At 47.3% G+C, this 144,179-nt stretch overlaps 2 protein-coding genes across 4 annotated transcripts in view; one reads left to right on the forward strand and one right to left on the reverse strand.

Annotated features, from left to right (window-relative positions):
• Positions 1 to 57,753: 57,753 nt before the first annotated feature.
• CAPS (calcyphosine) lies at positions 57,754 to 98,450 on the forward strand. The gene is made up of 5 exons (XM_088448888.1): positions 57,754 to 57,861; positions 77,258 to 77,401; positions 79,781 to 79,958; positions 95,933 to 96,142; positions 97,757 to 98,450. Exons 2-5 carry the CDS (start codon positions 77,265 to 77,267, stop codon positions 97,856 to 97,858), a joined length of 627 nt encoding a protein of 208 aa, XP_088305014.1. The 5' UTR covers positions 57,754 to 57,861; positions 77,258 to 77,264; the 3' UTR covers positions 97,859 to 98,450.
• A 44,835-nt stretch (positions 98,451 to 143,285) lies between these two features.
• RANBP3 (RAN binding protein 3) overlaps positions 143,286 to 144,179 on the reverse strand; it is a 92,489-nt gene continuing 91,595 nt past the window's right edge. For all 3 annotated transcript variants that reach the window (XM_088448904.1, XM_088448905.1, XM_088448903.1), the window contains one exon: positions 143,286 to 144,179. This exon is cut by the window's right edge and continues 1,023 nt beyond it. The gene's annotated coding sequence lies outside the window, so the exon portion shown is untranslated.

Here is a 144,179-nt window from a genome sequence, read left to right on the forward strand (position 1 = left end):
TTAAGACGCTGAGTGCCACCATTTCCTTACTGCACTTACATAGACCCCTGCAGAAAAAGCAAAAAAACCAAATACATTTGCACAGATAGGAATTTATTTATTTTTTAAATGGCCCCCACAGTAATTAAAAAATAAAACACATAGGCTTCCCATGAAAAAGACGAACACACATACTGGCAGGTTACATATAGAGACACACAGAAGGGTTACATATAGAGACATACACACACATACAGGTTGGGTTACATGTAGATAGAGACACAGAAGATGGAGGCTCTGGTTGAGTAAACTGTGGAGGTATACATGGTGGCTGAGTGTATATGTGGATGGTGAGTAGAGGTGGTATGCAAGAAGTTTTTTAGACATATAGCCCTGCCTAGACCATCTATTACATTAAGTTGAACACCATCTCTCTCACATGCCCACCCCTTCAATTGCATGGTAGACCTTCCCACCAGATTTTCCCGCAAAATTCTGTCTGACACACATGGCCCCAGGTTCGCTATAACATGTCCCCTCCGCAGCCAGGTACTTCCCACCTGTATGCCCTATATACACCCGGCATCTGCCACCCTCCAGCAGTGCGTTCGCATCATGCCCCCAAGCGCACAAAATGCTCCCATAATTTGCCCCCTGGCAGACTGTTAACCACATGCCCCCCTGCTCCCTAAATGTCTGTGACATGCCCCACTTTCTGCCACAAAATAACCACAGCATCTGCTCCCCAGCAGCGTCCTCCCCACACGCCCCCTGCGCCACATATGCCCACAGCATCTTTGAAATGTTCATTCCACAGCATGTTTTTCCCCAAATGCCCCGTGCCCCAAACTCACCCAGCATCTGTCTCCCCCATCAGCATCTTCCCCACAATCCCCCCTGTGCCCAAAATGCCCCCATTTGTCCAACTGCATGCTCCACATATGCCCCAGCATCATTTTCCCTATCTCCTATGCCCAAAATGTCTATAACATGCCCCTACACATCAGTGTGTTCCCCACATGCCCCACAGCATTTGTGAAAATCCCCCCACAGCAGCATGTTCCCCAAATATCTATAGTCTCCTAGACATGAGCCCTATATGCTACAAGCATTTGCCCCATCTGCTTGTTCTCAACATGTTCCCGTGCCATGCCCCCTCAGCAGTGGGCTCTCCACATGTCCCACATCCCTGTCAGCTTTACCTTACTCTTCTCTTGTGATGTACTTGACAGCACAGCAGCCCACAAAAACTATGCTGCTGCAGCTGCAGGACCCAGGGACACTGTATGTAATATATGAGATCAGTCACATGGACTGATCACATGATCGGATAACACGGGGTATATTTGCTGAAATGTATCTATTCGTTACCGCCCCCTAAGACCCGGCGCCTGTCTGCCACCTTATCGCATTCCCTCACCATCAGGGCTGCGGCATTGCAATCACGGCGGTGCGGCCTCCTCGCAGTGGCACTCTACTCACCGCGTACTCAGCATAATGGTTGGGCCAGCCCTCACCGAGACGCCAGAGTCACCTGACCTGCTGCGCTGCCCGATCGGAGCTAAGCTCCGATCGCAGCAGTGGGGGCGAAGGATCGAGGGGAGCTGCAGAGCCGTGGATGCCCCTAGGCATTCCAGTCAGCCTAGACATTTGCTTAGAATGCCTAGGGCCGGCTCTGCAGGGGTGGATTGGCCATTACCTTCAACGGGAAGATTCCTGTTGGGCCGATTGGTCTGTGGGGCCGCTTGTCACCTGTGGCCCCGCCCCCTAACCACTAAGTTACTGCTTTCTTACATGACAGGCAGCCCGCCAGCTGCCTATCATACCTAATAGTGCGTCCCGCCTACATCGCGAGAAGAGGCAGTGGCTCCAAGTCCAGGAAGAAAGAAGCTGCGCACAAGTGACTCCTTGCACCTCGGAGGCGTCAGAGCGGATCCATGTCCGACAGTGAAGGTGAATATAGCGCTACCAAACTCCCGCTGCTGCTGCTAGTCCTCCCGCTGCTGCCGCTAGTCCCCCACTGCTGCCGCTAGTCCCCCGCTATGCAGGAATCGGCAGCAGATGCTGGCAGACAGGAGATTGGCTGTGCAATGAGGCTGTGATGTGAAGGGCTGAGGTGATGTGAAGGGCTGTGCTGTGCTGTGAGGGGCTGTGCTAAAGGGGGGCTGTAATGATGGGCTAGGGTGTGAGGGCCTGTGGGGTTGGGGAGCTGTATTGTGAGAGGCTGTTCTAAGGGGCCCTGTGATGTGAGGTGCTGTGCTGAGGGGCTGTGCTATGCGGGGTACTGTGCTGTGAGGGGCTGTACTGTGTAGAGGGTCTGTGCTATGGGGGGAAATTGTGCTGTGAGGGGCTGTGTTTTGGGGGCTGTGGTGAGGAGGCCATTGTGAGGAGGACTGTGTTGTGAAGGGGGCTGTCATATGAGCGGGGCTATGGTGTGAAGAGCTGTGGTGAGGAGGGCTATGTTGTGGGGGGCCATGGTGAGGAGGACTGTTTTGTGGGAGGCTGTGGTGAGGAGGACTGTGTTGTGAAGGGGGCTGTCATATGAGGAAGACTGTGCTGAGGGGGGTTATGGTGTGAAGGGTTGTGATGAGGGGGCTGAGTTATAGAGGACTGTGCTATGAAGGGGACTGTGCTGTGAGGGGCTTTGCTATGCGGAGGACTGTTCTGTGAGGGACTGTGATGAGGGGTCCTATGCTGTGAGGGGCTATGATGTGCAGAGGGTCTGTGCTAAGCAGGCTATTGTGCTGTGAGGGGTTGTCATGTGGGGGCTGTGGTGAGGAGGGCTGTGTTGTGGGGGACTGTGGTGAGGAGGGCTGTTTTGTGAGGGGCTGTCATGAGGAGGGCTGTGTTGTGGGGGGCCATTGTGAGGAGTACTGTGCTGTGAGGGGGGCTGTCATATGAGGGAGACTATGCGGAGAGGGGCTGTGCTTAAGGGGGCTATGAGGTACTGTGAGGGGAGAGGGTTTTGCTGTGCTGTGAAAGGATGCTGTGATGCGGGAGAGAGTTGACACTGGGAGAGGAGATGGTGCTGGGGCAAAAAGGAGAAGGCCCTGGGGCAAAGAGGAGCTGGACAGTGAGATGTATTGAAGAGGCCCAGGCGGATAGTATTGGAGAGTGACAGGGGATGGTGCTGGCGAGATACAGGGGGATGGTGCTGGAAAGAACTTCTGCTGCATGTTGATGACATTGGCTTTTTTCCTACGCTGACAGGCAGCTTCCTGACCATGTGATGTCCTGCATGAATAGTGAATACTGACTCAAGACACTGCCTGTCCTGGGAGGATCAATTTCTTCAGATGTTCCCTGGTGCAGAGAAATCATATAGGTAAGAAAATACTTATTCACATGCTGTGTTTATTCACTGGAGAGAGAGACTGGGGGCATATCCATCTGCTCCCGGAGCAGTGGGTATGCCCACAGCATGATGAAAACAGGGGAGAAGCTTGCAGGCATAGCATTTCACACAAGGCCACACCCCTTGTTGCAAGGCCACACCCACTTTTTCAGGAGCGTGCACATCAGGCCACTTCATTTTCTCAAGGGCCACTTCAAATTCCCAATCCGCCCCTGGAGGCTGCCATCATCCCCACACTGCACAAAGGAGTCAATCTCAGGAAAGCCCAGCAGCTACACTGACCTCTAGGGCCGGAGTGACCATCTGGCACTTCTGGAAAATGCCAGATGGGCCGATGGTCATGTGGGCCGGTTTGGTCGTCCGCATTGAAAGGTATAATTCCCCTGTCCGCATGGATGCTGTTGAAAATGTCTATCCCAAAATGGCCGCCGCCTGAGAGAAGACATTTATTGCACATAAACTGTAATGTTACTAGAGGTCTTGCTGGTCCTCTAGTGTCTACTGGCCATGTCCTAGTAACAGGTACGTTCTGACACGCCCCCTGCCTGCTTTGTGATTGTGAGTTTGTGTGAAGAACTGGAAGTGCAGAAGAGGAGCAGTAGCGCAGGAGGAGACCCAATGCGACAGCTGCATGTCCTGGACCCTGAAGAGAAGAGGAGACACTACCAAACACTATCAAGTAAGTGTGTGCACTTTATTTTCCTTTTAAATCTGTTCCTATTTACCCTACTGACAGACAGCTTTATATGTATAATCACTGTATCTCCCCCTCAGTATCCCAGGCCTCACCCACCCTCTCACCCCCAATCAGTGTCCCAGCCCCCACCCTCCCTGTAACCTCCCTCAGTGTCCCAGTCCCACCCTCCCTGTCACCCCCAATCAGTGCCCCAGCCCCCACCCTCCCTGTCACCCCCAATCAGTGTCCCAGCCCCCACCCTCCCTGTCACCCCCAATCAGTGTGCCAGCCCGCACCCTCCCTTTAACTCCCCTTCAGTGTCCCGACTGTCACTGTAACCCCTCCTCAGTGTCCCAGCCCCCATCCTCCCTGTCACCCCCCTCAGTGTCCCAGCCCCCACCCTCCCTGTCACCCCCAATCACTGTACCAGTCCCACCCTCCCTGTCACCCCAATCGCTGTCCCAGCCTCCACCCTCCCTGTCACCCCCAAGCAGTGTCACAGCCCCCACCCTCCCTGTCACCCCCTCAGTGTCCCAGCCTCCACCCTTCCTGTCACCCCCTCAGTGTCCCAGTCCCCACCCTCCCTGTAATCCCCTCTGTGTCTCATTCCCCACCCTCCCTGTAATCCCCTGTGTTCCAGTCCCCACCCTCCCTGTAATCCCCTCTGTGTCCCAGCCTCCACCCTCCCTGTCACCCCCCTCAGTGTTCCAGCCCCCACCCTCCCTGTCACCCCCAATCACTGTCCCAGCCCCCACCCTCCCTGTCACCCCAATCACTGTCCCAGCCTCCACCCTCCCTGTCACCCCCAATCAGTTTCCCAGCCTCCACCCTCCCTGTTACCCCCAATCAGTTTCCCAGCCTCCACCCTCCCTGTTACCCCCAATCAGTGTCACAGCCTCCACCCTCCCTGTCACCCCCTCAGTGTCCCAGCCTCCACCCTTCCTGTCACCCCCTCAGTGTCCCAGTCCCCACCCTCCCTGTAATCCCCTCTGTGTCTCATTCCCCACCCTCCCTGTAATTCCCTCTGTGTCCCAGCCTCCACCCTCCCTGTCACCCCCCTCAGTGTTCCAGCCCCCACCCTCCCTGTCACCCCCAATCACTGTCCCAGCCCCCACCCTCCCTGTCACCCCAATCACTGTCCTAGCCTCCACCCTCCCTGTCACCCCAATCAGTTTCCCAGCCTCCACTCTCCCTGTCACCCCCAATCAGTGTCCCAGCCTCCACCCTCCCTGTCACCCCAATCAGTGTCCCAGCCCTCACCCTCCCTGTAACCCCCAATCACTGTCCCAGCCCCCACCCTCCCTGTCACCCCAATCACTGTCCCAGCCCCCACCCTCCCTGTCACCCCAATCACTGTCCCAGCCTCCACCCTCCCTGTCACCCCAATCACTGTCCCAGCCTCCACCCTTCCTGTCACCCCAATCAGTTTCCCAGCCTCAACCCTCCCTGTCACCCCAATCATTGTCCCAGCCTCCACCCTCCCTGTCACCCCAATCAGTGCCCCAGTCCCCACCCTCCCTTTAACTTCCCATCAGTGTCCCAGCTGTCACTGTATCCCCTCCTCAGTGTCCCAGCCCCCATCCTCCCTGTCACCCAATCAGTGTCCCAGCCTCCACCCTCCCTGTCACCCCCCTCAGTGTCCCAGCCTCCACCCTCCCTGTCACCTCCAATCAGTGTCCCAGCCTCCACCCTCCATGTCACACCCCTCAGTGTCCCAGCCCCCACCCTCCCTGTCACCCCCAATCAGTGTCCCAGCCTCCACCCTCCATGTCACACCCCTCAGTGTCCCAGCCCCCACCCTCCCTGTCACCCCCAATCACTGTACCAGCCCCACCCTCCCTGTCACCCCAATCGCTGTCCCAGCCTCCACCCTCCCTGTCACCCCCAATCAGTGTCGCAGCCTCCACCCTCCCTGTCACCCCCTCAGTGTCCCAGCCTCCACCCTTCCTGTCACCCCCTCAATGTCCCAGTCCCCACCCTCCCTGTAATCCCCTCTGTGTCCCAGTCCCCACCCTCCCTGTAATCCCCTGTGTCCCAGTCCCCACCCTCCCTGTAATCCCCTCTGTGTCCCAGCCCCCACCCTCCCTGTAACCCCCAATCAGTGTCCCTTCCCTCACCCTCCCTGTAAGCCCCCCCAGTGTCCAAGCCCTTACTCTGCCTGTAACCCCCCTCAGTGTCCCCATCCTCACCCTCCCTAACCCTCTCCATAACTCCCCCTCCGGCATGTCTGACCAATCAATATTTTCTGATCGGTCATGTGCAAACACTGTACAATTATCTGGCCAATCAGTTGATAACAGGTGGATCGGCCAGATAATTGTATATCAAATGCCCAGCGTAAGTAACACAAAATGAATAAGAAAGAGGGGCAGAATGTTAACAAAGACAAGGGGCAAAATGTAATAGGGCGAGAGTTTAGAAAATGTAAGAGTTTGGCAGTAAACTCCCACACTTTTTAACCTTGGCCAATGTAATAGAGTCAGAACAGGCAAACTCGCATGTTGTTCAGACTCAAAAAACTGTCATCCAGATGTTTTCCCATTTTGAACATAAAACTCGACCAATGTGAGAATTTACTGCTAAACTCTCACATTTTCTAAACTCTCACCCTATTACATTTGTCCCATAGACATAGAAGGGCAGGACAGTGACTAGGGCACAGAGCAAAACAAATGATGGAAGAGGCAAAGGAGCGGCATCAGAGAAAGAGGGTGAAGAATATCAGAGAGAGAAATAGTGATGGGAGGATAGATATGGGGATGAGAGAACGGAAGTGAGAGATGGAATAAGAGGAAAGAGAGGAGGAGGAGAAACAGATGGATCCATATTAAATTCATAGAATTCCTCTTTTTCAATATATTTAGGGCCTGATTCTGAAACTGACAGAGATGTTATGCTGCTAAAAATCTCTTACCTGGTGTACAAGCATACGCCCAAATTTACAAGTACTGAGACGCCCACTTGCAGCATATGAAGTTGCTACATTACCTATGGCAGGTGAAGTTCCTCCATCTGAGTAAGGCCTCCTATTTAAGCTGCTGTGTCTCTGTATGTAGCCACTTCCAGTGACACTCCTGTAAGATGCAACATCTGCATGTGTTGGATTTGCCACACCCCCTGTTATTTATCAGTCGCTGCACAGGAATGCTTAATATATGCTTAATATAATTCCAGCACCCTGAGTACAGATCTGTACTGCGTCTCTGTGGGCAGACAATGAGGGCACATGTGCGGTGATGAAAAAACATTGGCTGCTTGCATTCTTATCGGCATAGCGTGCGACTCAGGTCCTCAGTATGGAACCATCTTTTCCTATATATTTAGTATGGATCCAGGTATTCTGGGTGTGCACGTGTGGGAAATTAGGGCCTGATTCAGACCCGGACGCAAGTGGCCGTTCGCTCGTCCGCCGTACGAGCGAAAAAATTTAAATTCAAGCGCTCGCTCGTATGTTCGCTCGCAGCTAATCTTCCGCCCCATATTCTCACAACCCCTCCTCTACCTAGCGAACGTTCGAAATAGCGACCGTCCGTCTCCTCTTTGGTTGCAGGGAATGCTCGCACAAGTCAAGTCCGGAAGTGGCCCTGTCAGTTTTCGATTGCCTGCTATTTCATTCAGCAAACATACTTGAATCGATTAATAGCAATCACTATATTAATTAGCTTAATTGTTATTCACATGTTTGCAATCCTTTTTTTTTTTTCAATGTCAATAAACTTTATTCTTGTTAGTGTGTGTCATTGCTTCCGCAGAATACGTACGGTTGGACCAAGGGGATGGTTTTTCAAAATTAAAAGTTTGTTTGAATGCTACTCTTGTTTTGCGTTTTTTTTCTAGCCTGATTTTTCATCTGTTTTATTAATATTTAAATTAGCTTACGGTCACTGCATCAAGCCTATCATAACTCACATTATGTTTGTGAGGGTGTAGGTCACATGACTCATACAATAACCAATAGAATGCTTTCTGTTAATTTACAAAGTAAATTAGCCAATCAAAATTTTTCTAGGACCTTTATTAAAACTGTTTTGTGTAAAAAAAATCATTGCCATCATGAGAGCCGCAGCTTTTTGTAGACGTGAGCTCCTGGTCCTCACTGATGTGATGGACCGGAGAATCACACACCAGTCGCACCCCATCACTAACCTCCGCAAGCGGCTGGCCTACGCGGAGGTGCGGCGCCGCCTGCGTGCGATCGGCTACAGCAGGAATATCGGCCAACTGGAAAGAAGGTGGTCCGATCTGGGGCGCAGATCCCCACGCCTGTTGGCCAATTTGCGTCAGCAAATACAGGAAAGTAAGTGTTTTTTTAAATTATATTTAAAATGTAAGCATACCTGCGTGTGCATGTTTACTGTATAGTCCTGTTTCTTTATTTTGGCCATACCTGCGTGTGCATGTTTACTGTATAGCCCTGTTTCTTTATTTTGGCCATACCTGCGTGTGCATGTTTACTGTATAGCCCTGTGTCTTTATTTTGGCCATACCTGCATGTGCATGTTTACTGTATAGCCCTGTTTTTTTATTTTGGCCATACCTGCGTGTGCATGTTTACTGTATAGCCCTGTTTCTTTATTTTGGACATACCTGCGTGTGCATGTTTACCATATAGCCCTGTTTTTTTTTTGGTGTGTAAATTGTTGAAACAAAAAATTAAATATGTAATAATATACATTTTTCAACATCATTTAGGGGCTGAGCGCAGACTACAACGTCACCAACGTCATCGACGTCGGGCTCGTCCCCTATCCCCCACTCCCACCCAAACCTCCTCTGCCTATTCTTCCCCAAATTCCCCCTCCAACCCAGATCTGGCCAACCGTGAGGCCCCTCCCTCTCCTCACATTCCCATCCCTCCCAATTCACACTCCCCTCAACCCCCCCTCTCTTTTCCTCACCCTCAACTTCCTCCCAAATCACCTCTCCTCCATCCCTGCTGCACTGGCCCACCTCTGATGAGGACGATTTTGGGGCTCCAGGACCAGGCACCATTATGACCGGTATGTTTCCCTTTAAAACTATGGCTGTTTTTTCATTATTTTGATTTTGGTTGATGTTGTCCTTTTGCCTGTGCAGTTCAAAATTGTAAAGTATTTCTAATGTTTTTGATATATATCTTTGTGAAACAATGTCTAGGATGTTTTCCCCTTACACATATGACACATGTCCAAACACTCATACTTGTGTCTTTCTTGTTTACGGTACCAACAAATGTTGTATTTTTGCGTAGTTGTAACTCTCTTTTATGTTATTTTTGCAAAATATTTTTTGGCTTTGTTTTTCGACAATCTTTTCATTTGGCATTCCTTTTGTTTTGTATTTTTTTTGTCACCTTTTTTTGTATAGTATGATTTTTTAGTTGTTTTTTCACATATAAATTAAGGTGTCATTTTAGTAATCCGCCCATTTTTTTTACCCACAGAGGACCAGAGGCGTAACGCTGAAATTTATGCAGGCTTGCAGAATTTGAGGGGCCATGTAGTTGCCATGCTTGTGGCCTTGGATCACATTTTGGCGCGCCTGCGCCACTAATTATTTTATGTTTCACTCAAAAAATGTTTAAAAAAATAAAATTTATTTTGATTTATTTAAGTCTCATTCCTTGTGTGTAAATCTTAGATTGTTGAACTTTACATAAGTTTACTATTTGTCCCTGATTTTTAAAGAAATGTAAATGTGTTTGTCGAAAGCTCAAGTAAGTATGTAAGCTTGCACATTAAACACATAACAATACTAATAGGTTTGGAGAAGTAACCTCAAAATGTGATTATTTTTTGGTGTGGGTAATGTTAAATTTAAAGCTACCTGCTTAGGCCTACAATTGCAAACATACTGATTCACCATAATACCTTTGGTGTTTGTTTTTAGCAACAAAGCAGGGTACTAAACTTTTCCAAATAAGAACTTACATTTGGCATTCAGTGACAGGATCTGGAGGGAGGCATCACATACCACCATTACATTCATCGAGTGAAAGTGTTTGCAGTTCCTAAATATAGCCTCCAGCCTTGCTGGAGGCTGAAGTGGTATGTGAGTGCCATCCACAACCCCTATGATGTGTGGGAAGCCAGCTATTTGATAAAAATTAGCCTTCGCCACATTAAGGGAACCCATATCCAATGGCATTTTAATAAAATTATGGAGGTGTTTGAAAAGGGCCTCCATCACTGCCCTCAGGATCCTTGAAAAGGAGGATTGGGAAATTCCAGCGACTATTCCCACAGTGGTTTGAAAGGATCCTGAGGCACAAAAATGTAACACCGACATTAATTGCGTAAGTGGTGGTATTGCTGTAGGACTGTCAATTTGCCATTCAAGATCACTCTCTATTAATGAGAGAGTGTCTATGATGAGTTGTGGTGGAAGACTGTAGCGCCTTAACACCTCTGGCATTCCAAAAAGGGTGACACGTGTTCTATATATCTGGGGCCTTGCATGCCTATGAGGCCTACGCCTGGGACGAAGTTGAGGTTGGTCGGGTTCTGGAACCATGGCCAATATAATACGACCAACATCAACCTGAAATGTTAAGAAAGGTAGTTATAGGTTTAGACAAAGGTGTTAAGCAAAATATACTTATCTTTTCCAAGAAAACCAAAGATGCTTACAGGCCTGGGACGTGTCATGGGCAAATCAACCTACATTTCAAAATTTGAAAATTTTAAAGATATTAATTTAAAAAACTATGATTTAAAAAAAAATTCTTATTCTAAAAAATAGAGAAGGGAGCACTCATTAGTTCTCAAAATAGTACGCTACATTTAGTGGGAAGACATGATTTTACACAGAAAAATTGAAAACACATTAGTTCGCTAAATAGTACACTAATTTTACAGTTAAAAAAGGATACATTAGTTCACTAAATAGTACACTACTTTTACAGTTGAATAAGGATACATTAGTTCGCTAAATAGTACGCTACTTTTACAGTTAAATAAGGATACATTAGTTCGCTAAATAGTACGCTACTTTTACAGTTGAATAAGAATTCATTAGTTCACTAAATAGTACGCTACTTTTACAGTTAAATAAGGATACATTAGTTCGCTAAATAGTACGCTACTTTTACAGTTAAATAAGGATACATTAGTTCGCAAAATAGTACGCTACATTTAGTGGTAAGACATGATTGTTCACAGAAAAACAACAACATTACTTAGCGAAACATATGTTAAGACCAACACATCGAATTTGTAAAATCATGAAACCAAAAACACTTACCAAAAACAACAAATATCCCAAAGTTCAAAAACTTCACTCGGTCACTGCCAAAATAACTGTAAAACAAAAAAAAAATTAGAAACACATGTAAACTATTTACTATTATTTTTTACGGTGGTTTTTTTACATACTTACTCAAAAATGCAAATCAAAAAAGCAGAAAAAGATAAAAAAAATGCTAACGGAAAATAACGAAGAAAAAAAGCCAAAAGATCAAAATAAACCAGTCCTCCTTCTCCAAACCAATCGCCAACAATAAACTCCAACGCTAAACCTCCAAAAATCAAAACATGCCACCTCGACTCGAGTCACACCAAGCCATAAATAGGCTTTATTTTCCCGCTCAAATTAAGGACGGACAATAGGAGCGCACAAGGAATGATGCAGCCGAATAATGCTGACACATGTATAAAAACGTCACTGAAGGCCAAAATCGGTCTGCTACATTGACCAAAAAAAATTAGTACAGAGCAGCAAAGTACTAGCCAACAGGCACCATGTAAGTGTTTTTTTTTTTTTTTTATGGGAAAATGCGTATGTTTAACATTACATTTTAAAACATTTTACTAAAAATAATTTTTAACATTTAAAAAAAAAGGTGTGGAGGATGCCATGGAAGAGGCTGCTGGCCCTAGTAGGCAAACTAGAGCCAAAAAAAAGGCAGCCACAATTCACAAGGAAGGAGATGGAGGTTTTAGTGCAAATGTGCAATGACAACCTGGCACAGGCACCAAGGAATATGGGTGCAACCCAGAGATGGAAACTGTGGGACGACATAGCCAGTGGTGTCAATGGTGTGGGTGAGTTTGAACGTTCAACCCGGGAGGTCAAACGCCGGTACGTAAAAACTAAATTTTATTAAAAAGTGTTTACAGGTCAAAATACTACAGGAATAATGCCAAATTTTAAACCAACAGATGGAGTGACTTCAAATATCGGCTTAAACAAAAACTGGCTGATAGGGCTAGGCATGCAGGGGGGACAGGTGGGGGTCCCACCCCTGTGTCACTTGAGCTCACAGATTTGGAGGCGCTGGCCCAGGGGTGTGTGCAGGATGAGGAGGTGTTTGGCGTGTCGAACATGGATACCGACATGCCACACTTTGCGGCTCCTCATGTTGCCCCAGGTAAATGTTGTAAGGTTACCAACTCAGAAATGTGTTTTTGACAATATCTAGATTATAATTTTACTCTTTTCTCTTTTTTCTCACAGACACAGGCGGATGAGTCTGCTCCATAGGTGAGCTTTGGTCGCAGAATTTCTTCTGGCTCTGCAGGGGAGGAAGCAGTAGATCCGGCTGGGGACCCTGTGGCAGACAGTCCAGGGCATTCCCCCTCGCAGGCAGTGGCCCTCCTCACTGATCTCAATGGTAAAACGGATCAGCAGACCGAGATTCTGCTGAGGATGGACGCCAATCTGCTACGGGTGGCGGACGCCCTGGAGCAAAGTGCTGCGGCCAACGTGACCATTGCTAAGGCCCTTGCAGAAAATACTGGGGCCAACGTGCGAATAGCAAATGCCCTGGAGCAGCTCGTTCGCCAGCACATGTTGGAGCCGGCCTCCCTTCCTGCCGGAACATCAGGACCCTCCACCTCTGGCACAACAACAGCCATCCCTCCAAATGTGCCTAGCCCTATGCCTAGTCCAGAGGCCACAACATCTGCCTCTGGCCAGGCCAGCCGAAGGACTTCCCGGACCCGTTCAGGCTATCTCCAACCCCCGGCCAAACGGCCTAAAAGGCGATGACAGCACTGGCTAATTTCCCCACAATCCATCTCTGTGTTTGCCCCATATTCCTGCATGGCAAAAACCTCCATCTCCTTTCTTGTGAATTGTTTTTATTTGTTTTAATTCTGTTCAAATGCCACTTATTTTGTGGGTGTGTGTGCAAAATGATTTGTAGATTTTGTCCCATGAAAAAAAAAATATGTTTACTTTAAAAAAAACTTGACACAAAAATAAACAAAAAATTATTACACTTTGGAAACAAAATTGCAAAAATCTATTTTTGATTTATTCACAAATTGCTTAAAAGGTAATCCCTCTAACAAACTTACAATGGAAATTTAAACATGTCATATTTTGCCGTAAAAAATAAGGGTTAAAATCAATTTATTAGTTTTAATTAACAATTATCCCAAAAAAAAGGACGATTGGTTTCTTGGTCCTTTAAAAAAAAAAAAAAAATGCGTACAATATTGTTTGTCTACAAAATAAACACTTACAAAACATTTGTGAACTAATTGATTGTATGCCCCAGAAATTAGCAGCTGAGTAGTTCACCTGCGTTCGGTTTTTAACTACTAAAAAAGGTCTATTTGCGAAACACCTTAGAAGCTGTTTAGCAATTAAAAGTTAATTGTTTTTGTTGCCTCACTTGATTAATCGCAACACCATCGATGAGTCCGGGGAAGTACGAGGAGACCATCGTCATTGCGGTAGACTATACCAGACCCAAAGCTGAGCGAGCAGTCTTAATGGAAATTGGATCACACAGTGACGTGTACAAAATAGCGTCCACATTGGACGTTCGTACAATATAATACATGTACGCCCAAAAAACGCCTTGCCACGCCTGCGTTTTCTCATCTCCACCCCCGTTACCACCCATAAACGGAACATTCTGTCAATCAATGACAGAGGTCACTTCCTGTTCACTGTGTATACGAGCGATCGAGAAATGACCGCAATGATCCGGCCGCACATGCGCAATGAGATCCGGACGCATGCGTGGTTTAAAACAATCGAATGCGTACGAGCGAACGGCTGATAGCGTCCGGCTCTGAATGAGGTCCTTAGTGTGGATCCAGCTTTTTCAATGCTTCCTATGGATCAGATTTTTTCAATATACTTTGCATGGATTTGGCTTTTACTCACACCCTATTCCGGTGATATCGTATATTAAGTGTACATTTTATAAATATTTTTAATTGATATAAATATGTGATGTGTATTGTTTAGAGTGTTTTTTTTATTTCTGTGCTCTTGTAATGGGTAGGATGTGATATATTTGGCACAGAGGGCTTTTAGGACTAAATGCATGTGTAATAGAGAACTATCTTACTGTTTTATATTTGCTATTATACATTGCCATTAGTGACTTATCTAAGACGTTGTTTGGATTATCGGAGTGTTTGACCACATATTTAGTTTAAAGTCATTATTGGGATGCTTGACATATTGTAATGTTGCTAGGGTAATAGTTTGCTAGTCCCACTAACGTTTTTTTTTGGGCCCCACCTACAGTTGATTTTGTCTTGTCTACATGGGACACTTTCAGGAAATATTTCCAGGTCCACTTTAATTTCCCAAACCACCTCTGCCTGGGGTATTATTTGGGGCCCCATTTATTAATTATCTCAATTGCAATGCAAGCTGGGTATGACATTACCGCCCATGATCGCATTTCAAGATGCAAAGCTATCGCTGGAATGCATAATTCGGCACCCGCAAGGACAAGGGCTCCAAAAGGAGCCCGTCCCTTGATGTGCTGGACAGCTGCCGGGACATAGTATGGCATAAGGGGCATTACTGTGTGGTGTAACGTGAATGAGGGGCACTACTGTGTGGCATAATTTGAATTGGGGGTACTATTGTGTGGTCACGCCCCTTCCCAGTGAGCCCACACATGTTTTTTTTTGGTACTCACCTGTGTAGTAACAACTCTGCTTTGGTGTACACAGATGTGTCCTTCTCTGTGTTCTGCACTCCCTGCCCTAAAAAAACCTACAGTGATCCCTATCTAATCCTCTACAACTGCTAAGCCAGTACTTGGTCAATTGGGAAAATGCCTTAACTTTCTTTGGGTTTGATCTACACCAATATAGTGCCAGCTTTATCTAACCAAACCAACCAAATACCAATTGTCTGACTATAGCACATTTAAATCCCCTGCAGGATGTGCTCTGTTGTGTGTGTTTTAATACAATACAGAGAATAATGTACACTTTTAATGTACACTTTTCTGTTGTTCTAGTATTAATTATATGTGTAAGAGCATAGACTAGGCAGTGGGAGGAGCCAGTAATAGTAAAGGAAGGAGTCTGTGCCAGGAACCAGATGCTTACACCAAGGTGGGCCTGTGTGCTTTAAAATGCCAGGGCCTATTTTTAGTCCCAGTCCGGCCCTGCTGACCTCCTATAGCAAAGAGGCTGCCATCATCCCCACACTGCACATAGGAGCCAATCTCAGGAAAGCCCAGCAGCTATACTGACCTCCTATAGCAGAGAGGCTGCCATCAACCCTACACTGCTCATAGGAGCCAATCTCTGGAAAGCCCAGCAGAACTGGATCTAATCAAAACTTCAGAAGCAGACAAATAATGCATCTTTAGAATCAATATATTACCTCGTATCCTAAATAAATTCCTGATACCTTCTCACTTTTACACTTAAGGTGCCCACACATACCGATGTGCTCACGATCCGATTTCTTGACCAATTTCCTCATGAACTTTCACGGGAGCTCCCTTGCCGTCGTGATCATGATTTTGGAAAAAAGACACCCAATCTGTTTTACGATCTCACGATCTATCAGATCGTACGCATCATGAGATTGGCCATAACAAATCGTGAGTTTAAAAAAAAAAAAACAGGCTCTTGACTATTGGTGGGAAATTTAAATAGCCATAACAATGGGAGGGGCTATCTAAGGAGTATAAAAAGCAAGCACCCTTTAAACTCTGTGTACAATCTGCTCTGCTACTAGATGAGGGTAAGTGTATTCCTGCTGAATCCTGTACATTGCTACTGTGCTCTTTGTATTTGGCTTGCCTTTTACAAAGTTTATTCTACCTGCAAGTGTGTGCTACCTACCTGCATTCTATCCTGTTCCTCAATTCAGTACTGATGCATCCCTATTGGTATAGAGTGTTGGTCGCTGAAGCCGGTGTCCGGGAGATTAGGAAGAGGGCCCAGCGAAGAAGGACGAGAGCATGCTGGACCAAGGAGTGGCTTCTACAAAGGGATACCCGCTCTCACATGTCCCTGCTGATGGAGATCAAAGAGAACAACCCGGACGACTATCGGAACTACCTGCGCATGGATGACGCCACCTTCCAGGAATTGCTGCATCTGGTGACCCCCCACATCCAGAGACAGGACACAAGGTGGCGGAGGGCAATCCCTGCTGAAAACAGACTGGTGGCTACCCTGAGGTACCTGGCTACAGGAAGGTCATTTGAAGACCTGAAGTTTGGGACACTCATCTCACCTCAGTCCTTGGACGTCATGATTCAGGAGACCTGCAAAGCCATCATTAAAGTGCTACAGTACCAGTATTGCAAGGTAAGTAAAAAAAAACACTCCACACATTGGTTTCTTGAGTAAAGAAAATTTTGTTTTTTATTTTTTTACTCAACATAAAGCAAAAAATAGCCTTCATTTAGTACAATGTGCACTGACCTGCAGGCAACTGAAAGTGTGCACTAAACTGTGTGCAATATCCTTTTTTTATAACAATTTTACAAAAGAACATTATCACCATATTTTATGAATCCCAATAGGTAGCTGGCTGTACGTGATAGGGTGTGTCAGATGCCAGTTTGAACAGGCTAATACACACATGGCACAAGTATACATTGTGGCCCCAGCTTCCAGCAATGTGTACTTGTGCCATGTGCGTAGTGACCTTGTGCAAATGTCGCCATCACCACCCTTATCCCATGCAGCAAGCACCTATTAGAATTCATAAAATTTGGTGATATTAAAAGCAAGAAAAAAAACAACAAAATTAAATATCACCAAATTTTATGAATCCCAATAGGTAGCCGGCTGTATGTGATAGGGTGGGTCAGACGCCAGTTTGAACAGGCCAATACACACATGGCACAAGTATACATTGTGGCCCCGGCTTCCAGCAATGTGTACTTGTGCCATGTGCGTAGTGACCTTGTCCAAATGGCGTCCTCACCACCCTATCCCATGCAGCAAGTACCTATTAGAATTAATAAAATTTGGTAATATTAAAAGCAAGAAAAAATGTACATATCTGTATATTGGGGCGACTCATCCGCTGCATCCAGTGTATTATAGATTCCGCGGTCCGATGTTAAGATTCCAATGGCTGAAGTTAGGGTGCCACATGTTGTAGTTGTGAAGCCACGGGCAGATGTTAGGGAGGCCACAGGCAGATGTTAGGGAGACCAGAGGCAGATGTTAGGGAGGCCAGAGGCAGATGTTAGGGAGGCCACAGGCAGATGTTAGGGAGACCAGAGGCAGATGTTAGGGAGGCCACGGGCAGATGTTAGGGAGGCCACGGGCAGATGTTAGGGAGGCCACAGGCAGTTGTTAGAGAGGCCACAGGCAGATGTTAATGAGCCACTGGCAGATTTTAAATGGCTTTAGCTGGGTGACTATATGGGGAAGGCAGCGGTCGGTGTGGAGGCCGGTGTGGGGGCTGTTATGGGGAAACCGCATGCTGTGCTGTGGGCGGCCTAGGTCGAGCTGCAGGCCGCCGCACAGGTTGAGTTGAGGGAAACACAGGCCGAGCCTTAGAAAAATAGGGTGACATCCTAGGCAGAAGTGGGGTTGCATATGGGGATTGCAAAGGCTTGAGTATCGCAGGCTGTGGTGCAGGCGGCACAGGCTTACCTGCAGATGGTATAGGCCGAATTGGTGGTACAGGCTGAGCTGCAGTTGGCATAGGCTGAGGGGGTTGCCGATGGTGGGGCGGCACCTGCTAAGCTGAAAGATTCATAGGCCGAGCCTTAGAAAAATATGGTGACATCCTGGGCAGAAGTGGGGCGGCATATGGGGATGGCAGGGGAGGTCAGAGGTCACCATGCGACAGGTGACCTCATATATGGGCATAGGCTGACCTTACTGACCCTCTGACTAGTGGCTTATGCAGGGGGAGGGTTTCTCAGTGAGTGTGTGTGGGGGGGAGGGTTAAATTATCATTGATCTGGACTAATAGAGCCATTCTTTTTTCCCAGAAATAGGGAACTTTCTCAAATACATTTTGTCAGTTTCTCCTATTAACCACCATTTATATTAATGAGCTTAGCTGAACTGACGCACCTTGCTTGGTTATATGTTTTATAAATATTTTAAGTGTTTTTTAATTAATAAATGTAGATACCTTTACCTTTGGGTCACATGGTAATTATTTAGCTAATGGAAAGTGATCTGACCTGTGCTGCTTCTTGTTTGTTTGTTATTTCCAAGTTTATATATTTCAGGAGCGTGATAATCTCCATTAGCAGTTGCAGGTAATTACTAATATATATCAGTAGATTCACACTACATTTTGCCCATCTGCGCCAAAAGAGATGGATCTTATGTCTATTTGATCATTTATCATGATCCCAGTAAGGGTTCCCCTAGCTCAGAGGCAAGTTGCCAAGATCTTATTAAGCTGGGTACACACTAGATCGATGGGTTGGTTGACCTACAGATGTGTCCACATACATCTTACCTCCGTGTGCTACAAGTCACGTTAAGCATAACGCGTGAGTGCAGTACGACTTCGTATCACTGAGCGTCTTTACGTGCAACTTTTTACCTTCAAATGCGTCTTATTTGCAAAGCGATGTGAATAGGATACACAAATATGATTGAAAGGATATGCAGCACGTCTATATTCTGTGTGCGACTGCAGGTGTATCTCCCTCCGTCTCTTTCCCTCCATGTCTCTCCATTTGCCACCTCAACATCTCTCCATTTGCCCATCTCCATGTCCTCCCCCCTTACTTATCTTTAGTTGTGATAGACAGCGGCGGTCTGCAACATAGCTCCTCAGATCAGACACTACCTGCCTGATCTCCCACAATGCACTGCATTGTAGGACTCCATTCAGCAACAGGCAGCCTCACAATTTACTCCAAACCACAAGTGCAAAAAAATAAATAAATATATATATATATATATTTATTTATATATATATATATATATATATATATATATATATTATACTGGTCTCCTCTTTAGGCCACCGGCCACTTCGGCACCCTGGTGACAGCAACGCGGCACTCCAGGTAGAATCAGCACACAGTTTGGGAACCACTGGTCTATGCTGAGGGCAGCAGCTACAGTGACCTCCTGTAGCATAGAGGCTGCCATCATCCCCACACATGGCTGCCATCAGAAAATATGGGGCCCGAGACGGACAAAATAGACAGGGTCCCTCCAGCCCTGGCCCCACCACAACACTCTGGTTGCTCCTCAGTCCTCCTCACACGCAGTGGCTCGGCGTGACATCATAGTGATATCAGTCAGAGGTGTAACTAGGATAAATGGCGCCCAGGGCAAATGGCACCCTAACAAAAATGGTGCCCCTTGAAAACTGCGCCCAGCCAGCATGTAGTAGACCTACTACATACACATTGTGACCACTAACTGTCTGTAGTTAGTCCTGCGGGACCCAGACTTTTTACATGGCCTTGCTACCATAAGGGGGTAAAAATACATGTTATAGTATCTAAGTGCAACACTGACTGCCTTACTATACAGAGAATAAGAGCTCTGCAGCTCACGCTATGCAATGAACGATGGTGTGGCAGCAAACCAAAATGCAGCTGTCTCATTTTGATTTGCTCCTATGTTGCCAGTTGAATGCCCACTGGCAGCAGGGATAAATGTAGAATTCCTTGCCAGGGAATTTTTAGATGTTAGCTTTCGCTATAAAGGAGAAAAATAATAAAAATTCAGACAATATCAGTATATTTAATTATATATTTTCAAACATTTTATTATAATACCCCCGTCTGTATTCTTCTGGTGTACCCCGTCATGATTTTGATTATAATGCTCCCATGTCTGCATTATTCTACTAGTGCCCCCTACTGTATTTTTCTTTTAGTGCACCCTTGTCTGTATTTTTATTCTAAAGGCATCATGTCTGCATTATTCTTCTAGTGCCCCCTACTGTATTTTTCTTTTAGTGCACCCCTGTCTGTATTTTTATTATGCCCCGCCACATTATTCTTCTCTTTACATACAGTAGCATCTCACCCCATGTTGTTTATTTCATTAATGTGCTCCGTCCTTACCCTTTTCTCCACACACACTCACACTCCCCCCCCTGTAACTCCCACAATATGTACTCTGCTCCCCCTCCACCTGTATGTTCCTGATGGGGGTCTCCTTCCCCCACCCGCGATTCGTATCATGCTCCCCCAGGACTGTAGCCTGCCTACCTGCCAAAAATGTCCTGTTCCCTCCGTTTTCCCCCGTGCGGATTCTCTGAGGCATAGTCGTTGCTTAATGATTACATCATGAGCTACTGCTGCCTGGTCTGCAGTGATCTTTGGCGCTGGCTGTTTTTAGGAAGGAGACCAGGCTCCTTTGCAGCTTTCATCCTGCCCTTGTAATGCTACAGATAGCAGTAGCGGGCGGCTAGTACTAGGAGAGGCAGTGTCCGGTGTCGGCGGCCGAGTGTCCGGCGGCGGCATTGGCAGGGCCGGTTCTTCCATTACGCATGGTACACAGCTGAGTAGGGTGCCACATAGTGGAGGGCGCCTCAGCTGCGTACCATGCGGGCCGCAGGCAGACTGCGTCTCTATAACACAGCTGCACCGCGTGTGTAGCGCTGACCGGGTGGAGTTCAGTCAGCACTTTACAGCACAAACACACAGCCACCGGCGCCGGCAACTGTGTGTTTGTTTTAGCATCTGATGAGAGTCAGACAGACTCTCATCGGCTGCTGCTCCCACTTCCGGAGCCGGGCATCTCCATGCGAGTTCTAAACCTAATTACCTCCATCAAATTTTTAGGTATGATGAATAGGCCCCATAGTGAGATACCTTAAAATATCAGACTTGCAATTAAATTGTCTATATACATGTATGCAATGTAAACTTTCCACGTGGATGGACTCCATTCCCTGGAGAAGCTACAGAGGCAAAGCAGACAGGCTACAAGCTGCAAGGTAGGTGGCCTTCAGTAAATGACACTTTTCGCAGGGTCTTTAACTCTACAGTGTTGCTGTAACAATAGCATCTTAAAAAAAGGAAATAGAACAACATTAGTTGGTTCTTTATGGTAGAGTTTGAGGTCTCGGTAAATGATGTTCTATCAAAAACCTTTGCAAACATTAATGGCAAAATACAGTGTTGCCCTCAATCACCGCTGATATTTGCATTGGTTATCAAACCCTTGACATCGCCACTTATCTGCAGATGGGAGGGAGAAATATAAGGAATATGACTGTTTGCTGATGATGTATTCCTACTCTAAACTCCCCACAAACATCACCAGCCCTATTTCAAACCCTTAATACTCATGGAACCATCTCAGGTTATAAAGTTATTTATTCTAAAACATCTATTTCTATTCACTTGCAATCCTCTACCCTGGAGCTCTTGAAGAGTATATTTTTCTCTGGGAAACATACTAAAATTAATATTTAAGGATTTATATCACATCCTGGCATGAATCTCTATATGCAGAACATTTTGGATAAGCATGGAAGCCTCCTCTAGTAATATACACTCTATGACATCGGCAATAAACATACCAGCTTGAATCAGGCCTTCTTTAGTACAGTTGCACAAGGAACACATGCCATTGTAAAACATCCTTCTCCTCCCCTATGATGTCTTTGTGGAATAATTCTGATTTCTCCCCAGACCATTTTACCATTGCTTTCTACCATGGCTGTAAAAAGTTGTCAGTAGGGTCATGTATACCATGGAATCCGGTTACTGCACCCCTCTGGCTACTGTACAAGTAAAATATGATTTTCCAACAATAAGCTCCTTTGACTTGACCTCCTACCTTCACTGTTTAGTAGTCATGTGCCACAGTTTGTATGTTTCTATGACTCTCCTGTGTGACTCTATTCTTTCTCCCTCCCCTTTCATGTGTTCATATGTGTTCATATGTCTACTTTACCTTTTCTTTTATATCTTTTATATCTGAGCCTGACTCAGAAATGGACGCAGTTAGCATTGCTGCGGCGTCTTTGGATGCAGCAGGGATGCTAACATATGATAATGCAGTAGGAGACATTTGTAAAAAAAAGATGTCTCCTGCCAACATCTGCGATCTGACTGCTGAGTCCAAAGATGCAGCATCAGATCACCATCACGATGGCCGCCGTAATCGCCCTTTTGAGTAAGCTTAAGCTTACTCAGATTGGGAACGGAACTGCTCTGCCAGGGTCAGGAAGTCTATGTCACAATACCCTGGCCCCGGCACTCTCAGAAAATGGGGACTGCTCCACACACTCTCCGTTCCCAAACGACAGACTGCAGCTTTGGGGAACTGAGAGATCTCGCAGCAGAAGACCGGCACATGTGCAGTACAGATCCTGCGCATGCGCTGATCTTCTAACATCTGAGATGTATGCAAAACCATCGGGTTTATGTACATCTCTGAATGAGGCCCCCTATCACCTACCTACTCATTATTCCATTTAATTTTATTTTAACAAGATGCCCATTCCCGCCAAATGGAAAATAGCCCAGCAGCATAAAGTTGCCACCACCATACTTTATGGTCTTTCTGAAGTGTGGGCAGTGTTAGATTTGCGCCACACTGTATCTACCAGTGTAGTACCTGCCTTTTTCTCTGGGTTCTGAGGAGTGGATGAATGCCAGTTGGCTATGATAAAACAGAGGTCCACACCATCAAGGGACAATATTACAACTGGACTAATGCTTGGGGTTTCAGAATTGCAAAACAATGAACATATGTGGAATCTTCGTGTTGTCCTGGATTGTGGCTTGATTCTTCAGGTATCAACCACAATCAACCAGGTATCATTCTTTTATCCTAGGAACAAGCACTTAATTCCCTCAGAAGATCTGCCTAATGTCATACATGCATTTGTATTATCACACTTGGACTACTGCAATGGGGTTGGGTATGAAATCCCAGCTGCTGGGATGCCGCTGGTCAGAATACCGAGAGCGGCATCCCGACAGCCAGAATCCGGACACTCATAGGAATGAATGGTAAGTGTTTTCCTAACCTCTACGCTAACCCTCCATCTCTGGTGCCTAATCCGAACCCCCCCAGTGCCTAAGCCTAACCTCCCCCTCCCTTCACCCTAAACCTAATCTCCCCCCCTAGTGCCTAAACCTAATCTCCCGCACCCTAATCCTAACACTCCCTCCCCGGTGCCTAACCCTAACTAGTGCCTAACCCTAACCCCGCACCCTAACACTCCGATACTTACCTTCGGGATGCCGACCGTCGGGAAACTGGTGCCGCGATCCCGACCTGTCGTGATTTCGGCACCGGTATTTAGACCGTCGGCATCCCGCACGCTGGGATGCCAACTACATCCCTTGCAATGCTCTCTACCTGGGTCTCCCAGTAAAAAAAATTGCACTGCTTGCAGTTGATACCAAATGCAGCTGACTGGCTGTTAACTAACCAGCCCTGCTCCTGCCACCCATTCTCTACTCCCTTCACTGGCTGCCTGTAAGATGGTGAATCTATTTCATGATTATTTTAATGACTTTCAAAGGTCTACATAAGCAGCATCCAAAGGTACCTGAAGCAGTTTTTGATCTCTCATTGCTCCACTTGCTTAATTCGATCTGTTGATGAAGGATTATTAGCAGTACCCAGAATCCCCCTTAATTAATTTGGGGGTTCAGTTTTAGCTTTATCGCCCTGGCTCTATGTAGTTCACTTCCTCACACAGTTTGAGAGGCTCCCACTCTAGAATCCGTAAAAAAAAACTAACTCAAGACTTACCTGTGTACTCAAGCATTTCATTACTGCTCCTTTAGTTCCTAAAAAAATACAAACCATTGCTGTAGCACATGGTCCCTGAGAGGAGATAAGTATGTGCTGCTTACTGCCCCTCCATCCTCTCCACGCTCTCCCCCGACTCCACTCTAGTCCCTCCCTCCTCACTCCATCCTCCCCAGCTTTAAAATACTGGGATAGAGGCTGCTGTGGGTTTGGCTTTTTTTTTTTGCTGGCACCCCTCTCCTTCCATCATCAGGGGCATGTGTTCCACCAGCCCTAACTTTGGCCCTGGCAGTAGAGTGTAGTATTTCCTAGGGCACCTAGAAGCTTTGCACCGCTGTGCACTTGGATACTGTTTTGTGCCTTTTCCTAATTTACGCATCTTACATTGGGGTAGATGTACTAAGCCTTGGAGAAAGATAAAGTGTAGAGAGATAAAGTACCAACCAATCAGCTCCTAATGCTGGGTAGACACTGGCCGATATATTTGCTGTTCAAACTACTTTGTTCACAGACATATCATGTTGGCTGTGCAGCACAGCTGATGCTCAATATATCTGCAGATATATTGGTGCATTGTGCTGTGTGTAAGTGCAGTCAGCTGACCACCCATACACTTGCTGCAGAGGCCGTCAGTGATTGACAGCTCAACTGGCCAGGCACATATAAATGCCCGCCCAGTTGTGATGTTAGTCACGACACATCGGGCGGACAATAGGTAAGTGTGCTTGCACTTACCAATCTTCCAATAGGGGATGGCCGATCCATCGCCCTAGTGTGTACCAGGGACGGACTGGGCCAGGGGGCAGGGTGTCGTGCCCCCTGGGCCGGCAATATTTTAGTGACCCAGGGCCGCCCGCAGCCGTGCTCTGCATATACATAGCAGCGCAGGCTGTGGAGGGCCGTCGGCTGGGGCTGACCCTCTCTGCTCCTTTGGATGTCCTACCTCTTACCCCGCCTCCTGTTCTCAGTTCTCTCGCAGCGGTCCCCAGGCCATTAATTTCAGCTGCAGTCAGTGACAGTGTCACAGTGCAGTTCGAAGGAGGTTAACAGGGAGGCGGAGGCGGGACAGGGGGCGGGGCTACATGGCAGTCAGTGGCAGGCCAACAGCAGCAGCATGGAAGAGAGGGGATGGAGGACACAGAGTATATAAACAGTGAGTATACTGTGCCCTGCCTGGCTGCAAGGTGATAGAGGGGGAGGGGGAGGGAAGTGGGGGGTGTGACTGTGTATGTATCTGTGTGTTTAAGTGTGTAAGTATGTTTCTCTATAACTGTATATATGTATGTATGTATCTGTGTGTATGTATTTGTCTCTTACTATGCATGTTTGTATCCGTGTGTATATATGTGTGTCTCTGTAACTGTATGTATCTGTGTGTATATGTATATATATATATAATATAATATATATATATATATATATATATATATGTGTATCTGTGTGTATGTATGTGTCTCTAACTGTACGTATGTATCCGTGTGTATATATGTGTGTCTCTGTAACTGTATGTATGTATGTATCTCTGTGTGTATATGTATATATATATATATATATGTGTATCTGTGTGTATGTATGTGTCTCTAACTGTATGTATGTATCCGTGTGTATATATGTGTCTTTGTAACTGTATGCATGTATGTATGTATCTGTGTGTATACGTGTGTCTCTGTAACTGTACGTGTGTGTTTGACTGTATGTATGTCTGTGTATGTGTTTATATTTAAGTGTGTTATGTTAATGCATGTTTGTGTGTGACTGTATGTATGTATGTATCTGTGTGTATACATGTGTCTCTGTAACTGTACGTATGTGTGTTTGACTGTATGTATGTCTGTGTATGTGTTTATATTAAGTGTTTGTTTGTGTGTGACTGTGTGTATGTCTGTATAAGTGTGTGTATGTATGTCTGTGACTGTGTGTATGTGTGTCTGACTATATTTATGAATGTGTGTGTGTATGTGATTATATGTGGTCTGTGGCCCTGATTCAGAGCCATACGCTCTGACAGAGCGCTCGCTCTGAATCAGGACGTCTTTTTTTTTTTTTATGGAGCGGCCTCCTGGCCGCTCGCATTGCTGTGGGTTTCCACCCACAGCTAATGCGAGCGGCCAGGATGATGGTCGCGATGGTCAAGACCATCGCAACCATCGGGCTTGCGACGAGACCCTTGTGGTAGGATCTCGTGGCCGCAAGCCCCAGAGAGCTTTCGGCTCTAACAGAGCCGAAAACTCTCCCACTGACATCACTTGTGATGTCAGTTGGGCGGCCCCCAGACGGTAGGTGTTTTCATGGGAACGCCTCCTGTCGGGGCAGCACCGCCCGGCCCGCCCACCAAAGGGGGCGTGATGACACACGACATCCACAGCACACCACCTTTGGTGCGAGACCCGGAGCGACGGATTGCCTGTCGCTATCCGGGTCTCGCGCATGCGCTCTGGGCCACCATTGACCCGGTTGCGAGCGCTCAGCGCTTGCGACTGGGTCTGAATCAGGCCCCATGTGTGTGTATTAATTTATGACTGTAGGTGTGTATTAGTGTGTTACTGTATGTATGTGTGTATTAGTGTGTGACAGTGAATAAATGTGTATATGTATGTGTGTAACTATGTATGTATGTGTGTGTATGTGACTGTGTGTGTATTAATTTGTGACTAGGTGTGTATTAGTGTGTGACTGTATGAAGGTGTGTATTAGTATGTGACTGTGAATAAGTGTGTCTGTATGTGTGTGTGTAACTGTATGTATGTGTGTTTGACTGTGTATGTATGTCTGTGTATGTGTTTATATTAAGTGTGTTTATGCATGTTTGTGTGTGACTGTGTGTATGTCTGTATAAGTGTGCGTATGTATGTCTGTGACTGTGTATGACTATATTTATGAATGTGTGTGTGTGTAACTGTATATATGTGTGTGCATGTATGTGATTATATGTGGACTGTGTGTGTGTATTAATTTATGACTGTAGGTGTGTATTAGTGTGTTACTGTATGTATGTGTGTATTAGTGTGTGACAGTGAATAAATGTGTATATGTATGTGTGTAACTATGTATGTATTAGGGGTGTGCACCGGCCACTTTTCTTTTTTTGTGTTTTGGTTTTGGATCTGGATCTTTCTTCGTGTTTTGGATCTGGATTGGTTTTGTCAAAACCACCCTTTCGTGTTTTGGGTTCTGGGTTTTGTGTTTTGGACCTGTATTTTTTTTTAAAAAAGCATAAAAACAGCTAAAATCACAGAATTTGTAGGTTTTTCTGCTCCTATGCTATTATTAACCTCAATAACCTTAATTTCCACTCATTTCCAGTCTATTCTGAACACCTCACACCTCACAATAGTGTTTTTATGTCCAAAAGGTTGCACCGAGGTAGCTGGATGACTATGCTAAGCGACACGAGTGGGCGGCACAAACACGTGACCTATCTAGGCGTGATACTGCAGTGGCAGACAGGATGGCAGTTTGAAAAACTAGGCCCCAAACTGTACATAATGCAAAGAAAAAAAAGAGGTGCAAGATGGAATTGTCCTTGGGCCCTCCCACCCACCCTTATGTTGTATAAACAGGACATGCACACTTTAACAAACCAATCATTTCAGCGCCAGGGTCTGCCACACAACTGTGGCTGAAATGATTGGTTCGTTTGGCCCCCACAAAACAAGCTGGCAATTAATCTGTCCCTGCACAAACTGGCTCTACGGAGGCAAGATGTCATCCTCATCCTCCTCATCCACCGATTCCTCACCCTCTTCAGTGTGTACATCCTCATCCTCACAAAGTATTAACTCGTCCCCACTTGAATCCACCACCACAGGTCCCTCTGTACGTTCTGGAGGCTGGTCTCCCTGGAAGAGCTGATAATTCATTTTGATGAACATCATCTTCTCCACATTCTGTGGAAGCAACCTCCTACGCCTTTCGCTGACAAGGTTCCCGGCTGCAATAAACACTCTTTCGGAGTACACACTGGAGGGGGGGCAACTCAGGTAAAATAGAGCCAGTTTGTACAGGGGCCTCCAAATTGCCTCTTTTTCCTGCCAGTACAGGTATGGACTGTCTGACATGCCTACTTGGATGCTGTCACCGATGTAATCCTCCACCATTCTGTCAATGGTGACAGTATCATATGCAGTGACAGTAGACATGTCAGAAATTGTTGCCAGGTCCTTCAGTCCGGACCAGATGTCCAAACTTGGTCCTGCCTGCCCTGCATCACCGCCAGCGGGTTGCTTAGGATACCTAAGTTTTTTCCTGGCAGCCCCAGTTGCAGGAGAAAATGAAGAAGGAGCTGTTGACGTGTCACGTTCCGCTTCAGCTGACAGTGTGTTCACCAGCAGGTCTTTGCACCTCTGCAGGCTTGTGTCGGCCGGAAAGAGAGACACCACATAGGCTTTAAACCTAGGATCGAGCACGGTGGCCAAAAAGTAGTGGTCTGATTTCAACAGATTGACCACCCTGGAATCCTGGCAAAGCGAATGAAGGGCTTCATCCACAAGTCCCACATGCCGAGCAGAATCGCTCCGTCTTAGCTCCTCCTTCACTTTCTCCAGCTGCTTCTGCAAAAGCCTGATGAGGGGAATGACCTGACTCAAGCTGGCAGTGTCTGAACTGACTTCACGTGTGGCAAGTTCGAAGGGCTGGAGAACCTTGCACAACACGGAAATCATTCTCCACTGCGCTTGAGTCAGGTGCATACCCCCTCCTTTGCCTATGTCATAGGTGGATGTATAGGCTTGTATGGCCTTTTGCTGCTCCTCCATCCTCTGAAGCATATAGAGGGTTGAGTTCCACCGCGTCACAACCTCTTGCTTCAGGTGATGGCGGGGCAGGTTCAAGAGTGTTTGCTGGCGCTCCAGTCTTCGTCACGCAGTCGCTGAATGGCGAAAGTGGCCCCAAATTTTTCGGGCCACCCAAAGCGTCTCCTGCACGCCCCTGTCACTTTTCAGAAAATTGTGCACCACCAAGTTTATTGTGTGAGCAAAACATGGGACGTGCTGGAATTTGCCCAGATGTAATGCCCGCACAATATTGGTGGCGTTGTCAGATATCACAAATACCCAGGAGAGTCTAAGTGGGGTAAGCCACTGGGCGATGATTTCCCTCAGTTTCTCTAAGAGGTTGTCGGCGGTGTGCCTCTTACTGAAACCGGTGATACACAGCGTAGCCTGCCTTGGAACGAGCTGGCGTTTCTGAGATGCTGCTACTGGTGACGCTGCTGCTGTTGCTGCGTAAGGTGATACATCTACCCAGTGGGCTGTCACAGTCATATAGTCCTTAGTCTGCCCTGTTCCACTTGTCCACATGTCCGTGGTTAAGTGGACATTGTGTACAGCGGCATTTTTCAGGACACAGAGGACACTTTTTCTGACGTTTCTGTACAGTCTCGGTATCGCCTGCCTAGTGAAGTGGAATCTAGACGGGATTTGGAACCGGGGACATACTACCTCCATCAATTGTCTAAATCCCACTGCACTAATGGCGGATACCGGACGCACGTCTAACACCAACATAGCAGTCAAGGCCTCAGTTATACGTTTTGCTTCAGGATGACTGCTGTCGTACTTCATCCTCCTCGCTAAGGACTGTTGGATGGTCAATTGTTTAGTAAAAGTAGTGGTGTTCCTACTTCCTCTCTGGGATGATGAACGACTCCCAGCAGCAACAACAGCAGCAGCGGCAGCAGTAGGCGTAGCAATGCAGGATCCTCCGGAGGAATCCCGGACAGGAGAGTCAGTCATGCCAGTGACATGGCCTGCAGGACTACTTCCGATCCTGACTAAGGAGGAAATTGACGAGGAGGGAGTTGACGGTGTGGTTTGCAGGCGCTTGGATACAACGGGATTTAGGTGTCCCTGGACTGCTTACGGTCTTAGTCAAAGTTTCTGATCTTGACAGTAACTTTTTATGAACGCGCTGCAGGTGCTGAATAAGGGAGGATGTTCCTAGGTGGTTGACGTCCCTACCCCTACTTATTTCACCTTTACATATGGTACATATGGCAAGACAGTTGTTGTCCGGATTTGGATAGAAATATTGCCAGACCAAAGAGGTGGAATGTTTGGTCTTCTGCCCAGGCATGACCGTGATGGGCTTTTTCATCCCACGGACAACAACTGTCTCCCCCGGAGCCTGATTTAAACAAACCACATCACCATCAGAATCCTCCTCGCCAACTTCCTCCTCAGCGCCAGCTACACCAGTATCCTCATCCTGTTGTACTTCAACAGTGACATCTTCAATTTGCATATCAGCAAGTGGACTGTGGGTGCTCTTTTCAGCACTTGCAGGGGGCGTGCAAATGGTGGAAAGAGCCACCTCTTCCCGTCCAGTGCTGGGAAGGTCAGGCATCGCAACCACCACCACACTTGGACTCTCCTTGGGGATTTGTGATATCTTCTTAGAAAGCACAGTTCTTCGCTGTGCTTTTGCCAGCTTAACTCTTTAGATTTTTTTAGTGGGAGGAGGGCTTCCATCGTCATGTGAAGCTGAACCACTAGTCATGAACATACTAGGGATCGACCTTAGCCGTTCCTTGCCACTCCGTGTCGTAAATGGCATATTGGCAAGTTTACGTTTTTCTTCAGCTGATTTAAATGTTTTTTTCAAGGTCATTTTCCTGAACTTTGTCATTTGGGATTGTATGTGCCCTCTATTATGAAATTGGGCATCGGCCTTGACAGACGACGTTGATTGCATGTTATCGTCTATGTCATGACTAGTGGCAGCAGCTTCAGCACTAGGAGGAAGTGGTTCTTGATCTTTCTCTATTTTATTTTTATCGGAGAAAGTTTGGTCCTCCATCTATGTTATATCGATTTGATATATACGTGCGGCTAAACACAGAAAATATTTTTTTATTTTTGCTGGAGAGTAGTGCACTTTGTGGGTTACAGCCAGCCATCTCTTTACTTATGGGACACAGGCGCACGCTTGGCGCTGCTCCTTTGTTGATGCACATGCGGCTACTGCGCACACAATTCACAAACACAGAAAATATTTTTTTTTTTGGACTGGAGTGTACTTTGGGGGTTACAGCACCCTTTAACGGTCAAGCCAGCTGGCCCTTTACTTATGACACAGGCGCACGCTTGGCACTACTTTGTTGATGCACGTGCGGCTACTGCGCACACAATTCACAAACACAGAAAATATATTTTTTTTTGGTTTGGACTGGAGTGTACTTTGGGGGTTACAGCACCCTTTAACGGTCAAGCCAGCCGACCCTTAACTTATGACACAGGCGCACGCTTGGCACTACTTTGTTGATGCACGTGCGGCTACTGCGCACACAATTCACAAACACAGAAAATATTTTTTTTTTTGGTTTGGACTGGAGTGTACTTTGGGGGTTACAGCACCCTTTAACGGTCAAGCCAGCCGACCCTTAACTTATGACACAGGCGCACGCTTGGCACTACTTTGTTGATGCACGTGCGGCTACTGTGCACACAATTCACAAACACAGAAAATAATTTTTTTTGGTTTGGACTGGAGTGTACTTTGGGGGTTACAGCACCCTTTAACGGTCAAGCCAGCCGGCCCTTTACTTATGACACAGGCGCACGCTTGGCACTACTTTGTTGATGCACGTGCGGCTACTGCGCACACAATTCACAAACACACAAAAAATATTATTTTTTTAGCACTTGGGGGGAGCACCCCTGATGGACAGAGCACCCCCTGGACAACACTACAGCACCCCTTTAGGACTGGGACACTGCACAGGACTTTGGAGTGGACACAGCCCCTATGGAGAACTGACTGCACAACACAGTCCAGCCAGCCCCTATGGACTTTGAAGTAGTGGACACAGCCCCTATTAACAACAGCAGCACAGCACAACACAGCCAGCCCCTATGGACTTTGAAGTAGTGGACAACAGCAGCACAGCGCAGCACAGCACAACACTACTCTGCACTACACTACACAGCCCAGCCAGCCCTAACTCCCACCCTCCCTCTTCACTGTCCACAGCCGAGTGAGAAAATGGCGCAGACGCGGGTACCTTATATAGGATCCAAAACCCGCGAGACCCGGAAGGCGGGATGATGACGTTTTGCCTCGATTTCAGATCCGAGTCAGGCGGGAAAAGTCGAGCCTGACTCTGATCTGACTCGGATCGGGGGGGCTCGGGGGGGTTCGAATTTCAGAAATCCGAACCCGCTCACCCCTAGTATGTATGTGTGTATGTGACTATGTGTGTGTATTAATTTGTGAATAGGTGTGTATTAGTGTGTGACCGTATGAATGTGTGTATTAGTGTGTGACTGTGAATAAGTTTGTCTGTATGTATGTGTGTAACTGTATGTATGTGTGTAACTGTATATATGTTACTGTAAATGTGTGCAGTGGCGTAACTACTGTAGGTGCAGTAACTGCGGATGCTATGGGGCCCGGACCGTACCGGATGCTATGGGGCCCGGACCGACCCGGGGCGCGGCCCTCCATCTGCATCTACGGTGCCAGGTCTCAGTCTGCGTCCCCCGCCCGGGCCACTTCATTCCATGTGCCCCCCATACTAAAAGTTGCCAGCCAGCCCCTGGTATGTACCCAGCTTAACTCTCACTGCACACACTGTTTGAAAAATAACAGGAGCTGAATGGTTGGTACTTTATCTCCATCCATGTTATCTCTCTCCAAGTTTTAGTACATCTAACCCATTATCTCAAAAATCTTTGCAATGCTCTCTAGTCTTCATTTTCACAGCTGTCCTTTAAATTCGCAAATTAATAATGATCATTTTACTGTGTGATTTTTTTTTATCCACAAAATATGGCAGATATTCTAATTCACTGGCCGCGGAGGACAGTATATAAGGCAATTGTGTACTCATTTGGCTTTATTTCATAAGCATAAACTTCCACAACACAAGGATTAAATTCTTATTCAATGGGGTATATTTACTAAAAGTCGATTTTTGGTTGATTTTGTGTATTAGGGTTTAAATCACACATTTACTAACAGGTGATTTTTGACATTGTTTAAAAAAATTCTGTCAAAAATCATCTGTTATTAAATGTATGATTTAGACCCTGAAATACAAAGTCGACCAAACATCAACCTTTAGTAATATACTCCCATATCTCAGTTTCTTAACTTAAGATGTTTTTGTAGCATAAAACATGTCACATTAAAATAACATCAATTTTGAGTTATAATGCTTTAAAATAAGAATATCAGAGAGAAAATGTCAATGTACTATATGTTATTCAGTAAAATGAATGTATTTGCAGGGCAGTGTATATTATTTATGTGAACATATAGGCCCTGAGTCAGACACAGTCACAGCAGTCCTTGTATCTTTAGCCGTATCTGTGACTTTATTCTAATGCTGATACAAAGCCCTTCCCTGGTGCACATCCGTGCAGCTGACTGTGTAAGGACTGAGACGCCCATTGCACTGTCAGCATCTATAGAAGCTGCATTACCATCTTGTGTGTCTTTAGATGCACCATCGGTCGCACCATAGAAACTTGCACTATGAAGGTTTCTCCATCTGAGTATGGCCTTCAATATGACCAGCTGTGTGTCTCTGTATCTAACTGATTTCAGCGACATGCCTGTTATATTCCCATAAGACATCTCCATACATCTTTTTAGCCACCTTCTTGTTACCATCCCGGTCAGCATCCATACGTCCCTGTTACCTCCCAGTCGGCGTCCATACGTCTTTTTAGCCACCCCCCTGTTATCTCCCAGTCAGCGTCAAGGAATGCCCCTAACATTTTTGCTACCATGGGTGTAAATTTGATCCCAAAATTGGTAAGCATGCACGGTGCGACGGAAACCATCGCTCCACTGCGTCCGGCATCGCTGCTTCATTCAACTCCGGATCAGATATTATTAATATTATGATGTATTATTCATGTATCCAAAAGGGTCCCCAGTTTACTTTAACCTCATTCTTGTGTAAAAATAAAAAATAATGTAGTAAAATTTATTTATTTGACTTTTTTTGCATACTGTATGCTGAAGGAAACTGACAAAGAAATAAATATTTACTCTCATGTTGGTGAATTGCATGAAGTGTATACAAAGTAGTGTACATACAAGTCCTAAATGTATGGATGTTATTGAAAATTGTTTCTTTAACCAGAAAGATTATTTTTGTTACAGCTATGAACAGCACCTCCCTGTTTTCCTATTCTACATGTCCTCTTTAAACTCCCCTTATCCTCATACCTTGTCCTTGTCCTGCATTGTTTTGTATTACTATTAACTGTTTTTCTTGTGTGCTCATTTATGTACTGTGTAAGGCGCTGCGGAACCTTTGTGGCGCCATATAAATAAAGGATAATAATAATAATAATAATAATACCCCCTTTAAATACCCTTCTTTCCTATTCACGCTCCCTTAAAGTCCTTACCTCTGGAATACGCAACCTCCACATATTATTATAACATTTTAAAACTATGTTGCTAAGTGATATTTACAATGTTTCTACATATATTGTATGTTTGAATTTGTATAATATGTAATAATTAATGTTGATTATTTAACACAGATTCAAGTTAACATGTCTTATTTTAGGTGATCACTTAGTGTGGCCTATTCTGTTGAATACCATACTCCCACCCCTACACATATACATAGCACATATTGACTCCACTAATTAAACTGCAGCAGTTTCTCCTCTGAGTGTTGTGTGAGAATTCCGAGGGGACAGCATGCAGCGTCAGCATGACCATCAGCAGAAAGCTGTTCATCACACAGACACTTAGATTTATGCCCCCTAAATGCTGTGCCCTGGGCCATAGGAGCAGAGCATGTTGAAAAGCTGCATCAGAACATCCCAGCATGAAGGTAATTAGGGAGAATAAGAGGGGAAGTGAGGATAACAATGACAGATGTGTGGGTGGCAGTGAGACAGATAAGGATGGCAATGACATAGAGGGGCAGAGTGGGCCTGAGTCAGAGATGCAAGCAATACCCGTCGCTGCTGCGGTCCTGTACGCAGTGGACATGCGAAAATATGCCAATGACTCAGCCGAGATGCCCACCACTGCGTCTCACATCCACCTCTTATGTACAAAAGCGAAAACATCAGAGACATCGGTCACACATCTAACCTCTGAGTAAGTCTATGCTATCTCAGGATGAGTGTCCCACCTAAGACGACAGGGCCTCTCCAGCTGCGTACAAATTTTCAGAGGCTCACTAGGGCACGCCGAGTAAATGGTCCCAACATTCATGGATTTTTCTATCCATCCCCCCAATATCTCCCCCAAACTGAGCCTGTCTCTCACTTTGCAAATAAATCCTTTCTGCGACTGCCGACACGCTAACCAATCGCTGTGGGTGCACAGTGCAGCTTTGGCGTATGTGCAGTAACAAATAATTGCTCCACTGCATCCAACATCAACATTGCATGCATCTCTGAATCATGCCCAGTGGCATGTGCCCCCTGGCGACAGCAGGGGCAAATGAAACTGGGAGAGAGCCCTGGGTCAGAGTAGGAATGGCCATTGACAATCGATTGTTAACAACCATCAATGGTTTGTCACCAATGCTAGATGGTTTTGACATTGATGGAGAAGTTCCGATGGTTCTCCGCCATTGATGGCATAGTTAGCAGGAATGTTTTCTTTTTTTCTATCAGGCAGTGTGGAATGGAGTTTAGCTCTGCGGCCGCTTGGTCCCGTCCTGCCCCTTTCCCTCATTGACCCGCCGCACACAATGGGAATGTCCATCCGTTTGCCAACTATGGTTTTATGCCATTGATGCAAAGCACTCATGGCACCATCGATGGTGATTCTTTCGATGGCCATCCCTAGTACAGAGGATCTCCTCCTCCCAGTCTGTCCCAGAAGGTAGAGGGGCTTGGTGCGTACAGGGGTGTGGATCTTGTCTCCAGGCGACCAGGTTGAAATTGCACCTTTGGAGAGGATAATGAGTTAGATGAGGTGGTAATGAGAAAGATGACTGCTTCAGACTAAATATATGGAAAATATTTCCAGACATTAAAAGGTGTCTGAAAGAAATATTGTCTGAGGAGAAAATTGCTGCAGCAGTCACTATAGAATTTACAAGTTACAAGGAGCAGCAAATTCTGCCTAGCAAAAAAGGGCTGATATAGGAGTTATGCAGGGGAATCATAACACCCCAGGGGATATGTGTGCAGTAGCTTCCCATCCACTGGGCCGCAGCTCCACCACCTTCTGTGGTCAGCTTCATCTTCCCAGTGATATTCGGGAATATAGCAAAGACTCTGTCAAAGTGCCAGTATATTTGCTTTCAATGCACTCCTCCATCTTTCCAAAGTTATTGCTGGGAAGGAGCGCCACCCGGCGAGGGACCCAATTGCTGCCATTTGTGACAAGTACTATCTGGGTGCAGGGTATGCAATACCCTGCACCCATTATAGATACGCCTATGGTATTATGGCATGAACTGTATATCCTGCCACAACACTCATTATCTTGCGTTGCCGTCTTTTGTGTCTAAGATATGAGATAGTCCTGAAAGCCTACAGGCTACAGTACCTTTAGCTCATGCTATTGTGAGTTCTGGCTTGGGAAAAAAGCTATATGTATGCCTTTTCAGTGTGCTTAACACCAGGGGTGTATTTAGGGATCCGAGCGCCCATGGCAATGTAATGAACTGGTGCCCCCCTCCCCTCATAATTTCAGGCAGTGCCCCCAGTAGTATTCCCCCCATGCATTGCCCCCAGTAGCGGCCACCCTCCCCATACAGTGCCCCCAGTAGAAGTCCCCCCTATGCAGTGCCCCCAGTAGTAGTCTCCCTATGCATTGCCCCCAGTAGTAATCCCCCCTATGCTGCATTGCCCCCAGTAGCGGCCACCCCCTTTACAGTGCTCCAAGTAGCAGCCACCCCCTTTACAGTGCCCCAAGTAGCAGCCACCCCCTTTACAGTGCCCCAAGTAGCAGCTACCCCCTTTACAGTGCCCCAAGTAGCGGCCACCCTCTTTACAGTGCCCCAAGTAGCGGCGCCCCCGCCCCTCCTCTCTCCTCCCTCCCTCTGCAGTGCCAGAAAAAAAGAACACAACTTACCTGATCCCGGCTAATGCCGACGACTGCCGCTGTCCGTGCCTCCCGGCCCGCTCGGCAGTATCGGAGAGACGTCATGTCATCTCTCCCATCACTCACTGTGGGGGGAGCTGGAAGACGGAGCTCGTGGTTGAGCTCCAGCCGGCTCCTTCCATGGCCACAGCAGCCAATGAGAGTCTGTGTGACTCTCATTGGCTGGCTGCTATAACAAACACACAGCCGCCGCTGGCAGCTGTGTGGTTGGTACTGTGTAGGTCAGACCGCTGTCACTGCGGTCTGCCATACACTTGTGGGGCCCGAGGGGACTAGCGGTGGCTGCACCGCAGCTAGTTCCGGCCTGATCCACCCCTTGGCTGCTGGTGGCACTGCCGGATGGCGCCCCCTTTTGGCCGTCGCCCCTGGCGAGTGCCATCCTGGCCAATGGGTAGATACGCCCCTGCTTAACACTTAAATAAAGTGCTTTGTAATGTGACCTGTGTAATGCTTAACACTTGTGAGCACACTGACTGGATTGAGCCTCAGGCCATAAAGTGGACAGCACACTGTAAATTGTGCAGCCCAGACAATGTGTTGGAGCGTGATGTTACAAGCTCCAAATTATTTTTCATCTGTTCATACAGATTCAGGAGGTTTCTGTGGATGAGGTGAAACATTGGCACCACCTGCTGACCTGAGAGGGAGTCCAAGACCACCAAACATGCTCTAAATACAACTCTGTGAGGCTCTAGGGACCCTGGTGCTGGCACTGGCTTCTCCTCCTTACCTCCTCTCTGCTCCAAAGTACACAAAGCATACATCTGTAACACTAAGCACAATATTGCCAATAAACACAATTTTGCATCATTTTGGACTCACAGTCTGATTTAGATTTGGAAATAGAATAAGACAGAGCAAGTAACTGTGTACCTGTACAAACCATGTTGCAATGCAAGGGGTGCAAATTAGGGGTGTGCACCGGCCACTTTTCGTGTTTTGGTTTTGGATCTGGATCTTTCTTCGTGTTTTGGATCTGGATTGGTTTTGCCAAAACCACCCTTCCGTGTTTTGGGTTCTGGGTTTTGTGTTTTGGATCTGTATTTTTTTGAAAAAAAGCACAAAAACAGCTAAAATCACAGAATTTGTAGGTTTTTCTGCTCCTATGCTATTATTAACCTCAATAACCTTAATTTCCACTCATTTCCAGTCTATTCTGAACACCTCACACCTCACAATAGTGTTTTTATGTCCAAAAGGTTGCACCGAGGTAGCTGGATGACTATGCTAAGCGACACGAGTGGGCGGCACAAACACGTGACCCATCTAGGCGTGAAACTGCAGTGGCAGACAGGATGGCAGTTTGAAAAACTAGGCCCCAAACAGTACATAATGCAAAGAAAAAAAAGAGGTGCAAGATGGAATTGTCCTTGGGCCCTCCCACCCACCCTTATGGTGTATAAACAGGACATGCACACTTTAACAAACCAATCATTTCAGCGCCAGGGTCTGCCACACAACTGTGGCTGAAATGATTGGTTCGTTTGGGCCCCCACAAAACAAGCTGGCAATTAATCTGTCCCTGCACAAACTGGCTCTACGGAGGCAAGATGTCATCCTCATCCACCAATTCCTCACCCTCTTCAGTGTGTACATCCTCATCCTCACAGAGTATTAATTCGTCACCGCTGGAACCACAGGTCCCTCTGTACGTTCTGGAGGCTGGTCTCCCTGGAAGAGTTGATAATTCATTTTATGAACATCATCTTCTCCACATTTTGTGGAAGCAACCTCCTACGCCTTTCGCTGACAAGGTTCCCGGCTGCACTAAACACTCTTTCGGAGTACACACTGGAGGGGGGGCAACTCAGGTAAAATAGAGCCAGTTTGTACAGGGATCTCCAAATTGCTTCTTTTTCCTGCCAGTACAGGTACGGACTGTCTGACATGCCTACTTGGATGCTGTCACCGATGTAATCCTTTAACAGACAGACGCACGCTTGTCGCTGCTGCTTTGAGGATGCAAGTGCGGCTACAGCCCACACAATTCACAAAGACAGAAAAAAAAAAAAAAGAATATTTTTATTGTTTGTGGAGCGCACTTTGAGGGTTACACAACCCTTTAACAGACAGACGCACGCTTGTCGCTGCTGCTTTGAGGATGCAAGTGCGGCTACAGCCCACACAATTCACAAAGACAGAAAAAAGAAGAATATTTTTATTGTTTGTGTAGCACACTTTGAGGGTGTCACCACCCTTTAACAGACAGACGCACGCTTGTCGCTGCTGCTTTAAGGATGCAGGTGCGGCTACAGCCCACACATTTCACAAAGACAGAAAAAAAAAGTACAATATTTTTATTGTTTGTGTAGCACACTTTGAGGGTGTCACCACCCTTTAACAGACAGACGCACGCTTGTCGCTGCTGCTTTGAGGATGCAGGTGGAATCTAGACGGGATTTGGAACCGGGGACACACTACCTCCATCAATTGTCTAAATCCCACTGCACTAATGGCGGATACCGGACGCACGTCTAACACCAACATAGCAGTCAAGGCCTCAGTTATACGTTTTGCTTCAGGATGACTGCTGTCGTACTTCATCCTCATCGCTAGGGACTGTTGGAGGGTCAATTGTTTAGTAAAAGTAGTGATGTTCCTACTTCCTCTCTGGGATGATGAACAACTCCCAGCAGCAGCAACAGCACTAGGAGGAAGTGGTTCTTGATCTTTCCCTATTTTATTTTTATCGGAGAAAGTTTGGTCCTCCATTTATGTTATATTGATAAATACGTGCGGCTAAAGCGCACACAAACACAGAAAATATTTTTTTATTTTTGCTGGAGAGTAGTGCACTTTGTGGGTTACACCACCCTTTAAGAAATGAGCCAGCCAGCTCTTCACTTATGGGACACAGGCGCACGCTTCGCGCTGCTCCTTTGTTGATGCACGTGCAGCCACAGTGCACACAAGTCACAAACACAGAAAATATATATTTTTTTGGTTTGGACTGGAGTGTACTTTGGGGGTTACAGCACCCTTTAACGGTCAAGCCAGCCGGCCCTTTACTTATGACACAGGCGCACGCTTGGCACTACTTTGTTGATGCACGTGCGGCTACTGCGCACACAATTCACAAACACAGAAAATAATTTTTTTTTGGGTTTGGACTGGAGTGTACTTTGGGGGTTACAGCACCCTTTAACGGTCAAGCCAGCCGGCCCTTTACTTATGACACAGGCGCACGCTTGGCACTACTTTGTTGAAGCACGTGCGGCTACTGCGCACACAATTCACAAACACAGAAAATAATTTTTTTTTTGGTTTGGACTGGAGTGTACTTTCGGGGGTTACAGCACCCTTAACGGTCAAGCCAGCCGGCCCTTTACTTATGACACAGGCGCACGCTTGGCACTACTTTGTTGATGCACGTGCGGCTACTGCGCACACAATTCACAAACACAGATAATAATTTTTTTTTAGTTTGGACTGGAGTGTACTTTGGGGGTTACAGCACCCTTTAACGGTCAAGCCAGATGGCCCTTTACTTATGACACAGGCGCACGCTTGGCACTACTTTGTTGATGCACGTGCGGCTACTGCGCACACAATTCACAAACACAGAAAATAATTTTTTTTTTGGTTTGAACTGGAGTGTACTTTCGGGGGTTACAGCACCCTTAACGGTCAATCCAGCCGGCCCTTTACTTATGACACAGGCGCACGCTTGGCACTACTTTGTTGATGCACGTGCGGCTACTGCGCACACAATTCACAAACACAGATAATAATTTTTTTTTTAGTTTGGATTGGAGTGTACTTTGGGGGTTACAGCACCCTTTAACGGTCAAGCCAGCCGGCCCTTTACTTATGACACAGGCGCACGCTTGGCACTACTTTGTTGATGCACGTGCGGCTACTGCGCACACAATTCACAAACACAGAAAATATATTATTTTTTTAGCACTTGGGGGGAGCACCCCTGATGGACAGAGCACCCCCTGGACAACACTACAGCACCCCTTTAGGACTGGGACACTGCACAGGACTTTGGAGTGGACACAGCCCCTATGGAGAACTGACTGCACAACACAGTCCAGCCAGCCCCTATGGACTTTTGAAGTAGTGGACACAGCCCCTATTAACAACAGCAGCACAACACAGCCAGCCCCTATGGACTTTGAAGTAGTGGACAACAGCAGCACTACACTACACTACACAGCCCTAACTCCCACCCTCCCTCTTCACTGTCCACAGCCGAGTGAGAAAATGGCACCGACGCGGGTACCTTATATAGGATCCAAAACCCGCGAGACTCGGAAGGCGGGATGATGACGTTTTGCCTCGATTTCAGATCCGAGTCAGGCAGGAAAAGTCGAGCCTGACTCGGATCGGACTCGGATCGGGGGGGTTCGGATTTCAGAAATCCGAACCCGCTCACCCCTAGTGCAAATACATATACATTTTTTGCATGTGGGGTAAATACTGGCGGTTTTGCATGTAGCCCACAAATGTTAGGCAACTTTATTTTTACATTGCAATTTAAATTTCAGTTTGGACAAATCTAATTCTCTCTGAACATATTAAATCTGCCCCGCCTGCAGTGCAGCATGGTTTTACCAAAATGCACAGTTACTTGCTCTTTCTTACTCTATTCCCAAATCTGAATTAGGCCCCCTGTTTATATGGCAGTGTGTAAAACCAATGCATCACTTATATGCTGATTTGTATTCTTACTTGAAAAATACTGGGATGGAAATAGTTGTTGTTGCTCTTTGTAAAATTGTGGATTTCTGGTGGTTTTCAAAGGATTTGGCCTTGTGCAGAGAGAAGAGCAGCTGCTGGGGACTGTCAGCGCTCCCAGCGTCCCCCCCCCCCTCCTCTATCCACACCCGCAGGCTGCAGAGAGAAGAGCAGCTGCCATGGACTGTCAGCGCCCAGCCCCACTCCTCCCCAGTCCACACCCGGATGCTGCAGAGAGAAGAGCAGCTGCCATGGACTGTCAGCGCCCAGCCCCACTCCTCCCCAGTCCACACCTGGACGCTGCAGAGAGAAGAGCCGCTGCCATGGAGTGTCAGCGCCCAGCCCCACTCCTCCCCAGTCCACACCCGGATGCTGCAGAGAGAAGAGCAGCTGCCATGGACTGTCAGCGCCCAGCCCCACTCCTCCCCAGTCCACACCCGGATGCTGCAGAGAGAAGAGCAGCTGCCATGGACTGTCAGCGCCCAGCCCCACTCCTCCCCTGTCCACACCCGGATGCTGCAGAGAGAAGAGCAGCTGCAATGGACTGTCAGCGCCCAGCCCCACTCCTCCCCAGTCCACACCCGGATGCTGTAGAGAGAAGACCAGCTGTGATTGGACTGTCAGCGCCCAGCCCCACTCCTCCCCAGTCCACACCCGGACGCTGCAGAGAGAAGAGCAGCTGCCATGGACTGTCAGTGCCCAGCCCCACTCCTCCCCAGTCCACACCCGGACGCTGCAGAAAGAAGAGCAGCTGCCATGGACTGTCAGCGCCCAGCCCCACTCCTCCCCTGTCCACACCCGGATGCTGCAGAGAGAAGAGCAGCTGCCATGGACTGTCAGCGCCCAGCCCCACTCCTCCCCAGTCCACACCCGGATGCTGCAGAGAGAAGAGCAGCTGCCATGGACTGTCAGCGCCAGCCCCACTCCTCCCCAGTCCACACCCGGATGCTGCAGAGAGAAGAGCAGCTGCCATGGACTGTCAGTGCCCAGCCCCACTCCTCCCCAGTCCACACCCGGACGCTGCAGAGAGAAGAGCAGCTGCCATGGACTGTCAGCGCCCAGCCCCACTCCTCCCCTGTCCACACCCGGATGCTGCAGAGAGAAGAGCAGCTGCCATGGACTGTCAGTGCCCAGCCCCACTCCTCCCCAGTCCACACCCGGACGCTGCAGAGAGAAGAGCAGCTGCCATGGACTGTCAGCGCCCAGCCCCACTCCTCCCCTGTCAGCTGCAGAGAGAAGAGCTGCTGCCATGGACTGTCAGCGCCCAGCCCCACTCCTCCCCAGTCCACACCCGGATGCTGCAGAGAGAAGAGCAGCTGCCATGGACTGTCAGCGCCCAGCCCCACTCCTCCCCAGTCCACACCCGGATGCTGCAGAGAGAAGAGCAGCTGCTGGGGACTGTCAGCGCCCAGCCCCACTCCTCCCCAGTCCACACCCAGAGGCTGCAAAGTGAAGAGCAGCCGCCGAGGACTGTCATCGCCCGGTCCTCCTCCTCTGTCCACACCTGGCAGCTGCAGAGAGAGGAGCAGCTGCCATGGACTGTTTGGTCCCGGCTCCCCCTCCTCTGGGCATGCCCAGCGGCTGCAAAGAGAAGAGCAGCCGCCAAGGACTGTCAGCTCCCGGCTACCCCCTCCTTTGTGCACACCTGGCGGCTGCAGAGAGAAGAGCAGCCTCCGAAGACTGTCTGGACCCCCCCTCCTCTGTGCACGCCCGGCAGCTACAAAGAGAAGAGCAGCCGCCAAGGACTGTCAGCTCCCAGCCTCCCCCTCCTTTGTGCACACTCGGCGGCTGCAGAGATAAGAACAGCCGCTGAGGACTGTCAGCGCCCAGTCCTCCTCTGCCCACACCAGGCAGCTGCAGAGAGAAGAGCAGCCTCCGGGGACTGTCTGGACCCCCCCTCCTATGTGCACGCCCGGCAGCTGCAGAGAGAAGCAGCCGCTGGGACATATATAGTAGGGATGGCCATTGACCATGGATAGTTAGCAATCATGTTAACTGCTGATGGTTTTACCATCGATGACAGAGCCAATTGTTCTCCACCGTCAATGGAAGAGTGAGCGCATGTTTTTGGTTGGCCTGCGGCCCAAAGTGACCCCACCAGGGATGGCTATTGAGGGGTGCAAACCATCGATGGTTCACCATATATGGTTTTTGTGCTATCGATGGTCATCACCAATAGACCGATCGATGGTGACCATCGATTGGCACCGCAGCGATGGCCATTTCTAATATATAGCAGAGCCCCTGCTGCCTGCAATAGTAACAATTATCGATACGTATCGCTTTTTACATAAAAAAAATTATAGATTTTTTTTTAAACAGTTCATGCACAATATACCATCAATGGTATGAAACTATCGATGGTATGTGGTTGATAGCAAGCACTGGTGCCGCACCATCAATGGCAGCGCCCGATGTTAATAAAACATTGGTGGTGCAGACCCGATGGTTGCACTCTGCAAATGCGTAAAACCCAACCACCGATGACTGCACCATCAATGGTTTTCTAATGATGGTTCAAAGCCATCGGCCATTGATGATACATCATACATTGATGATGGCCATCACTACAGTATACTATTAAAATTGCTATTTTTAAAGTATACTGGGCGGGATGTACTAAGCATCGCTTCTGTGATTCGGTACATCCCCCCTGTCTTTGGGTACATACTGCAGTTCATTACTGCGGTATGTACCAAGAATATCGCAAAGAACAGCTGTTCCAATAAGAGCTGTCCTTTGCGATGGCTCTGGACAGAGGGACTTCCGGGTTTAACACACATGTGCAAAGGGGAGCATCCCGATAAGAAGCCCACAGGCTTCTATTGGGTAACGCCACCTGAAGGTGGTGTTACCCATCTGGATGAACCATTCCAGTGCTTAGTACAATTGGGGAATGCAGTAAGACCCCAGAAAACTGCATTTTCGGGGGTTTTACTGCATTTTTGCCGTTAGTACATCCTGCCCACTGTGTTTTTAAAAAAAAAAATGAATAAAACATATTGGATAAGTTTTAAATAGATTTGCTTGACCTAATTCCATCATAAAAAAACCTGACAATTTCTGAGCAGTTTTTGGAATAAATATTAGCCAGTTATGTCAGTGGTCAGGGAACAGGGGTAAATTACCCAACATGGGGTAAAAATGAAATTCCTGGGGGTAATGGACAGACAGCCGGGCATACATATGAATCATTCTATAATATAGAGTGATTCATATGCATGCCCGGCTGTGCCGCAGGGAGGCTCTAAGCCAGACGCCCGCTGAGATGTTATTACCAGCGGGCGCCTGGCTCCTTCCCTGCAACGCCGCGTTAGCCGAAGGCTGGAGTTCTCTTTTGAACTCCAGCTTCCGACTCTCTCCATGCGCACTATGGGAGAGACGTCATGACGTCTCTTCCATAGTTCTGAGGAGCAGCCGGGCGGACAGGACAGTGGCGGATGCAGAAGCAGGGATTAAGGTGTGTTTTTTTTGTACAAGCGGCACTACAGGGGCATTATATGGGGGCACTACTACAGGAGCATTATAAGGGGGTCACTATATGGGGCACTACTACAGGGGCATTATATGGGGGCACTACAGGGGCATAACTATGGGAGCACTACTACAGGGGCATTATATGGGGGCACTACTATATGACTTCCTTTCAAATCAAAAGGGGTAATATATGGGGGATCTAAATATATTTTGGGATAAAAGGTAAAAAAGTTCCCTGAACCCTGAGTTAAGTGGTCAAAATACACATGCAGGCAGTGGCCATGTCCTCTGACTGTGCTGTTTTGGGGGTGTGACCACTCACATCCACGTCATACTGGGAGCTTGCCCAGTGCTCCAGAAGCTGCTGGGAAGCCCCCAGCCTCTCCCAGCACAGCACTCTCCCAGCACTATTTACCCTGCATGCAGGGACAATGGCTCCATTAGGATCCCATCCCTGAGATGTGTAAAAGTAAAGTGATCGCTAATGTGATCACTTTACTTTCAGTTTCCGGAGCCGGCCGTCCTATTGCTCATGTATGGTTAGTTGATCACGCATGTGCAAGCGGACAGTGCCAGAGAGGGATCTGCACACAACACATAACCATACCTGCCTACTTTTGAAAACTAGTTTCAGGGAGATTATAATTGGAAGTACAGTGCGCTGCGCGAATCGCGGTGTGCAGTTCAGGGATATTGTCATGCTCCGCCCACAGGGCGTATCTAGCTCTACCTATGAGCATATTTATTGCCACTCGGGAGTGTCCTGCAGTGCCAGGTGAAAACTAAAGTTTTAGATGCAGCATGCTCCAGATGGGGTAGTTGCATGCAGGGGCGGATCTAGACTGTTCTTTTAGGGGGGGCGATTAATGACTAATTATGACTCCTCCTCTTCCTGTATTGGCACCTCCCCTTTCTGTTCCCAATGCCTCCCCTTTACAGGTTTTTTTGTGGCCACATTTATTATTACAATGTATATATTTATGTATTCACTATGTGTGAATACACAGTTTGAGCACCAGCAGCCATCTCTCTGCTCCCCCCTCCCCCAGCTCCCCACACCAATTCCCTGCTCCCCCCTTCCCCAGCCATCTATCTGCGCCCCTCTTCCCCATGCCCCTGTAATAGTGCCCATATAGTAATGTCCCCATAGTAATGCACCTGTGCCCATATGGTAACGCCCCCATAGTAATGCCCCTGTAGTAGTCCCCATATGGAAATGACCCCATAGTAATGCCCCTGCAGCGCCCATATGGCAATGCCCCATTAGTAATGCCCCTGCAGTGCCCATATGGTAATACCCTATTAATAATGCCCCTGTAGTGCCCATATATATATATATATATATAGTAATGCCCCCTGTAGTGCCTTATAGTAATGCCCCCTGTAGTGCTCATATATATATATATATATATATATATATAGTAATGCCACCTGTAGTCCCTTATAGCCGCTGACACAGCCACTCCTGCATCCTCTGCCCTCTGGTCCGCCAAGCTGCTCCTCGGAAGTCGGAACTATGGGAGAGACGTCATGAGACGTCTCTCCCATAGTGCCTGTGGGGAGAGCCGGAAGCTGGAGTTCAGAGGAGAACTCCAGCCTCCGGCTACCGCACAGTTTGCATCGTGCCCTGAGCTGAGCAGTCTGTGTTCACCCAGTGCTGTGATCGGAGCCTGTGTAATGCGCTCTCCGCGCATTACACAGGCTACGGTCACAGCACTGACTGAACACTGGGCCTGATTCAGAGGCGCTCGTAAGCGGCAGTACGCTCGTTCCGAGCGATGTTCGCACATCTGCGCATGCGTACGGTTTGTAATACGCATGCGCGAACCAGTCAGTGCGGACGAAAAATTTGTTCGCTATATAGCTAATGCCTGCTACTTTGAGTGACAGGATGAGGCGTATGTGGGTGGTAACAGGGGAAGGAGCTTGAAAACGGGGAGTGGAATTAAGAATGCAGGTGTGCTTAAAGGTCAAAACGGGCGTTTTATGGGTGTGCATAATTAAAACAGCAGCATCATTGACCACGTCACCTGGTTGTTTTATAGTCAGAACTGCTCGCAATATAGTGGTAGGAAAAACCAACCACAAGAATAGTGAGCAGTTCAGACGCTGATCGATGTACTCGATTAATCTAATAAATAGCGGACATGACGTATGGTGCGAGCGGCCAGGGGGGCGTTTTTTTCAAAATTACGAGCGCATGTTTTGTTCGCTCGTTCAGACATAGAGGCGTGAACAGACCGCAAAGAGCGAACGGTTCATTTGAATAGCCACCCCTTTTTTTTAGAACGAACGACCGCAAATAGCGAGCGGCTCTGAATCAGGCCCACAGACTGCTCAGCTCAGTGCATGATGTGGACTGTCTGTGCTAGGGGGCAATCACTCCAATCACCACCCCCTGGATCCGCCACTGGTTGCATGGGTGTCTCTTCAGTGATGATGAGACAGTTTGAGCAGAAAGCAGATATATATGAGCACTGCATACCCAGAGAAAACAGGATGGACATAGGCAGGTGCATGTTTAAAACAAGAGAAATATGTCCAATGCTGTGTGACTCCTACTGAGTGAATGATTAATACAGGCCAGGGCAACCTGAACATTGCTGGAGTAAGAGGCTGCAGTGGGCATACAGAGATCAGGGAAAGTAATGGCAGAACACATAAGTTACAGGGGCAATAAACCCATTAAATATAAAGCAGATGGCCAATAACCGGGGGTATGACAGATAGAGCCAGGCAAGAAGATTCCATGAAATGTAATACAGGGCACTTACACATGCTATTATGGACTGTCAAAGGGTTATTGGGCGCAGTCAGGGTGGGCCACTTACCTTCTCCTTCCTGCCCTGGTTATGCTGCTCCTCTGTCTTGCTGACTCCTCTGGTCACGGCTGTGCTCCGTGTGATGTGTCAGATCCACCTGCGCCACCCCCGCCGCAGCTATTTGTATTGATGAGCCGCGGTGCTTGGGGAACACAATGTATTTGAGCTCTGTCCCCGGTAAGAAGCTGCTCCAGGTGTCGGGCTATGACTGGCCTCCTCTAGCTGGCTGTTGCTCCGGACCAGTGCAGATGCGCGGAGGAGGACGAGGAACTGGTATTAGTGATGGAGACGGGGTAAAGCTTCCAGCTAAGTAAGGACACTGCTATGCTACCAAACACTCTGCGGTGCTGTGGCCAGCCCCTTTAGTGTCCGGGAGCATTGTGTAACTTTACGGGGCAGCGGGAGAGAGCTATTTAACACATGCCGGTTTTGACCGGGCGGCAAAAAGCCGCCCGGTACTTGACCGGCTGTGAAATATAGTACTGCAGGGAAAGGACAGGCTCCTTTCACACGACACGGTCATGGCATGGTCACCGTGATATAGCCGGAAAAAACTACTATGCAGGACGGTGCCACCAGTAGTGTGAAGGAAACAATGTTTCCTTTCACACACACGGGCTTCTGCCGGCCGGGCTTGTGCAGCAGCAGCTGCTGCTGCGCATGCCCAATAAGAAAAAAAAAAAACTGACATAAAAAGCTGCCGCTTATGAAAGGCACGGAAAAAAAAAGCCGTCCGGCTGCCGCCCGGTTCTTGCCTGGCCGACAAGAACCGGCATGTGTGAAATAGCTCAGACTCTGCAGTGAGCCGGGAGTCTCCCGCCGGATGCGGGAGTGTAGGTAAGTATACATATAACATGTGGGAAGACATACAGTATGCAGTATCAATCAGAGGATTGCAGCAATGCCCTCTAACAGAGCTATGAAGTGTCATACAAGGGAGCCTTCTGTTTTTCTTACTGTAACTATTTTACTTGCTGTAATTTAGCAATTGTGGACGCTCATGTGGAGGGGTTTGATGGCGTATAAGGGAAAGGTGGAAAAATATATATATTTAGTTCACACTATGTGGTCTAGATCTAAAATCTTCTTGGTATAGCTATTAATAAGGTATTTATATTTTATATAGTGAGATGTCACATTCATGACATCATTAAGTGACCCGTATGCTCTTTAGTATGCTCTTTAGTAGGGAGGTTTCAAATTTACGTGATCACTAAGTGCAGGGCCGACGAGAGCGGGCCCGGGTACCAGGGGGCGTGGCCTAATCACGGGAGGCGATGCTACGCCCCCTAAGAAAAAAAATGACCAAAAGTATTTTTCGCAGCGCCACAGAGCGCCGTTGCGCGCTGGGGAGGGGGGTGCTGTGTGCCCCTCAGCCCAGTGCACAGCCAATGGGGGCGCGATCAGCCGCGAGCAGTGTCCCAGTGCAGCCCAGCACACAGCAGCGTGTGCTGGTCTGCTGTGACTTAAGAGGGAGGGGGAGCGGTTCTGGACCCGGGCCCCCGCCGGGCCTCTCCAGAAAGCTCCGTGATGACTTCCCCTGCTCCTGTAAGTAGGGTAGTGGGCGGGAGTTTGGTGGTGAGTGGGGTGACTTGGTGATTCAGGCCACATCCCAGCTGCACAAGGTTGCCATAACATAGTGGGCGCTGTGTGGCCACCGCTGGGACCCGCACCCAGTACATATATACATGTACATATATAAGGGAGTGTTTGGTAGGCCTTCCTATGTCTGCCCGACGGCTGCCGGGCGGCTGTCTATACTTGCCGCCCTGGCAGAATTGAGTGAGGTGTGACAGGCAACCTAGCAGAAAGTCAGATTGGCTGCCTGTCATTACAGTGCGGCTGCTGTGCGGAGCTTAGTGTGGTGAGCACTGACAGCTCACTACACCAATGTACAAAGTGCTGCAGAGCAGACTGAGAGCTCTCCGCAGCCGGCGTACTATAATGACAGGCAGCAAATCTGATGTTATTGCTGCTGGGCCCCAGTGAGTTAGAGCTGTCCTAACACTCTCCCTCCCTCTAATTGTGTATAAAATATGCAGCCCCTATATGTATCTCTGCCTGCCCATGTGTGCCTCTTCCCCAATCCCTATATGTATCTCTGCCTGCCCATGTGTGCCTCTTCCCCAATCCCTATATGTATCTCTGCCTGCCCATGTGTGCCTCTTCCCCAATCCCTATATGTATCTCTGCCTGCCCATGTGTGCCTCTTCCCCAACCCCTATATGTATCTCTGCATGCCCATGTGTGCCTCTTCCCCAATCCCTATATGTATCTCTGCCTGCCCATGTGTGCCTCTTCCCCAATCCCTATATGTATCTCTGCCTGCCCAGGTGTGCCTCTTCCCCAACCCCTATATGTATCTCTGCCTGTCCCCCATGTGTGCCTCTGCCCCAACCCCTATATGTAGCTCTGCCTGCCCCCCATGTGTGCCTCTTCCCCAATCCTTATATGTATCTCTGCCTGTCCCACTTGTGTGCCTCTGCCCCAACCCCTATATGTATCTCTGCCTGTCCCCCATGTGTGCCTCTACCCCAATCCCTATATGTATCTCTGCCTGCCCCTCCTGTGTGCCTCTACCCCAACCCCTATATGTATCTCTGCCTGTCCCCCATGTGTGCCTCTACCCCAATCCCTATATGTATCTCTGCCTGTCCCCCATGTGTGCCTCTACCCCATCCCTATATTTATCTCTGCCTGCCCCCCATGTGTGCCTCTACCACAACCCCTATATGTATCTCTGCCTGTCCCTCATGTGTGCCTCTGCCCAAACCCCTATATGTATCCCTGCCTGCCCCCCATGTGTGCCTCTGCCCCAACCCCTATATGTATCTCTGCCTGCCCATGTGTGGCTCTTCCCCAATCCCTATATATATCTCTGCCTGCCCATGTGTCCCTCTGCCCCAACCCCTATATGTATCTCTGCCTGCCCATGTGTGCCTCTGCCCCAAACCCTATATGTAGCTCTGCCTGCCCCCCATGTGTGCCTCTTCCCCAATCCCTATATGTATCTCTGCCTGCCCATGTGTGCCTCTGCACCAACCCCTATATGTATCTCTACCTGTCCCCCATGTGTGCCTCTGCCCCAAACCCTATATGTAGCTCTGCCTGCCCCCCATGTGTGCCTCTTCCCCAATCCCTATATGTATCTCTGCCTGCCCATGTGTGCCTCTGCCCCAACCCCTATATGTATCTCTGCCTGCCCATGTGTGGCTCTTCCCCAATCCCTATATATATCTCTGCCTGCCCATGTGTCCCTCTGCCCCAACCCCTATATGTATCTCTGCCTGCCCATGTGTGCATCTGCCCCAAACCCTATATGTAGCTCTGCCTGCCCCCCATGTGTGCCTCTTCCCCAATCCCTATATGTATCTCTGCCTGCCCATGTGTGCCTCTGCACCAACCCCTATATGTATCTCTACCTGTCCCCCATGTGTGCCTCTGCCCCAAACCCTATATGTAGCTCTGCCTGCCCCCCATGTGTGCCTCTTCCCCAATCCCTATATGTATCTCTGCCTGCCCATGTGTGCCTCTGCACCAACCCCAATATGTATTTCTGCCTGTCCCCATGTGTGCCTCTGCCCCAAACCCTATATGTAGCTCTGCCTGCCCCCCATGTGTGCCTCTTCCCCAATCCCTATATGTATCTCTGCCTGCCCATGTGTGCCTCTGCACCAACCCCAATATGTATTTCTGCCTGTCCCCATGTGTGCCTCTGCCCCAAACCCTATATGTAGCTCTGCCTGCCCCCCATGTGTGCCTCTTCCCCAATCCCTATATGTATCTCTGCCTGCCCATGTGTGCCTCTGCACCAACCCCTATATGTATCTTTGCCTGTCCCCCATGTGTGCCTCTGCACCAACCCCTATATGTATCTCTGCCTGTCCCCCATGTGTGACTCTGCCCCAAACCCTATATGTAGCTCTGCCTGCCCCCCATGTGTGCCTCTTCCTCAATCCCTATATGTATCTCTGCCTGCCCATGTGTGCCTCTGCCCCAACCCCTATATGTATCTCTGCCTGTCCCCCATGTGTGTCTCTACCCCAATCCCTATATGTAATTCTGCCTGCCCCTCATGTGTGCCTCTGCCCAAACCCCTATATGTATCCCTGCCTGCCCCCCATGTGTGCTTCTGCTCCAACCCCTATATGTATCTCTGCCTGTCCCCCATGTGTGCCTCTGCCCCAACCCCTATATGTATCTCTGCCTGTCCCCCATGTGTGCCTCTACCCCAACCCCTATATGTATATCTGCCTGTCCCCATGTGTGCCTCTACCCCAATCCCTATATGTATCTCTGCCTGTCCCCCATGTGTGCCTCTACCCCATCCCTATATTTATCTCTGCCTGCCCCCCATGTGTGCATCTACCCCAACCCCTATATGTATCTCTGCCTGTCCCTCATGTGTGCCTCTGCCCAAACCCCTATATGTATCCCTGCCTGCCCCCCATGTGTCCCTCTGCCCCAACCCCTATATGTATCTCTGCCTGCCCATGTGTGCCTCTTCCCCAATCCCTATATGTATCTCTGCCTGCCCATGTGTGCCTCTGCACCAACCCCTATATGTATCTCTGCCTGTCCCCCATGTGTGCCTCTACCCCATCCCTATATTTATCTCTGCCTGCCCCCCATGTGTGCCTCTACCACAACCCCTATATGTATCTCTGCCTGTCCCTCATGTGTGCCTCTGCCCAAACCCCTATATGTATCCCTGCCTGCCCCCCATGTGTGCCTCTGCCCCAACCCCTATATGTATCTCTGCCTGCCCATGTGTGGCTCTTCCCCAATCCCTATATATATCTCTGCCTGCCCATGTGTCCCTCTGCCCCAACCCCTATATGTATCTCTGCCTGCCCATGTGTGCCTCTGCCCCAAACCCTATATGTAGCTCTGCCTGCCCCCCATGTGTGCCTCTTCCCCAATCCCTATATGTATCTCTGCCTGCCCATGTGTGCCTCTGCACCAACCCCTATATGTATCTCTACCTGTCCCCCATGTGTGCCTCTGCCCCAAACCCTATATGTAGCTCTGCCTGCCCCCCATGTGTGCCTCTTCCCCAATCCCTATATGTATCTCTGCCTGCCCATGTGTGCCTCTGCACCAACCCCAATATGTATCTCTGCCTGTCCCCATGTGTGCCTCTGCCCCAAACCCTATATGTAGCTCTGCCTGCCCCCCATGTGTGCCTCTTCCCCAATCCCTATATGTATCTCTGCCTGCCCATGTGTGCCTCTGCACCAACCCCTATATGTATCTTTGCCTGTCCCCCATGTGTGCCTCTGCACCAACCCCTATATGTATCTCTGCCTGTCCCCCATGTGTGACTCTGCCCCAAACCCTATATGTAGCTCTGCCTGCCCCCCATGTGTGCCTCTTCCTAAATCCCTATATGTATCTCTGCCTGCCCATGTGTGCCTCTGCCCCAACCCCTATATGTATCTCTGCCTGTCCCCCATGTGTGTCTCTACCCCAATCCCTATATGTAATTCTGCCTGCCCCTCATGTGTGCCTCTGCCCAAACCCCTATATGTATCCCTGCCTGCCCCCCATGTGTGCTTCTGCCCCAACCCCTATATGTATCTCTGCCTGTCCCCCATGTGTGCCTCTGCCCCAACCCCTATATGTATCTCTGCCTGTCCCCCATGTGTGCCTCTACCCCAACCCCTATATGTATATCTGCCTGTCCCCATGTGTGCCTCTACCCCAATCCCTATATGTATCTCTGCCTGTCCCCCATGTGTGCCTCTACCCCATCCCTATATTTATCTCTGCCTGCCCCCCATGTGTGCATCTACCCCAACCCCTATATGTATCTCTGCCTGTCCCTCATGTGTGCCTCTGCCCAAACCCCTATATGTATCCCTGCCTGCCCCCCATGTGTCCCTCTGCCCCAACCCCTATATGTATCTCTGCCTGCCCATGTGTGCCTCTTCCCCAATCCCTATATGTATCTCTGCCTGCCCATGTGTGCCTCTGCACCAACCCCTATATGTATCTCTGCCTGTCCCCCATGTGTGCCTCTGCCCCAAACCCTATATGTATCTCTGCCTGTCCCCCATGTGTGCCTCTGCCCCAAACCCTATATGAATCTCTGCCTGCCCATGTGTGCCTCTGCCCCAATCCCTATATGTATCTCTGCCTGCCCCCCATGTGTGCATCTGCCCCAACCCCAATATGTATATCTGCTTGCCCATGTGTGCCTCTTCCCCAACCCCTATATGTATCTCTGCCTGCCCCCATGTGTGCCTCTGCCCCAATCCCTATATGTATCATTGCCTGCCCCCCATGTGTGCCTCTGCCCCAACCCCTATATGTATCTCTGCCTGCCCATGTGTGCCTCTGCCCAAACCCCTATATGTATCTCTGCTTGTCCCTCATGTGTGCCTCTGCCCCAATCCCTATATGTATCTCTGCCTGCCCCCATGTGTGCCTCTGCTCCAACCCCAATATGTATATCTGCTTGCTCATGTGTGCCTCTTCCCCAAGCCCTATATGTATCTCTGCCTGTCCCCCATGTGTGCCTCTGCCCCAACCCCTATATGTATCTCTGCCTGTCCCTCATGTGTGCCTCTGCCCCAACCCCTATATGTATCCCTGCCTGCCCCCCATGTGTGCCTCTGCCCCAACCCCTATATGTATATCTGCCTGCCCCCCATGTGTGCCTCTGCCCCAAACCCTATATGTATCTCTGCCTGCCCACCATGGGTGCCTCTGCCCCAACCCCTATATGTATCTCTGCCCAAACCCCTATATGTATCTCTGCCTGTCCCCCATGTGTGCCTCTGCCCCAACCCCTATATGTATCTCTGCCTGCCCCCCATGTGTGCCTCTGCCCCAACCCCTATATGTAGCTCTGCCCAAACCCCTATATGTATATCTGCCTGTCCCTCATGTGTGCCTCTGCCCCAACCCCTACATGTAGCTCTGCCCAAACCCCTATATGTATCTCTGCTTGCCCCCCATGTGTGCCTCTACCCCAACCCCTAAATGTATCTCTGCCTGTCCCTTCATGTGTGCCTCTGCCCCAACACCTATATGTATCTCTGCCTGTCCCCCATGTGCGCCTCTGCCCCAACCCCTATATGTATCTCTGCCTGTCCCCCATGTGTGCCTCTGCCCCAACCCCTATATGTATCTCTGCCTGTCCCCCATGTGTGCCTCTGCCCCAACCCCTATATGTATCTCTGCCTGTCCCCCATGTGTGCCTCTGCCCCAACCCATATATGTAGCTCTGCCCAAACCCCTATATGTATCTCTGCCTGTCCAACATGTGTGCCTCTGCCCCAACCCCTAAATGTATCTCTGCCTGTCCCCATGTGTGCCTCTGCCCCAACCCCTATATGTATCTCTGCTTGCCCCCCATGTGTGCCTCTACCCCAACCCCTATATCTATCTCTGCCTGTCCCTCATGTGTGCCTCTACCCCAACCCCTATATGTATCTCTGCCTGCCCATGTGTGCCTCTACCCCAACCCCTATATGTATCTCTGCCTGCCCATGTGTGCCTCTGTCCCAATCCCTATATGTATCTCTGCCTGCCCCCCATGTGTGCCTCTACTCCAATCCCTATATGTAGCATTGCCTGCTCATGTGTGCCTCTTCCCCAAACCCTGTATGTATCTCTGCCTGCCGCCATGTGTGCCTCTGCCCCAACCCCTATATGTATCTCTGCCTGCCCATGTGTGCCTCTGCCCAAACCCCCATGTGTGCCTTTGCATCACGCGTGCCTCTACCCATCCCCTATGTGTTCCTTTGCCCACCTCCATCTGTCCTCCTGCCCACCCTCCCCATATATGCCTCTGCCCAGCCAGCCTTTATAAGCATCTTTTCGCTTCCCCTCATTTGTGTGCCCCTGATTGGGGAGCACTACTTGCTTCATTTATACTGGGCCCCACAAATTTTGATGCAACCCTGCCTGCACCCACCATGTTGTATCTTGTAGGCTGGCAGTGCTGGACTTTTCTAAGTGGCTCAGGCGCAGCCCAATCCTGGCACGAAACAGAGACTGAGAAGCCTCTATATGATGTCACGTAGCTGCATGCTGCCTTCCACTACAGTTATTCAGTCACATAGCAAGGCAGGCTGCAGTGCTGACTCAGACTGCAGTGCAATGAATTTGAATAATTGTGTTCTTTTTTTGTTTTCCTGTGGGGTCAAAAGTTTTTTTTTTCTTATGGGAGCCAATGTGTTTTTTTTTATCTTGTCGGGGCAAATGCGTGTGTTTTTCTTCATGTGAGGGGTTAATGTATTTGGCTTTTTTTTACTACCAGGGCCAATGTGTGTTTTTCTTCATGCAGGGACCAATGTGTTTTTTTTTTTTTTTTTCCTACTGGGGTCAATGTGTGTGTCTTTATGTGGGGATTAAAGTGTTTGTTTGTTTTTCCTGTGGGGGCCAATGTGTTTCTATTTTTTCCAGTGGGGGCCAATGTGTTTCTATTTTTTCCTGTGGGGGCCAATGTGTTTGTTTTCTCCTGTGGGGGCCAATGTGTTTGTTTTTTGTCCTGTGGAGGCCAATGTCTTTGTTTTTTCCTGTGGGGGCCAATGTGTTTTTTTTCCTGTGCGGGCCATTGTGTTAGGATAAAAAAACAATCGGGGCCAATGTGTGTGTTATTCTTCATGTGGGGGTTAATGTATTTGGAAATTTGTTTTTTCCTACTGGGGCCAATATCATCTGCTACATGCTTCAAGGTCTGTAGTTGCTAAATTGTTACATTTACATAAAACCTTCACTTAGATGGGACCCAGAAAAAGTCAAGTAGGACCCCAATTTCTTTAAGTGAGGGGCCCCTGGGACCCACATTTTTTTGGGCTCAGCGCAATCACTGTTCACTGTTGATATAAGCAAAGTGGGGAGGGCGATTGTGGTTCTAAACACAGCCCATGACCCATGCCACACTCCCAGCGTAGATCACATGCTCACAGTACTGGTCATACCCTCCCCCCGCGTCGGCACATAATAGACCCATCTGGCACTGGTGGCCCAACAGCCATTTCACTGCTGAAGCAGCATCTTTCTCAAGAGTGTTGGCATCTGGTTAAATAACTGGAATATAGGGGGCGATTCAGACCCGGACGCTAAGCTGTGCTCTCTCGCAGCCGTCAGGGTGGCGGATATGCAAATGCCGCAATCGCACAGCCAGGCTTAAGGACGTCCTCTATGCCTTAGAGAGCGGCAGCAGAATGATCACATGCCGGTGTAATGACGCCCACTTTTCTTTCTTAGCACACATCATCTCCAGGAAGTGTATGATTAATTAGAACCATCGGAGCTGCTCACAGCCCTTAAGGTAGACCCTACCCTGCCGCAAGCACTGCGATTACTGCAGGCTTAAATACCACCAGGTGACATGCACAATGACGCTTCCATGTTAATTATGGACGCCCAAAGAATGCCATTTTGACGTTCAGACACGCCTGCGTTCGCGCAACCACGCCCCCATTTTCAAGGACCATCCCCTGTTACCACCCACAAACGGCACTGTCACTCTGCGGGCTTCGAGCGAGCATTTCACCATCGCACAGACTGGTTTGCGCATACGCACTGCGACGCATACGCATGCGCAGATGGGCGAGAATCGCCCATAGCGAGCAATCGCGGCTTAGCGTCAGGGTCTGAATCAGCTCCAAAGTCTCTCTCTCGTTATGAGTCTTCTGTGTTTTTGAGAGTAAAGTTATTTACCTGATGGATTAGACATGTTCTATAAAATCTGACTTACTGGCAAGTACGTGAGCTACCGCATTGTCAAAGTGATCATTTACAATAGTCTTCAATAGAGGGCAGGGTCGTGCTGGGAGTTCTGCAGTGTACTGGGATGACGCAGAGAGATACTGATGTTACTACGGATACAGGATTTAAAGAAACATCTTCACAGCTGCAACCACAGTGAGCTGCAAGTGCTGGACGGGCAACACTGGTCTCAAGAAGTTCCCCAGCTGAGAAACTCAGAAGCTGTACTGTCAGGGATAGGTAAGAATCTGGAAAACCATTTCCTTCTGTGCCTTTTAACTCCTGGTCCTAAGTTTTTGCTTATCTCAACTCCAAAGTTATCTGTTTCACATAATAAGAGTAGCAGTGAGTAGAGTAAGACAAAACTTAAAACACCCATTTTCCGACCAGAAAATCTCCCTTGCATGAGAGTATTTTTTCACTGCACCTATAATTCATGATACGCTGCAATATTGGGAGGGGTTTTATCTGCTCAGATTGCCTTTGCTTATTGTTGTCTATTCTTTCTTAAATTAATCATGACAGTGATGTGATATTAGGATTTTGTTACTGTTTATTACACGCATGACTTTTCTGTGTATGAATGTTTACTCAAAGTGCATCTGGTACCTACCTACCTTCCAGCTGATGTGGGGAGAAGAAGACTGTGCACCCACCCATACAATGCACACACATGCCTTCAACATCACCATTGTCATTTCATTAATGCCAAATCCAAATCTGCCTTACTCCTTTCACCAAAAACTGCCACCCCTTAGATTCCGCAAAGTCTTAAATTCATGTGATTTCCTGTACAAACAGGTACATTGCACAAAGGCAGGCATGCAACAATACAATAAGCATTTGTGCTGCACTGTTGTTTTATTACATGACACTCGTTGCACAAATTAATGGTTTATCTCATGTTGTTAAATATAGTTCCGAATTAATTGTCAATATTTTGCTTTTATAGGTTAATATTAATACATCAGGGAAATGATTATGTTAGTTTGTGTACTAATTGATGAAAGCAGCTCTAATTACCTCCATTAGGTGCAAAGTGAGGGAGCACTGCTTAGTATGACACAATTTTATTTTAAATAACCTACAGTAGATCACAAACAACATTTTATACAGAATCCAGGACATACAGTAAGAGAAGGAATGATGCTTTCTAAGATTCATATAGGTGGTGAATGGACAAAGATAGTATATTGCAAGACTCCCAGACCTCGCAATTGCCTCCAGACAGTCGTCCCTAGTACATAGGGGCATTGCTACTGCAAATGTGCGGTCATCAGATCACGCATGTGGGAACCTTCAGTAACCTCTCCCAGAAAATTCTGTAATGCCCATAGGCTACAATGGTCAACACTATTTAAAGATGATGTTCAAATGGTGATTTGTGGGGCAATAAAATGTCATTTTTTGATGAAAACCAGACTGTGGGCGTGGCCATGCACCCACTGTACTGTAGTAATGTTCTTTGTGCCGATTCCAATCTCACAAATGTTGGCAGATCTATTGCATCTTAACTAGAATTACATTATGAAAATACACATAACTTAATACAATTGTATTGTATTATAAATTCATATTTTTTTTAATACAGTGTGACTTATACAGCATATACCAATACTGAACATACATAAAGCATACTGACGTTCATAATGAAATGTGTTGTTAGACTTTTAACAAATTGTTTTATTTTTAAATTTGAAGCAACCCAGTATTGGCACTCTGCTAATGAATCTGTTCTAATTGTAAGTGGGTTGGGTATGACTTCCCGACAGTCAGAATCCTGATGGTCAGAATGCCGGCAGAGTCATCTCGCTAGTGAAAATGCCGGCGAATATTTTTATGCTAACCCTTACCTTAATCCTAACCATAACACACTCCTCCCACAGCCTATCCCTAACCCTCCTCCCCCCTTGCAGCCTAACCCTAACTCTCCCCTCCTGCAACCTAACCTTCCTCCCCTCACAGCCTAACCCTCCCCTCCTGCAACCTAACCCTCCCCTCCTGCAACCTAACCCTCCTCCCCTCACAGCCTAACCCTCCCCTCCTGCAACCTAACCCTCCCCTCCTGCAGCCTAACCCTCCTCCCCCTCACAGCCTAACCCTCCCCTCCTGCAACCTAACCCTCCCCTCCTGCAGCCTAACCCTCCTCCCCCTCACAGCCTAACCCTAACCCTCCCCTCCTGCAATCTAACCCTCCTCCCCCTCACAGCCTAACCGTCCCCTCCTGCAACCTAACCCTCCCCTCCTGCAGCCTAACCCTCCTCCCCCTCACAGCCTAACCCTCCCCTCCTGCAACCTAACCCTCCCCTCCTGCAGCCTATCCCTCCTCCCCCTCACAGCCTAACCCTCCCCTCCTGCAACCTAACCCTCCCCTCCTGCAGCCTAACCCTCCTCCCCCTCACAGCCTAACCCTCCCCTCCTGCAACCTAACCCTCCCCTCCTGCAGCCTAACCCTCCTCCCCCTCACAGCCTAACCCTAACCCTCCCCTCCTGCAACCTAACCCTCCCCTCCTGCAGCCTAACCCTCCCCTCATGCAACCTAACCCTCCCCTCCTGCAGCCTAACCCTCCTCCCCCTCACAGCCTAACCCTAACTCTCCCCTCCCACAACCTAACCCTCCCCTCCTGCAACCTAACCCTCCCCTCCCTCCCATAGGCTCACCATAACACTAACCCTCATACTTACCGTTAGAAGTTGTCAGCATTCTGACCCGTTGGTATTATAACTTAAGCGTTGGGATTCTGACACTAGGGGTTCCTACTACATCCCTTGTTATTTATGTACCAGGACAGAGCTAAAGCTGGGAAGATCCATGTCCACTAAATAGTAGTGTAAAAATAACATCATCATAGTTTCACTCTGTCTGTGTAGCCCTGCAACATTGCATTGTAGATGGGTTGAGGGGCAGGGTAACAATCACTCAAGGAGCATTGACCCGGCATAGGCCGCCTGCATCTCCCTTCTAGGAAAACTCCTGGATAAGTGATAAACAATGGTAGGTAAGTATATATTACCTGTATGAAGAAATGTAATTGCCCCACTTGCATTACACAATGGTCTAGCTGGATTTGCACCTAACTCTAATTGACATATTTATAATTTATGTGGAATCGGTCCCGATATTGTGGAAATAACAATGAAGGATCACCTGTCTGCATCATCATTCTCATGCATGGACGGCAGAGACAGCTGCTCCAATAGGAGCCCGTTCCTGTGATGTGCTTGAAGTACATTTATTGCTATTGTGGTTACTTCCATGTTCAGACTCTGGCATTGCTACTGCACATGTAAGCGGGGGACTGCAGCAGATATGTCAGTTACTGTATCTGTTGTGGTCCCCCTGTATATACATCCCGGGAACACTTAATATATGCTGGTCGCCCCCAAAATAAGTGTTTTCGGGGGATATCCTGTAATTTTTTTTTATAAATATGCCGCTAAATAAGGCCATATGCATACATTTGTTCAGATTTTGCACTCTTGGACTTCTTATACTATTATACACTACTAAAATGCAATTATAGCTGTACAATGGAATACAAACCAGATTGTAACACTTACATCTTCTACTGTAATGTCTGGGGTATGAGAAACTACAACGTCCTATTCCCCTGTCCCATTTTCATCATCAAATTACCGCATACGGGCCCACTCTCCTGGAGTATTTGGAAGACTTCCGGTCTCACTTTATTTATTCATAAGTCTTCATAGTGTGGCAAATCACATCACTGTACAGCTGTGGGTGAAGCCATGATTCCACAAATTGCATCATCATGTCCCCCATACTTGTCCCTTGGACCATAGAGATCCTGGAGCTGAGATAAGCATGAACTACCTCCTATCTTTAAATAACATGGATTACGTACAGTGGCATAACTAGGGTATTTGGAGCCCAGGGCAAATGTAAAAATGGAATCACCCCCCCTCCCCCCGAGAAATGGGCGTGGTCACTTAAAAATGGGGCGTGTCAACATGACACACCTCCCTTTCCTTTCCATATGTACCATAACCCCAGTAGTGCCCCTTATACAGTACCCCCAGTATGCAATGTTCCCAGTTGTGGTCCCCCTTATGCAGCCCCTCATTAGTTCCCCTTATTCAGTGCCCCCAGTAGCAGTCCCCCCAATGCAGTGCCCCCAGTAGTGATACCCCCTTATGCAGTGCCCTTTATATAGTGCCCTCAGCAGTAGTCCCCCCCGAATGCAATGCCCACAGTAGTGGTCCCCCTTATGCAGGCCCCAGAAGTGATCCCCCCTATCCAGTGCCCCCTGTAGTGGTCCTCCCTATTTAGTGCCCCCAGTAGTGGTCCCCCCAGTGCAGTGCCCCTAGTAGTAAGCCCCTTATATAGTGCCCCCAGCAGTAGTCCCCCCCCATGCAGTGCCCCCAGTAGTGGTCCCCCTTATGCAGGCCCTCAGTAGTAATCCCCCCTATCCAGTGCCCTTATACAGTGCCCCCTGTAGTGGTCCTGCCTATTTAGTGCCCCCAGTAGTGGTCCCCTAGTAGTAAGCCCCTTATATAGTGCCCCCAGTAGTAGTTACCTCCCCCCCCAGTAGAGGTTCCCCATCCCGATGCAGTGCCCCCAGTAGTATCCTCCCCGCCAGTTGTAGTGCCCCACCCCAGTAGAGGTCACCCCCAGTAGTGGTGCCCCCAGTAGTAGCCCCCCCTCTGATATGCAGACACACAAGTAAAAAAATAAAAATAAAATACACTTACCTGAATCCACGCTCCAGCTCCGGCTTCGGCCACTGCTCCCGCCGCCGCACGTCAGTCCTCCCGGGCTGGCGCGCTCTGCATTATGGGAGAGACATCATTGAGTCTCCCCCCCCCCAGTGGTGCCTAACCCTTCACCCTAGGGTTGCCTAACCCTAACTTCCCCCCACCAAAACCTAATACTAACTCCGCTATGCTATCTAAACCTAACCCCCCCGCGGCTAACACTGAGGGCGACCCAGACTTGCCTCGTTCGGGCTGCCATCCGTCTGAGTTCTGGTGTCGGGATTAAGATAGGCGTCGGTATTTTGACGCCAATCTTAGGCCCCATGTCAGACTTTCAGCGTTGGGATTGAGACCAACAGCATCGCGGGCGCCGATCTCATAACTACATCCCGTGTTTGTGTATTATTTACTGGATTCAACTTTTCAGTGTGGTAGTATAGGGTTGAGTACCGTATGCCGGCAGTCAGAATTCCGACGTAAGCATTCTGACAGGGTTAGGATACAGACACCTGTCAGTAAGTATCCTAACCCTCCCTCCCCGCATCCTAAATCTAACCTCCCCCTAGTGCTTCAACCTAACCCTCCCCCTTAGTGCCTAACCCTCCCCCCATAGTGGTTAACCCTAACCCTTCCCCCCATAGTGCCTAATCCTTAACCCTCCCCCTAACCACATTACTATTGGAATGCTGGCGGAATCGGGATGCTGGCGGAATCGGGATGCTGGCGGTCGGGATGCCAGCAGTCGGGATGCCGGCGCCAGGATACTGACTGGTGTTGTGATTCCGGCTCCAGCATTCTGAACGCTGGCATCCCTACAGCCAGGATTTCAACTACCTCCCATACTATATACCAATATTGTTATACAGCTTTAGTGCTTTCCACAGATACACTATTACATTCATCAAAATACACATATCTTTTCTTTCTGATGTTATAACTTATAATTAGGGGTGTGCACCGGCCACTTTTCGTGTTTTGTGTTTTGGTTTTGGATCTGGATCTTTCTTCGTGTTTTGGATCTGGATTGGTTTTGCCAAAACCACCCTTCCGTGTTTTGGGTTCTGGGTTTTGTGTTTTGGATCTGTATTTTTTTGAAAAAAAGCATAAAAACAGCTAAAATCACAGAATTTGTAGGTTTTTCTGCTCCTATGCTATTATTAACCTCAATAACCTTAATTTCCACTCATTTCCAGTCTATTCTGAACACCTCACACCTCACAATAGTGTTTTTATGTCCAAAAGGTTGCACCGAGGTAGCTGGATGACTATGCTAAGCGACACGAGTGGGCGGCACAAACACGTGACCCATCTAGGAGTGACACTGCAGTGGCAGGCAGGATGGCAGTTAGAAAAACTAGGCCCCAAACTGTACATAATGCAAAGAAAAAAAGAGGTGCAAGATGGAATTGTCCTTGGGCCCTCCCACCCACCCTTATGTTGTATAAACAGGACATGCACACTTTAACAAATCAATCATTTCAGCGCCAGGGTCTGCCACACAACTGTGGCTGAAATGATTGGTTCGTTTGGGCCCCCACAAAACAAGCTGGCAATTAATGTGTCCCTGCACAAACTGGCTCTACGGAGGCAAGATGTCATCCTCATCCTCCTCATCCACCGATTCCTCACCCTCTTCAGTGTGTACATCCTCATCCTCACAAAGTATTAACTCGTCCCCACTTGAATCCACCACCACAGGTCCCTCTGTACCTTCTGGAGGCTGGTCTCCCTGGAAGAGCTGATAATTCATTTTGATGAACATCATCTTCTCCACATTCTGTGGAAGCAACCTCCTACGCCTTTCGCTGACAAGGTTCCCGGCTGCACTAAACACTCTTTCGGAGTACACACTGGAGGGGGGGCAACTCAGGTAAAATAGAGCCAGTTTGTACAGGGGCCTCCAAATTGCCTCTTTTTCCTGCCAGTACAGGTATGGACTGTCTGACATGCCTACTTGGATGCTGTCACCGATGTAATCCTCCACCATTCTGTCAATGGTGACAGTATCATATGCAGTGACAGTAGACATGTCAGAAATTGTTGCCAGGTCCTTCAGTCCGGACCAGATGTCCAAACTTGGTCCTGCCTGCCCTGCATCACCGCCAGCGGGTTGCTTAGGATACCTAAGTTTTTTCCTGGCAGCCCCAGTTGCGGGAGAAAATGAAGAAGGAGCCGTTGACGTGTCACGTTCCGCTTCAGCTGACAGTGTGTTCACCAGCAGGTCTTTGCACCTCTGCAGGCTTGTGTCGGCCGGAAAGAGAGACACCACATAGGCTTTAAACCTAGGATCGAGCACGGTGGCCAAAATGTAGTGGTCTGATTTCAACAGATTGACCACCCTGGAATCCTGGCAAAGCGAATGAAGGGCTTCATCCACAAGTCCCACATGCCGAGCGGAATCGCTCCGTCTTAGCTCCTCCTTCACTTTCTCCAGCTGCTTCTGCAAAAGCCTGATGAGGGGAATGACCTGACTCAAGCTGGCAGTGTCTGAACTGACTTCACGTGTGGCAAGTTCGAAGGGCTGAAGAACCTTGCACAACACGGAAATCATTCTCCACTGCGCTTGAGTCAGGTGCATACCCCCTCCTTTGCCTATGTCATAGGTGGATGTATAGGCTTGTATGGCCTTTTGCTGCTCCTCCATCCTCTGAAGCATATAGAGGGTTGAGTTCCACCGCGTCACAACCTCTTGCTTCAGGTGATGGCGGGGCAGGTTCAAGAGTGTTTGCTGGCGCTCCAGTCTTCGGCACGCAGTCGCTGAATGGCGAAAGTGGCCAGAAATTTTTCGGGCCACCCAAAGCGTCTCCTGCACGCCCCTGTCGCTTTTCAGAAAATTCTGCACCACCAAGTTTATTGTGTGAGCAAAACATGGGACGTGCTGGAATTTGCCCAGATGTAATGCCCGCACAATATTGGTGGCGTTGTCAGATATCACAAATCCCCAGGAGAGTCTAAGTGGGGTAAGCCACTGGGCGATGATTTCCCTCAGTTTCTCTAAGAGGTTGTCGGCGGTGTGCCTCTTACTGAAACCGGTGATACACAGCGTAGCCTGCCTTGTAACGAGCTGGCGTTTCTGAGATGCTGCTACTGGTGACGCTGCTGCTGTTGCTGCGTAAGGTGATACATCTACCCAGTGGGCTGTCACAGTCATATAGTCCTTAGTCTGCCCTGTTCCACTTGTCCACATGTCCGTGGTTAAGTGGACATTGTGTACAACGGCATTTTTCAGGACACTGAGGACACTTTTTCTGACGTTTCTGTACAGTCTCGGTATCGCCTGCCTAGTGAAGTGGAATCTAGACGGGATTTGGAACCGGGGACACACTACCTCCATCAATTGTCTAAATCCCACTGCACTAATGGCGGATACCGGACGCACGTCTAACACCAACATAGCAGTCAAGGCCTCAGTTATACGTTTTGCTTCAGGATGACTGCTGTCGTACTTCATCCTCCTCGCTAAGGACTGTTGGAGGGTCAATTGTTTAGTAAAAGTAGTGGTGTTCCTACTTCCTCTCTGGGATGATGAACGACTCCCAGCAGCAGCAGCAACAGCAGCAGCGGCAGCAGTAGGCGTAGCAATGCAGGATCCTCCGGAGGAATCCCGGATAGGAGAGTCAGTCATGCCAGTGATATGGCCTGCAGGACTACTTCCGATCCTGACTAAGGAGGAAATTGACGAGGAGGGAGTTGACGGTGTGGTTTGCAGGCGCTTGGATACAACAGGACAACGGGATTTAGGTGTCCCTGGACTGCTTACGGTCTGAGCCAAAGTTTCTGAACTTGACAGTAACTTTTTATGAACGCGCTGCAGGTGCCGTATAAGGGAGGATGTTCCTAGGTGGTTGACGTCCCTACCCCTACTTATTTCACCTTTACATATGGTACATATGGCAAGACAGTTGTTGTCCGGATTTGGATAGAAATATTGCCAGACCAAAGAGGTGGAATGTTTGGTCTTCTGCCCAGGCATGACCGTGATGGGCTTTTTCATCCCACGGACAACAACTGTCTCCCCCGGAGCCTGATTTAAACAAACCACATCACCATCAGAATCCTCCTCGCCAACTTCCTCCTCAGCGCCAGCTACACCAGTATCCTCATCCTGTTGTACTTCAACAGTGACATCTTCAATTTGCATATCAGCAAGTGGACTGTGGGTGCTCCTTTCAGCACTTGCAGGGGGCGTGCAAATGGTGGAAAGAGCCACCTCTTCCCGTCCAGTGCTGGGAAGGTCAGGCATCGCAACCACCACCACACTTGGACTCTCTTTGGGGATTTGTGATATCTTCTTAGAAAGCACAGTTCTTCGCTGTGCTTTTGCCAGCTTAACTCTTTTGATTTTTTTAGTGGGAGGAGTGCTTCCATCGTCATGTGAAGCTGAACCACTAGTCATGAACATACTAGGGATCGACCTTAGCCGTTCCTTGCCACTCCGTGTCGTAAATGGCATATTGGCAAGTTTACGTTTCTCTTCAGCTGATTTAAATGTCTTTTTCAAGGTCATTTTCCTGAACTTTGCCATTTGGGATTGTATGTGCCCTCTACTATGACATTGGGCATCGGCCTTGGCAGACGACGTTGATGGCATGTTATCGTCTATGTCATGACTAGTGGCAGCAGCTTCAGCACTAGGAGGAAGTGGTTCTTGATCTTTCTCTATTTTATTTTTATCGGAGAAAGTTTGGTCCTCCATTTATGTTATATCGATTTGATATATACGTGCGGCTAAACACAGAAAATAAATTTTTTTTTGGTTCGGACTGGAGTGTACTTTGTGGGTTACAGCACCCTTTAACGGTCAAGCCAGCCGGCCCTTTACTTATGACACAGGCGCACTCTTGGCACTACTTTGTTGATGCACGTGCGGCTACTGCGCACACAATTCACAAACACAGAAAATAATTTTTTTTTGGTTTGGACTGGAGTGTACTTTGGGGGTTACAGCACCCTTTAACGGTCAAGCCAGCCGGCCCTTTACTTATGACACAGGCGCACGCTTGGCACTACTTTGTTGATGCACGTGCGGCTACTGCGCACACAATTCACAAACACAGAAAATAATTTTTTTTTGGTTTGGACTGGAGTGTACTTTCGGGGGTTACAGCACCCTTAACGGTCAAGCCAGCCGGCCCTTTACTTATGACACAGGCGCACGCTTGGCACTACTTTGTTGATGCACGTGCGGCTACTGCGCACACAATTCACAAACACAGAAAATAATTTTTTTTTGGTTCGGACTGGAGTGTACTTTCGGGGGTTACAGCACCCTTTAACGGTCAAGCCAGCCGGCCCTTTACTTATGACACAGGCGCACGCTTGGCACTACTTTGTTGATGCACGTGCGGCTACTGCGCACACAATTCACAAACACAGAAAATAATTTTTTTTTAGGTTTGGACTGGAGTGTACTTTCGGGGGTTACAGCACCCTTAACGGTCAAGCCAGCCGGCCCTTTACTTATGACACAGGCGCACGCTTGGCACTACTTTGTTGATGCACGTGCGGCTACTGCGCACACAATTCACAAACACAGAAAATAATTTTTTTTTTGGTTTGGACTGGAGTGTACTTTCGGGGGTTACAGCACCCTTAACGGTCAAGCCAGCCGGCCCTTTACTTATGACACAGGCGCACGCTTGGCACTACTTTGTTGATGCACGTGCGGCTACTGCGCACACAATTCACAAACACAGAAAATAATTTTTTTTTTGGTTTGGACTGGAGTGTACTTTCGGGGGTTACAGCACCCTTAACGGTCAAGCCAGCCGGCCCTTTACTTATGACACAGGCGCACGCTTGACACTACTTTGTTGATGCACGTGCGGCTACTGCGCACACAATTCACAAACACAGAAAATAATTTTTTTTTGGTTTGGACTGGAGTGTACTTTCAGGGGTTACAGCACCCTTTAACGGTCAAGCCATCCGGCCCTTTACTTATGACACAGGCGCACGCTTGGCACTACTTTGTTGATGCACGTGCGGCTACTGCGCACACAATTCACAAACACAGAAAATAATTTTTTTTTGGTTTGGACTGGAGTGTACTTTCGGGGGTTACAGCACCCTTTAACGGTCAAGCCAGCCGGCCCTTTACTTATGACACAGGGGCACTCTTGGCACTACTTTGTTGATGCACGTGCGGCTACTGCGCACACAATTCACAAACACAGAAAATAATTTTTTTTTAGGTTTGGACTGGAGTGTACTTTCGGGGGTTACAGCACCCTTAACGGTCAAGCCAGCCGGCCCTTTACTTATGACACAGGCGCACGCTTGGCACTACTTTGTTGATGCACGTGCGGCTACTGCGCACACAATTCACAAACACAGAAAATAATTTTTTTTTGGTTTGGACTGGAGTGTACTTTCGGGGGTTACAGCACCCTTTAACGGTCAAGCCAGCCGGCCCTTTACTTATGACACAGGCGCACGCTTGGCACTACTTTGTTGATGCACGTGCGGCTACTGCGCACACAATTCACAAACACAGAAAATAATTTTTTTTTAGGTTTGGACTGGAGTGTACTTTCGGGGGTTACAGCACCCTTAACGGTCAAGCCAGCCGGCCCTTTACTTATGACACAGGCGCACGCTTGGCACTACTTTGTTGATGCACGTGCGGCTACTGCGCACACAATTCACAAACACAGAAAATAATTTTTTTTTTGGTTTGGACTGGAGTGTACTTTCGGGGGTTACAGCACCCTTAACGGTCAAGCCAGCCGGCCCTTTACTTATGACACAGGCGCACGCTTGGCACTACTTTGTTGATGCACGTGCGGCTACTGCGCACACAATTCACAAACACAGAAAATATTTTTTTTTTTGGTTTGGACTGGAGTGTACTTTCGGGGGTTACAGCACCCTTAACGGTCAAGCCAGCCGGCCCTTTACTTATGACACAGGCGAACGCTTGACACTACTTTGTTGATGCACGTGCGGCTACTGCGCACACAATTCACAAACACAGAAAATAATTTTTTTTTGGTTTGGACTGGAGTGTACTTTCAGGGGTTACAGCACCCTTTAACGGTCAAGCCAGCCGGCCCTTTACTTATGACACAGGCGCACGCTTGGCACTACTTTGTTGATGCACGTGCGGCTACTGCGCACACAATTCACAAACACAGAAAATAATTTTTTTTTGGTTTGGACTGGAGTGTACTTTCGGGGGTTACAGCACCCTTTAACGGTCAAGCCAGCCGGCCCTTTACTTATGACACAGGGGCACTCTTGGCACTACTTTGTTGATGCACGTGCGGCTACTGCGCACACAATTCACAAACACAGAAAATAATTTTTTTTTAGGTTTGGACTGGAGTGTACTTTCGGGGGTTACAGCACCCTTAACGGTCAAGCCAGCCGGCCCTTTACTTATGACACAGGCGCACGCTTGGCACTACTTTGTTGATGCACGTGCGGCTACTGCGCACACAATTCACAAACACAGAAAATAATTTTTTTTTGGTTTGGACTGGAGTGTACTTTCGGGGGTTACAGCACCCTTTAACGGTCAAGCCAGCCGGCCCTTTACTTATGACACAGGCGCACGCTTGGCACTACTTTGTTGATGCACGTGCGGCTACTGCGCACACAATTCACAAACACAGAAAATAATTTTTTTTTAGGTTTGGACTGGAGTGTACTTTCGGGGGTTACAGCACCCTTAACGGTCAAGCCAGCCGGCCCTTTACTTATGACACAGGCGCACGCTTGGCACTACTTTGTTGATGCACGTGCGGCTACTGCGCACACAATTCACAAACACAGAAAATAATTTTTTTTTTGGTTTGGACTGGAGTGTACTTTCGGGGGTTACAGCACCCTTAACGGTCAAGCCAGCCGGCCCTTTACTTATGACACAGGCGCACGCTTGGCACTACTTTGTTGATGCACGTGCGGCTACTGCGCACACAATTCACAAACACAGAAAATAATTTTTTTTTTGGTTTGGACTGGAGTGTACTTTCGGGGGTTACAGCACCCTTAACGGTCAAGCCAGCCGGCCCTTTACTTATGACACAGGCGCACGCTTGGCACTACTTTGTTGATGCACGTGCGGCTACTGCGCACACAATTCACAAACACAGAAAATATATTATTTTTTTAGCACTTGGGGGGAGCACCCCTGATGGACAGAGCACCCCCTGGACAACACTACAGCACCCCTTTAGGACTGGGACACTGCACAGGACTTTGGAGTGGACACAGCCCCTATGGAGAACTGACTGCACAACACAGTCCAGCCAGCCCCTATGGACTTTGAAGTAGTGGACACAGCCCCTATTAACAACAGCAGCACAGCACAACACAGCCAGCCCCTATGGACTTTGAAGTAGTGGACAACAGCAGCACTACACTACACTACACTACACAGCACTAACTCCCACCCTCCCTCTTCACTGTCCACAGCCGAGTGAGAAAATGGCGCCGACGCGGGTACCTTATATAGGATCCAAAACCCGCGAGACTCGGAAGGCGGGATGATGACGTTTTGCCTCGATGTCAGATCCGAGTCAGGCGGGAAAAGTCGAGCCTGACTCGGATCGGACTCGGATCGGGGGGGCTCGGGGGGGTTCGGATTTCAGAAATCCGAACCCGCTCACCCCTACTTATAATACACTTTAGAGTCTACTTACTAAGCTTTGAATGGAGATAAACAACCAGCCAATAAGCTCCTAACTGCCGTGTCATAGGCTGTGTTTGAAATATGACAGTTAGGAGCAAATTGGCTGGCACTTTATCAACATCCAAGGCTTAGTAAATAGACCCCTTTAAATCTTATTTTAGAATTGATTCATATAGGGAGAAACTTTTACCCACAATACAGGGGCATCGGGTTCCTCTTCACTCATTTGGACAGGGCCATATACCTTTAATTTCATGTAATTGAATGTAATTTGTGTCAAATGTCAGCGCTTTATAAATAAACGATAATAATAATAATAATCAGTGATCACTCTATAAATAAAGCATGAAAGTTCCCATGATTTACACAGCTATGAGGAGCTGGGCATAAAAAACATTGGATGCATAATGGGTTCTTCACAAAGGTGTTTGCTTTTTTTGGTGGTCTTACTGACATACTGTATATACATTTCTGCACCCTCAACCAAAACAGACATCATTGTGGGTTATTGGGAGTCTCTTACAGATGTGCAGTGCTAAATAATAGCACAATGTATTTAGTACACCAATCACCTGCGTTTCCTCCATTGGCAGCTCACAATGGCGTATTTTTAGAAAAAGATATTGTAATTGGGCCTTTGGGAGCAAATGGTTGTTTGTAGTTTGCTCCCATACATTACCAGCCAACTAGTTTTACGGTTGGAAACATAATTTCAAGGTGTATGGGCAGCTTTAGTGATGATCAAATGAGTAGTACATTAGGAGGAAACATGTTATAGCTGACCATGCATATATCTGGTACGGAACACATGTGCTGTTGCTGAATTACATGGTGTCCTGGCAATGCTGCCAAGATATCAGCCCAATGGGGAGATGTATCAAACCCTAAATGGGATGTGTATATATATATATATATATTATATATACAGTATATAATATATTCATAATCCTGGTGCCAGAGAGAGTTAGGGTAAGGCTGCAGGAGGGATCGTTAGGGTGCAGGAGGGGGGGGGGGTAGGTTTATGCTGCTGGGATGGAGGGTTAGGTTTAGGGGTTAGGATATTACTAACCCTGTTGGGATTCCGCCATTGGGATTCTGACTGCCGGGAGATGTTGCCCATGGCAACTAACCAGCTGTTAGAGTCACTTATCAAATACATTATATAAAATGATAGCTATAAACTTATTCGCTGCTATGAGCAACTTCTCCACCTGTCTTCTTTAGAAGGTTTGATAACCCCCCCCCCCAAGTGTGACCAGTATGGGGTTAGGAGAAGTTTCACAGAATCGGTGTTGAATTTTTGCATTTTATCCAGGGGTGACAAGAGGAAGGAGGAGAGCTGGTACTCTTTACCCGGGCCTGTTGGAGGGGCCCGGGTCCTGCACTTCGGGCAGGGAGAGAGAAGAGACGGCTGCTGCAGCAGCCTCTCACCCCAGCCCAGCGCACGCTGCAGTTCTCCCTCACCCTGTGTGATGTCCGCACTCGCCTCCTCCTGGATCTGCCCCCAGCGGCCCAACTCCCTGGGCACACATAGTATGTTTTTGATTTTTTGGTAAAGAAGGGTTTTGGCCACACCTCCCCAAGTTGACCACACCCCCTCTCAGCAGAACTGTTGGCGGCACTGCTTTTAACACAATGTTCTTATTATTTGTAAAATAGACCTAATCTATACATAATAATACATTGTATTAATAATTATAAACAATACATTATAATAATACATTAATTATATAGTAAAAAAATTAGAAAAAAAAACGCCTATTACCTTTAGTATACTATAACAGCACATTCAATAATTATAAACAATGCAAAACAAAATCACAGCCACATATAGAAATAAATCTATTTATAGATGTGAGCTTTATATTGCCAAATGGAGTGCATGCTTTTCTGACTATTTACAGTAGAATGGAGGATACTATCACTGTGTACAGATGATGCAAAAGGTGTAAATGTCTTTCTGATAGGTACAAAGGTTAATGATGTTGCCTATTTCTGGTTTCTGATCTATATATTACAAGATGTAAACGCACATGGGAATTCCTGCAGCACAGAAGGTTAATCATCAGAGAGTCAATAGCAACAGAAACCAGGAAACCATGAGGAGCTGAGTCATTGCACTACAAATGTTTTTATGTATCCTATTCCTTAGTAGTACTACCATTTAGCTTTCTAACTCTCTTTTTATGTTCAGGGCCAGTATTAGGCTGGTCATACACTGCACGATAATCGTGCAAACCAGCCATCTTAATGACTTGTTTGAATTGGCATTCAGTGTCTGGTACTAATGATAATCATTCACAGCATTAAAGCAGCTGAAAAACAGTTGGATGGTTCAGTTTGGTTTTGAAACCTGTCCTATCCACCCGACCATTATTAAGTCAACTTCAGACTGTGAATGGAGATCATAACATCCATACATTGTGTATGGAGGCGCTCCACCCGTAGGGCAGTTAGCTCCCATCCTGCTGTTCAGGGTCCCTCAAATCATTTTATCATGCGTCCAGATTCCCTGTGTTTTAGTTGCCATTGAGGGACACTTGCCTACCCTCCTGATTGGTCAGGAGCCTCCCGAAAATCGGGTGCCGCTCCCGACCTCCCGGGAAGGCAGGCAAGCCTCCAGGGCACCAGCGACCCCCTGCACTTACTATAAAATGCCGGCCGCGGAGGGGGCCGGTGACACGATTCGCACTGAATCGCGTCATCGTGGCCCGCCCCTGCCGCACAATGCCATTAATAAAGGCATTGTGAAGAGGGGGACGGAGCCACGATCGCGATGCCATGCCCCTATGTTCCGCCCCAAAATGCTCGTCCCCCACCAAGAAAGCCCGACAGCTCCCTCCCGGAAGGAGGGAGTGAAATGTTGGCATGTATGCATTGAGGCACATGGGAGGTGCACGTCTCAGAAATGTTATGAAAATGTATTGGGCATTGGGTGGCAACAGGGAGGTTGCTAAGTGGACACACAGGGATGGTCCCTCTTATGGGAGTGTCGCAGGTGTCTATACAATCTAGGGAAACAGGTCTTTTTAGTTTAGGGTGAATCCTGTAACCGAGAAAATAAGCGGCACATATAGATCACTGTGACACTTATTTTGAGTTGTAGGGTCACCTCACACTGTTCATCCCTCTGTTCAACCTCTACCCTAGAGCAACTAGAGCAAAGATCAATGCTGATGATAAAACACAGTATACCATAAATATAGCAATTCTTATAGTGTCCCGTAGTCATGGCTATCAATGGCTGTATCATCAATGGCTGATGGTTTTAAACCACCATTAGAAAACATGTGATGGTTTAGCTATCAATGGTTGAGTTCTGCTCAGACTACTGATGTTTTCTAAACATCATGGGCTATCATCGGTGGTGTGGCAGCAGTGCCCGCCAGCAATGGCAAAACCACTTGCCATTGCTCATAGACCATCAATGGTTGGGTCACCTTCGATGGTCGGTGCCCAGCCCAAGTATACTATGCCATTCCTAATCGGAGCTCTGTATGAATAGATTTGATCAATACAGGATCGCCACAAATAAAAATAATATTTTTTTAATAAAAAATACTCTGAATAAATGGATTCAGTATAAAGGCTTAATGATACAAATAGGGATTTCATACAGACCATTAATAATAATGGTTATAATATCGATTTACCAATATATCAACAAAAATGATATTCTTCGATGACATTTGGGGGGCTGAAGCTCTGATATGTTTATATGTCCCCAGTGGCTGTATCTCTTAAGGATTCTAGTCAGCTTCCTTGGCTCACACGAAAACGGATAGCGATCTTTCAGCACAAAACGGTTGCAGGTAAACCCTGCATGCCACTCCACCCTTTGCTGAGATATCGACAACCGTATGTGCCTTGTGAGTAGGTAAGTGACTTCACGATGAGCCCCCAACTAAGGATTCTGACTTTGAACCTCTGTATACCCCTGCCTATACCTTCTAATATCCTTCCTATAAACCTCTAAGGATGACGCTAATTTGCGTACGCAGTCATCCAGTAAATAAAGACTCCAGACTTAGAACATGTGGTTCCAAAGCACAAAGTATTCAAGTAAAGTACAGCAGTTACACGCTATGATCCTCATATAATCTTAGCGCAAAGAGATTATACAGACCCAAGTACAATTATACATACGCAGCGCTCTCGGGTCCAGATGTTAGGCATCAGCAAGAAACCCCTCGTCAATCAGCATTCAGCACAAAGACTAGGAACCCAGGGTCAGCACACATATTTATACCCCCCAGAAATGAACAACACAATAGAGAAGTTTATTGCTAATACAATTGGTCCTAAAGGAGAGGGCATATGTTACAAGGCATTTAACAGGTTGATTCAAATAGACACAACCCAGCCTCTAACAACTGGGGGTCTCTGGTATCCTGCCTCAAGCAATCATCCTAACAGTTGTTCATATAATGTACATTTTGTTGCTTGAAGTCTCTGCGGTCCATAAGTTGAGAATGCATGATGCGATCTCCACACCGTTGGTACCGGAATACTGATGAAAGAGTATGCATCAGTACAATACCAATCACGGCTTACTTATCATGTATAAAACCTTAGTTACCAAATAATCTTTATTTCACAGAATTAACAAACTTAAAATCTTATACTTTAAAACTTATTAAACCTTTTTTGTGAATATGTAATGTGTAAGTATGCGGGGTGTGATGTAAAGACGCTCGTTAACTTGGGGCAGATGCGTGCACATGAAGCTAATAAACAGCGTTTTCATGCAAGATCTTATGCATTCGCTAATATGTGACTAGTTAACAGCGCAATTGTGTGTATTAATGTGTGTATGAGAAATGGTGTACTTAAATCTCACTTAAACTAAGTGAACTCCTAACAGTGTGGAATGCTGAGCCTTATAGTTCCACATGCCCCCCCTCTCTCAGCAGCCCCCACCCTTCCCAGGCTAAAAAGTACAGTCCTTTGTTCTCCCAGGTTCTTGTGTAAATGCAAATTAGCACAGCTACAAGACCCAAACCTCAGATAACACTCTTGGCTTTGAAGGTATTTTATTGTAGGAAGCCTGCTAATGTAAGGTGCTACAAACGACCCTCTTGCTGTATTCGAGCAGGGCCACCTGGAGTGAGAGCAGACGTTATGTCCATGAAGCTTGTCTTCACAGACTAGTTGTCACGTGGCCATTTGCTCTGTTTAGCTAATGCAATCCAATTTTGACATACTGTAATGGGCTTTTGGTGAATCGCCGTAACTTATGGCGATGGTCACAGATGCAATCGCCTGATGCTAATAGTAATATCGCCACATGTACTAAAGTGTGAGTTTATCTAAAATGGCGCATAGGCGGCCATTCGCAAAATGGTGTCTTGCGATCTCATTTCCAAGATGGCGTCTTGCGGCCAGTCGCAAGATGGTGTCGCTGCGATTCAATTTTAAACTGATCTTGTCTCAGCCAATAATCCAGCTTCGACACTCTCTTACACACCGGGGCCAGCACACTTATGTATTCACATTTTCTCTGCGGTTGCTCTTCTCTGCAGCCACCAGTTATATAGTGGCAATGCACTACCGTATTAATATTTTCCCGGTGGCTGCTCCTCTCTGCAGTCCCCAGGTTAGGGGGGGAGGGTGGGGCGCTGAGCTGCCCGATCACTGCTGACCACTGTATTCAGGACACACTGGGAGAGAAGCCATGACTACTGTGAGCCACGGCTGCTATCTTTACATTGCAGTCTAAGCTGCTGTGCAGCTGCCTGGTGGGGGGTACTGCCAGGCTGGCAAGTCACTGTGGCCAGCAGCAGTCAGGACATACTAGGGGTGTAGTTGTGGGCAGGACCGTAACTAGGGTAGTGCGACCAGTGCCATGGCACAGGGCACCGCAGGGCAGGGGGCGCTGTTTGGGCCTGCCAATTTTCTGTTTATTATCATTCTCACTTGTAGCGTCCTCTTCTTTTAGCCCCAGCCTCTTCTGGTCTCCCCTATCTGTTCCCTGGTCCTTCCCCATGAGGCCATGGCCATTTATCAGGTGCACTATCATATTTCCCTATTTAAAAAATGGGAGGGCACCAATGCTCTCTCTGGCACAGGGCACCAAAAAGTTTAGTTACGGCTCTGGTCGTGGATGCAGGGGGCCCAGAAGGTCCCCTTGAGATTGGGCCCTAATACAGACACAGGCATGCATGTGTTGGGTGTACATGTGTATTAGTAAAATACAGATTATATGGTAAAAAAACGAGGCTTTTGCCCAACTGAAAACTATCTATATATCCACTAATCATTAATGCGGTCTGTTGTTTGTGGTAGGAAACTAATGGCGGCAATATCCCAACTAGAACGAGACATGATGGCAAAGGCTCGGCGCCAGATTTCACAGTGTCAGGACCCAGTGGAGAAGCTAAGATTGCAGTGCCTTGCAAGAGGGGCATCTGGAATTAAAGGTTTGGGAAGGTAAATTGACAAAGAAAATCTGCAATATTTAAGATCTACTTATTCCAGTACAATTTCTTCCTGCATCATATGCATTTTAATAGTGTCTTTCTTCCACTGACATGCAGTGAGGTCAATGGCTGGGGAGGCACACATGGAGATGGGAGCCTGTCTCACCCCCTACTCACTGTAACTCTCCCCTCATTACATTAAGCTTCCGTGTCCATTGATTCTTCAATCTGCATAACTGTGTCTTCTCTTGTTACTGCTGACTGAGTTCCGATCTCTAAACACTGCAATGCATTTCCTGGAAGCATGACACATCCAAGGTGTCCATCAGTGCTCAAGACAAGCCCCCCATACCGAGAGGCATGCCTCTATTAGCTGTCTTTATGTTCAGCTTACTACCCATGGTGTGGCCCCACCCTCAGCTCTTTAAGCAGTGTCTGCAGGGTGTATTTATAATGGGTGCAAGGTGTGCGGGGCCCGCACACTTTCTTTTTATACTTACCTCTCCGATGTCCCATAGAGTAGCGCTGTAGAAAATGCCTGGAAAATGGCCACCACTGCCATTTTCCCTGCATTTTGCGCATATGCAGAAGGAAATCACTGGGAAAATGGCTACAGCGCCATTTTCCTGGTGACCAGCGCATGCGCAGTATACTCCGGGTACACTCTAGCGGAGTCTACCGCTGCTGTCAGTTCGCTGACGGCAGCAAGGGAGAAATGAGGGGGCCCCCGGATGGGGAGTGAACATGGGCCCCCTTCTTTCTTAATACGCCCCTGAGTAGATGACTATATAGAAGCGAGGCTGAGCTGGTTCTGCCTCATATCTCATCTCCCTGCAGTCCCAGGGAGCTCCACAAAGATGGTGAGTGTTAACTATAAATATTAATATATTCTTTGTATTATTCTAATCATTTGTATATCAAATCTCTGGAGCTCTGCCTACCCTGCCTACCCTGCCTGCACGTCTCTGCTTTCTTCCCTGTTATAAGTTTTATCTGGGGCTTTTTCCCTGTGAGTGCAGAAAATCCTATAGCAAACAGCAACATCTTCCTTCATTGTCTAACATGTAGCAGATCTGTCAAAAACAATCACTGATTAGTTGCTAGAAGTCTCTGTACTTGTAATTAACAACCTATTTTTTCATCCCTTACATTGTTTTGTATGTTTACTGCCTTTTATCTCAGTTATATTATTCGGGGGAGTGGAATAACTCTAGCAGTGGCATAAATACGATAGAAGCAGCTGCAATGAGACCTGTATTTGAGGGGGCAAGTATTTGCTAGCTCTCCCCTGTTATCAGTGCTCATATACTCAGGGCCACCTTCATAGGTGCTCCAGGTTTACATGCTGCCTCCATCCGCAGCACCATTACCGAAGGGAAACAGGCAGAGTAAGAGGTGGTGGGAGGGGTCTGGTGTGTACCAATTTAATTAAGGTTGGGCTGGCATGATAGAGAAAAGCAGGTTAATGAAAAATGTTATTGGTGATAGAGAATAGAAGGGCAATTGTAGGAGGAGAAAGCAATGATTGATGCAGAGGCTGATGATGGCCGTGTTTATGATGGGTGAGTGGGGTTTATGATAATACTAGAGAGAGGGATTAAGGACAACTGATAATGAAAGGTTAATTATGAATATGTTGATGGGGATAATCATCATGACCATAGCAATGAAGCGGATATGATGGTGGCAGGATGGTGATGATGTGGTGGAGAAAATGGTGATAAGGATGAAGGTGACCTATGGGGAGGAAGATTATGATTGCAGTAGTGCATAGGGAAGGGGATTTAGTGGAGGGAGAGGTACCATATTAAGGGATAAAGAAAAGAGGAGCTGATAAGGGCAGAATGTGCAAAGAGAAGGGGAAAGAAGGTCTACTAAGAGGAGAATAAAACCAAAGGGGTTCAATGGAAAGAGAGGGGGCTGCATAAAGAAGGGAAACATGAGAAGAGAGATAGCAAAGGAAAGTTCCCAGAAAAACCCCATTGGATATATCTCAAGAGGGATTGTGAGAGTAGGATAACATGGAAGATTGGGGGTAACATGAATATAATCCCCTTTTACATTCTATTTGACGTCATTGTTTTGCTTGCATGTATACTTTATAACATCAGCTTAACAGGAGTCTTATATAACCATTATACAATCTGCTGTGTCTTTTCTATAAGACCTATGCGCACCTAAGTTTGCTTGTGTCTATCTTTTATCTGTCCAGAAACGTAAGGCCTGTGCTGTACCTTAAAATGTATTTCTCTTTTGTACATCAGCTAGACCTTGTAAGGCAGACTGGCAGCAGAGACATCTCACTTTGTGCACCTGGAGCAGACGGTCCTGACTCTCTCCCCTTCCTTCCTATTCCTTTTCCTAACATCTGTTATTTTTCTTGAAACAGAGCATTTCGTATCATGGATGATAACTACAGTAACTCTTTAGATCTAGAAGAATTCTCCAAGGGGCTCCAAAACTATGGCGTACCCCTACAGCCAGAAGAAGTACAGGAAATTTTCCAGCAATTTGACACAAATGGAAATGGGACCATCAACTTTGATGAATTCTTAAACTCAGTCAGGGTAAGAACTAGGACAATAAGCTTTAATTAAATGTATGACATGCCCTAATTTCTTAAAGAATGGTTGATTTCAGTTTCTCAAACCTTTTCTAATATGTTTTTAACGTGTTATAAAGTTTACACTTATATCTGTATATTTTTTATCAAGTATCCCCTACTGTGGGTGGACCTGGTTTATGACGGAGGTACATGTGCAGGATAAAACAAGGGCTGGATTATGAAGGGGTGCGACAAGGGCTGTTCCCCCGTAACCTCCACACACAGGGGCCCCTCAACAGGGTGGTATAACCGAGCAATTGCTGAGAAGGTGCATCTGTTCCCAGACAGGGGCTACCACGGATCTGTGTTCTGTATGCACAATACATATATCCTTATGTCTATCCCATGCATGTTTAAAGTGCTCTACTGTCTTAGCCTCTACCACCTCTGATGGGAGGCTATTCCACTTGTCCACTACCCTTTCTGTGAAGTAATATTTCCTAAAATTTCCCCTGAACCTACCACCCTCCAGTTTCAGAACATTTCCTCTTGTTTTAATACTTCTCTTTCTTTGAAGAATGTCTCCTTCCTTAACCTACTGCACTTCCAAAACCTCAAGTAAAATAATATGAAACTTTAATAAACTGGTCGTTTACCATGGGATACGTTTAATATCCTGACAGCGGGGATTCCGGCGGTCACAATGCCGATGCTGGAACCCGACACATATCGGAGTACCGGCGCCGGCATCCTGACCGCCGGAATCCCGAAGGTAAGTAGCGGGGGAGGGGGGGGTTAGTGTTACTGTTAGGCACTAGGGGCTGGGTTAGGGTTAGGCACTAAATGGGGAGGGCTAGGTTTAAGCACCGGGGAAGGAGGGTTACGTTTAGGCACTAGGGGGGAGGTTAGGTTTAGGAGAGTGGGTTATGGGTTAGGTTAGATATTCTTGTCTTCAGCCGTTGGGATGCTAACCTATACGGGGTACAGGCATCCGGATTCTGACTACAGGGATCCCGAACACAGGTATCCCGTACCCAATCCTTTACCAAGAAATTCCACCTACACATATTTCCAAATGAAGTGTAACCATGTTAATACAACACACAACCATTCTACAGTTAGGTCAAGCACTATGAATGGTCTAGTGTAACGTAAATAAATCTAGCCCCGTGAGCCTGTTTATGCTCAGCCTGCTTACAGCTTGGTTCTAGCCCTGTAACTAATCATGTTGGGCTAGTCCTGTGACTGTTCTAATTTACTTAGACTATTTTAATTGTGGCATCAGAGGCGTCATTGGGTATGATTACATCCGGTGCGCACTCTGATTATACCTGCTTGCCAGAGGCACGACCTTGCCAGAAAAGGGACATGGCTTTAGAAAAAGGGCGTGGCCTTATAGGTGATCCTGATGACTTCACTCTGGAGGAGTATTGTCAGAGATGCTGGGCTGCCCCCGGAGACTGGGCTGTCAGCACTGTCGGCTCCACTTTTATGACAGGAGTCGGGTGCTGCAGGGGAATGTCACACTGCATCACCCGGCTCCTGTCACTGCAGAGTAGCCGGCACTCGCCGCGCCCTCTCATGATGCCACTGCGTCCTCCTCATGATGCCATTGCGTGGCATTAGCAGGATTATGTGTAGCTCGGTGCCAGCTGGTCAGCCTTTCGCATGCGGTGTTAGAACACCATACTGCACCTCTAAGGGTAAACAACGGGCCTTACCTGACCTTGAAGACATAGCATTGGTTGCATTATAGAGTCTAATGCTCCTCCCCACACATGATACACATTGGATTGGCATGAAACTAGAAACAAGAACAAGGTGAATCTATGCTCAAATAGTGTATATTATATATATATATATTATATATATATATATGTGTGTGTGCGAGAAAGCGTGTCTGTCTGTCTTTCTGTTCGTCTTTTTGTCCTTTATGCATGGCTAGAGTTTTGGACCTAGCTCCACCAAATTTTGATGATTCATGCAAGTTCATATTAAATCCAGAGCCTGTATGTTTGCATGCAAGGGCGTAACCAGAGCAGTAAAGAGCCACTTTGGGCTCGGGGTAGGGGCGTGGCCTATAAGCGGGAGGCGCAGCCTCTATGGCGTGATTATGCGTGTTCACGCGCACACCATAGACTTCAATGGAGAGAACGCTGGCCGCGCTTAGTCACAGCCCGTTGAGAACTGCGCTATGCCGCGATGCGTGTGCCCATGTACACGCATCACGGCAATGATGTAGATGGCTACATCTGTAGTAGTATTGTGCGCCGGCAGGCAGAGGCTTACATAGACAGACAGCGCCAGCGCAATTTGAATCTGGCGCCGGTCATGAGCCAATTGGAGCTTGCAGACCAGCAGCCATTCAGGAGCCAGCACTGCTGATCGGCTGCCAGTCTGTGAGCTCTGATTGCCTCACGACCGGCGGTGCTGTCTCCCCATGACACCCTGCCAGTGGGCCAGCTGTAATCAGCAGGCTGGACGGCACCAAATCAACATTGTTGACACCCGGCCCCCCCTCGACGGCCCTGACTAGACCAGCCTACCTTGAGTGCATATGTGGAAAGGGGGCCCTAGACTGCACACCCTTAAAATATATATAATGGGAGGTGCTACCTGTGGAGACTATTGTTGCAAACATACAAAAAGAATTAGAGATGCACAACTCCAACATTACTCATTATATATAATAATACATTTTGCAACAGAATTTTGCAAATAATAAAAGAAGTTTTGGCATAATCATGGCCATGGTTATGGGCCTACCCACCGCGCCCAGGTAACCTTGTGCACAATCTAGGTAAGTCTTAAAAAATGTTATACTGTAGTGCAGCTATGGGTTGATTTTTGGGTTGTGGGTCACCTGGATTGCTTTAGTTGGGCTGCTTCAGGGCATCGTATTATATACACATTTTTCCTTTCTTGCACTTTTAGCACTTCCATTGTTTGTTTAATATATATGTATTATTTTCACATCTTTATTTTTCACTTTACTATATGCACCAGCAGCTGCTCTTATCTATCCTACACCTTTTTACACTTCACCTTTCCTTATTGGAGTGTTGCCCTCGGGTGGCTCAGCTGGCCTGGTTTGGGGGTGTCCTGCGCTCTGGATTTCAACCCCAGTATGTTAGGGACCTACCCTCAGAGGTTACCTGGGCGCGGTGGGTAGGCCCATAACCATGGCCATGATTATGCCAAAACGTCTTTTATTATTTGCAAAATTCTATTGCAATATGTATTATTATATATAATGAGTAATGTTGGAGTTGTGCATCTGTAATTCTGTTTTGTACCTTGGGGGCATGACTGGGTGCAGGGGAAGTGGCAGGACACAGGCAGCTCAGACACCATAGCAGCCGCACCCCTTGTACCCACGATAGTTACGCAACTTTTTCCAAGCATGTTAGCAAACAGTGGGGTCCTTTTCAGGATCAATGGAATGGAGTTATAGGCGAGGACAATGTAAACAAATAAAGGCTGCAGGTGTACTTCAAGGTCCAATCTTCAACCCGGGCAACACTGGGTATCCCAGCTAGTATATAATATACACCAGCACTATACAGGAGCCTAATATCACCACTCTGTTGGGTTGGGGCACTGATACTCAGGATCCCAATGGTCAGAATACCGGCTCCAGAACACGACAGGCATCAGAATCCCTATGGTAAGTATTAGGGTTAGAGTTAGGCACTAGGGAGAGGGTTAGATGGTGGGAGGGGAGTGTTAGTCTTAGGATGGGGGAAGGGTAGATTAGGGTTAGGGGGAGAGTTAGGGTTAGGGGAGGCGTGGGTTAGGGGGAGGTTCAGGATAAGGGTTAAAATAGTTATCAACATGTGTCAGGATGTTGACAGTCGGAATTCCGGAGCTGGAATTGTCACCGTCGGGATTCTGACTGCTGGGATTGTGTACCCAACCCATTTTGGTAGCTACATTACTAAATTCTCTAACACATACACAAACACACACTAGGGCAGTGGCGGATCCAGGGGGGGGCGATTGGAGCGATCGCCCCCCCTTAGAGTCCTTGCCTCTCTCTGCTCTGGGACTTGGGAGAAAACCAAAAACTCCCCCAGTCACTAGTGATGGGTAGTTCACGAATGATCAGTTCAAAATGAACTGATCTTCAAAACTAACTAGTTCACTCAGTTCACAGCTCTGGCAAAGATCAGTTCATCAGGAGGAGCTAAAACAAGTGGGAGGAGTTAGACACAGTGACAAAGAGAGCACAGCAGCTCCATTAGGCATGAATCAGTACTACTAAACGACCACAGGTGGCACTGCTATGCTCAGTCTATGTGTGTGACTGTGCAGCTCATTGAACTAGATTGTCATGACCAGGGCCGGCCCGAGCCTTATTTTTTTGATAAGCGAAGATAGATTTCGGCGCCCCTTGGTGGACTTTGCGTGTACCGAAGTCACAAGACCGAAAAAGGAAAGGGGCGTGGTACCATTGGTATTGCTTACCCATGTGACATACATTTAATGTCATGAACTCGGGACCCAGTGTGCGCCATCTGCAAAGGGCGCGTGGCCTCGTGACAGGGGTATGGCCTTGCCTCACACCACCGTTTTGTCACTGTGGGGGCGTGCTCAGTACTCCTGGAGATTATGGGCTCCCCCCAGAGATTCTCCCCGCACTGTGTAGATGCCTGTGTGCATGCACTTCTATGTATTTTTATGATAGAAATACATGGAAATATGTCCACTTCAAATTTAAATAATTAACAGAAAACAGCAAGATATCAATAAACATAATCCACGTTGAAAACTCATATACTGTATATGAATATACTTCCACTAAATATGTTAATGTCTGGTCTTTAAAAAGATTATATAATATACACACACACACGTTAGTATATCTTTTTAAAGACCAGACATTAACATATTAATCTTATAATTAAGTAATTAAACCAAACACTTTATATAGTGCACCCCCCTCTCCCCCCTTCTCCTTCCCTCCTCCCCCAATGCCCTCCAGGATCTAAGGCAGGGACAGGCAGCCTGACATGTGAGTGATCATTGCTCACCTTGACTTCTACTGTAAATTACATGTGGGCGTTCTAGGAGGAGCGTCAGTGTGCAGCTCCTCATCACTGTTACAGCAGCAGGAGAGCGTTTGGGCAGCGCCGGCGTGACGTTACACGCGCAGCCAGAGGAGTTGGAGCTGCTGAGTTAAAGGAAGCCATTAGTCCTCCCGGTCAGTAAATCTATTCCTGACCGGGCGGACATTAAGTAGTTGTATTAGTGCATCTGCGGTCCGGCTAATGGGTGGTCTGGTGAACATCCAGACCACCCCTTGCTTTCCTACAGACAGTGGATAGATGAACCCAGGGTTCATCATCTCTCTACACCACTTCAGTGTCTGTGGCCGCACCGGGAACAGAACTGCAGCTTCTCGGCGCCCTCTGCCCGCTGGTGCCCTACGTGCTTGCGTAGTTGGCGTAACGGGTGGGCTGGCCCTGGTCATGACTCGTGACTCATTCTAGCATTCTAGTTCACTAGTTCGAATAGGTCAGTGACTCATGTGGAGCTGATTGAAAGAGATTGTCATGATGACTCATTGAGTAGTTCAAAAGTCACATGATACATTCCCCACCAGTTCTCTCACATACAGTTATGAGTCAATACTACTAAACTAACACAGGGGGCACTGCTGTGATCAGATATATACATTGTATGGATCTGATGTAGATTATCAGGATTCATTCTCCTAGTATATTCATTCACAAGATACACTCCTAATCAGCTTAAGACACATTGCTGAGTGCTGCATGCTATATACTGTACTTCTGTTTACTCTACAAGACATTGGGCGAGATGTATCAACCGTCAAGAGAGATTAGCTTCTGTCATTTTATAGACTATGCTTTGCCTAACTTCTTTACTTTATCCATCTCTAAGGTTTGATACATCTTCCTCCTATCTTTACTGTACTGATCTCAATTTTATAGGGGTGATGTATAACACATTCTAAAGAGGACAAGTAGATAACTTGCCCATATTGAGACCATCCCCCTATTTTTATGTGGAGGCTGTAAACCCACCCGCCCTATTGTTAATCTACAGTAGCTGGTGTGCATTAAGTGACATTAATGGTGCAATTAAAAAATGAGGCAAAGGTGTTTTCCTTCTAATTACTGTATTATAAAAGAAAAAAAAAGTGACATTACAATACTGAATTTGGGTCTCTCTCACTTGTATATTATGGAAATAAAAATGATAACAACAATTAAATTAACATCGCAGAGCTAAACATGTCACTACTACTAGTAGTTTGTTATATATTGCTTTTTTAAAATATTAAAAGATCAGACATATTAAACATAGTTGATCATTTGAACAAGACTATAACTCACCTAGGGCTCTATTTACTACAATCCGCATATCGAATGCGGATTGTAGTGTGATATTACCGAGTGAATTTGCATTGCGAATTCAGGCAATATCACAGGGATTTACTATATATCCCTTGCAGGGACAGAGCTTGTGATAAAGCTCTGTCCCTGCGGATCCCATCCGCACTCTAGTCGCGGTATTTTTTCCGAAAGAACCCGCGCATGCGCCGACCCACCGTTGCTGATACCCCCCACACCAACACTAAGCCCCACCCCCCGTGATCGCGGACCCCCACGTCCCCCCCTCCCCCCCGTGCCCCCCCCACCTCCCCCCGCGACCCCCCCCTCCCTTCATTACACTTACCTGCATCCTCCTGGCCTCCGGTGATCTTCTCCGGGCTTCCCGATCAGGTGATCTCCCATACTGCACTGGGACCCGATCACCTGATGACCGGGCCCCAGTGTACTATGGGAGACCAGCTGACCGGAGAGGAGCCATCACCGGAGGCCCGATCACCGGTCCCTGGATTCAGGTAAGTAAAAAAAAAATGTTTAATTTTTTTTTTCTTTTTTTTACAGTAATCAGCTTGCGGTCTGCTTAGACCACATAGCTGATTACTGGTACCGGCTCCCGCCTCTGCTCTCCCCGTTAGAGCAGAGTGGGAGCCCGGTAACCGGGGGAGACCCTGGATAACGCCACCTCCTGGTGGCGTTATTATCACCGGGCTTCCCCCGGTATTTTTTTACAATTTATTTTTAGTAACTCTGGTCGGATCACATTTCCCATTACAATTATGGGAAATGCGATCTGCTTTACTAAAAGTAAGTGATACTAGGGGTTGGAGTAGAATTTTACTAATTCTACTCCAATTGCCCTGTAATAACTACAGGTGAAACTAAAATAATGTGAAAAGGGTGTGAAAACACCCTTTTTCACTTTATTTTAGTAAAAATAATGTTAATAAATAGAGCCCCTAATGAGCTAGTAATTGAAATCCCTGCTGTTTGTGTAATAGACTAGTTCTAGGTTTCCAATCACTTCTCTCAGCAGTGTTTCAGAGCCAGTGATGTAATGACCTAAATGAACTACATGAACTGATCATTGGAACTATTCTTTTCAGTGAACTAGATCATAATGAACTGAACACCAAAATGAACTACATTTCCCATCACTACCAGACACTGCGCAGTGTATTCAATCAACCAGGTGCAGTCACTGTGGCAGTGCTGCTGACTGATGGGCCCGCCTCCCGCTCCGCTCCTCCCCCTCCTGCTCCTGTGTCCTGGCACAATACATGCAGCCATGCACAGCACTCCTCCTGACTAGGTCACAGATTACAATGTCAGAGGAGCAGCGGCATGACAGTGGCTCCTCCCTCCGTCTTGTCCCTTGTAGCAGTACCCCAGGCGCCGCCAGTAGCGCACCTGACAGTACTCAGGAATCCCCCCAGAAAAACAAATGTTTTTTTTCACCCACGGTCATAGCCCCGCCGCCTTGCGGCATTATGCTGCAATTCGCGGGTCTATAGGGAGGGGGCAGAGCCAAAATGATTAGAATTTATAAGAATTACATCACTTTGGTATCATCCACTCCCCCAGACCCGCGAATAGCGGAATTATGTCGTGGGGGGCAGAGCCTAATGATGCAAACTGCCGGCCCCCATCAACAAGCTGCTGCAGCATGTCAGGATGCCAAAGTAAGTGAGAGTGTGTCTGTGAATATATATATATATATATATATATGTGTGTGTGTGGGTGCGTATGTATGTTCCTATGTAAGATATGTGTGTGCTATATAGATATATATATGTGTGTATATGTATTTAGAGAGAGAGAGAGCAAAAATAATGGAGCACTCACCAGAGTTTTCTTCAAAAAGTAGCAAATGTCATCCCTAAATATGGAGAACGGATTATTCATTATAAGCGCTTTATAGATGATGTTTTTTTGATCTGGAGAGGCACCGAGGAGGAATTTAATCTTATGTTGTTTGAGTTAAATAATTTGGATGGCACTGTGTGCTTTACTGGCAGCTGTAGCCGTGACTCTATCAATTTTCTTGACGTTAAAGTGTCCCGCACGGCTGCCAGATCGGTTACCACGTTATTCAGGAAGGATACGGACCGCAATACTTTGTTGTATGCAACCAGCAACCATCCTCCGAAATTGAAAGATGGTCTCCCGGTTTCTCAATTCATGAGGGTTCTGTGCAATAGCACAGATCCGGTGGCGGCTGAGCAGCAATTGCTTGAGATGAAGGAACGGTTTCTGGAACGAGGCTACAGGGAAAAGACTGTGGAAGGCTGCCTTACTAGAGCACGTCACATGAGGACGAAGAGCCATATTCAATTAGAGGCGAAGTTTTCGCCTGTCCAACTGTTCGCTTCATTCGCCTGTTTCAGAGGCGAATTTATTCCGTGCTCGTCCCTGCTTTTCGCCTAATTCAATTGCAAAACAGGTGAACACGGAAATAGGCGAATACGGAACAGGTGAAAAGTACTGAAAGAATTGGGGAAATCAGTCTGTACCCCAGAAAAAGATGCTCTAACATAGGGAATCAATATAGATGTGTACTAATAGCCCTAATAAAACTATTTTGCGTACTTAAGTTGTGTAAATTGCTTGCTATTAGCATTTTTGTAAAAGTGGTGAAGAATGGCATAAAGCTGTATTTTTTGGTGAAAATAAGTAGTCCTGTCAAATTTGGGGTGCTTGAAAATAGGTGCTAGCATGGTTTTATGTCTCTAAAGTGAACTTTTAAAAACCGTGAAAAATCCACCTGCTGCATGCACCTGCAATCCCCAAAACACCTGACCCATACTTGTGGGCCCCCAAGAAGTCTTTTTCGCTACTTTTAATGTTTATCCCCCCACTTTTTAAATTGACACCCCATAAATGACATGTCTTTTTTGGGGTGTTCTTAGGTTTTGGTTTCTGTTTTTTTGCGTATTTGTCCTTTGGGGGGCTGTCCCAAGGGGTCTGAGTTGTTTCCCCACGTTTGCACCCCAAAATAAAGATTTTGCATTTCTTTTCACCAGCTATTGATTGGAGAATCATTTTTGGAGAATTGTTTCCACTTAGGCGAAATTGTCCTGGAATTGAATTTGGCGAATTTTTTTTAGGCACATTTTTCACAAAAAAACAGGCGAATATGGCTTTTCACCTCTAATTGAATTCCCCTCTAAGACTCGTGCACCGGTGCAGAATCGGATGCTGTTTGTCACTCAACATGATTATACCTCTAATATATATTGTGAGTGTGCCTGTCTATTCCTAGATGCTGTTGCCGGCATCTTGCGTTCCAGCTGGAACGCGGAAGCGCAATGTTGATATGTGGTTACTATGACCACTGGCTGATTCCCTAGCCGGATATTGTCATTCCCGGCCGTTGGATTGCTTACAACACGTGGTTGTTTGCACGTGTATGTGCCAGCCGGATGCGCCTCCCGCGAGCCGGAAGTGAGGTTGTGTACTCAGCTGGATGTGATGATCGCGGCTGAGCATACCTAGCACCTTTATGCGAGTACCAGGTGTTGTGTTGTTTATTATGACACATGCCCTGTTGTTAACTGTTGTATGTTTGTGCCTCCTGAGGATGGTCCTTTATGGACCAAAACGTTGAGGGATTCTTCCTCAAGCCTAAACTTGTGTGATATGATTAACATGGAATAAACTCTATTTGCTACTTTTTGAAGAAAACTCTGGTGCGTGCTCCATTCTTTTTGCTCTATGTGTTTGGACTAGGGGTGTGCACCGGCCACTTTTCGTGTTTTGTGTTTTGGATCTGGATCTTTCTTTGTGTTTTGGATCTGGATTGGTTTTGCCAAAACCACCCTTCCGTGTTATGGGTTCTGGATTTTGTGTTTTGGATCTGTATTTTTTTTTTTAAAAAGCATAAAAACAGCTAAAATCACAGAATTTGTTGGTTTTTCTGCTCCTATGCTATTATTAACCTCAATAACCTTAATTTCCAATCATTTCCAGTCTATTCTGAACACCTCACACCTCACAATAGTGTTTTTATGTCCATAAGGTTGCACCGAGGTAGCTGGATGACTATGCTAAGCGACACGAGTGGGCGGCACAAACACATGGTCCATCTAGGAGTGACACTGCAGTGGCAGACAGGATGGCAGTTTGAAAAACTAGGCCCCAAACAGTACATAATGCAAAGAAAAAAAAGAGGTGCAAGATGGAATTGTCCTTGGGCCCTCCCACCCACCCTTATGTTGTATAAACAGGACATGCACACTTTAACAAACCAATCATTTCAGCGCCAGGGTCTGCCACAAGACTGTGGCTGAAATGATTGGTTCGTTTGGGCCCCCACAAAACAAGCTGGCAATTAATCTGTCCCTGCACAAACTGGCTCTACGGAGGCAAGATGTCGTCCTCATCCTCCTCATCCACCGATTCCTCACCCTCTTCAGTGTTGTGTACATCCTCATCCTCACAGAGTATTAATTAGTCCCCGCTGGAATCCACAACCACAGGTCCCTCTGTACATTCTGGAGGCTGGTCTCCCTGGAAGAGTTGATAATTCATTTTATGAACATCATCTTCTCCACATTTTGTGGAAGCAACCTCCTATGCCTTTCGCTGACAAGGTTCCCGGCTGCACTAAATACTCTTTCGGAGTAGACACTGGAGGGGGGGCAACTCAGGTAAAATAGAGCCAGTTTGTACAAGGACCTCCAAATTGCCTCTTTTTCCTGCCAGTACAGGTACGGACTGTCTGACATGCCTACTTGGATGCTGTCACCGATGTAATCCTTTAACAGACAGACGCATGCTTGTCGCTGCTGCTTTGAGGATGCGGGTGCGGCTACAGCCCACACAATTCACAAAGACAGAAAAAAAAGAAGAATTTTTAATTTTTTGTGGAGCGCACTTTGAGGGTTACACCACCCTTTAACAGACAGACGAACGCTTGTCGCTGCTGCTTTGAGGATGCAGGTGCGGCTACAGCCCACACAATTCACAAAGACAGAAAAAAAAGAAGAATTTTTTATTTTTTGTGGAGCGCACTTTGAGGGTTACACCACCCTTTAACAGACAGACGCACGCTTGTCGCTGCTGCTTTGAGGATGCAGGTGCGGCTACTGCGCATACATTTCACACACAAACACAGAAAAAAAGAAGATTATTTTATTTTGTTGGAGCGCACTTTGGGGGTAACACCACCCTTTAACAGATAGACGCACGCTTGTCGCTGCTGCTTTGAGGATGCAGGTGCGGCTACAGCCAACACAGTTCACAAAGACAGAAAAAAAATATATAATTTTTTTATTGTTTGTGGCGCGTACTTTGAGGGTTACACCACCCTTTAACAGACAGACGCATGCTTGTCGCTGCTGCTTTGAGGATGCAGGTGGAATCTAGACGGGATTTGGAACCGGGGACACACTACCTCCATCAATTGTCTAAATCCCACTGCACTAATGGCGGATACCGGACGCACGCCTAACACCAACATAGCAGCCAAGGCCTCAGTCATACATTTTGCTTCAGGATGACTGCTGTCATACTTCATCCTCCTCGCTAATGACTGTTGGAGGGTCAATTGTTTAGTAAAAGTAGTGGTGTTCCTACTTCCTCTCTGGGATGATGAACAACTCCCAGCAGCAGCAACAGCACTAGGAGGAAGTGGTTCTTGATCTTTCCCTATTTTATTGTTATCGGAGAAAGTTTGGTCCTCCATTTATGTTATATTGATATATACGTGCGGCTAAGGTGCACACAAACGCAGAAAATAATTTTTTATTTTTGTTGGAGACTAGTGCACTTTGTGGGTTACACCACCCTTTAAGTAATGAGCCAGCCGGCCCTTTACTTATGGGACACAGGCGCATGCTTGGCGCTGCTCCTTTGTTGATGCACGTGCAACCACAGTGCACACAATTCACAAACACAGAAATTTTTTTTTTTATTTGTTCGGAGTGTACTTTGGGGGTTACAGCACCCTTTAACGGACAAGCCAGCCGGCCCTTTACTTATGACACAGGCGCACGCTTGGCACTACTTTGTTGATGCACGTGCGGCTACTGCGCACACAATTCACAAACACAGAAAATATTTTTTGATTTTGTTTGGAGTGTACTTAGGGGGTTACAGCACCGTTTACCGGTCAAGCCAGCCGGCCCTTTACTTATGACACAGGCGCACGCTTGGCACTACTTTGTTGATGCACGTGCGGCTACTGCGCACACAATTCACAAACACAGAAAATATTTTTTTATTTTGTTTGGAGTGCACTTTGGGGGTTACAGCACCCTTTAACGGTCAAGCCAGCCGGCCCTTTACTTATGACACAGGCGCACGCTTGGCACTACTTTGTTGATGCACGTGCGGCTACTGCGCACACAATTCACAAACACAGAAAATATTTTTTTATTTTCTTTGGAGTGTACTTTGGGGGTTACAGCACCCTTTAACGGTCAAGCCAGCCCGCCCTTTACTTATGACACAGGCGCACGCTTGGCACTACTTTGTTGATGCACGTGCGGCTACTGCGCACACAATTCACAAACACAGAATTTTTTATTTTTTTTTGCACTTGGGGGGAGCACCCCTGATGGACAGAGCACCCCCTGGACAACACTACAGCACCCCTTTAGGACTGGGACTCTGCACAGGACTTTGGAGTGGACACAGCCCCTATGGACAACAGCAGCACAGCACAACACAGCCAGCCCCTATGGACTTTGGAGGAGTGGACACAGCCCCTATGGACAACAGCAGCACAGCACAACACAGCCAGCCCCTATGGACTTTGGAGGAGTGGACACAGCCCCTATGGACAACAGCAGCACAGCACAACACAGCCAGCCCCTATGGACTTTGGAGGAGTGGACACAGCCCCTATGGACAACAGCAGCACAGCGCAGCACAGCACAGCACAACACTACACTGCACTACACTACACTACACAGCCCAGCGAGCCCTAGCTCCCACCCTCCCTCTTCACTGTCCACAGCCGAGTGAGAAAATGGCGCCGATGCGGGTACCTTATGTAGGATCCAAAACCCGCGAGACCCGGAAGACGGGATGATGACGTTTTGCCTCGATTTCAGATCCGAGTCAGGCGGGAAAAGTCGAGGCTGACTCGAATCGGCCCCGGATCGGGGGGGCTCGGGGGGGGTTCGGATTTCAGAAATCCGAACCAGCTCACCCCTAGTTTGGACCCCAAGTCCTGGATGCAACCCAGTGGATGAGAACCGTTACTGATGTGAGTGCGACCTTTCTATTGTGTATGTATGTATGTATATATATATATATATATATATATATACACATATATATAGAAATAGAAATAGTGAAAGATACAGCGACAGGTTTGCTGCTGTTTTAAAACCCGATTCTCCGCATATATTTATTTGCTTTTAGTATATATTATTGGGCTTGTGCAATATATACTACTGACTTTCTGCACTTTATTTAAACATCATGGTGCTGAGGCTTTTTTATGACTTGTATTTTCAATTAAGCACATGGCTAAATAGTTTCATTTCATTGCTCTTTCATTATATTAAGGTTCCTTTAATATAATTTTGAACTAGATTGACACTTTTAAAGGATTAATTTCATATTTGTGTATTATTCTGTGCGGTTTTATTTGTTTGTGTTAGTATGTCTTTATGAATTTGGAATAAATTGCTTTTATTTTCATATATTTATTGCACTTTGCACTTTTATTATTAGAGACGCCTGTCACTGTATCTTTCACTATTTCCCTATTCTCATTTGGGATTTACACCCCAATACTTATCACTGGTATTCAGCTGACACCCTTAGGTAGAGCGGCCTGTTATATATATCATTATATTGGAATCACTCTTATTAATTTATTTATTTATCTATATATAATTCATTTATATTCTGTTATTGGCTGGCACCATAGCCATTACATTGTTCTACAAATATATATATATATATATAAAAATAAACATCACATTAACGGTGGGACTCAGGAATTTGAAAAAAAGATGACACAGCCATCACCTTTCTGGTCGATGTTTCAATACCTTCGCAATTTCATCAGGGCACGCGAATGCATTGAAACGTCGACCAGAAAGGTGATGGATTTTTTTCAAATCCCTGAGTGCCACCATTAATGTGATGTTTATGTCAGGGTTACCGAACACCAATCATGGAGGGTAACTGGGTAAGATATAGACATTATAGTGAGTGCTGGGTTACTGTTTGTTATATGTATATTTATATATATATATATACACATATATACATATATATATATATATATATATACATACATACATACACGCAAGGAAACCCCCTCCCACGAATCCTGCGTTTGCCCCTGGCCACGCAGTGTGGAGGGGTTGACGTCTGGCTGTGTGTGAGACATAGTATGAGTCACCATGGGGAGGAGTTGGGACCAGAAAGGGGTGGTGCCAGGATAGAAAAGCGGAGTCAGGGTTATTATCATTATACCGCCACCCTAAATGAGAAGTCTAGATCTGCCACTGCACTAGGGCCCAGTTAGGTATTATTATCATCCTTTATTTATATGGCACCAAAAGGTCTGTCGCGCCTTACCTAGTATATAAACAAAAGCAGAGTAAACAAAACAAGAACAATAGATGCAGTCCTAATACCCACAAAAGCAGTAGTTGCTGAACTCTGAAGTTCGAAGCCATTGCTGACAATGGGAAGGAGATGATGATATAAGTGAGAGAAGGAAAACACACAAAGGAAGAGGGCCCTGCTCATAAGTGCTTACAATCTCTAGGGGATGGGCAGACAGCCAGGGTTAACGCAGAGGGGAGAGACAGTGAGTGAGGAGTATGGAGCTGTGAGGATGTGAGCTGGAAGGCTTGAATAAATAAGTAGGTTTTGAGAGCTCTTTTGAAGCTTTTTAAAGAGGTGGGGAGACTTATAGGGTTAGCGAGAACATTCCAGAGGTCGGGGCAGCACAGTCAAAATCAAGGCGGGAGTGGGCGGAGGTAATCAGTTGGGAGAAGAGGCGGAAGTCGTTGGTAGAGTGGAGGGTGATGAGGTGTGAGATGTAGGGGGAGAGGATTGGATAAGGGCTTAATACATTAGTGTTAAAAATTTAAATTATAATCTGAAGGAGAAGGGAATCCAGTGTAGGGCTTTGTGGAGAGGGGAGGCAGATGTAGTACAGGTGGAGAGGAAGATGAGCCGGACAGCAGCATTGAGGACAGATTGCAGTGAAGAGAGGTGGGAGACAGGGACTCCAGATAAGAGGAGGTTACAGTAGTCCAATCTGGAGATGATTAGTAAGTGGATGAGGGTTTTTGATGCCTCCATGGCTAGAAATGGTGTGATCCCGGAGAAGATTTAAATAGGTATGGCTGCAGTTTGGCTGCAGTTGCCATCTTTAAAACAGCATATAAATGAGATGAGGAATTATAACACAGATGTGCTTTGACCTTAGTCACACAATAATCCTTAAAACATATTTGTTTTTGAAGATCTAGAATCAACTATGAATATGTCTCCTCCTACTTTAATCTCCTACCCGGCATTGAGGGGAGATGCAGGCATCATAGAAAAGGTAGACAGAAAAAAATCACAGTTTGGGGAGGTACATACACTAAATTGATAATTGTGGGCACCTGCTAAACAAGAGAGCTGTAATAACAATGACTGCATGTACTGTCTTCCATAGCCACCAATGTCCAATGCTCGCAGACAAGTCATACTAGAGGCTTTTCATAAAATGGACAAAACAGGTGATGGACTGATTACTATTGAAGACCTCAAGGGTGTTTACAACCCAAAATGTCACCAGAAGTATCAGAATGGAGAGTGGAATGAGAGACAGGTATTCCAACATTTTCTGGACAACTTTGATTCACCGAACAAGAAGGATGGACAGGTATGTAAGAAAAAAGGACAAAAATTCCCCCAACGATCTGCAATGGGCCAGCAAAAGAGACTTGCATCCTACATAATATAATGCAGTGGACTCAGATACACAAATTTGCAAATATATGATAAACCACGTCAGCCACGTCAAGGTGTCTCTCCTCTGGTGGTCCTACCCTACATAATAATAGCCCCGCTATGGGTCATATAGTCATGTATTTCTAGATTGGGATCAGTTACTGGAGAGAATGCTGATGCCTGTATTGTTATATAGGTAAGCTTGCCATATCTTCCGTTTAATTCGGGACACAGCTGAATTACACAGTTTCTGTGGCTGATTAAAATCTGGTGAAATGAAGACTTGAAATCAGCCAGCCACAGAATCTGTGTAATTCATAGGTGTCATAATTTAAATGGATTATATGGCATATTTAGTTATGCCATATGTCTCCAGATGAGTTGGCTCTCAATTTAGAAACAACTGAATATATGACCCATAGTAGGGCTACTATTATGCAGTGTAGGACCACCTGAGCAGAGACACATTGACGTGGCTGGTGACATCATATATTTGCAAATGTGTGTATCAGAGTCCTCTGCATTTTATCAGGGCTGGCTCAATGCATGTTCGACCAGTGCGGCCGAACAGGGGCGCCACCACATAGAGGACGCACCCCTCCCAACAATTCCCCATTTCAGCGGGACAATCCAGTTTTTCGGGCACTGCTCTGCTGTTCCACCCGCGGGGAAAAGTGTCCCACGGGAGGTTGGGCACCTCCACCGCCGCAGCCATGTGGCAGTGCCAGCCCAAGAGAAGAGGAATGGATGCTGCATGCATGTGCGCGGCAACCAATCAGTGCAGGAAGATGGCTGGGAGCAGACCAGCTACTGAGGTAGTGCTCGGCTTGCCCCCAGCCTGACGTTAACGGGAGGCGTGCCATTCGGGCACCCCCCCAAATGATGACATTTAGGCAGCGTGGTCTGTGGTAATTAGGCCACACCCCCATTTTTGGTCGCAGACAGCTTCACCCTGAAGCCTGCCCTGCATTTTATTATTATTATATAACATGTAAGTCTGTGTTGGCCCATTGTAGAATGCTGGGGGAATTTTTGACTTTTTGTCTTGTCTAGATTAACTCCTCCCTTACACGCACCTGGAATGGGCGAATAAATTGATTAAGCATCTTCCATTCTGTGTATTAATGTTCATGAAATAAAATTTACTAAAAAAAACATACACACATCAGGAAAATGTATTCCATAGAAGTAAATAGCTGCTTCCAATTAAAGAGATACATATGCGTTTTGTAAGTTGACCATTACTTCTAACACTCAACAGTTATTCCGCAGTTTTATGATGGATCCTTTTTTTTGTTACTTATCAATCAAGGCATTTCCCAAACTCCGCTATTACAAGCCACGTTTTAAGGATATCCTTGCTTGAGCAGAGGTGAATTAATTAGTACCTCAGTCATTTTGATTTAACCATCTGGACTCAAGTACGGATATCCTTAACCTGGACGGCAATGGTGGAGTTTTGGAAACTCTGAATCAAGGTGTTGATCAGTCTCCAATAACATATTGTATGCCTGTATCTCTAACCACGTGTGTTTGCCTCATACAGGTAACAGCAGAAGAGTTCCTGAATTACTACAGTGGGGTCAGCGCTTCCATAGACAGTGATGCTTATTTTGTTGTTATGATGAAGAATGAATGGAAAATTTAAAACTCTTACTACAGAGCTAAATAAAGCAATCTTGACAGGTAGAAGAATAGTTCCTAGAAAAATAGATCTCATTGACCCATTGCTGCACATGCAGGGGATTGCAGGCCCTGACATAGGATATTATGGCAGCCCCCTCAGTATATAGAGAGTTCCTGTCTATGGCCAGCCAGCACTGTTGTGTTACAGAAATCAGCTAAGTAACACAGATTGCTTTCTCACTATTCAGTTTAAAGTGCTGATGACGTCCAGATAATTTATTTTAGATGGAGGGACAGATGTACACAGAAGACTGCTTATTTCTGGACCCTTGTATAATTAAAATCTGCAGGAAAATATGATGCACTCTAATATAGAGGGTATCTAGCCAACAGGTAGATGTAGAGTATAGGGGTTATTATATTTGCAAAATAGGCCCTCTGGGCCACATTATTATACGTTTACCCCAAGAATAGACAAATACACAAAAGAGGACCTTCCCCTTATTTATACTTTTTACGTTGATTTATAGCAGTATGTTGTATATAGTTAAACTGTTGCATGACTCCAGCATCAATATACTTATATAATAAATAAAAATGTTCTCTTTAATTAGTGTCATTCGTAACTGTATTACTCGTGTGTGTTTGGTAGGAATAAATGAGTCAGTCTGGTGAACATAAGTAAATGCAGAGATAAAAGATTTTCTATTACTGCTATAGTTGGCAATAGAAAAATATTTAGCAGCATAGTAAATAGGACCATTAGAAAGCTAGAACACAAGTTCTTGTCAACACAAATCAGAAATTGTATATCACCCTGAAACAGCAATTGGGGAACAAAGCATAAGTAGCAAACATTAATATAACACCACAGACCGGGGAATACAAATAACAGGGGCTAGGGGAGGGAAACATGATGAAGCTAGCAGGAGCATGCATTGGCGAGCTGCAGGTGGCAATCGATTCAGTACTCATTGATCCTGTACCCAACGCATGAGTTAACAAACAGTAGGCCTGATTCAGCAAGGATCGCTATTCTGCTAGAACGCACGCACCGCAGTTGCTAATATTAGCGGTGAAATGCAAATGTTTGCAATTCCATTGCGATCACAGCCTAACATAAGGACACCCACTTCCCCTTACACACATCCGTACACTTGGACAACTTAGCAAAATAATCAGTAACATCAAGTAACATCGGACCCATACGCACAGTTAAGGCAGATCAGACCTCACTCAGGAATTGCTAACTTCAGCACACGCTATGAGACCTCAGGCTGCGTATGGAATTGAAGTGGATAATTTATGCTCGTTCCTGCAACGCCGTCCCAACGCACTGGCACGCCTGCATTCACCCGACCACCCCCCGTCACCACCCACAAACGGCACTTTCCTGTCAATCACTGTGCTCGGGGTCTGTGTAATCTCTGCAAACGCATTTCCCATCGCAATTGCTAGTTAGCGCGTGCGCACTGCGATGCATACGCATGCGCAATGCAAATTAATTGACCGATTGCGTGCGTCTTTGCAACTGCAATCCTTGCTGAATCAGGCCTAGTGTCAGCATCGCAGAAGGAAAGAACAAGACAAGCGAGCATAGCAGTGGTAACATGGCGTATGCAAGGTAGGAACAGATGGCGCAATTCACACTATTGGCACACAATTGGCCGGACCATCGGACATTGCACCTGTCTATGGCAGATGCAGAATGTCCAATTGACCATGGTGGCTGGTGTCAGTGCAACAGCATCTATAGACGCGGTCACTGACGCAGCCACCTTCCTTTCCCCAGTCTGTGCGGTAACCATCATGGCGCATGCGCAGTGCGGCCCAGACACATGCACAAAGAGAAACCATCTGACACTTGCGCTTGATGATTTCCCTGCGTCCTCACCCCCTGTACATTCGCTGCCGCTTTCCAATATTCTTGGGGACCCTATGGTTGAAAATATTCTATTAAAAAGGAAACAAAAATGCATATGAGCTCTGCTACCAGGGCCGGCTCCAGGGGTAGCCACGCCCTGTGCAGCATGGGTAGTTGTCGCCCCCTAGCCGTGCACACAAATGGGGGCTTGGCATAATTACCATAGACCACGCCTCCCGTGTAACGTCAGGCTGGGGGTGAGCCCAGCACTCCGTCACTAGCTGGGCTTCCCCCAGCCCTCACCCTGCACTGAATGGATGATGCGCGCAGAATTCGTTCAGCTACTCCAGGGTCGGGCATGGTCGCACAGCATATGCGGTAGGGGTGCCCAACCTCTCGACCTGACCACCTGCGGGACACTTCGGCCCACAAGTGGAACAGCGGGATACTGCTGTCCTGCTGAAATTGGATGTTGGGAGGGGTGCGCCCTCAATGGGGTGGCGTCCCTGTTAGACCGCACTGGTTGAACATGCCTCGAGCCGTCCCTGTCTGCTACCTACAGCTCCTGAAATTGCTCAGTTATGTGTGAAACATATTTACAGACTATGAGTATGTCCAAGCTCTGTCAGATAGAGAGCCACAATTTATATCTCAATGTTGGAATGGCATTCTGTGAGATTTTTTTGAATGAAGTTGAATTAGTCCATCCAATGTAAAGAACAGTATTTACATATTTATAGTAATTTCCAACAAGACAACTGGTCAGAATACCTGCCTATAATAATTCTCAGCACTCAACAACTTTATATCAGTGGGCTTGCACATTCCTGCGTCATGCAGGGAATACTGGGGTGGGAGGGTTGGGGCCTCGTGGCATCATCAGGCACAATGCAGCTGCAGCCCTGACACAAGGGGTGAGCTCAACAGAGCTGGGACGCCGAGCTGCAAGCCATGCAGAGGACACATAAATGGAGAGCTGGAGCCAGGGCCATTGAGACATCTGCAAGCTGGGGTGTTACTGAGGGGTGTAACCAAATCCAGAAGGAACGGCTACGTCCCCTCCAAAAATAAAACATGTAAAATACTATGCGCTGCCACATGCTGTAAAAAGGACATTTGTTGCTCTTAGCAGCTTGCTCATGCCCCTATTGGCCCTTTTAACAGGCCTGGGCCTGGGAGAGTCCTTCAAGACTTGTGGACCCACTTGTGCTGGTCACCTTTCTTGTTCGCATGACACATGGCTTATCTAGGGAGCATAATAGCCACGATACAGATACATTGGTCTACACCAGGCATGTCAAACTCAAAATACCAACCGGGCCGAATATTCAAGGTCTTAAGAGTGTGTGGGCTGCAACAAGTCTTATATGCAATTTTGAAAGGTTTATTATTAATAAAAACCCATGCAGTGCCCCCTGTAGTAGTGCCCCTTATGCAATGCCCCTGAATTTGTGCCCATTATGCAGTGCCCTAGTAATGCCCCTTATAGTGTACCCCCAGTAATGTCCCTTGTAGTGCCCCTAGTAGTGCTCCTTATGCAGAGCCCCCAGTAATACCCCTTATGCAACGCACCCAGTAATGTCCCTAGTAGTGCCCCCAGTAATGTCCCTAATAGTGCCTCTTATGCAGTGCCCCCAGTAATGTCCCTAATAGTGCCTTTTATGCAGTGCCCCCAGTAAAGCCCCTTATGCAGTAATGTCCCTTATGCAGAGCCCCCAGTAATGCCCCTTATGCAGAGCCCCCAGTAATGTCCCTAGTAGTGCCCTCAGTAATGCCCCTAAGGCAGAGCCCCCAGTAATGCCCCTAATGCAGAGCCCCTTATGTTGTGCCCCCTCCCAGTATAGAACAGGCCCCACTCACCTGCGCAATACTTACCTTTCTTCACGATGGCCGCTGGGCACCGCTCCAGTCCACGCTGTCTTCACTCCCACCGTCCCGCGTAGACGCTGCCGCTGATTGGATCTAATTAGATCCAGAGCGGCAGGCGCAGGCTCCTCTCATCGCGGGTGACGTCATGATGTCACCCACGCGCTGCATCACTGGGAACGCTGGCCTCTGAAGCGATCAGAAGCTTCTGATCACTTCAGAGACCAGCGTTGCCAGCTTTAAATATAGGAAACAATGCCCGATTGGAGCTGAGCTCCGATCTTGGCAGGGGTATGGACCGCATATTATTTATATATGGGGGACCACACTGTCGGGCCTCATAAAATGTTTATTCGGGCCACATGTTTGACATGCCTGGTCTACACTGACTTTCTCCTCAGTAGTTGCTGATTACTATAATAGTTGTGTCATTTGTCATCTGCTCAAAGCTGAAAAACCAGCAAAAGTCCAATAGGTTAATATGCCTACTGAGGGACCATTCTTTCAACTTACAATTTGATTTCTGAATCACACAGATCACTCTTCACCAAGTGGCGAGTTGTTGCAAGCAACACATGCACAGATGTGACGTTACGCATTTTTGTGTATGTCGTCCTATTCTGAGTCGGACATAACTTAACCGAACCTGCAGGGCCAGTCCTGGGTTTAAATATAGGGGGTAAAAAATGCGTAGGGTTCCCCCTATATTTAAAACCAGCACCGGACCCAAAACGACCGGAGTGTAATGCCACAGGCCGGAGACCCTATTACCGGGTCTCCAGGGCCAAAGCATTCTCACCCCAAGTCAGTCAGGTCAAACCAGGGATCTAGGGGAGGTGGGGACCCCCTAAACAAGGGGTCCCCCCTTCCCCAAACCTCAGGCTTGGTCTGAAGCCCGGGGCTCTTCTCCGCACCCCTGGAGCGGTGGGTACGGGGGTAATAAAGTGTAAAATAGTATTACACTATTGTATTTTACAGTGGAACTATAGGTGCCAGCATGCCTGCCTTTTGGCACTTTGGCGACCAGCACCTGTACCCTCACTGTAAAATAAATAGTTAAATAAAGACAGTACACACACACTGTATTTAATAAAAGTTTATTACATACATACCTCAATCACACATACTTACCTTCTACCAAAGGTTTCTGTCCCTTTGTCCCCGTAGATTCCAATGGGAGTACCTGCAACAAAGATCCTATACTCACCTGATCCTCGCGCTGATCTCCGTAGGATCCCGGGGGGTCTTGGCAAAACAATAACACGCTTACCCGATACAAAACGGACTAGTATTGGTATGTGTCTAGTCACACATACCAATACTACGCAAATGCCAGCTGCTGGGATGTCACAGGGTTTCCCACGTCCCGCCAGTCAATCAGAGGCCGCTTCACATCTAGTGGCCTCATTGGCTGGAACCCACGTGTACCCCAGCCAATGAGAGACTGCTTAAATTACGGTGGAACCCTACTCGTTTTGTTCCCCGTAATTTTAGGAACCAGGACTGGCTGACCAGTCCAGGGCTGGTTAGCCTTTTAGGGGGGGACCCCACATAAATTTTTCTCAAAAAATTAACCCTTAAAATATAAAAAAATAAACAAGCGGTCTGCACATATTTCACTGATATGTGCAGCCTGCTTGTTCGGGAGAGAAATTCGGGCGGTGAAATCGGAACAGGATCAACCAAATACAACATCAAACAAAACGATCCTGTCAAAACCGGGAGCTTGGTAAAAACACAATTTTTAAAGTGAAAAAAACGGCCATTTCTGATCGATCCTATCCGAGTTGAAAACGGGCCAATTCGGGACCAACACAAATCTTTGTAAATTTACCCCTTTATCTCTTCATATAGGGGAAACATTTTGCAGAACAGTTAATACATAGGTTGGTGAAGCATTAGGCACTACACAGCATCTGTACCTGTATCTCCCCCCCCGCTCGACACCCACAAAGCCATGCCCCCTGGTTGTGATTGACCCACGGGTCAGTCAGTCATAGAACAGGGATGACCATCGGTTGGTGAAACCATCAATGGTCATCCATTGCATAGCTGGTAACCATCGATGGCCACTTGCTATTTTGCCATCAATGGTAAACCACACCGATGGCCATCCCTAGACTGCATCGCCCGCCCACCACCTGTATCACCACCCACAAACGACACTTCCTGTAAATCACTGTGCTCGGGGTCTGCGTAGCCTCTGCAAACACATTTCCCATCGCAATTTCTAATTTGCGCACGTGCACTGCGATGCATACGCATGCGCAATGCGAATGAATTGACTATTTGCGTGCGTCTTTGCAACTGCGATCCTTGCTGAATCAGGCCCCCAGTTCATTATATCCAGTTCCTATATCTGGTAAACAAGTCTTCTATACCACCATCGGCTCCAGCCAATACCTCCAACCATCAGTCTAATCTGATGCTTCCAACATCGGACTCTTATCAATTAAGTTCCTCAGTTCATCAATATCAGTCCCAACCGATCAAATTCATCAACATTCAATTCATATCAATTAAGTTCTTCAATTTTTCAACATTTGTCTCAAACTGATCAAGTTCTTCAATTCTTCAACATCAGATTCAAATCCATCAAGTTTTTCAAATCATCATCGGTCTCAAACCGATCCAGCTCTCAATACAGCATTATCGCTCCCTATCTGATTCTGCTCATTCAGTATTATCATCTCCAGTTCTCATTCCAACCTGCTGTTTTATAAAGACATTCCATTCTTGTTCTCGCCTTCGGGCCCATCAACCTCTCCAGCTCTACTACCTACTCCCAGCAATACATGAGGAAGTCCTGGCGCAAGCCAACCAAATTTATTCACACCTCCCAAGTCTCCTCTTCAGCCTCCCATGCCTGTTCCAGCCCAATCCAACCCTCAGATGTGACATTTGGTACTGGCACCATGGATCCAGCCGAGAATCAGGCACAAACTGCTCGGTTTACACTTGATCTTGTTGCTCTTCTAGAACACCAAGAGGCGACACAGAGACAGGTGTCACTAATCGGCTGGGTAACATCCAATCCACTCTGAGAGGCTCAGGAGCTACCACTTAATCCATTCCGAATTCTCCGGGTCCAATTTCCTCAGTGGCACCTCGTCTGCACATTGCTATTCATGCGAAATTTGATGGGAACCCCAACAATTGCAGGGGCATTCTAAAACAATGTGAACAGTTTGAGCAACAGCCCAGCAATTTTCTCACAGACCATACCCGTATGGCATATATCATCTCCCTATTATCTTAATCCGCATTAGACTGGTCTTCACCCTTATGAGAAAGATTGGATCCCATCCTAACATTTTACAAGGAATTTGTCAAGTCATTCCACCGAATCTTCGACGAGCCTGGAAGAGTGTCATCTGCTTCTTTAGACCGTCTACGGCTACACCAGGGTTCAAATTCTGTAGGCTAGTTTCAAATACTGACAACAGGCACAAATAGAGACCCTACCTACACAAGTGGCGCTATGTTGGCATATAACACAATTAAAGTATACAATACGTTCCTTTCAAGGTAAGAAAATGTCCTGAAATAGTTCTTCATTTTCTATTGTTCAAAGAATTCCTCCGTTCCAGGTGATGTTCACATGAAAAATGGACAACAGAGAAATGCAATGTGTAGTAGATTCTTAATGCATTAAAAGAATATCATGCAGGGTGTAATTTGATGGACTGGTACTCTCTAAATGTGTACCCCACTCACAATAAGACACCAGTGGTATGTGCATATAGAGGTTTCTTTTACAGCTGATACGATGATTCCCGTGCTTTATGCCGTCACCTGGTCTTTTTTACAGATAGATTTTGCACACCTTACTCACATGTAAGGAGGTTTAGGATAAGTATATAAAGGTTTCTTTCAAGATATAAGAACACTTAAAATTTCAATTGGTATGGCGTACCCCACTCACAGTTACTTAGGCGTATTCTTTCACATCAAGGTATCTTTCACCCTCGTGGTATAACAGTCTCCGGTAACTCTTCAATATTCAGAATATAGTATTCCCCCCAAAAAATTAAAAGTATGTTCCAATATGTGTATATACTTGAAAAAAGTTAATTTATTCACATACATAACATCCAACATATAGGATGTGGTCATACAGATATACAACAATTTAAAAATATAAAACAAAATATAAAAAATCCAGCATAGTCTACCTATGAGGGTCAATAATAAGTATCCACAGCTTCCAAAGGAAAAAATGTCAACACGTTTCAGCCCAGTCCTGGGCCTTTATCAAGACATATGGTTGCTGTGTAAGGTTGTGGTATTTAACTAAGGGGCCACCAATCAGGGTACACCACTCAGTGGCATCATAATTATGAGCCATACATTTAAAATTGCATCTTATATATCTAAAAATACATATATAGGGAAATTAATTTATATAAGGCAATGTTGTCAGATATCCAGTGTATATAGATTAGGTACATTCCTCCTCCGTCGCTAGATGGGAGAGTAAAAACCCCGAAATAGTTACAGTGGGGCTGCACTTTCTGTTTACACGGAAGTGACATGCACGTGTGTGTGCGTTCCACCATCTCCCATGGAGTCCGTCCTACATGTGGTTCCCAGCGCGGGAAGCGAACCGGCCATGATCATACAAAGATCACCCTCCGAACCGCACTCACTGAATAGCCACGACGCAGGCAGGCTCCCGGCTCCTGCGGAAGTGACCTCTCTATATGAGGCGTCCTAAATGCGTTCCACCGTCTCCATAGCGACTAACTCCATGTTGTCTGAGCATATTCCGGAGGTTTTTTGTCTATGGAATTTCATTGCTTTTTAAAATGTATTAACTATCAGGGTTTGGAGGAGCAAACCGGGACACCTGCAGGGGAGAAGGGCAACAAAATGGTACATTAGCGCAGGTGGAGAAAGACCGACACACACGAGGTGTTTTGGGGATGAACAGGGAGAGACAGCTGCAGCAGTGGGCTGCAGGAAAGCCCCCCCCCCAGCACAACCAGCAACAGGCTTTTCACAGCCGGTCCTGGTTGTGAAAATATGGAGAACAAATGACGTAGGGTCCCTCGTATTAAGCACAACCAGCACCAGGCTTTTCAGAACCAGTCTTGGTTGCCAAAATACGGGGGACAAACGACGTAGGGGTCCCCGTATTTAGAGCAACCAGCACTGGGCTCTGAGCCAGTTCTGGCTCTGGAAATACAGGGGAAAAAATGAGTAGGGTTTCCCTATATCTTCCAGAACCAGCACCGGACTTTTTCTAGCGAGGGGATAATGCCACGGCCAGGAGAGCCCTTTCACCAGGCCCCCCTGGCCAAAGCATCACCCCTGACCACTAGCAGCTCAGGCCGGGGATCCCTGGGGAGCTGGGGACTCCCCCAATACAGGGTTCCCCCTCTCCAGGGCACCCCAGGCCCAGGCTAATAGCACGGGGCTATCCCCGACCAGTGGGTGTGGGGTTTATAGTGTAGTGTGGTGCATATGAAAGTATAAATATTGTCTTTTGCAGTAGTACTACAGGTCCCAGCAGGCCTACCCCGCATACTAGTACTTGGAGTACCACAAGTACCAGCAAGCGGATGATTAAGGGCCCACTGTTACCTATAGTACCCCTGTAAAAGAAATATTACAATAAATTTTAATATTTAATTTTTCTGCACCTGGGGGGCGACAGCCTTCAAGCTCTTTTTCATGGCTGCCGCTTCCCCAGGACTTCCACGGCATCTTCACCTGGAGGGCGGCAGCCTTTAAGCTCTTTTTCATGGCCGCCACCCATCCAGGACTTTCCCGACATCTTCTTTCTGCGGCAGGTCTTCTCTCCTGCCCCTCCGCCGACGGACTGTCATGCCAAGTGCTCACACTGGCTTATGTAGCCAGCCGAGGGGACGGGGCGATGACATCGCAAGTCGTGAGTAGCTCACGGCGGACATCTTTAAATTTCAAAAATGGCGCTGAGGCGTCGTGGTTCTCACCATTGAAGTCAATGGTGACAACAGATCATTGGCTGAGAGGCGAAAGGCTCGCCTCTCTCAGCCAATGAGCGCTCAGCGGTGGGGTTTCCATAGTGAAGTCCCACCGCTAAGCTATCATTCACATAGTACTGTCCTTGTAGGACAGTACTATTGTCCGTGGGTCCGCTCTGTTAATTTTTTTGTCTTGCAAGCCCGGGGATTGCCTACTTTGGACCGAAGAGGACCACTCCACGCATAGGAGAAGGTGAGTATTTTTTTTTTTTTCAAGTTATTCTATGGATTCTACTAGAGAAGGGGACCGATGGCTACAGGGATACATCAGCCAGGGCCTGGGTTGCCCTTGGAGAGGGGGACCCCTTTATTGGGGGGCTCCCCAGGGATCCCCGGCTTGGGCTGACTAGCGGTCAGGGGTGGTGCTTCATATGGGGTGCCTGGTGGCAGGGCTCCAATGGCACCGCCACCCCTGCTAGAAAGGGTATGGTGCTGGTTCTGGAAAATACAGGGGGACCCTACACATTTTTTCAACACTTATTTCCAGAACTAGGACCAGATCAGAGCCCAGTGCTGGTTGCGCTGAATACGGGAGACCCCTACATCATTTGTCCCTCGTATTTTGACAACCAGGACTGGTTCTGAAAAGCCTGGTGCTGGCTGTGCTTCATACAGGGGACCCCTTCGTCGTTTGTCCCCTGTATTTAGCACAACCAGTACTGTTTTTTTTTTAAACACAGATGCACAGATGGGCACCGTCCCTGCTTCTGTGTTTGTTTATTTATACACAGATGCAGGTATCATGGATTTTTCAGATCCGAGCCTGCATCTGTGTACTGCTACATCCCCTTGGTTCTGCCGCCTGCACAACCGCCGACCACACTGCTGTTGCCGCTAATGCCTGCTAACTTTGCCGGGTCCCAGCCGCAGCTAATGCCCACTACCCTCCCTTCCCTGGGACCCAGCCGCAGCTAACGTCCGCTTCCTTCCCCCGAGCCCACCGCCCACACTGGCCAGCCATCTTGGTGCACCCAAGTGAAGCCATAGTGAGTACACCTGCTGGAGGCTCCTACTGAGGCTGCTCAACAAGTTGAAACTTCCTATTTCTATAATAGTTTAAAAACTGTAACTTTCTCAATTACCTAAATCCCAAAAGCACCTACCCTGGAACAATAGCTACCTAATGAAACAAACCTTAAGTCTAAATTCGCCCCCTACCCCGAGTTATGCCTTCCCAAAAATTCCCAATAGAGAACAGCAGAAAAGTGGTCGTAATTGAGTGTCAGAAAAACTGATAGTTGGAACTTTAGATTACTCCCGAATCCTATTTTTATAAGTATTTTGCCCTGAAATTTGGCATGCAGCACGGAGCGACAGTTCTACCCGTCCACGCCAAATTTCCATTCGGTGCCTCTGATAGCTTTTGAGGTGTAGCCCCTTAAACACCATGCCCCCCGGGAGTTCTCTATGGGAGAATTGCATTTTTTTTTAGATTCAGCCTTAATATAAGGGCACGACTGTGCCCTTATAATATATATGATGTGAATAAAGAAATGGTGATTAAAAACTGCTGTGTGCAGGGATGCCACTGTCTGTGTCTCAATTGTTCTATATTGTATCTAAGATTGGTATTGCACCTTCTAATAGGGATGATGTATGTTACAGAGGATGTCCACAATGTAATATCCTATCCACTAATACTGAGATACTATTAAAGTGGATGGTAACAAAATTACCAACATAGGATTTTATATAACAGATCTATCTCACTCAGGGGCCTATTCATCAACACTAAAATAAAGTTTTTAAGGACATTTTCCTTAATTACCGTTATTTTAGTATTCATGAAGACACTTAACAGAGGAGATATCACTTATATCTCCTGGTTAAGTCCACCTGCATTAATTTCCACACTCCCCATACATTAGTACATTAGTATGGGGATGTAGAAATTAGGCTATTCATTTGATGGTGTTACTATACACCACTCTCAGGTGGCGTATAGTAGGTAACACTTACCTGCTGTCAGCTGGGTAGGTCCTCCTCTGCTCCCTCCGGCACTCCCTGGTCCCTCCTCCGGCTCTGACTGCTGCTCTGACAATGTGTTCTCCCGCCAGAACACAGTAAAGTTTAGAAAAAAAAGTTTTGTTTTTGATAAACTTTACTGTGTTCTGCCGGGAGAACACATTGTCAGATCAGCAGCCAGAGCCGGAGATGGCTGCAGCGGCCAGGTAAGTGGGGGCAGGGAGGTGAGCGGAGGGGTGGATGGGGGGTTAGGGGGGACACAATTACCACAGCTGTAGGCAGTGCTGCGCATGCGCTTTTACGGATGTAACAGCGCATGCACAGCACTGATTACAGCTGCGGTAAGTTAGTGTAGAGAGGGAAAATTATCTATTTCCCGAAAAGCTGTCATCGCAAAAATGACAGCTTTTCGGAATAGATACTGATGGAGAAGTGGAATGATGAATTCCTCCGGTAATTAGGTAGAACGCCATGCGAGTTCTAAACCTAATTACCTCCATCGATTTTTTAGTAATGATGAATAGGCCCCTGTATCTCTCTCTCATTGTGGGGATTATTCATCATTACTAAAATTTGATGAAGATAATTAGGTTTAGAACTCGCATGGAGTTCTACCTAATTACAGGAGGAATTAATCATTCCTCCTCTCCATAAGTATCTATTCCAAAAAGCTGTCATTTTTGCAATGACAGCTTTTTGGAAAATAGATTCTTTTCCCTGCCTAGTCCCCTGTCGTCCTCCATCTGCTCGCTCGGGGCCGTGTCTGGCTCAGACCTGCTGCCCGTCTCCTACTACATGTCCATCCCCTGCCGACCTTCATCTGTCCCCCTCCATCACCTCTGCACTGCCTGCAGGGCCAGATTAACAATGGGGCGGATGGAGCTACAGCCTCCACATAAAAATAGGCCCATCAGTTGCCTAACTGGCCATAAATTTAAAGTATTCAAATAGTTTTTCTAGTCCCCACCACCCCCTTTCCAAAAAAAAAATAAAATGCAATTTTCCTAATTCTTATTAGTTAGTGTTCATAGTGTAGGGGGTGTACACTACACACCAAGGTGACTCTGAACACACTCACACAGCACCAATCACAGCTCTTCCCCTTCTCGGTATAGGCCTTTGAACATTTTCAGCTCCAGGTCCATGTGGGCCTTAATCCTGCTCTTACTGCCTGCTCCATCCATTCCGTCGCTCAGGACCAGTCTCCTACTGTACATGTCCATCCCCTGCCGACCTTCATCTGTCCCCCTCCATCACCTCTGCACTGCCTACTCCATCCACTCCGTCGCTCAGGACCAGTCTCCTATTGTACATGGCCATCCCCTGCTCCCCTGCCGTCCTTTATCTGCCCCCCTCCATCACCTCTGCACTGCCTGCTGTCCGCCCCATCCACGGTGGCTGCGGCGATGGCTCCGGACCCATCTCCTACATGTCCCCCGCAGCCACTCGGGTATTATATGTGTGGCAGCCGCTGGTGGACCCGGCTGCCTTGTACTTACAGGCGGCTTCAAAGGGACGAGCAGAGGGTGCTGTCTGCTCCATCCACGGTGTCATCGGCAGCGGAGGTGACTCCGGACCCGTCTCCAACATGTCCCCCGCAAACCCCTCCTCCGGCCAGGACTGCCCGGGCGTCGTATGTGCAGCAGTGCTCGTGGCCCCGGCTGCCTTGCACTTACAAGCGGCTGCAAAAGGAGGTGGGTGCAGTAGACTTTTATTTATTTTTTTACACATTCTTATGTTCATGCTGCTGCCAGGAAGCGTCTCCCCGTTTCCCGGTAGCACTTGTAGGTGCTTCTTCAATCAACTGCTTTATAGTAAATAAGCTCTTACAAGTGCTACCGGTGAACAGGGGGAGACGCTTCTCGGCAGCAGCAGCAGCGTGCAGTGAACACACAGTGTAGCCGGAGCCAGAAGTCTGAGGGGTGAGCGATGAAGAGCCAGAGAAGGACTACGCTGAAAGTCGGTAAGTATAACACAAGCTGCCGTCTAAACGGAAGCTTGTGAGTGCTTTCGGGAGCGGGGGATGGCGTACATTTACATCATCAATAACTGAAAATCTAAGATTTTCGGGCTTTGATGAATACAAGAATTTCGACATCCAGATATTACTATATGGGGAGTGTGGAAATTAACGGAGAATGACTTAACCAGGAGATCTTAGGCCCTCATTCAGAGCCGTACGCTATTTGCGTTCGTTCGTTCAAAAACAAGGGCTGGCTATTCAAATGATCCGTACGCACATTGCAGTCTGTTCACACCTCTAAGTCTGAATGAGCGTGCAAAACATACGCTCGTTTATTTGTTAAAAACGCCCCCTGGCCGCTCGCACCATACGTCATGTCCGCTATTTATTAGATTAATCGAGTACATCGACCAGCGTATGAACTGCTCGCTATTCTTGTGGTTGGTTTTTGCTACCACAAATTTGCGAGCAGTTCTGGCTATAAAATAACCCAGTGACGTGGTCAATGACGCTGCTGTATTAATTATGCACTCCCTTAAAACGCCCGTTTTGACCTTTAAGCACGCCTGCGATCGGATCTCCACTCCCCGTTTTCAAGCACCTTCCCCTGTTACCACCCACATACGCCTCATTCTGTCACTCAAAATAGCAGGCCCTCGCTATATTGCGTACCAACGATTTTCGGCCGCACTGACTGGTTCGCGCATGCGTACTAAAATCCGTACGCATGCGCAGATGTGCAAACATCGCTCGGAACGAGCGTACTGCCGCTAACGAGCGGCTCTGAATGAGGGCCTTAGTCATATCTCCTGCGTTAAGCCTTTTAATGAATACAAGGGATACATAATTATGGTAAAAGTTAGCTTAAAAATGAAAGTTTTGGTTTGATGAATAGGCCTGTGTGTGAGTAAATACTCATAGATCATGCACTATGAATGAATCAAATTATTAATTATAGTATAGATATTATTTGCCCTCATACATAGATCACCCTAGTTTCACAGCTAAAACCCAGCAATCATTAAATTAAAATGCTGTCAGATTTCATATGATTATAACAATCTGTGTGATTTTTACTGTGGACAGCTTTCCTCTGTGGCTGTAATCACACCTCCTTCACACTGTGAGTAAACATATACTGTAAAACAAGAGATATGGTAAGAACTTACCTTTGTTATCTCTGTTTCTACGAAGTCCATAGGGTCCACAGGGCGACCTTGGGGTATAGCTGGATCCTGGATCCTCGGGCACCACGGAGTTAAAGCTTTTAGCTGCTCCCAGGATGCACTTGGGTCCAACCTCCCCCATACCCCGCCCCCGAGCCACAGGCACCTCAGTTGGTAAGCAGCCCAGGCCGGAGGAGGAGACGAAACAGAGAGAAGGAAGACTGGAACACACAAGAACCATACTCACAGAAATGGGAGACGGAAAACCGGTGACCAGTCACAGAGCCCATATGAAGCCAGGTGCGTCAGGGCGGGTGCCCTGTGGACCCTATGGACTTCGTAGAAACAGAGATAACAAAGGTAAGTTCTTACCATATCTCTTGTTTTCTACTTCAGGGTCCATAGGGGTCCACAGGGTGACCTTGGGGATGTCCCAAAGCAGTCCAACTAAGGGCGGGGACGCTCCTGTGCTGATAGGAGAACCCGGCGCCCAAAGGATGCATCCTGAGAGGCAAAGGTGTCAAACGCATAGAACCTCAAAAAGGTCTGAATGGAAGACCAGGTGGCCGCCTTACAGAGCTGAACAGCAGAGGCGCCACGGCTAGCAGCCCAAGAAGGGCCCACGGACCGAGTGGAATGAGCCTTAACCGAGGCTGGAACAGGTAAACCCTCCTGCATATAAGCCTCAATAATAACAGAACGAAGCCAACGGGCTAGAGTCTGTTTGTTGGCAGGCCAACCCCTCTTGTGAAAACCAAAGAGGATAAACAAAGAATCCGACTTCCTCACAGAACTAGTCCGGTCCACATAAACCTGGAGTGCCCTTACAACGTCTAAGGAAGTCTCCCCAGCCGAAAGATCAGGTGACTGAAAGGCTGGTACAACAATTTCCTGATTAATGTGGAACCTGGAAACCACCTTAGGCAGGAAATCAGGACGAGTGCGAAGCACCGCTCTGTCCTGATGAAAAATCAGAAAAGGGGGACGACAAGAAAGCGCCCCCAAAACTGAAACCCTCCTGGCAGAAGCAATTGCCAAGAGGAAAACAGTTTTAAAAGTTAGCCACTTGAGCTCCACTGACTCCAAGGGCTCAAAAGGAGGACCCTGTAAGGCCCTAAGAACCACCGCCAAATCCCACGGGGCCACAGGTGGCACAAAGGGAGGCTGGATTCTCAAAACACCCTGGAAAAAGGTGTGTACGTCCAGCATAGCAGCGATCCTGCGCTGGAACCACACCGACAGACCAGACACGTGTACCTTCAGTGAAGAAAGACGTAATCCTAAGTCCAAACCGGACTGAAGGAAAGCCAGATTACGCGAAACTCGGAACACCTGGGGATCATAGTTTCTGGCCTCGCACCACTGAAAGTAAGTGTGCCACACTCTGTGATAGATCCTCGCGGAAGCAGGCTTGCGCGCCCTCAGCATGGTGGTAATAACGGAGCTAGAAAAGCCCCGAGACCTCAGGACGGCTGTCTCAAGAGCCACGCCGTCAAAGATAGTCGACCCAGATCCGGGTGAAGACAGGGCCCCTGAGACAACAGGTCCCGCCGTTGAGGTAGGAGGTACGGAGCGTCGATGGACAGGCTCCGCAGATCGGAGTACCACGGCCTTCTGGGCCACGCTGGGGCCACCAGGATCAGTGTGCCTCCGTCCTGTTTGAACTTGCGCAGGACCCGAGGCAGCAGAGATATCGGAGGGAACAAGTAAGCCAGTTGAAACAGCCATTTCACCGACAGCGCGTCTATCAGACTTGCGCCTGCGTCCCTTGTCCTTGACCCGTACACAGGCAGCTTGTGATTGTAACGGGACGCCATCAGGTCCAGTTCTGGCAGCCCCCACTTGTCCACGAGTAGTTGGAATACCTCTGGATGAAGCGACCATTCCCCGGGATGCACATCGTAATGGCTGAGGAAGTCTGCCTCCCAATTGAGGACTCCTGGGATGAAAACTGCAGAGAGAGCTGGAAGATAGCGCTCCGCCCAAGCCAGGACGCGGGACACCTCCGACATCGCAGCTCGACTGCGAGTCCCTCCCTGGTGATTGATGTACGCCACCGTGGTGGCGTTGTCTGACTGCACCTGAACGGCCCTTCCGTGAAGAGCGGTGCCGGACGACTGCAGGGCTCTGTATACTGCCCGCAGTTCCAGGATGTTGATGGGAAGAATCGCTTCCTCCGCCGACCAACGACCCTGAAGTGACAAGGAGCCTGTCACCGCCCCCCAACCCCGGAGACTGGCATCTGTCGTGAGCAGAACCCATTCCGGGATCCAAAAGGGGCGCCCCTCCAGGAGATGCGCTGTCTGCAGCCACCAGGCTAGGGACAGACGCACCTCCGAGGACAACACCAGCATCTGAGAGCGGATCCTGTGTGGCAATCCGTTCCATTCTGAAAGAATCAGCCCCTGCAGGGGCCTGGAATGGAACTGGGCAAACTCCACCATGTCGAATGCCGACACCATGGACCCCAAAACTCTCATCGCTGAGTGCACCGACACTCTGCCACTGCTCAGACAACTGTGAATCCGCAGCTGTAAGGAGGAGACCTTCTCTGGAGTCAGAAAAATCCGTTGCTGACGAGAGTCCAGCAGGGCCCCCAAATGAACCATCCGTTGTGATGGGATGAGGGAGGATTTCTTCCAGTTGATCAACCAGCCGTGCGCCTGTAGACAAGCGACCGTCAGGTGGAGATGCTGGATCAGTACCTCCGGGGAGCTTGCCAGCAAGAGGAGGTCGTCTAGATACGGTAGCAACCGTATCCCCTGGCTCCGAAGGTGAGCCGCCATGACCGCCATCACCTTGGTAAATACCCTTGGTGCCGTGGAGAGACCAAAGGGTAGAGCCCTGAATTGGTAGTGGTTGTGGAGAATAGCAAACCGCAGAAACCGTTGGTGCGATGTTGCTATAGGCACATGGAGGTAGGCGTCCTGGATATCCAGGGAGACCATATAATCCCCCGGTTCCATCGCCAGTATGATGGAACGCAAAGTTTCCATCCTGAATTTGGGAACCCTGAGAAACCTGTTCAGGGACTTCAAATTGAGGATGGGGCGATGAGAGCCATTGGGTTTCTGCACCAGAAACAGCGTAGAGTAATACCCCATCCCACGTTGAGACTGTGGTACGGGTATAATGACCCCCGCCGTCAGCAAGGCCTCTATGGCTTCCTGAACCTGCAAGGCCTTGGTTTTGTCCTGAGAAGGACTTGTGCAAAAAAACTGGCAAGGCGGCCTGTGCCGAAAAGACAGTGCGTACCCCTGGGAGACCACTTCTCGCACCCAGGCATCCGTGGTGGTATTGTGCCAGCACTGGGCGAATTGAAGAAGTCGGCCTCCCACTCTGGGGTCCCCCAGAGGGAGGCCCGTCCCATCACGCAGAAGGCTTATCTTCTGGCTTGGAAGAAGGGCGCCTAGCACTCCAGGCTTGCTTCTTTGGCTTTGAGGCGGTCTTGGGTGCGGACTGCCTCGGGAAGGACTGACCCTTTGCCTTGCCCTGAACCCGAAAGGAACGAAACGCCGAGCTCCGGACCTTAGCAGGTGTAGTAGCTGAAGGGAGGAAGGCTGACTTGGATTTTGCCAGGGTATCTACTATTTTGTCCAGGTCCGGACCAAATAGTAATTCCCCATTAAAAGGTAAGGCCTCCAAGCCTTTCTTTGAATCCGCGTCTGCTCTCCAAGACCGCAACCACAAGGATCTACGAGCAGACACTGCTGCCGCCGAAACCCTAGAGGTCAACAGGCTAGCATCCAAAGATGCTTCTCCAATGTAGGAGGCGGCATCTCTCATCTGTCCTAACAACGCCCTCTGGACGTCCGGAGATTCATCCGTAAACGTGTCCTCCAAGGCGTTGGCCCACCCCTCAATGGCCTTGGCCACCCAGGAGATGGCCATGGACGGCCAGGCTACAGCCCCTGAGAGAGAATAAATAGACTTTAGACAAGTCTCCACCTTCCTGTCCGTAGGATCCTTCAGCGAGGATATAGATGGCAATGGCAAAGTAGCACTCCTGATGAGGCGTGTTACATGGGAATCGACTGCAGGCGGAGTTTCCCATTTCTTACAATGCGCTTCCGGGAATGGATAATTGGACGCCAAGCGTTTCTGTGGCAGGAAACGCTTACTGGGCGTCTGCCAGGCCACCGCCATGTGATCAGTCAACTGATCAGACAAGGGGAACGCTGTAGAAGTAACCTTAGCCTTTTTAAAACTAGGATACCTTGACTTGGGAGCGGGTGCCTCATCCTCAATCAGAAGAATAGCCCGCACCGCCTTAACCAGAGCCCGCACATTGATGGAAGACTTAGTGTCTACCTCCTGGACTGAGGCATCTGAGGCTGAGTCATCCTGTACCTCACCATCATCCGAGAACCCCTCAGAATCCGAAAGATGCGCAGCCTGTGCCATGACTGAGCGTTTAGACGCCCTGGAGGGCACGTCACTGCGCAACATCGACTGAAAAGCCGAAGATGCTGCCGACAAAAATCTTGGACAGTGTGGGAAAGCGCATCCACCCAGGGTGGAGGAGCTGTCACAGGAGCCTGAAACGGCACCACAGCCGGCTGTGCCACAGGGGTGGACTGAATATACATTGGCAACCCCGCATAGGGACCAACAGGCTGAGACCCCGGGGGAGTCTGCAATAATTGTGGGACACCCGGGGAATGGGGGATGGCAGGCTGGGGCAACGCCCTAGTAGGGGCGGCAGTCGGGACCGACAGACGGTCCGCGATGGACACCAGCACCTGGGAAAACATCGCCCATGGTGGCTCCTGCGAAATGGGAGGTTTAGACGTACCAGGGACCGCCTGGCACCGTCCGCACAGGCCGTCCTGTGACAAATCCTCCCTATCCACTCCTGCAGAACAGCGCCTGCAGGAGAACAATACCGGAGCCCCGGAGTGCTCAATCTCCTCCTCAGACATGACTTAGGAAGAAAACGTGCGCACTCACCAGTGTGCTGAACAACAGCCCACAATATGGCACCGTGTAGCACACAACTGTATGTGACGGACCTCACAAATACGTGATCTATATAGGTGAGGTCAGTAGAAACACCCTTCCCCCGCACACCTGTAGGGCTTGTAGGAGAAGGAAAGGGATAGGTACAGGCTGACAGTAAGTAGAAAAAAGACACAGACAGGCAGCACTAGCAAAAGTCACATACCATGCAGGAAGATATACTCACTGCACCTTTCCACTACAATCAACCTCCCAGATTCAGTGTCTGGGAGGGCTATAGCGCTGTGTACACTGTCCTTGTCGGGGGAGAGGTACACAGGGGGACCGGTCCGCGTGCTCTCTGAGAGGATCCACGCTGCCAGTAAGAAAATGGCCGCTGGAGACCTCAGAGGAGGAGTGGCCGAGTAGCTGCAGCTCAGCGACGCCAGACTCCGAGCTGAAAGGCGCGCTGAGCTGAGGGGAGGAGCCGCTGACAGGGAAGGCTTCCTCCCCTGGCTAGCATATTAACCCCCGGGTTGCCGGCATCCCGCTTGCCGCGATATTAACCCTGGTGGTCTAGTGGTCTGGCGGGGTATGCCTCCGCTGGAGGGGGGGCCCGCCGCCACCGCTAGCGCCCCCGGTCTGTCCCCTAGACCGGGGGCATGGGACTGCATTTAAAAGGAACCCGCGCACCGCCGCTAATCAGCGGTGCGCGGCTTACCTGATCTCCCCAGCGTCTTCCGGCAGCAGTCCCGGGGGAAGCCAGAGTCCGGCTAGTACAGACTCTGGCTTCCCCCGCCGCGATCCCCAGTTCAGTGCTGGCGTCGCGGCGCCAGCAGGGAGAAGGAGCGGCAGCGTGGGCGTCTGTACAGACAGCCCAGCGCTGCTGCTCTAGAGAAAAAACTAATAGTAAAAAATAAATAAATTTAACTAAGTTAAATAAAAAATTAAAAGCTTTAGGGGGCTGCTCCTGCAGCCCACCCCGCAGGGTGACCCGACTCCGGCCGGGCACCATCTAAAACTGAGGTGCCTGTGGCTCGGGGGCGGGGTATGGGGGAGGTTGGACCCAAGTGCATCCTGGGAGCAGCTAAAAGCTTTAACTCCGTGGTGCCCGAGGATCCAGGATCCAGCTATACCCCAAGGTCGCCCTGTGGACCCCTATGGACCCTGAAGTAGAAACCTTCTTAGGTCTGATTAACCACCTAAAGTGTGGGTGCAGACAATACAGTCCTAATTAATATAGCTACTGTATATAGGGACACAGCGGTAGAGCCCACACACAGCTTCTAAAAGCCAGCGCACGCTTCCAAGTGTTCGCGTCGTCAAGCTTGAAAGGCCTTGCATATTTATTGCATCTTGAACATCCCCCTAGCTCTCTCATGTTTTTGGTATACCTTTCTAATGCTGGGTACACAGTGGCCGATATATCGGCCATTCAATGAAATGGCCCATATATTGTGGGTGCGTCGGCCACTGTGTACAGAAGGGGATGTAGTTATGAGACCGGCGGCCGCTATGCCGTCAGTCTCAATACCGACTGAGAAATCTCGACAAGGGACTTAAGATAGGCGTCAAAATACCAACACCTATCTTAATCCTGCCGCCGGAATGCCGAAGGATGCCAGCCCGAATGAGGTAAGTCCGGGGTGCCCTTAGCGTTAGCTGTGCGGGGGGAGGGTTAGGTTTAGGGAGCATAGCGGGGTTAGAGTTAGGTTTCTTTGGGGGGAGGTTAGGGTTAGTCACCCCTAGGGTGGAGGGTTAGGCACCACTGGGGGGGGGTTAGTGTTAGGCATGAAGGGGGAAGGGTTAGGTGTAGGCATGAAGGGAGGGTTAGGTGTAGGCACTAACGGGGAGGGTTAGGGTGCGGGGTGGAGAGGTTTAGGGTTAGGGGGGGAAGGCAAGTATACTTACCCAACCCCTGTCGGGATACCAACCATCGGGATGCCGCTGTCGGTATACTGACAGGAGGTTTCCCGACAGCCGGCTTTACATACCCGTTCCGTACAAAAGATATGTCTGAGGACGTCGGTGGTGTGTTTGTTATTGTGTAGTGCGGACCACACTCACTGCGGTCCGCACTACACTGACTGAAATGGACCTGGACTGCGGCCGGCAGTGCCCAGCCCCCCCCCCCACCGTGCGCACAAACGCCGCACGAGGCCCGGCCAACCCCCCTGGTTACACCACTGAAGTTCTGCGCAGGGCCCAGGGGCGTCTTAAGAGAGGAGGATGCCCGTGTGCACTCCCTGTGCGGGGCCCCCTCCTCTCTTCCTGGTGGCCGGCAGCCGACTGATGCGGCTGACCAGCCACCGGACCATTAGTAAACTCCGGGCTAGTGTGCCCGGAGTCTACTGCGCAAGCGCAGAATGCCGGGAAAATGGTTGCGGCGGCCTGTGCATGCACAGTAAACTCTGGGCACTAGAGTGTGCCCGGAGTCTACTGCGCATATGCAGAACACCGGAAAACTGGCCACGGCGGCCATTTTCCGGTGTTCTGAGCAGCGCTGACACCTGCCGTGGGACCACGGACAGGTAAGTTTAAAATAATATGTGTAGGGTGTGCGGTGCGGGGCCCCCCTGGACACGGGGGCCCGTGTGCCCTGCACACACTGCATCCGTTGTAGACACACCACTGGCAGGGCCCATTCTGTGCATTTACAGAACAGGTCCTGCGATCTTGCTCGCAGACCCCCCAAGCAGCAGCATGATTGACATGCTGCTGCGTATGGGGGTCGGAGCTAGGGCGTACCTGGGCGACGTTCCTTAAATGGAAGCGTGACGCCTCCGTTGTCTGGGAGGGATGAGGCCAGGGTCTGCATCGGCAGACGTAAATTCCTGGCCTCTTACATGACCAGGCACCAGCCAGGCTGCAAGAGGCTTCAGCTCCCGCAGCCTGACCAAAAGAGCAACTGGTTGTGATGGTGATCCCAGTCGGTCGCAGTTCTGGGATCGCAAATGGATCATAGAGGTGTCTGACACCTCCTTCTGCATTTGCATGTGACATGTACAGATTTGCAAACCCGCTTGTGTGCCCAGAGGAGGTCAGTAGAGAGATAGAGTCATTGACCGACCTCTAAGAAATCTGAGGAACAATCAGCATAACGGGCATCAGGCCCACTCATGATCTCTTGATGGGGGAGTTTGACTGCTTCTTGGTTTAATTCCACTGCTGACAACTGAGTGAGTGCCAAAAATGTGCACTTGACATTTAGCACATTTGTTTTGTGATTAAAGTTACAACAGCTTGTACAGTATATGTTCATGTATGCAAACTTACCTCCTCCATGTTTGGCAAAGACTTCCACAGTTCTCTGCTTTTCTATTTTTGCTGTGCACAACATCCAAGTTTTACTATTGCTGAAATCCACAATAATTACATGGAGCTACACATGCTCACATTTACCAACCTATTGTGATAAGTTAGCTCTGGTAGTCATCTTACAGCCAGTGGTGCAATATTTGGTGCAAAGCATGGTGTCCAGCCTGCAAATTTCTAAATAAATGATGCTTTGTCAGCAAAAGTGAATAAAAAAAACTAATGGGGGGCATCCACTAGACGATTTTATCCCTGTCCAACCTCTTAACGATTTTCCCTTGAAGTTTCCCTTGAAATTTGATCTTCCACTCTGAACAATTTGCAAAAGATTTGCAAAAGATCTAACGATAAACTATGTTGTTTCAATCTGTGATTGAGAGCTTTCAGCTATAGTGGGCAGATAGTGGTTCATCGTTTGATCGTTCAGCGTGAACGATGTGTAAACGATGTGTAAACGATTTGTAAGCAATCAAGTGAAATTGACCTGCATGTTCAGTCGATGGAGGAGCAGTCCCCACAATGCAGTGCCCTTTATATGGTGCCCCCAGTAGTAGTCCCCCCGCCCCTATGCAGTGCCCTTTATATAGTGCCCCCAGCAGTAGTCCCCCCCCCATGCAGTTTTCCCAGTAATGGTCCCCTTATGCAGGCACCCTGTAGTGATCCCCCCTATCCAGTGCCCCCTGTAGTTGTCCTTCCTATTATTGCCCCCAGTAGTGGTCCCCCGAGTGCAGTGCCTCTAGTAGTAGGCCCCTTTTATAATGCCCCCAGTGGTAGTTCCCCCCCAAGTAGTAGTCCCCAGTAGAGTAGCCCCCCCCCAGTAGAGGTCCTCCCAATGGCACCCCCAGTAGTAGCCACCCCTCCCCCAGTAGAGGTCCCCCCAGTAGTAGCCACCCCCCTCCCCCGTTGTGCAGATAGGTTCAAAATAAATAAATATATATAAAAATATACTTACCTGAATCCCTGCTCGCGACGCCGCTCCCGCCCGGGCTGGCGCGCTCAGCATTATGGGACAGACGTCATGACGTCAGTCCCATTACCCACTGCAGGAGCCGGACGGAAGTCCGGCTCTTGCAGTGGGTGCTGCAGCAGTCAGTGTGAGTCTATCTGACTCTCATTGGCTGCTGTTTAACACACGCATCGCCGCCAGTGCTGGCGGCGATGCGTGTGTTATGCACAGCCTGAGCCCGCCTCCTAGCGCTATTGGGCAAGCGCTCAGGGGGAGGGAACGGACTCAGGTGTGAAGCACAGGACCGGCGCTAGAAGCCTAGCGCCGGTCCTGCGTAAATGTGTAGCGCTGACCGCACTCCTTGCGGTCGGCACTACACTGGCTAACTAGGGCGGACGGGCCAGTACCGTGGCTGACAGCGCCCCCCCAGCGCCGCCGGTCCAACGGCGCCCAGGGCACGCACCCCGCTCGCCCTGCCCTAGTTACGCCACTGCACCAAGGGGCATATTTATTAGTTATTAGTGGTGTGCCCCCTCTGTTAAAGATTCCTTATCACTGCAATTCATGGCAATGAGGAATCTTTATTAGCAGGGATGTATCATTCCTAAGTCACTGAGTATCGGAGCACGTCCTGGTGATTTGTAAGAAGTAAAGTGATCGCATATACAATTACTTTATTTCCTGATTCTGCAAACGTCCACCTGCGCATGTGCAAACATTCATCTGCGTATTTTCAGGACATCACCAAGGAGGGGAAGCCCTGTTTTTAAGAAATATACGGTAAGTAGCCCGTAGGCTACAATAACTAAACGCCACCCAAAACATTGCTATTTTGCACGATAAACACTTGTTTATAATAAATTAAGTAAACCGTTCATTTAATCTCTTCTGAATGCTGTACACTACATAAAGTATATATAGTGGCGTAATGGGTGAGGGGGAACCAGGCCAAGTGCTCTAGGTGCCAACACGAGGGGGTGAGGGGCATGGTTAGGCTATGATAAGAGATAACATGACATTGACAGTGCTGTAAAACAGGAGCAGGGTCAGTTCTAGACCATGTGGAGCTCAGGGCAAAAGTTTCCTTTGGTATTATGTATTTCACTTCACAAAATCTATAAAGGGATGCGGTCATAATACCGATAGTCGGGATGCTGGCGCTTACAATGCCAACACCGGAATCCCGAAACCTGTCAGAATCCCGGCGCTGGCATCCCAACGGTAAGTACTTGGGTTAGGGGGAGGGTTAGGAGTTAGGGTTAGACACTAGGGGGGGAGGGTCAGGTTTAGGGTGCGGGGGAGAGGTTAGGTTTAGGGGTAGTGAGAGGAGGAGGGTTAGGATACTGACTGACAGGAAAAAGCACCTCTCATTGACTATGATATAATGTAATGTCCTGGACCAAAATGTATTTTCTATAAGATAAGTTTTATAAAAATATATATATATATATATATATATATATTTACACAATTGTTTTTCTATAGAACTACTCACAGTAGCTCCACCCACAGTTCCTGAACCTATTTTCCCAGAAAAATAGTCTGTGGAATCTGGCTGCAGGCACAATGATCTCCCACTGGGCAGGGCTGCTTTAAATAATCACCAAGTGGCTCCCCTAAAGATTGGACAGCCACAGTGTGTGTCTTAAGAGAACAGGGCTTTGAGTTTAACTGAGCAGTGGCCTATACCCATGCAAACATTTACGTTACCTAAAGGGGCCTAACCATTAGACGACTTTTTGAACGATCAGACCAAAAATAGGAGGTTTTGGACGGTACGTTCAGAAAGTCATCTAATGGATAGCCGGCAAGGACCAGCGATGCGTGTGCACGCTGGGTCCTTGCCAACGCTGACTATCTGTGGCATATGCTCGTCAACCTGACGACGATCGTCAGTTTCCACATGTTCGCAGATATGAGGTCAGTCTCATGCACTGATTCATGTTCAGTGAACGCCGTTTAGTGCGGGCACCGCACCTAGGCAACATGAAGGACTGAACACTAGTTGTTCAGTCTTTCAGGTTGCCTAATGGATAGGCCACTTAACATCAACAACTTCTAAAGGATCCTGTGATATCTTGCACTTGCATGTATATGGCTGTACAGGAGGGGAGTAAAAATAAAATGAGCTAGTAAGAAAAGTACTCCACAGGCAGTGGGAGCAGGGGGATGGAGGGAGTCAGGAGTGCTAGCGGAAGGCTGGAAGATCCAGGATGTAAAGAAAGAAGGGAGAGCGGGAAAAGAGGTGGGAAAAAGTGAACGGTATTTAGAAGCCATTGAGCTAAGGAGGTAGAGAAGAGTGGATAGGAAACGTCTTCAGTGATTAAAGAAGAGCAACATAAAGAAGAGGTGTCTTCACACAGACAAGTTCAGTGAGGGTATGTTGATGGAAATACTGGCTATACAGATTCGGCTAGAAGATGTGTATTGATTGTTTTTATGTTTATATTTACTGAAGTAGCACATGTATACAATATGCAATAAACATTGTCAATAACAAATCTGTTTCCTTGTTATATTTCAAAGTATAACTGAAGGGGGAGGTTATGAAAGGGGTAAGGGTGAGAGGTACGGGACACAAGAACATGCCCATATCTATGCTAACAATAGACTGATTCATATCAGCAGAACTGATAATTAGTTCAAGTACAGCAAGCAGCACAAATATCACTATATTTCATAACCTGGTGATACCTGCAGGGGACTCACTTTGTAGGGTGCTCAGTAAATAGTAGTCATGGTCAGAGATTAGGGGGCATCATTACCCTACAGTTGCCCATTGGATGTAAAATATTGGTTATTTGTCCTGTAAATAATGTGATATTGGACAAAGTATTTAAGAGGCGGAAAAGAAGGATCTTGTTATTTCCAGTCTATAGATATGAGAGACTTTGCAAGAACCAGTTTTTTGGTCTTACTAATCACATCTTGTGGAGGATGGGAGAGTAAAAATGTCCATAGATCTTTAGGTACTGATGGTTCAGACATTAAACTGATAATAAAATGTACTTTATCCCAAAAGGGAATGATAAATAAGAAAGCCGACCAGATATGGAATACAGTACCCCTGTGGCCACAATACCGCCAACAAAGTGTTCCTACAGGTTGCCAACATCTTTAGACAATTTCACCATGTACCATATGTAATATAGGCTATATGCTGTGCCTTTGATCTGTTGATATAGACCTGTTAGTAATCCCCGCAGGATTCATTAAGTGCTGGCCCCAGGCCCAACTCCCACTCTCCTTTCTGACTGTTGTGATAATACAGCAATTACGCTATGTTAGTGTGTTTAATGAGGACCCTAAATCATACTTGCTGACTGTATATATTCCCTCACTGGAGAAGCCCCAAGGGGAGATGCAGCTGCTCCCTGATGGGGGCAGGGCCAGGCACTTCATGTAATTAGGCCCCACCCATTCATACCGTAATGTTGCAAGTCACAGGTCTATGAAGTGGGAGTATCTCACATCATAAAAGCACTGCCCCTCCTCATAGACCTGCAATTTGCTCCATAATGCTTATTATCCCACCCATTTCACTTGGAAGTTGGATGTGGGAGCTCTGCCTACTATTCTGAGGGTCAACGGGATTCCCTGAAAAGGTGGGCAACTCAAGGACATTTAGAGTGAGTATATAAGTATGCCCTACTAGAGCTCTAATATATATAGTTCAGCTGGAGATATTAGATATGTGCAGCAAATAAGCAGCATAGATAGAGCAGGTATTATTTTTCAGGAACATTTAATAAAGTGGCATCCAAGCTTTTTTATTGGAGTGTTATATTAAGTGAAAATGTTTCTCTTCTATCCCCATGGAATTATTTTGAACACTAGACATCAAGCTTAACAATGTACCCTTTACTGTTGATGCAAATGTATCTGTAGATGTATTTAGGTATTGTCACATCACTATGGAGGCTTCATGATGGGTGATATAGCAAGTGTGGGGAGTAATATGATGATGGCAGATTACACACACAGCCCACCTACACCGATGATGACACACCTGAATTAGATCAGGGGATGATAATGGGTCCCTGACGGATGGGACATTCCATTTCTGAAGTTGTGTGGACATTCAACATTCTTCGATCTACGGTGTCACATGTGTACCAGGAATACCTCATGGAAGGCGTTACCACCCACCGTGGACTGCGCAGTGGCCAACCATGGGTTCTTAATGATTGTGATCAGTGGGGTCTGGCCAGAATTGACGGTGGTAATAGGCAAGCAAAACTGGTTTAAATCACATCCACATTCAATACAGGAGGCACCATACATATATCCAGCAGGTCAGTGCAGCGTTATTTAGCTTCCATGGGATATGGGAGCAGAAAACCCAATGGAGAGCCCTTGTTAACACTACAACACCGGACACATCGCCTCACCTAGGCTCATGATATCACTAATTGGACTTTGGAGGACTGGAAACATGTGGCATGGTCCGATAAGTCTCGGTTCCAGTTGTTTTGGGCTGATAGTAGTGTTTGGGTGTGGAGCAGACCCCATGAGGCCATGGACCTCAGTTGTCAACAAGGCACTGTGCAGGCTGGTGGTGGTTCCATAATGGTGCTGGGTATGTTCACATGGCATGGGTTGGATCTGCCTGAACACACCACCGGTAAGTTATGTTGCATTGCTTGATGACCAGTTGCAGCTCTTCATGAACTTCATATACCCCCACAACGATGGAATATTCCAACAGGATATCCACAGTGTCATTGGTCTCAAATTGTCCAGAATTGGTTTGAGGAGAATTATGGAAATTTCCAACAAATGGTGTGGCCGCCATGTTCGCCCGACATGAACCCAATCAAACATTTATGGTATGTAGTAAAGAGGTCCTTTCACACCCCAAATCCTGCACCTACAAATATCAGGGAGCTGTGGGAAGCTATCCAGATGGCATGGACCAACATCTCTACAGAGGTCTTTCGTCCACTTGTGGAATCAATGCCATGTCAAGTTACTGTACTTCACCGCGCTAGAGGGGGTCCTACGCATTTATAGGCATCTATCCCATGACTTTTGGCACTTCAGTGTATGACACGTAAGCATGCCAAGCGGGTCATCTGAACTGTGGTCTATTCAGTGGGCGGGCTGCATTTGGACACCCCCTGATTTAATATAACAACTGTATGCACAAGTAAGTAACAAGTAGGTGTGGATAATAGGTGGACAACCTTGCTGGTTTGCCTGAGAATGTCCGGTTTTGACACTCTTAAGTCCCACGTCCTGGGCAAACGCTCCCTGGGAAGACTGAAGTGCTGGTTTTCTCTTCAAAGTGAGTGAAAGGAAATGTAACATCTATACAGTGGTTTTAAAAATAAAAACCAGGATGAAAGCAATGCTATTTTTGGGGTCAAATGGAAATGCTGTAAAATCCCACAAACTAGCAACACTGGGCCTGGTTCAGAGATGGACGCTAATGCGATCGCAGCTGCAATTTCGTACAGAACGCAGCGGAGAAAATGCTAATAGTTTCAAAGCATACCTGAGCATAAGGTCACCCACTGCTGCCTGCTGATATGCGTATGACATTGCTTACCTGCGTAAATATCGGTAACATCGATGCACATTGAGCAGCCATCTTGCCCTTGCAGCAGGTCTGACCAGCTGCAAACACTGCAGCTCTCCTGCCACGCAGAGGGCTCTCATGCTGCATATGCACTTGCAATGGCTAATTATTGCATTCCCATGTAACGACATTTAAATGGTAAGACACACCTGCGTTTTTATGACCTGCCCCCGTTACCTCCCCCCAAATGCTGACTACCTGTCACTCACTTTGTGAATGGGTGCTCTGTGCATGTGGAATCACTAGACAATGGCAGTGTGTGCACGGTGCAGCTTATACGCATGTGTGATAGCAAACGATTGTTCGTTCTTCGCAAAAATCGCCTTTGCGTCTGTCTCTGAATCAGGCCCACTGCTTGCAGCAACATGTAATTCACAATCTAACATCATCCAATGTTGCATTAAGTTCTCCTTTGAAAATAAAGAGAGCATTGTTATCGTGGCTCACAACTGTTAATTGGCAGTCTTTGGGGTCTAGTCATCATTCATTTATACACACAGAAATCTCACGTTCTGTAGCTTTTGCACAAATTGAAGTAATGGTCCAATACTTTGTCTAGGTAATGAAGAACATTTCCCTGATATCTCCTACTTACCTTATAGCATCAAAGTAGAACGCATTTACCATACACTAGTACAGGGGGGTTAGGTATGATATCCCGGCTGTCGGGTTGCCGCTGTTCACAATACCGACAGCCAGAATACCGACACCCATTGGAACGCAAGGTAAGTTTTTTCCCTCACCGGTGCCTAAACCTAGCCCCCCCCTCCCCGCACCCTAATCCCAGGCCCGGCGACAGGAGGGGACTAGGAGGAAACATGTATCGGGCCCCGAGCTTCCGACAGAACCCGGCACAATCCTCCTCAGTTAAAGAAACCGACACCTGATCTGAGTTACCTAGCCTACACCGCGGCCACCGCTGAGGCTCGGAACCTCCACAGTGAATTTAATTAGCTGTACTAGTGCTTCTGCCCAGACAGCGCTGGACTGTGAACTTCAAACAGCAATGCAGTGGCTGCGTGACATCACTGGTCACGCCGCCCTACTCAGTGCACTCAGAGGAAGTGATCACCTCCCTTGTGTCGGTGCCGAGTGCCTCTCCTCCACTGTCTTACCCCTCTCCGCCCACAGCACTGACCCCACCGGGGCACTCTCTTGCAGTGTTTGGCGCCATGGAGTCTGGGTGTCTGATGAGCGTGCAGGCCAGAGGGGAGGTGGTACAGGAGTTCCTCAGATGCGGCCATAATGAGCTGGACAGCAAGTCAATATATGCAGCTGGGGATTCTCAGAGGCTGCCTAGGGGACTCGGGCTTGGAGCAACAGGTGAGAGGAGCCGCTTTTTCAGGGTATGCTGCGGGCAAAGCCTGGTCTTGGAGCAAGTGTCATTGGTGTGGGGGCCTGGACCAAGGTGATGATTGGCAACTGATAACATAGGCCAGATGTCACCTGTCTCAGGAAGTCCCTGTTTGTAGCTTTGTTCCTGTAATGTCAACATAGCGATTGCTATACTGTATATGGGGTGTAATCCTCCTTATCCTCTGGCTATATAATGCTCACAGCAGTTTGCAGCATATAATTTGATTTGGGGCACAATGTTAGATGGGGGCCCCAAAAATATAAGTGTGCCGAGCCTGTCACCGGCCCTGCCTAATCCCAACCCTCCCCCAAATGCCTAAACCTAACCCCGCTACCTTCCCAGTGCACCCCGATACTTAGGGTTGCCGCCGGTAGGGATACTGGTGTCGGGATCCCGACCTGTCAGGATTTTGGCACCGGTATTTAGACCGTTGGCATCCCGCATGCCGGGATACCGACTACATGCCTTCCCGGGACCTACTCATTTTCTAATTCAACAATCTCAGAAAACACAACATTTTTAAAATGTAGTATAGTTATCCGTCTCAGGCGGTGGAAGTAGCTCCGATTTTCTTGTACAAATAAAATGACACTGAATGGAATGCATTGTTGAAAACTAACTTTTTTTTCTGGTAATAGTTGGTCTTATAAAACATTAAGTCACCCTAATGGGTTATTACACAAAATTTTTTAGTATGGTATAAGCACTGTCCATGGGTCTGGTACACTTTGTGGACAATACAATAACAAAGAGTCTAACAGAAGCGCGATCTTATGCTGACCAAGAGTCTGGTACACTTGTGGGCAAAAGCAGTACAAAGGGTTTAAACAGAAGTGTGGTCTTATTGGAATTCAAAGATCTGGACACTTGCTGGCAAAGCGATAATGATGTAGCCAGAGAATCAGGTCAGAAAACAATAACCAGGTAAGTACACAGAGAGTCGCAGAGACAAATGCACAGTGACCAGGCAAGAGCTAGTCTGGACAATCACATGATTCAAGGACTGGGCATCCTTCATACACCATGGAGCTGGGGACCAAAGTTTTAAATAACTGCCGTGCTTGTGCTATTCATTCTGAGGTATGCCAGGCATTAGTTTAGGTAAGTCTGTTTACTCCTAGGAGTAAACAGACTTAAGAATCATGTTTGGGCGGGAATAAACTCAAGCAGGTTCGCATGAATACGCACAAGTTCTCCATGACCAAAGTCGCAAATTTACCAAGATTCGAGTTTGGCTAAATCGTGTTTTCAGATGGTGAACGCAAACAAGTTTTGTTCCAAACGTGCAAGATAGAAAATGTCTCTGTAGTTGCACAACACAGGCAATAAATGCACACAAACATGGAAGTGTGTTTTTAAATCACGCACAAGAATGCACACATCAGCCTAGAAACATATTCTGATTGGTTGAAGCAGTCACATGTCATGCAAAAATGCCCCAAACAGCCTGACCTTTGAGGGTTTTGTTGGTTGGAGTTTGCAGAGGGACAGCAATGAGTGTGTTTGGTGGTGTAGGAGTTTTTGGCTAGTGGAATCGATTGTTGCTTGGTGTGTGGACATTGGGCCAATTTCATCACGGATCACAACTGCGACAGCGTACGCAGATCGGTTGATAGTGCGTACTGTGCATGGGATTGCCCACACAGAAAGCCAGCGCAGAGTGAGTGGCGGGAGGTCAGCGTTTTGGGCGTAGTTGGAGAAACACAGGCGTGTCTGTCCGCTTGAATGCCGTTGCATGGGTGTGCATAAATTAGCCACTGTGACAGCATACACAGCTTGAGTACGTACTGTATTCAACGAGATTATCAATTTCTGAGTAAGGTCAGACCTTCTGTAATTCTGCCCGAGGGGCCGATGTATATGCAGGACTGCAAGGTATTACAGATGTGAGATAGCGGTAGTGGGCGTTTATGCAGGCTGTGCGATTGCATTCATCATATTTTCACAGGAGACCTCTGTACGTTATAGCAATCCATAGTAATCAGGCCTCGTTTTGTGCTTGTCTTATTTCTGTTTGTTTTATTTTTATCTTGATTGTGATTTTTCTTTTGTCCTATTAGTGTGTGTGTGTGTGTGTGTGTGTGTGTGTGTGTGTGTAGTAGGAGAGGTTTGTTAGTTTGTCTTTTTTTGTGTGCGATGTTTTGTGTTTATGTAGGGAGGGGGACAGGAATATGTCCAGGGCAGAGGCAGGAAGAGAGTGAGGTGGAGAAGGTTGCTGCTCAAGAGGCCCTATTGAGCAGTACAGCCAGCACCGATGAGGTGGGTGCCTAGACAGCGGTTCAAGACAAAGACGGGGCGCAATGTGAAATTCTCTGTGAAGGAGAACATGGCACTTGCGCAGGTCATGAAAACCCACCAATTGCTTTTTGGACGAAAGGCTGCCAGCCCATCGACCCGCCGCAAGAATGCCATCCAGGTGGAGATTGTGAGTTCAGTCAATAGCACCAAGGACAATAGGCATGCCCACAATGCTATAAAAAGCTACCCTGACTGCATGCCACTGTAACTACTGGCTAAGGAAGCAGATGCAGGTATCCATTAGTGGCTGAAATGCCACCATTACCTGAGTTGGGTACTGTGAGAATGTTGACTGGGAAATCCTAAGAACTCTACTGGTCACAGACCGGTAGTCAGAAAGTGATACACAGACAGAAGTTTATGCAGGCGTGAGACAGAGTGGAAATGTGCTGTGTCATGGTCTAGGTCCAGTTTGACTTGGTCATACAGATGGAATTTGTTGTTACAGTTTAGTCGGAACATCTGTATGACCTAGCCATCGGAAATTGCATTCAAGTTCAAACGCCTTCTTAAAAAAAAAACCCCACGTGGCCTGCACATCCTTTATGGTACCTGCATTACCTCCTGAGCCTGCTCAGTGTCTTTCCAGCCTGATGGTAGGGCCTCTGATTTCCCAGCCATGAGCAGTGTAAAGCCATGCTTGTCTCACACAAATCAACACAACTGATTTTTGCCCCTTTTATAGGCATCATCATGTCTGTGAACACATACAAACATTCACCTCAGGAGTTAGTCTATTTGAAAAGTGTATTTTGGTGAAATTATTCGTAAAAATTGGAAAACACGATTCTTGGCAAATTTACAAGTTCTAGTATTTCCTATGGAAAGTACCTGCAAGTTGGTTTGATAGTGTATTTTGTCATATGTTTGTATTCGCATGTATTTGCCTATTCTGTTCATGCTTGTTCACCCGAGTTTGCCTTTAGTAAAAATGTGAGTCAGCAAAACACACACGAGAATGCCTTTGTCATACACCAGGCTTCTCTTCTCTTTACAGGAAAGAACATCAAATATGGTACTGCCAATGGTGACCCCATTCATGTAGTATTAGAAATGGGCTAATGGAAGGGATTATAGCCATTTATGCTGGTGTGGTATAACATTAATCACGTACCATGTGGAACTGCGGCCACAGTAGTAGGGGTTCCATTCCATCGGCTGAGACTGTGCTGGGTATCAGCATACTGAGGAGCATGTGGCGTCTAGGAGCTGTGACCGTAACCCTGTGATGAGCCTTAGGGGCTAGGAGAGACTAGACCAACTTTCATCCAACTAGTTGGTTGGAATGCAGATCTGGTAAGATATGGGAGCAAATAACAATCAGCAAGTTGCTTAAATCAAACAGATAAATTGCTGATTGTCATTTGCTCCCAGACATTAGTAGATCATAATCTCAACCAACCAGTACATCCCTGTAGTGTAAGAGAAAATTACAGTACTCCAAGGAAATATACAAAAACAGTGCTCATATACAAATTAAACTTCGGTGATTAATCTAGAGTGGAAGCTTTTTTTTTTTTTTTTGCGTTTGTTGTTGGATTCAGGTTCCATCCGGATGCTGATTCTACAATATACAATACAGACCACTGTTTTAGGAACAAGGAATGTTATAACTGTCATCTGCTGCCTGATCTTTCATATATGGTGTTATTCAAGGATGCAGTGCATGCACAGAACACCAGTATCAATTGAGTTTGCAAAGGTCTGCTCCTGGACATAGCTAGCCTAGTCTACAGATGGTATGTTGCCAAGACTTAAAAAAAAGTTGTAATCCCCTACACTATAGGAATCAAAAGATATTTGCTGAACTACCTAGATCAGTGGTTCCCAAACTGTGCACTTTGGCACCCTGGGGTGCCTCAGGTTAGTGGTCCAGCATCAAATCAAATTATTTATGGTCAATGTAATATAAATAGGTGGACAAAAACACAAACCTGTCCACCACCACATAACTGACCCCAAGGATGACAGGTAAGCACAATTTACTTCACTTTACTACATTCTGAATTTTATCTAGCTTATGTCTAACCTAAATTCAGGTAAAGAAAGTAGACTCATGTTTGGGGCACTTAGCCCATTAGTAAAATTTATCTTTTAATTAGTATACATTAAAAAGCAAAACAGTGACTATCTACAGCCATGGCCAAAAGTTTTGAGAATGACACAAGTATTGGTTTTCACAAAGTTTGCTGCTTCAGTGTTTTTAGACCTTTTTGTCAGATGTTACTATGGTATACTGAAGTAAAATTGCAAGCATTTCATAAGTGAAAATGTAATTGTCAATAAAAGCCTTTAAGTTTATGCAAAGAGTCAATATTTGCAGTGCTTACCCTTTTTTTTCCCCAAGACCTCTGACAGCATGCCAGGGTGAATTGCAATCAACTCCTGGGCCACACGCGGACCAATCAATGCTTGGAGTTTGTCAGAATTTGTAGGTTGTTTGTCCACCCGCCTCTAGAGGATTGACCACAAGTGCACAATGGACTTATAGGGGTATTCAATATGGGTGCGATAACATCGGTTTTTGCGTTAATATCACTTGTTTTAGTTTTACACCTATTCAATTTCAAAGACTTTTCAAAACTGTGATAAGTCTTTGATAAAAAAACGGTGATAACTTTTCACCATTGAATAGGTGTCAAAAAAAAGTTTTAAAAAAATAGGGACACCCCAAAAAATGTATTTAAAAATTGGGGTGCAAAAAAAAAAAAAATGGGAAAAAATTGTTAAACAATAGGGAAATAGGTTCAGGGCTATTCTGCAAGTATGCGGCAGATGTTTTCTAGAATAGAATTATAGGGGCAGGTGCACAAATGCAGAATTTTTAAAAACTGACTTTAGGGACTTAAAAATGTGCTAGTACCCATTTTCATGTACCCCAAAATTTGATGGGACCAGTTAAAAAAACGAAAAAAATAACCTAAGTGCTCTTCTGCATCACTTCTTCAATGTCGGGAAAAAAGCACCTGCTGCGGCTATTTAAATCCCCGACTTTCAATTAAAGGCTAAAACAGGGGTATCCATAGTGTTCCCCCATGTTTTTACAACTTTAGGGGGGTCTTACAATTATTTTAAGGAAAAATTTGTAACTTTACGCAAATCCAACTTCGAAGTTTCCCGTTTTCGTTAATTTGATATTGATTACGGGGATAAGCGGGAGCGCGCACCATACCTTTACGCAGAAAAAAACTCTGATATGAAACGTTAACTTCACCAGGGAAGTTAACCTTTCATATTGAATACCCCTCTTAAATGTCTGGGAAGTTTTCTGGCCATGGACCCAAAATTTTGATGTTTTGTTCCCCGAGCCACTTAGTTATCACCATCATCATGCCAACAATAAAGCATCCTGAGACCATCCATGTGTGGGGTTGCTTCTCAGCCAAGGGAATGGGATCATTTTGCTGAAGAACACAGCTATGAATAAAGAATGGTACTAAAACATCCTCCAAGAGCAACTTCTCCAAACCATCCAAGTATAGTTTGGTGACGAACAATGCCTTTTCCAGCATGATGGAGCACCACCTTGCCAAAAAGGCAAAAGTGATAACTAAGTGGCTCGGGGAACAAAACACTGAAATTTCGAGTCGATCGCCAGGAAACTCCGCAGACCTTAATTCCATTGAGAACTTGTGGTCAACCCTCAAGAGGCGGGTGAACATACAAAAACTCACAAATTCTGACAAACTCCAAGCATTGATTAGGCAAGAATGGGCGCCATCAGTCAGTATGTGGCCCAGAATTTGATTGACAGCATGCCAGGGCGAATCGCAGAGGTCTTGAAAAAGAAGGATCAACACTGCAAATATTGACACATTGCATAAACTTAATGTAATTGTCAATAAAAGCCTCTGACACTTATGAAATGCTTGTCATTTTACTTCAGTATACCATAGTAACATCTGACAAAAAGGTCTAAAAACACTGTGTGAAAACCAATAATTGTCATTCTCAAAACTTTTGGCCATGGCTGTACAATATGTTTTACAGACCTATGTACGCAAGTATTGAACCATTCATATTAAAACAGGGTTTAGAGAAAGGAGAGGAAACAAAAATAGACAATAGGTGAAATATAATGGGATACACATAACAATCATTTTAAATATAGGGTAATTACATACCAGATCACCCCCCCAAAAAAAATGAAATGTAAAAATCTGAGATGGGTGGTGGATGATTGTTTTTTGATGAGAGGATATAAAAGAAAAAAAAACAAAAACACATTTCTGCCAAATATCGATTTACTGTTCGTTTAATTGGAAAAAAAAATAAAAAATCAATATTTCGGAAACTATTAATCGCGGCTTATTTATTCAGTTTATTTGTAGTATCACAGGTGTTTATTAAAGAATCATCACGAAATTTGGACCCTTAAGGTAACTCTTCCTCCTGAACCCAAACCAAATTACTTTATCTGCCTTCCGTTTCGAGTTACTGCATAAATTCAAGATTTTTTAAACAGAATTAGAAACACAAGGTTGACATTAGGTATCCCATTTTTTTTTTTTTTTTTTTTTGTGGTAAAAAAAAAAATATCAGCATGGTACTGTTTCATAGTGGAGAAAAAAAAAATTATTAAGTTGATGTTCGATTACTGTTGTACCGCATACAAAATTTACACAAGAAACCATGAATTTTAAAAACTTAAACATAACTGAAGTTGAGTCAACAATAACATTATTTTCCCCTTGTTTGGAACCTGTTCTAACAGTCTGTAATTAGCAGACAGTGTATATTGCCTTCCAGTACTTCTTTGGATAGTAGGCACTTTCCTCAAAAAACAGGAGACATGGTAAGAACTTACCTTTGTTATCTCTGTTTCTACGAGGTCCATAGGGTTGACATTGGTGTATAGCTGTATCTTAATCCACAGGCACCACGCAGTTAAAGCTTTTGCTGCTCCCAGGATGCACTGGGTCCATCCTCCTGTATATCCCGCCCCCGAGCCACAGCAACCTCAGTTGGTAAGCAGCCAAGGCCGGAGAAGAAAAACAAAAACAGAGAGAAGGAAGACTGGAACACATAAGAACCATACTCACAGAAAGGGAGACAGAAAACCGGTGTCCAGCCACATAGCCCATATGAAGCCAGGTGCGTCACGGCGGGCGCCCTGTGGAAACAGATAACAAAGGTAAGTTCTTACCATATCTCCTGTTTTCTACTTCAGGTTCCATAGGGGGTCCACAGGGTTGACCTTGGGGATGTCCCAAAGCAGTCTAACTAAGGGCGGGGATGCTCCTGTTCTGGAAGGAGAATCCGGCGCCCGAAGGATGCATCCTGAGAGACGAAGGTGTCAAACGCATATAACCTCAAAAATGTCTGAACAGAAGGCCACGTGGCCGCCTTACACAACTGAACAGCAGATGCGCCACGGCTAGCAGCCCACGAGGGACCCACAGACAGAGTATGAACCTTAACAGAGGCAGGAACAGGCAAACCCTCCTGTGCATAAGGCTCACAAATAACAAAATTAAGCCAACGGGCCAAAGTCTGTTTGGAAGCAGGCCAATCCCTCTTGTGAAAACCAGAGAGGACAAAGAATCTGACTTCCGAATGGAACTAGCCCGGTCCACAGACATGGAGAGCACGGACCACATCCAAAGAAGCCTCACCAACCGAGAGGTCAGGAGACTGAAAGGCTGGTACAACAATTTCCTGATTAGTGTGGAACTTAGAAACCACCTTATGCAGAAAACCTGGACGAGTGCGAAGCACTGCCCTGTCTTGGTGAAAAACCAGAAAAGGAGGGTGACAGGAAAGCGCCCCCAATTAGACACCCTCCTGGCCAAAGCAATTGCCAGGAGAAAAACAGTTTTAACTGTAATCCATTTGAGCTCTACCGACTCAAGAGGCTCAAAAAAAGGACCCTGTAGGGCCCGAAATACCACCGCCAAATCCCAAGGAGCCACTGGGAGCACAAAGGGAGGCTGAATCCGAAGAACCCCCTGGAAATAGTTGCGATCATCAGGCAGTGGCTATTCTATGCTGAAACCAAGCAGATAGTGCAGACACATGAATCTTCAAAGAGGCTAGACGTAAGCCCAGGTCTAAACCAGACTGAAGGAACGCCAACACCCTAGAAACACGAAACGCCTGAGGATCGTAGTTTCTGGACCCGCACCATTGAAAATAAGTATGCCACACACTGTGGTAGATTCTGGCGGAAGCAGGCATGCACACCTGCACCATAGTGCTGATGACTGAGCTGGAAAAACCCCGGGACCTTAAGACTGATATCTCAAGAGCCACGCCATCAAAGACAGACGACCCAGATCCGGGTAAAGGCAGGGCCCCTGCGACAACAGGTCCCAATGTTGAGGCAGAGGGAACGGATCATAGATGGAAAGGCTCCGAAGAGCAGAGATATCGGAGGGAATAAGTACACCAGTTGAAACGTCCATTTCACTGACAGCGCATCCACCAGGCTTGCAGTTTGTGATTGTGACGAGAGGCCATGAGGTCCACCTCCAACAGTCCCCACCTGTCCACGAGTAGTTGAAATACCTCTGGATGAAGCGACCACTCCCCAGGATGCACGTCGTGACGGCTGAGGAAGTCCGCCTCCCAATTGAGGACTCCTGGGATGAAGACTGCAGAGATGGCCGGAAAGTGGCACTCCACCCAAGACAGGAAGCGTGACACTTCTGACATCGCTGCTCAACTGAGAGTCCCTCCTTGATGGTTGACGTATGCCACCGTGGTGGCGTTGTCAGACTGAACTTGCAGGGCCCTTTCTTGAAGAACGGTGCCGGACAACTGGAAGGCCCTGTATACGGCCCGATGTTCCAGGATGTTGATGGGAAGAACCGCTTCCTCCACCGTCGAACGGTCTTGAAGTGATAGTGGACCAGTCACTACCCCCCAACCCCGAAGACTGGTATCCGTTGTGAGCAGAACCCAGTCCGGGATCCAAAAGGGTCGACCCATGGTAAGATGTGATGTCTGGAGCTACCAAGCTAGAGACAGGCGCACCTCCGGGGACAACACCAGCATCTGAATCCTGATCCTGTGATGCAACCCATTCCATTTGGATAGAATCAGCCCCTGCAGGGGCCTGGAATGAAACTGGGCATATTCCACCATGTCGAACGTCGACACAATGGACCCCAGTACTCTCATTGCCGAGTGAACAGACACTCGGCAACTCTTCAGGCAACTGCGCACCTGCAGTTGCATGGAGGAAATTTTCTCTGGAGTCAGAAAGATCCTTTGCTTACTAGAATCCAGCAGGGCTCCCAGGTGAACCATCCGTTGTGAAGGAATCAGGTAGGACTTTTTCCACTTTATTAGCCACCCGTGCGCTTGCAGACAAGCGATCGTCAGGTGGAGATGTTGCAGAAGCACCTCCGGAGAGCTTGCCAGCAACAGGAGGTATTCCAGATACGGCAGAAGCCGTATACCCTGGCCCCGAAGACAGGCGGCCATGACCGCCATAACTTTGGTGAACACCCTTGGAGCCGTGGAGAGGCCAAAGGGCAGAGCCTGGAATTGGTATTGGAGTTGTCTTACAGCAAGCCTCAGATACCGCTGGTGTGAAGGCGCTATAGAAACATGAAGGTAGGCATCCTGGATATCCAGGGAGACCATGTAATCCCCCGGTTCCAGAATGATGGAACGCAAAGTTTCCATCCTGAACCTGGGTACTCTGAGGAACTTGTTCAGAGGCTTCAAATTGAGGATAGGCCGATGAGACCCATTGGGTTTCCGCACCAGAAAGAGAATAGTAACCCGTCCCGCATTGTGTAGGCGGAACGGGAACAATGACCCCTGCTTTCAGCAAGGACTCTATTGCTTCCTGAATCTGCAAGGCCTTGGTCCTGTCTTGAGAAAGACTCGTGCAGAAGAACTGATGGGGAAGCCTGTGACGAAAGGAGAGGGCATACCCCTGAGACCACTTCTCGAACCCAGGCATCCGTGGTGGTGTTGTACCAGCACTGGGCAAATTGAAGAAGTCGGCCCCCCCACTCTGGGATCCCCCAGAGGGAGGCCTGTCCCATCAGGCAGAAGGTTTAGCTTCCAGCTTGGAAGGGCGCCGAGCACTCCATGCTTGCTTCTTAGGCTTAGGGGCAGCCTTAGTCGCCGACTGCCGCGGGAGGGACTGTCCTTTGGACTTACCCTGGATACGAAAGGACCGAAATGCAGAAGTTCTCACCTTAGAAGGTGCCGCAGCCGAAGGGAGGAAAGCCGACTTAGACTTAGCCAGAGTATCCAGGATTTTGTCCAGGTCTGGACCAAATAACTCCCCATTAAAGGGTAAGGCCTCCAGGCCCTTCTTGGAATCGGCATCCGCCCTCCAAGAACGCAGCCACAAAGACCGGCGAGCAGACACTGCTGCCGCCGATACCCTAGAGGTGAGCAGACTGGCATCCAAAGACGCTTCCCCAATATAGGAAGCGGCATCCCTCATCTGTCCCACTAAAGCTCTCTGCATTTCCGGAGCATCATCTGGAAAGATATCTTCCAGTGTATTGGCCCAGCTCTCAATGGCTATAGCCACCCAGGAGATGGCCATGGATGGATGGGCCACCGCCCCTGAGAGAATAGATAGACTTTGAACAAGTCTCCACATTCCTGCCCGTGGGATCCTTCAGGGATGAGATGGATGGCAAAGTAGCGCTTTTGATTAAGCGAGTGACATTAGAATCTACCGCAGGCGGGGTTTCCCACTTCCTGCAATGACTCGCAGGAAACGGATAGTTAGATGCCAAACATTTATGCGGTTGGAACCTCTTACTAGGCAACTGCCAGGCCTCCGCAATATGATCCGTCAGCTGGGCAGATAGGGGAAAAACAGTTGAAGCCAAGTTTGCCTGTTTGAAATTAGGATACTTTGATTTAGTCTATATTAAGTATGGCCCGCACCGCCCGAACCAATGCCGGTACATTAATGGAAGTCTTAGTGTCCACCTCCCGGACCGGGGAATCAAAGTCAGTGTTCTCGAGCAACTCCCCATCATCCGAGGATGCCTCAGTGTCTGATAATTGCGTAGCCTGGGATAACATAGTAGGGCGCTTAGACGCCTTTTGAGGCACGTCACTATGTAACAAAGATTGGAAGGCCGAAGTTGAAGCCGCCAAACTTTGGACTGTACTGGAGAGTACATCTACCCACGGTGGTTGAGCCGCCTGAGGGAAACCCTGAAAGGGAATAACAGACTGTTGCATCACCGGGGGAGACTGCATATACATAGGCAACCCCGCATATTGACTAACAGTCTGAGACTCAGGGGGAGACTGCAATAACTGCGATATACTCAGGGAATGAGGGATGGCTGGTTGGGTCAAACCCTTATTGGGGACAGCGGGCGGGACCGCCAGACGGTCCACGATGGAAGCCAGCACCTGGGAAAACACCGCCCAAGGAGGCTCCTGCGCCAATGGGGGGTTAGAGGGACCAGGTAACTGCTGGCACCACACCTGTGATAAATCCTCATTTACTCCTGCAATGCAGCGTCTGCAGGAGAAAAAAGTAGGAGCCGCTCAACCTCCTTATCAGCCATGATAAAATATATATTTATATCACAATAGGGAAGATCAGTGTTTGACTCCTGCGCACCCACAAGTATGCCGCACAACAGCCCACAGATATGGCACTGAGCAGCACACAACAGTATGTGACCAACCTCACCAATAAGTGATTTATATAAGTGAGGTCCTTCCCCCACACACCTGCCGGGCCGTAGGAGAAGGAAAGTGATAGAAATAAGCTGACAGTATTTAGAAAAATTAGCACAGACAGGCAGCACTAGCAAAAGTCACATACAATGCAGAAAAGTTAATACTCACTGCACCTTTCACTACAATCAACCTGCCCAGATTCAGTGTCTGGGAGGGGTATAGTGCTGTGTACACTGTCCATTAGCAGGGGAGAGGTACACAGGGGGACTGGTCCACGCACCGCCTGGGAGATCTGCGTTGCTGCCAGTAGATGGCTGCTGGAGACCTCAGAGGAGTGGCCGCAGGAGGATGCAGCTCAGCGACGCCAGACCCGAGTAGCAAGGCGCTCTGAGCTGAGGAGCCGCTAGACAGGGAAGGATGCCTCCCCTGTGCAGCAATTAACCCCAGGGTTGCCAGTTCCCGCTGCTGGCATATCACCCTGGTGGTCTAGCGGTCACACTGGGTATGCCTCCTTAGAGAGGGAGCCCGCCGCCGCTGCTAGCACCTCCACTCTGTCCCCAGAGACCGGAGGCAGCAGACTGCATTATGTCCGCAGGTCACCGCACGCGGCGACCCGCGCTTTACCTGCTCCCCGGCGCATCCGGCAGCAGTCGTGGGAGTCCCCAGAGCCCGGCTAGCACAGACTCCGTGGTCCCGCCGCGATCCCCAGATCTGTACTGGCATCGCGGTACCAGCGGGTGTAGGAGCGGCAGCATGGACAGTCCAATGCTGCCACTCTGAAGAGTCTTCAAACAAAAAACGTAAAATTAAATAAGAAACTCCAAATTGTTTTGGGGGCTGCTCCCTGCGCTAAGGGTGATACGACTCCGGCACGGGGTATAGAGGATGGACGCAGTGCATCCTGGGAGCAGTAAAAGCTTTAACTGCGTGGTGCCCGTGGATCCAGATCCAGCTATACCCCTAGGTCAACCCTGTGGAAGCTGAAGTAGAAAGCAGAATTCAACTGTCTCACTGTAAAGAACAAAATTAAAGTATTACAAAGCTTGGTTGTACACCAGTGAAATTGCATGGGGTAAAGAGAAGACACCAGGAGGCATACGCTAAAAGAAAGAGTAAGCAAATGTTCAGGTTGTTTTCCCTTGAAAAAGTGAACGATTTTTTGAAGTGTAATGAACGATTTTTTGAACGATTAACGAATAATGTTTCTTCATTCAATGAAAATCGTCATGTTGGACAGTCTGAAATGGGCTATGAAAGATAACTACAAACGGGAGTGCGCATTTGTGATTATCGTTCGTTATAACTCAAACTGAACGATTTTACGATAATGACGTCGTTATCGACAAATCGTTCAAAAAATCGTTGTGTGTATGCACCCTAGCTTTTAAAATGTTATGGTTTCTTATGTAAATTATGTATGCGGTACAACAGTAATGAAACGTCAAATTAATTTTTTTTTTCTCCACTGTGAAAGAGTACCATGCTGATTTTTTTTTTTTGTGGTAGTAATGTATACCTTCGTTAAGCACCTAAAAACATTGGGATATCTAATGTTGATTAAACATTGCATTTTTCATTCCGTTCCAAAATCATGAATTTTTGCTGAAACTCGAAACGTAAGGCAGATAAAGTAATTTGATTTGGCTTCTGGAGGAAAAGTTAGTTACACCTTAGGGGTCCAAATTTTGTGCTTATTCCTTAATAAGCACCTGTGATAATTCAAATAAACTGAATAAAAAAGCCACGATTAGTAAATAGCTTAATAAATTGAAAAATCAATATTTCAGAAGCTAAATGGTCAGACAGTTGAGATATTTGGCAGAATTTTTTTTTTTTTTTTTACATCCTCTCAACTTAAATTTAAAAAAAAAAAAAATCTGAGATGGGTGGTGGATGCGCCTGGTTGAACAGACGTGGAATGACCCTATACCAGAAACAAATGCAGAACAAAAATTTGCTGAAGTTATAAAGGTTCTATTAATTACCAGGCCTAAATAACTTGCAATGTAAATGTCAACCAATATATGTATGCTGTCTGTAACATATTGTAGATAGTAAACATTAAAAAGCCAAAAAGTGCCCAAACATGAGAGACTCCTTTCTTTACATGAAATTTTGTCTGCTGATACATCCTCCACTGTAAGTTTTGTCCTATTCTGGAAATATGAAAAAATAAAAAATTATATATATATATATATTTTTTTTTTTTGTGGAGACTCCTATTTAATTCATTCTGTTGATTCATCTTTTATCAAGGAACTACAGTAAACTGTAACCTTTTTTATCCTTTTCCCCCGTATCTTTGGGATTTAATAATCTTTGTAACTTAGAAAGGAGATACACCTTTTAATGGCTAACATGGAGGATTGAATAGAAATTTACATTTTCACTCTTATCACCATCCACATTTTAGAAACAGCCTTTATATAAAGCAAGTTTCAGCTTGGAATAGGAATTTTCTATCTTAATACTGTGGTTTGGATTTGGCAGCGCTCAGAATTTTCGTGTAAAGCTTTTATATGGAATTATGAATAATAAAAAAAAAAAAAAAATACAGAACACCTAGTTCTTTATATATTTAAAGAAAAAAATACAATTCAGCATATTATACACTATATACCACACGGGAGAGGGGAGGATTGCGATGTAAGACCAAATAGAAATAACAAATTTAAAATAAGACTAGAGAAAGGATTAAAAATTTCAACATTCCGCAATGTATGTTTGGTCTTTTATTAACTGTAACCTGACACAAGAAAATATTTGCACCTGAGTGTTTAGATGAAACACCAGAATAAAAGTGTACATAATTGTGTGATATATTATATTAAAAATTTTTTTTACGTATCTTGGTAATTCACTTAACAAAATCAATTATATTCTTGTGCCAGATGACAATCTGTAAGAGACAGAAGAATATTAATGTTGAGCAGATATTGAACACATTGCTTAATAGAAGTTAATCCTCTTTTCTAGGTGTGTTTTGCTTTCCTGCATGGCAAAATGGAACACCCTTATCAGCTTTCGCAGAACACCAGTTCAAGCAGTTGGGCACTTATCAGCTTTCGCAGAACACCAGAAATGGAAATTTTAATGTACTTATGGAGTTGTGTATTGCAGTGGTTCTCAAACTTGGACCTCAGGACCCCACAAAGGTCACGTTTTCCAGGTCACCCACATTTTAAAAGATCCACAGGTGGTTAGAATTATTTCACTTTTGATTCTGCGAAGAGACCTGGAAAACATGCACTGTGTGGGGTCCTGAGGACAGAGTTTGAGAACTTGTGGTGTATTCAGTGTACGGGACAGTTAAAAAGTTGGACAGTCACATTCATCATCATAGCCACATATAAGTGGGAGGGAGAGATGGATTCTAATATTACTAATAGTAAAGAAAACAATAAATAGTGAAGTACATTTAACCATGTACTAGAACATATGAAAATATTTATCTG

The sequence above is a fragment of the Taudactylus pleione genome, unplaced genomic scaffold (genome assembly GCF_031769625.1).
Source record: "Taudactylus pleione unplaced genomic scaffold, aTauple2 ptg000471l, whole genome shotgun sequence".
Taxonomy (NCBI): Eukaryota; Metazoa; Chordata; class Amphibia; order Anura; family Myobatrachidae; genus Taudactylus; species Taudactylus pleione.

Bases quoted from the DNA above. Each gene is read 5' to 3' on its own strand.
- CAPS (XM_088448888.1), top strand. From the start codon at position 77,265: ATGGCGGCAATATCCCAACTAGAACGAGACATGATGGCAAAGGCTCGG. The intron at 79,959-95,932 runs GTAAGAACTAGG...TGTCTTCCATAG, and splicing joins AATTCTTAAACTCAGTCAGG to CCACCAATGTCCAATGCTCG. The intron at 96,143-97,756 runs GTATGTAAGAAA...TGCCTCATACAG, and splicing joins CGAACAAGAAGGATGGACAG to GTAACAGCAGAAGAGTTCCT.